This window comes from Tursiops truncatus, chromosome 12 (assembly GCF_011762595.2).
Source record: "Tursiops truncatus isolate mTurTru1 chromosome 12, mTurTru1.mat.Y, whole genome shotgun sequence".
NCBI classification, from domain to species: Eukaryota; Metazoa; Chordata; class Mammalia; order Artiodactyla; family Delphinidae; genus Tursiops; species Tursiops truncatus.
The window spans coordinates 19,785,124-19,929,302 of record NC_047045.1 but is presented as its reverse complement, the minus strand read 5'-3'; the positions used below and the strand labels follow the sequence as shown (position 1 = coordinate 19,929,302).

Below are 144,179 nucleotides of genomic sequence, written 5' to 3'. Positions count from 1 at the left end.
TCCCTGGTGGTCCAGTGGTTAGGACTCTGCACCGTCACTGCCGAGGGCACGAGTTCCATCCCTGTTCAGGGAACTAAGATCCCACAAGCCATGCAGCATGGTCAAAACAAGTAAACAAAAATAGCCATGATATGGAAGTAACCTAATGCCCATCAATAGATAAATGGATAAAGGAGATGTGATAATTTTATACACACACACATATATATATATAATGGAATATTATTGCGCCATAGAAAAGAATTAAATTCTTTTTTCACTCAGCCGTTTGTGACATCATGGATGGACCTGGAGGGTATTATGCTAAGTGAAATAAGTCAGACAAAGACAAATACTGTATGATTTCACTTATATGTGGAATCTCAAAAATAAAACAAATTAACAAACATAACACACAGAAATAGTCATAGATACAGAGAACAAACAGGTGGTTGCCAGAGGGGAGAGGGATGGGAAGAAGAGTGATATAGGTGATGGAGATTAAGAGGTACAGACTACAGTTGTTAGGTGTGGGTTTCAGAAATGTATAACACAGATGATGAAATCTACCTGTTGTCCCACCTTTCAGAGATAACCAGTGTTAACATTTTAATGTATACTCCTCTTGATTTTCCCCCATATGTAATATATATATATATATATATATATATATATAAAATATCAAGTTACATTTTTAACCTAATGTATCCTGATCATTTTTTCCATATGAATACATAGAGATTTTATGTTAAAAAACCCAAACAGTTGTTTAGTATTCCATATTATACAAAAGTCCTAATTTATTTAATTCTCTTAATAGATCCTTGGGTTGTTTAGTTTTTCACTGTTGCAAACAATGTTTCTATCGACCTTTACAACCTATACATAAATGTCTACGCATCTGGGTCAGAACAGATTTTGGTGTTTAGTTACCTCCACGTGCTATCCCCTTCATGTTATGTCAATTTACACTATCACCAACAACGTGAGAGAGAAGCTATATCCCCCTATCTTAATCAAATGCTGAGTATTTTAGAAAAATTTTTTCCAGTTTCATAATGAGAAAATAATGTCTCATTGTGGTTTAGTTTATATTTCTTTTAATTATTAGGGAGATTGGGCATCTTTCATAAATTCATTCGTCTTTTGTGTATCTTATGTGAAATGACTTATGTACCTTATCTAGGATTATTTGTTTATTAAATAGTATAGATTGAAAATATTTTTTCACATGTTGGTTCTTTGACTTCTGTTTCCGGTGTTTTTAGGCACATATAAAAGTTTTACATTTTAATGTAGTCTAGTTTATTTTTCCATTTGGTCTCTGGGTTTCATGTTATACTCTGAAAAAGTCAAGTTTTCTTCATTATTTTCTTCCAGAGTCTTAACAGTTTCATTTTTAATAATTATCCCAACTAAAATTTATCTTAGCCTAAGGAATGTGGGGTAGGGATTCACTTTTACTGTTTTCCCAAATGATTTGCCAGGTGACTCACTTCTATCATTGAATAGTTTTACCTTTTCCCAATTTATAGATAATGCAACTTTTTATTAAAAGAAATTTCTTTATGTACTTTAGTCATAGTTATGTTTTATTTATCAGTCTATTTTGACAGAGTTATCAATTATTGTTGCTACTAAAATCTAGTAGAACTACCAGTTCATTTACCAAGCTTGATCCAGGTTTTGTGTGACCTGAAGTTTTAAGAAAAAGAATACAAAATTATGAAAATTAGTACAAAAGAGAATATTTATTTAGAAAGAGAAAAAAATCATCACAAATTAGAGTTTTAGAAGATGATAAATCCTGCAAACATCATAATATCTGGAAAAAACATTCTTTTTTGTTTTTTGAGTAGTCATTTTATTTAATTTTTTTCTTACATCTTTATTGGAGTTTAATTGCTTTACAATGGTGTGTCAGTTTCTGCTTTATAACAAAGTGAATCAGTTATACATATACATATGTTCCCATATCTCTTCCCTCTTGCGTCTCCCTCCCTCCCACCCTCCCTATCCCACCCCTCCAGGTGGTCACAAAGCACCGAGCTGATCTCCCTGTGCTATGCGGCTGCTTCCCACTAGCTATCTAATCATTGCCTCTGATCTTTCTATATTTCCCCTACTTTTTTGGCGGCATCCTCTGATTGTCTCTTCATATCAAACAACTTTATAATTTAATTTTCTGTAGAGAGAAGGAAAAAATCAGTTTTTTTCTATCATGTATAGATGAGATTTATTTTTTATGATTGAAACATTTTTATAATTGAAGTTTATAATTTTTTAGGAATTTATTTATTTATTTTATTGAGGTAACAGTGATTTATAACATTATATAGGTTTCATGTGTACAACATTATATTTCTACTTCTGTATACACTACAGTGTGCTCACTACCAAAAATTTAGTTTCCATCATTGACGTACAGTTGATCCCCTTTACCCATTTCATCTTCTCCACCTCCCCACTTTGGTAACCACTACTATGTTCTTTGTATCTATGTGTTTTATTTATTGTTTGTTTGTTTATTTTTTTATATTCCACGTATGAGTGAAATCATACAGTATTTGTCTTTCTCCATCTGACTTATTTCACTTAGCATAATAACCTCAATGTCCATCCATATTGTTGCAGATGGCAAGATTTCATCTTTTTATGGCTGAGTAGTATTCCATTGTATTTATTACTACATCTTCTTTATCCACGTATCCACTGATGGGCACTTAGGTTGTTTCCATATCTTGGCTGCTGTAAATAATGCTGCAATGAACATAGGGGTGCATATATCTTTTTGAAGTAGTGTTTTTGTATTCTCTGGATAATGTCCAGAAGTTGGTTAGCTGGATCATTTGGGGTAATTCTGTTCTGAGATTTTTGAGGAATCTCCATAGTGTTGAAGTTCATAATTTTTTATGATTGAAATGAAATTTCTTTCAGCTTCACAGCTTGTCATTAGTAACGTCATGTAAATTGGGGGAAGCTTCAAGTTTGGCTTTTCAATGTCCATAAACCTCTATAAAATTTCTGTAATATATGAGCTATAAGAGCTATAAGGGCATTTTAAGTTTTTTTTTTTCAGTGACTAATATATTCTTTGACATTTTTTTTAAAATTTATTTTATTTATTTTTGGCTGCATTGGGTCTTCGTTGCTGCAGACGGGCTTTCTCTAGTTGTGGCGAGCAGGGGCCACCCTTCGTTGCGGTTCGCAGGCTTCTCATTGTGGTGGCTTCTCTTGTTGCGGAGCATGGGCTCTAGGCACACAGGCTTCACTAGTTGTGGCATGTGGGCTCAGTAGTTGTGGCTTGCGGGCTCTAGAGGGCAGGCTCAGTAGTTGTGATGCATGGGCTTAGTTGCTCTGTGGTATGTGGGATCTTCCCAGACCAGGGCTTGAACCTGTGTCCCCTGCATTGGCAGGCGGATTCTTAACCACTGCGCCACCCGGGAAGCCCAACTAATTGGTTTCTGATGTTGTTGTAGTCACCTTGCACCTCCACGTCCTACATCTGAGGGAGCTGGCATAATAGTAGAAATAGTCTTAGCAGTCATTCCTATACTGAGATGGCTAACGATGAGTTTAACTGTACATCAAAATGACTGAATACCACATAAATATATCCAAATAAACCTAAACTAAATGAATCTTCAAGTCAAGTTCCTCTTACTTGGCTCCCCAAAACCATTATGTCCGCTCTGGTACCATTCATCACAAGAGAAAGTGGGATGAAGAGGAAGTTGGAATGAAAAGAGACAGAGGTCCCAACTGATGGTGGTTAAAATACCCTACATTTGAAGTTTTCACAAAAACATATGGCCATATGGATACATTGCTAGACCCCTCCCAGGACCTTGAAAGTATCCATGCAAGGGTGGGGCTCTGAAGTTTAAGCTTATTAGCTTCATAGCAGGTCTATCTCTGTACATTACTCTCCTTTTCCATAAATCTCCAAGATGTTCTCCTTTGTTTATTTCTTCATAAAAGCTTTAGAATAATTTTATCCAAGTCACAGGAATCTTATTTGGTATTTTGGTTAGTGCATCAGTCAATGGAGGGAAACCACGCAATAATGTGAATGGGGAAAGTTTAATATAAATAGCTATTATCTACAACAGAGGATTGGAGTAATAAGGAATTGGCTAGTAAGAAGTGAATAGAACTCAAAGAATTTAGGAATAGCAGATATAAGGAGCAGCCGCTACTCCTATGGCTGAGAGAGATGCCCAAGGAAGAGCCCCCAGGCTGAAATCCAGAATGTTAGTCTCATGCACAATGTTAGCTTTTTATTTGAATAATATAGTTGATCATGTTAAGAAAGTACCTTTTGATGCCCACTTTTCTAATTAAAAAAACAATTGATATTGGATGTTACAAATGTCTTTTCATCATTTATTGAGGCGATGAACTGTATTTCTCCTTTGACCTTTAAACATGATGATTTGCTGATATATATATTTTAACATCTTTATTGGAGTATAACTGCTTTACAATGGTGTGTTAGTTTCTGCTTTATAACAAAGTGAATTAGTTATACATATACATATGTTCCCATATCTCTTCCCTCTTGCGTCTCCCTCCTTCCCACCCTCCCTATCCCACCCCTCCAGGCAGTCACAAAGCACCGAGCTGATCTCCCTGTGATTTGTTGATATTGAACTAACTTTGCATTGCCAGACTGAACTGCCCTTGATCGTGGGGTTGTGGTCTTTTCAAATATTGTTTGATTTTAGTTTCTAATACTTTATTTAGGATTTTTGTGTCAATATTTATGAGACACATTGGGATACAATTTTCTGTTAAATTTTGAAATCAGTGTTACATGGTTTTGTACAAATAATTAGAAAGTTTTCCACTTTTTCCGCTGGAAATGTTAACAAACATTTAAATATTTGTTCCATGAAGACTAGAAAGACTTTGTCTGTAAAACTCTCTAGTCTCTGTGTTTTGGGGGATGTTTAGCCTTAGGCAACTTTAAAAACATTTTCCAGGGTTATAAGTTTCTTTAGATTATCTCTCTTTTCTTGAGTTATTTTTGGTAATTTGCGTCTTTCTCAAAAGTCATGAATTTCTTCTGGATTTCCAGACTTCTTAATAAGAAGTTTAAATTACCTTACTCTTGGTAGTTATTTTTACTTTCTCATTCTTTTTTTTTTCTTTTCTATTTTTTATTGAAGTTTAGTTGATTTACAATGTTGTCTTAATTACTGCTGTATAGCAAAGTGACTCAGTTATACATATATACATATGTTTTCATATTCTTTTCCATTATGGTTTATCACAGGATATTGAATATAGTTCCCTGTGCTATACAGTACTTTCTCATTCTTAATTTTGTGTATTTGTACTTTTAATTTACAATTTTAGTACATTGATATCAGAGAATGTTATCTGTACTCTTTCTACTTTTGGAATTTATTGACTTTTTCTCTGTGCCAGTATAGGACTGATTTTTGTAAATATTTCCGGGGGCAAATGATTTAAACTCTTTGCTGTAGGATATTCCTTTTTGGCATTAAATCAGCTAAATGTTTTTGGGAGCAGGCCACATTCTTTCAAGTCCACACACTTTCTAGCTGAAAATATGGTCCCAAGACCATCAGCACCCACCTGGCCAGGGAGCTTGTCAGAAATGCAGAATCTCAAGCCCTATCCCAGGCTTAATGAATCAGGCTCTATTTTAACAAGATCCACTGGGCATCCGTGTGCACATTAAAATTCTAGAGCATTTCATACTTCATATAAAACACTTAAAATGAACATACTCCAAGTTTGTTATTTATAAATGTTGCCCTTTTAAAATGAATTGAATCTATTATTAAAATCTAACAAAAAGTAAGTTTTGTAAGGCACTGGATAGGATATAATTATAGCTGAGGCTGGCCCCTGGCCATGTTCTGACATCATCCTTTCTTCCATTTCCCCTGCCGTCCTCATCCTCCCTCCCACTGCTGGGGAACTGATTAGGACCCAAGGACTTTGGCTCTGCAGACCTGGGGGACATGGTCACACCCACGATGCAAAATCAAGTGTAAGAACAATGTTTTCGTCTGTGTGTTTTTCTGGGACATTCAGGCTTGAGCTCAAGCCACCAGGCAGCAGTGCGAGACCTTGTGCCAAGTGCTAACAGCAACAGAAAGAAACAAGAAGCACATTCTTTTCTCCCTGCAGCCCAGCAACCCCAGGAAACCTTAGGAAGTGGGGGACAAGGAACGACCAGCAACCTGGGAGCCACTGAGGAGCTTAAAGGGTTAAGACTGGGCCCAGGTCAAGCCGGCAGTAGGAGGCATCTCAGGAATTAGTGCCTTTCAGATGTAATTCATCAGAAGTTCTTACATCCTCATCCTGCCAGGCCTCAAGGACTTTTCTTAAGGGAATTGTCCAACCTCTAAAACAGGGCAAGAGTTGTAGGTTTCCTAGGCTATTGCATTTCGTTTTTGTGGAACTAACTCTCGAGATATCTCTGGCAGAGGAGAATTTCAAACCCAGCAAGGAGGGGATAGAGCACGGCAGCCCATCCTTACAGGGCCTGTCCAGTTACCCAATCCGGCATCATCATCATGTACAGCATCAGAAGCACTTCAGCAAAGGTGTAACTCTCGTTTATCTCAGAAGAAAATGCTGATTATTGGTCTAATCAATAGCCTGGATGAGCCTGAATTCTCATATGGATAAAGCTTGGCATGAAAAATCTACTTAATTGATGCATCTGAGAAATTGGCAATGCCTTGTTCCACAGCCATCTGAAATGTTCTGAAAGTAGGTTTTGACTAATGAAACCCCTTTAAGTTCTTATCAACTAGACAGGTGTTTCTTGGATTGTTTTATAGTCATACCTTTCTGAAATCAGGGGGTTGCCTTAGACTGAATTAGGTCACCTGTACCATTGAGGTCACTAAATGGACTCCTGTGACAGCGTTCCAGATTCTAGATCAGGCCCTCCGCATAGAGCTTTCTTCCTCCTCTCTCCCCTTCCCCTTCCTCTTTCCCTCTCTTGTCTTCCACCTCTCTCTCTACTTTCCATTCCTCCCTGGACTATGTCTGGGAGCCTCAGGAGCATCAATACATCAACTCTCCAGTAGACCTCTACGATGCACCATGCACAGTGCTGGGCACTGTGGAGGATGCAGAGATGACCACAGCCTGTGTTTGTCCTTGAGGAACTTATACCTTACCTAGAGTAACGAGAATATCCACACATAAAGATGACCTCACATAGTGCATACTATGCTGTGTATGTAAATACTATAGGATACATTCAGAACAGGGAGACATCAGCATTGTCTCAGATGGTCAGGGGAAAAGACTTTCCAGGGCACTTGGGACTTGGAGAATAATCAGGAATCAATAGCTAAGATAGTCTTACTGATGATTCTTAAAGAAAAACAAATATTGTTGTGCCTTGGACTAGTTCCTTCTGAACCTATATTTTTTTTAAGTTCTCTATTGTCCAAAGTGAAATATTGAATTTCTGGAACAGATTTTGATGCTAGAAGGTCAAGCGCTCCCAGTTTTTGTCATAGGCTGTTTTTCCTACACCTGTCCTCTCCGGGTTATCTCATTACTGACACGCAACCACCGGCTCAGTTAAACTTGTTTAGGTTGCCCTGTTAGTGCGATCGCCCTAAGTACACATTTTGGCAGCTGCCCCTGGTATTATTCCTGTCTTTGAGGTAATCAGGAAAAGCAAACATCTTTTGTTAACAGTCATTTCGTTTTTCTTGCCTTAGTAGCATCATCCTGAAATGAGGAAACTCCTTTTTGGTGACAGTTCTGTCGGAGATAAAACTTGGATCCATGCGAATATTTGGTGTGATGGAGAGTCACAAAGAAAGAAGTGAACTTTCTCCCTCGTGTGGAGTTTCTGGGCTCTCCTGGTGTGGGTTTGCATTCTATGTTGACTGGATGGTTGGAAATCCCCACCTGGAATTTGCAGCGATTTTCTACCTCCAGGCCAATAGACCATTCTTTGTTTTAGTTAACCTAATCTCTCACTGTGTATGGATTTTAGTTTTTTTATTTCAAAAAATTTTTTATTGGAGTATAGTTGATTTACAATGCTGTGTTCGTTTCAGGTGTACAGTAAAGTGAATCAGTTATACATATACAAATATGCACTCTTTTTTAGATTCTTTTCCCATATAGGCTATTACAGTGTGTATATGTCAATCCCAATCTCCCAGTTCATCCCTCCCCGCTTTTCCCCCACTTGTAATTGTAAATTTGTTTTCTGTGTGGATTTTAAATGGTGAGTAACAAAAGTAAAACTCCTTATATTCATTTTAATTGGGAAACACGATTAAATTAGTCTTTCAAGTCAAGGCTCTTTTTCCTTTTGCTGCCTCGGTGCTGCTGACTAAGGGGTAAGGCGTCAGTGTCGGCCATCGTGGACTTTGCTGACCAGGGACGATTTTTAGGGCCTGAGGACGGGAAGCATTTTCTAGATAGCGGGGGAGGGAAAGCTCTGTCCTCCTGGGCCTCTGTGTCCCTCCTTGCTTATCTTGCTCGGGGTTGCTTTTTCCCCTTTTGAGTTCTCTTGAATAATATTATTGTTTATCTTTAGTGCTCTCCTCCCTGCTTTGACCAGTGTCCTCCCTGTTTGCTGAATAACGTTTCACATTTTCCTGAGGTCAGCACCTGGCTGGCCGGCCGGGAAACTCAGTGGCAGAAAGCACCAAAACAGCCTTTTCTCTAAGCGGCCTTAAAACACAGCTCGAGGGGACTGAAGTTCTAAAGCTGAGGGAGAACTGAGGTTGACCACAAATTCTGGTTGCCATGGATGTGGAGCTTCACTTGTTTTTCTAATTGTGTGTGTGTGTGTGTGTGTGTGAGAGAGAGAGAGAGAGAGAGACTGTAGGTGTCTGTGTGTAGGACTCTCTTTTACATCCACGTTGCATTCATTCATTCATTCTCACCTTCTCTTTTTTTATGGCTTCAAAGTATTTTTTTTTTCTATTACTCCTACCATTAAAACAAAACCAGAACTGTTGTTCACACAGTGCACAGTGGTATGGCTACGATGACTGTCAAATGTGGAAATGCTTTTGGACCTGATGGCAAATAACTGTTGCCACAAATCCGCTCCCCCCGCCAGTGCCGCCCGAATGCTCCTCTGCTGCCAGGGGTCCCCCAGCCTCCACACAGTCCAGCTACTGTCAGGTTCACCCCTGGCATAGGTGGGGCAGGATCCCCTGGGGCCCTAGGGCCCTGTACCCCTGCCTGCATCCACTCTGCTTAGTTGGTGCCGTCTATGCTAAACCAGGTATTACATGTTTGGTTATCAGCTCCTGAAAATAACTGAACTTAACCTAGACAGTGCATGGTTATCCACTCAGTCTTAGCCCTGGAAGTTATTTGTTTATTTTTTTAAAATTAATTAATTTATTTATTTTTGGCTGCATTGGGTCTTCATTGCTGCGCGTGGGCTTTCTCTAGCTGCGGCGAGCGGGGGCTGCTCTTTGCTGCGGTGCGTGGGCTTCTCCTTGCGGTGGCTTCTCTTGTTGCAGAGCATGGGCTCTAGGCATACGGGCTTCAGTAGTTGTGGCATGTGGGCTTCAGTAGTTGTGGTGCACGGGCTTAGTTGCTCCGTGGCATGTGGGATCTTCCCGGACCAGGGCGTGAACCCCTGTCCACTGCATTGGCAGGAGGATTCTTAACCACTGTGCCAACAGGGAAGTCCCAGTACTGAATTTAGCCAAGATTTGTGAAGGAAGCTCAAGAAATCCCTAAGCAGTGAGGATAGATCCCTCAAAGTCTAGGCACTAATGATCACACACTTTCCTCATAAGGAAGAACTTTATGATAACTTAGATGGCCACAATCCAGACCCAGCTATCTTGCTGAAGTGTGAGCTTCCTGTCACTAGAAGCAGACTTGAATGTCCTCTAAGGCCCCTTCCAAACGTGATATTTAAAAAATCGTAAACCTTGCAAACCCTTTCACAAAGTGCATACCTCGCATGTTACATGAGATTCATAGGCATTAAATAAGTGAAGAACCAGGTGCTACCTTAAGGCCTCTGTTTGCCTGTCCTGGGTTTAGGCATATGGTGGCCGCAAGAGTCAAGAGAATACAGTGTAAGTCTGCAATTACGGGACTTTATCTTGGAGCGCGGCTCATCCATGGCCACCCAGAGAACGTGGGATGAAACGACAAGCCTGTGTGTGGGATTACCAGGGTGTTTAGGAAGGAAGTGGTTTGATGTGGGGAATAAGCAGTCGAGCTGCGTAAGTACAGTGATGACAATGACGGGAGGATTTATTTTCTGGGCTAAAACTGAAATGGAAGGAATCCCTAGTCTCCTGAAACTGATATAGGGCAGCGGCAGCTGCAAGTCACTCCAGAGAGACATCAGCTCCCTAGTTCTTCGGGCTCTCCGGAGTTTGGAATCCGGATGCAGAGGTTCTGGTAGCCCAAGGTACGTCCTTTGAAGAAGGTTGGAGGTGAGAGCCATTGGCAGTGAAGGAGACAAGTTGGGAGACAGGCCCCCAGAACTGGTCAGAGGGACTCCAGGGGAAGCAGGCAGGACATCGGCCTGCCTCCTGCAGAGAGGCCTCGCGAGGCAGCTGACTTGGCTGTGCTTCCGTTTTCTCCTCTGTAAAGTGGAGATTATAATATTTTCCCCTGAATCTTTTGCTAGCAATTGTGAGTTATGTGTTTGGCCGTGACAAGTGTCAGTATGATTTTTACTAGGAGTCCGGGAAGCAAAGTGACTCCTGGGAAAGGGAAACATCCTGGGGTCCTGCAGCCATGAGACCCCCTGGAACGCCCACATGCTCTCTGGCCATGTTAGGTTGGGCTGGATTGTATACGTTTCTTAAGGTAAAAAAATCAAATCCCGGGACTCCCCTGGTGGTCCAGTGGTAAAGAATCAGCTAGAGCCCGTGTGCCACAAACTACAGAGCCCATGTGCCCTGGAGCCTGCGCCTCACAACCAAAGAGAGAAAACCCACACACCACAACTAGAGAGAAGCCTGCGTGCCGCAACGGAAGACCCTACGTGCCTCAGAGAAGATCCCACGTGCTGCAGCTAAGACCTGACACAGCCAAAAATAAATAAAATAAATAAGAAATCTTAAGAAAAAACAATCTGAGGAAAATTGAAAGAACAGAATTATTAACACCCATATACTGGTCTTCTAGATTCACCAGTTGTTAACATCTTCACACACACACACACACACACACACACACACACACACACACACACTTTCCTTTCCTTTTGTAAGCCATCCAAAGGTAGTGTGCAGGTATCATGACATTTCACTTCTATATGATTCCAAATAATGGATTTCTCGTAAACAAAGACATTTTCACTTTCCTAGCCAATAATCATAATATTTCCACATCTAAAGAAACCGTTAATTCAATAATATGCAACACATAGTCAATTATCAAATTTCTTAAATCGTTTCCAGAATATCATTAGAGTCAAAGTTAATGCCTTGCATTTGCCTGCTGTGTTTCTTTAGTAGACGTCACTCTAGAGCAGCCTCCCCTTTTCCCTCTGTTCTTTTGTATTGAATCTTGGAAGTGTCCAGGCCAGATGTTCTGCAAAGCGCTCCATGGGTTCCTATCACTGTTTCCGTGTTAGATGGTACTTCTGAGTCAGTCCTTCTAGTCCTGGTCTTATGAGTCATGGGATTGCCTTTGATATTTTAGCCTGAGAACCTTACTGGATGTTTAGGGTAAGCACTTAGAGAACTGAGTTTATTTTTATACACATTTGAAGACCCAACCTCATTAATATGCCTCCGAAGGACTCCAGGTTCATTTAGTTCCTACTTATCACCATCTTAACCTATGTTTCTACAAAATCAGTCATACTCGACATATTGCGACCTCTGGGATCATTTCTAAAATGTGAAGCAGAAAAGAAACAGGGGTGTTTGATTCATTTTTCCTCTGCAGTGATGATGTGGACTCACTCTCAAGGCATCAAAAGTAAAGTGGATGTTGAATGCAGATTTGGAAGAAGAGGATTTGTTTTTTCTGTCTTGGGTATTTGCCCACAACAGACTGACATACCATAGGTTGTAAATTGGGCTAAGACTTTGAGTTGTGACATGCCAGGTGAATAGAGTGGATGGAAAAAGTGGGTTATCACTGCCACATGCCACTCCAATATTTATACAGATCCTCATTTCCCCAAGAATCTATAATTATGGAGACCAAAGGATCATTTTGCAGATGAGGAAATGGAGGCCCAGAGAGAAAAGTGATGTGACCGATGACACCCAGCTTGCTCGTGGGCAGACCCGTGATTAAAACCTGTCTCCCAAGTCCAGCCCTATGCTTTGTCTGTTATCTATAATGATGGAGTCGTTAGATTTTGTTTTCAGATGCTTGAGGAAACAGTTTTGAAACGGCAAGTGATAAGGAAGAAGAGAACATGATTAATTAAGCAGACATGAGAGACTCTTATAACTTTTGAAATCAGAGCACAGTGTTCCACTTCCATATCCTTGAATCTTGAAACAGGGCAAGTGTGGCATTCTCTAAGAAAAGGCAAAGCCCTTTGCTTCTTGAAAACTCTTTCTTCTTTCGTCTGCCAAAATCATACTCTTTTAACCTTCAGAGTTTGACTCAAGATACTATGTGTTTGGGGGTAAGTAACTTTTTCTTGGGTTGTCATAATGGATTGTTTGTCTTTCAGATTGAAAACTGAATCACTTTTGGAATCACGTCTTTCTTTTATAGGCATTTTCCTTCTGAAGTGATTTTGCAAAAATCTCTCTCTTCCTCCTCCACAGGCGTATAAATACTCTTCGCAATTACCAGGTGTCTGTCTTCACCTGCCTATTGCAGAGAGAGTTTTCAGAAGTTCCAATTATATACCAAATTTCAGATCATGGCCTAGATTGTACTTTGATCTTAAAAACAGAATTTAAGGTAAATTTTCTCAACCGAGTTGCCCGTATTGCTGTGGTTTTATTTTTTTGTGCACAAAATATATTTGTTCAACTAGGTCTCCTTTTTTCATTCTTAAAAAAAAAGTATCTTCAGTTCCCTATAGAAAGGAAGGGAGGGAGGAAAAGAAAGAAAGAAAGAAAGAAAGAAAGAAAGAAAGAGAGGAAGAGAGGAAGGGAGGAAAGGAGGAAGGAAAAGAAAATTTATCATCAGCCACTTGCACTTGGTCGCTATTCAATTTTTTTCGTCCATTGTCTTGGCTAAGGATTTTTCATGCTTTTTTCAATGAACATGAAAACCTCCTCCTGAAGCAGTAAAGGAAGGGAGAGTTCATTTACAGTAAAATGCACATCTGCATCAGTTAGATATTTCGGCAGCAAGTAGCAGAAACGGACAAAAAATAAGCCTTCAGACTGCCTTAAATAATAAAATCTATGGCTTATATAATAAGAAATCTAAAAATAGGGTGGCCTTCAGGGTGCATTGACTTTGTGACTCAATGATATCATTAGGGACTCAGGCTCCTCCCATCTCACTATTCTGCCAATGACAGTATAAACTTTGTTCTAAGGCTGGATGCTCTGGGGATCAAAACATACTTGTCAGTTGCAATTGGAGGTATAAGAGTCCTTGTTCTGGTTTAGTTTGAAAGAGTGATCATCTTTTCCTATGGTTCTCTCTAGTGGCAGGAAGATTTCCCAGAAGATCCCAGGACAAGTCCCTTCATTTCATATTAACCTGATTTGAGTCATGTGCCCATTTCTGAACCAATTCTCATCACAAGGGGAGCTTCATGCTTAGACCTAGTACATGTCGTATGGTGGGTTCCCCAGGAAGCAAACTCTGAGACAGTTTGTGTGCAGGAGGTTTACTGGAGGGTGTCCTCCAATGAACATTTGTTGGGGAGTGAAGGAAGTAGCACTGGGCAAAGGAAGGGGTTAAACAAAAAACTCAGCCAACTCCATGGGGAACTCTTGAGCTGAGGCAGAGTTGTCCTTCCTTGCATTAAGACTGCCTGGCTTTATACTTACTCCGTGACCATTCCCTGGATGTGAGCTGACTCACATCCGTAGCATGTGGCCTTGGGGAGAGTGGCTTTCTTTGGCTTGCCTTTCCAGGGCAATGACCAGAGAGGGACTCGGCTGAGAGCCATCAATTCCCAGCACACCTAGCGGCTGGGAGGATGAGCGTTTCAGTCCCGGAGGGGGGATCTGGACAGCACAGCACAGCATACGGTACACTTCAGCTCTTGAACCACTCGGATGCACCTTTTTGGTATAATATGTTCTGGGAATAGCTCCTTCAGGATTCTGATTAGTCCGTGTTCCCAGGGAACTTATAAAAGGAAGGTTACCAGTCAGCATGAATTGCTGCCCCTTTGAGGGTTGAAGGGGTTGAATTAAGTCAACTTGCCAACAGGTGGCTGGTTAGTCTCTTCAAAGGATTGCCCTACTGCCCTTCACTTCCATCTGCAATAGTAGTCAGGTGGGGAAAGAATATCAGAATTTGGAGTACCACCAAATTAGCAGGGAGTTAACTATATTTTTTTCCTCAGGTATCGCCAGCCTGATCTCATTCAGTCAAAATGCAAAAGTAAGCATTATGGAATAGATAGAGAGGGACCCAGGAAAATCCTTCTAGTTCTGCCTTGAGGAGCAGAAAAGAACTCCTAAAACTCAGAGATTGAGGAAATCACTCTTTTTTTTCCCCTCCCCTTTTTCTCCATTCACTTTCACCCCAGGCCCCAGGCAGTTTTGTGGTGGGAGCAGTGGGAGCAAAGCAGCCCCTGTGGAAAACTGCAGAAGCCAGACTTCTGAGCAGGGGGACAGTGGAGCTGCAGTTATAAGAGGCGGGACCAAGCCACCTCTCCCTTCTTTTTTTTTTTTTCTTCACTTTCTGTCTCTGGCCTCTTGTCATTTGGACCTCAGATGTGACTCAATCACAGAAGTGAGTGACATTTGGCTGATGGACTGAAAAAAGGAGACTCAAGGAACCAGACAGTGCTGGGAGATAGCGGAGAAGAAAGAGGTCAGGAAATGGATCCCATAAAATTGTTTGTCTTTCTGGGCTGGTCTCCAACCTGTGCTGGTCTCCAACATGTTCAACCTCTGCTCCTAATTAGCCTTCCAAAGACTGTGAGAACTGAGCTAACAGACCTCTTCCCTTGTCCCAGATTAATCACTGGGTGACATACTTACAGGACACATCTCAATAGCACTTAAAGCCTTTGAAATCTGAATTGATGTTGTAACCACAACACACAGAAAGTGAGCTGGAACTTATGACTTGAACTTAACCAGGTCAAATGCTGCTAAAACAGAACCATCAACATTCTCTCATATGATTTAAACAAGACCCAGAGTCTTATAAAGTATTTACAACAGTGTGTTAGTTTCTGCTTTATAACAAAGTGAATCAGCTATACATATACATATATCCCCATACCTCTTCCCTCTTGCGTCTCCAAGAGGGAAGAGGTATGGGGATATATGTATATGTATAGCTGATTCACTTTGTTATAAAGCAGAAACTAACATACCATTGTAAAGCAATTATACTCCAATAAAGACTTAAAAAAAAAAAAAGAAATGTCCTGGATACAATCCAAAATTACTTGGTATATGGAGAACTATGAAATTCTCAACTTGTTTTGGAAAGGACAATCAACAGATACCAATGATGAGATAATACAAATGTTGGAATTATTTGACAAAGACTTTAAAGCAGGTATTATAAATATACTCAAAGGAGCAATCATGAGTGCTTTTTGAAACAAAGTTAAAATGGAAAGTTAAAAATAGAAATAGAAGACATAGAAAAGAACCAAATGAAAATATTAAAACTGAAAAACACAATAACCAAAATTAAAAATCCACTGAAAGGACTCAATAACAGAATGAAGAACAGGGCAAAGAAATAGTGAACCTGATGCCATATCAATGGAAATTATCCAATCTGAACAACAGAGAGAAAAAAGATTGAAATAAAATAAAGAACAGAACCTCAGAGTCCAATGGAACAACAGCAAAAGGTCTAGTATTGTGTCATCAGACTCCCAGAAGGAGACAAGAAAATGTGGTGCTGAAAAAATGTTTGAAGAAATAATGTTTAAAAACTTAACACATTTTGAGAAAGACACATACCTACAAAGTTAAGAAGTGGAGCAAACTCCAAACAGGACAAAATCAGAGAAATTTATGGCTAAACACATCACAAATTTCTGAAACATCGAAGACAAAGAAAAATTCTAGAAACAGCTAGAGAGAAACAGTGACTTTTTAAAAATTTTAATTTTATTGGAGTATAGTTGATTTACAATGTTGTGTTAGTTTCAGGTGTACAGCAAAATGATTCAGTTATACATATACATATATTCATTCTCTTTTAGATTCTTTTCTCTTGTAGGTTATCACAGAATACTGAGTAGAGTTCCCTGTGCTATACAGTAGGTCTTTGTTGGTTATCTATCTTATATATAGTAGTGTGTGTATGTTCATCCCAAGCTCCTGATTTATCGCTCCCTAAAAAACAGTGATTTGATGACAATGATTCTTTCATTAGAAATCGTAGATATCAAAAGGAAGTAGTACATTTTTCAGGTGCTGAAAGAAAAGAATTGTCAACTCAGAGTTCTGTGTACAACAAAAATATCTTACAGGAATGAAAGTAAAATAAAGGCATCCTCAGATGCTTTAAAATAATTGCTAAAGGGAATTCTACAGATGGAAAGGAAATGATACCTGAAAGAAGCAGGGAACATCAAGAGTGAGAAAGAGGAACAGAACTGGTTAATATTTGGATAGATGTAATAAACTCTTCTTCTCTTGAGTTCTTTAAAATACGTTTTATGGTTGAAAGCAAAAAGTATAACATGGTCTGATGAAGTTTTCAGTATATGTGATATTTAAGACAATACCTCTAACAATAAGAAGGGCAGGATAAGGGGAGCTTTATGATGTTAAAGTTTCTATATTCCAATGGAAGTGACAAAATATTGATTCTAAAAAGATTGTAAAAAGTTCAGTATGTATTTTGCAACCCCTAGAGCAACCACTAAAAAACTATATAGAGAGATGCTGTTAAAAATCATAATAGATAAATTAGAATAGAGTAACATTAAAAAGTGCTCAAATAATGCCCCACAATAAAAGACAAGAAAGGGGAGACAGAGAAATGCAAAATAAGAGAACAAAGCGAAAACAATAATAAAATGGTAAACAAATCCAAACATATCATTAATTTCACTAAATGTAAATACTTTCAGTACACCAATTAATAAACAAAGATTGTTAGAATGGATTAAAAAAAGCAAGTCTAAACTATATGCTGTATGTAAACAAAGTACTTCAAATACAGTGATATAGGTGGGCTAAAAGTTAAAGATTGGGAAAAGATATACCATGAAAAACTAAATAAAAATGAGGCTGGAATGATTATATAATGGCAAAGCATACTTCAGAGGAAAGAAAATTCAGGGATAAAAAGGAACATTACACATTGATTACATAAGAAAAAAAGACTAATTTGCCAAGAAAACATAAAAATTCCTAATGTGCGGACTTCCCTGGTGGCGCAGTGGTTAAGAATCCATCTGCCAATGGAGGGGACATGGGTTCGAGCCCTGGTCCGGGAAGATCCCACATGCTGTGGAGCAACTAAGCCTGTGTGCCACAACTACTGAGCCTGCTCTCTAGAGCCCACAAGCCACAACTACTGAGTCCTCACACTCTAGAGCCCATGAGTCACAACAAGAGAAGCCACTGCAATGAGAAGCCCCTGCACTGCAATGAAGAGTAGGCCCCGCTTGCCGCAACTAGAGAAAGCCCGCGCACAGCAACGAAGACCCAATGCAGCCAAAAATAAATAAATAAATTTATTAATTTAAAAAAATTCCTAATGTGTATATACCTAACAACGAGCTTCAAAATACATGAAAATATAGTTGGAAAGATAAACACTTCTCTCTCAGTAATAGAAACAATAGACAAAATGTTAGTGAGGTTAGAAAGCTGAAAAACACCATTAACCAACTGAATCTAGCTGATGTTTATAGAAAACTCCATCCAACAGCAGAGCACACATTCTTTTTAAGTTCACAAAGAATATTTTCCAAGAGAGACCATATCCTGGATCATAAATCAAGCCTTAACAAATTTAAAAGAACTAAAATTCTATTCCTGCTAAAATCTGGAACACGGCAAGGATGCCCACTCTCACCATGTCTATTCAACATAGTATTGGAAGTCCTAGCCACAGCAATCAGACAAGGAAAAGAAATAAAAGGTATCCAAATTGGAAGGAAAGAGGTAAAATTGTCACTATATGCAGATGACATGATACTACATATAGAAAACACTAAGGACTCCACACAAAAACTACAAGATCTAATAAGTGAATTCAGCAAAGTAGCAGGATACAAGATTAACATTCAAAAATTAGTTGCATTTCTTTACCCTAACAATGAAATATCAAAAGGGGAAAGTAAAACAACAATACTTTTTAACATAGCACCAGAAAAATGAAATACCTAGGAATAAACCTGACCGAAGAGGTGAAAGGCTTATATGCTGTAAACTATAAAGCATTAATAAAGGAAATTAAAGAGGATTCAAAGAATTGGAAAGATATCTCATGCTTTTGGATTGGAAGAATTAATATTGTTAAAATGGCAATACTACCCAAAGCAATCTGCAGATTTAATGTGATCCCTATCAAAATACCCATGACAGAACTAGCACAAATAATCCAAAAATTTATATGGAACCATAAAAAAACCCAGAATTTCCAAAGCAAGCCTGAGGGAAAAAAACAAAGCAGGAAGCATAACTCTCCCAGACTTCAGAAAATACTACAAAGCTACAGTAGTCAAAACAGTGTGGTGTTGGTAAAAAGCAGATATACAGATCAATGGAACAGAATAGAGAGCCCAGAAATAAACCCACATGCCTACAGTCAATTAATCTTCAACAAAGAAGCCAAGAATATAAAATGGGAAAAAGTCTCTTCAGCAAGTGGTGCTGGGAAAGTTGGACAGTTGCATGTAAATCAATGAAGTTAGAACACACCCTCACACAATGCACAAAAATAAACTCAAAATGGCTTAAAGACTTAAACATAAGACATGACACCATAAAACTCCTAAAAGAGAGCATAGGCAAAACATTCTCTGACATAAATTGTACCGATGTTTTCTTAGGTCAGTCTTCCAAGGCAATAGAAATAAAAACAAAAGTAAGCAACTGGGACTTAATCAAACTTGCAGGCTTTTACACAGCAAAGGAAACCATAAAAAAAGACAACCTATGGAATGGGAGAAAATATTTGCCGAATATGCAACAGACAAGGGCTTAATCTCCAAAATATACAAACAGCTCATACAACTCAACAACAAAAGAGCAACCCAATCAAAAATGGGCAGAAGACCTTAATACACATTTCTCCGAAGAAGACATACAGATGGCCAGTAGGCACATGAAAAGATGCTCAACATCACTAATTATTAGAGAAATGTAAATCCAAACTACAATGAGGTACCACCTCACACCGGTCAGGATGGCCATCATTAAAAGTATACAAATAACAAATGCTGGAGAGGGTGAGGAGAAAAGGGAACCCTCCTACACTGTTAGTGGGAAAGTAAGTTGGTGCAGCCACTATGGAAAACAGTGTGGAGGTTCCTCAGAAAACTAAAAATAGAATTACCATATGATCCAGCAGTCCCACTCCTGGGCATATACCAGGACAAAACTATAATTGAAAAGATACATGCACCCCTAGGTTCATAGCAGCACTATTCACAATAGCCAAAACATGGAAACAACCTAGATATCCATCGATGGATGAATGGATAAAGAAGGTGTGGTACATATATACAGTGGATTACTACTCAGTCATAAAAAAGAACGAAATAATGCCATTTGCAGCAACATGGATGCAACTAGAGATGATCATACTAAGTGAAGTAAGTCAGAAGGTGAAAGACCATATGATATTGCTTATATGTGGAATCTAAAATATGGTACAAATGAACCTATCTACAAAACAGAAACAGATTCACAGACATAGAGAACAGAACAGATTTGTGGTTGCCAAGGGGGAGGGGGGTGGGGGAGGGAAGGACTGGGAGTTTGGGATTAGCAGATGTAAACAATTATATATAGGATGGATAAACAACAAGGTCCTATTGATAAACTATAATGGAAAAGAAGATTAAAAAAAGAATGTCTATATGTGTATAACTGAGTCACTTTGCTGTACAGCAGAGATGGACACAACATTTAAAATCAACTATATTTCAATAAAAAAATAAAGTAAAAATAAAATAAAATAAAATTCTATGAAGTGTCTCCACTTCGCTTAGTTCTTCTGTGGTTTTTTGGAACATATTCCTCTGTCTCCTCATTTTGCCTAATTCTCTGTGTTTACTCCTATGTATTAAGTAGGTAGGTTACATTTCCCATCCTAAGATATGTACTATATATTTCTCAGCTTACCAGATGCAGAACCTAGATATTTTTAAATAGACAGTTTTTTAGAGCAGTTTTAGGTTCACATCAAAATTGAATAGAAAGTACAGAGATTTCCCATATACCCCTTGTCCCCACACATGCATAACTCTCCCTTACCATAGTGGTACATTTTTTTTATAATCAACGAATCTACATTGACTCATTGTACTCACCCAAGGTCCATAGTTTACATTGGGGTTCACTCTTGGTGTTGTACATTCTGTGCATTTGGACAAATGTATAATGACATGAATCCATCATTAGAGTAGTATACAGAGTATTTTTACTGCCCTAAAAATACTCTGTGCTCTGCCTTTTCATCCTTCCCTTCCTCTTCCAACTCCTAGTGACCACTGATCTTTTTACTGTCTCCGTAGTTTTGCCTTTTCCAGAATGTCATATAGTTAGAATCATACAGTATGTAGGCTATTCACATTGGCTTCTTTACTCAGTAATATGCGTTTAAGTTTCCTTCATATCTTTTCATGACTTGATAGCTCATTTCTTTTTAACTCTGAATAATATTCCATTGTCTGGATGTACCACAGTTTATTTATTCATTCAGCTAATGAAGGACATTTTGATTGCGTCCGAGTTTCAGCAATTATGAACAAAGATGCTATAAATAAAGATGTAGGTTTTTGTGTGGACAGATGTTTTCAAGTCATTTGGGTGAATACCAAGGAGTGTGTGATTGCTGGATCTTATGGTGAGAGTATGTTAAGTTTTGTAAAAAATCACCAAGCTCTCTTCCACAGTGGCTTTATCATTTTGCATTCCTGGCAACTGTGACTGAGAGTTCCTGTTGCTTTACATCCTCATCAACACTTGCTGTTGTCAGAGTTCTGGATTTGGGCCATTCTAATAGGTGTGTAGTGGTATCTCATTGTTGGATTAATTTGCATTTCCATAATGACATATTATGTGGAGCATCTTTTTATATGCTTACTTGCCATCTGTATACCTTTTATTTTAGCATCTTTGTTGGAGTATAATTGTTTTACAATGGTGTGTTAGTTTCTGTTGTACAACAAAGTGAATCAGCTATATGTATACATATATCCCCATATCCCCTCCCTCTTACGTCTCCCTCCCACCCTCCCTGTCCCACCCCTCTAGGTGGTCACAAAGCACCGAGCTGATCTCCCTGTGCTATGCAGTTGCTTCCCACTAGCTATCTGTTTTACATTTGGTAGTGTACATCTGTACATGCTACTCTCTCACTTTGTCCCAGCTTACCCTTCCCCCTCTCTGTGTCCTCAAGTCCATTCTCTATGTCTGCGTCTTTATTCCTGTCCTGCCCCTGATTCATCAGAACCATTTTTTTTTTTTTTAGATTCCATATATATGTGTTAGCATACGGTATTTGTTTTTCTCTTTCTGACTTACTTCACTCTGTATGACAGACTCTAGGTCCATCCACCTAACTACAAATAGTTCAAATTCATTTCGTTTTGTGGCTGGGTAATATTCCATTGTATATATGTGCCACATCTTCTTTATCCATTCATCTGTCAATGGACACTTAGGTTGCTTCCATGTCCTGGCTATTGTAAATAGTGCCGCAGTGAACATTGTGGTACGTGTATCTTTTTGAATTATGGTTTTCTCAGGGTATATGCCCAGTAGTAGGATTGCTGGGTCATATGGTAGTTCTATTTTTAGTTTTTTAAGAAACTTCCATACTATTCTCCTTAGTGGCTGTATCAATTTACATTCCCACCAACAGTGAAAGAGATTTCCCTTTTCTCCACACCCTCTTCAGCATTTATTGTTTATACATTTTTTGATGATGGCCATTCTGACTGGTGTGAGGTGATACTTCATTGTAATTTTTGTGTGTGTCTGTGTGTGTGTTACGCGGGCCTCTCACTGTTGTAGCCTCTCCCGTTGTGGAGCACAGGCTCTGGATGCACAGGCTCAGCGGCCATGGCTCATGGGCCTAGCCGCGCCATGGCAAGTGGGATCTTCCCAGACCGGGGCACGAACCCGTGTCCCCTGCATCAGCAGGCGGACTCTCAACCACTGCGCCACCGGGGAAGCCCCTTCATTGTAATTTTGATTTGCATTTCTCTAATGATCAGTGATGTTGAGTATCCTTTCCTGTGTTTGTTGGCAATCTATATATCTTCTTTGGAGAAATGTCTATTTAGATCTTCTGCCCATTTTTGGATTGGGTTGTTTGTTTTTTTGGTATTGAGCTGCATGAGCTGCTTGTATATTTTGGAGATTCTTTGTCAGTTGCTTCGTTTACAAATATTTTCTCCCATTATGAGGGTTGTCTTTTCGTCTTGTTTATCGTTTGCTGTGCAAATGCTTTTAAGTTTCATTAGGTCCCATTAATTTATTTTTGGGCTTTTTTCCAATTCTCTAGGAGATGGGTCAAAAAGGAACTTGCTGTGATTTATGTCATAGAGTGTTCTGCCTATGTTTTCCTCTAAGAGTTTTATAGTGTCTGACCTTCCATTTAAGTCTTTAATCCATTTTGAGTTTATTTTTGTGTATGGTGTTGGGAAGTGTTCTAATTTCATTCTTTTACATGTAGCTGTCCAGTTTTTCCAGCACCACTTATTGAAGAGGCTGTCTTTTCTCCATTGTATATTCTTGCCTCCTGTATCAAAGATAAGGTGACCACATGTGTGTAGGTTTATCTCTGGGCTTTCTATCTTCTTCCATTGATCTATATTTCTGTTTTTGTGCCAGTGCCGTACTGTCTTGATTACTGTAGCCTTGTAGTATAGTCTGAAGTCAGGGAGCCTGTTTCTTCCAGCTCCATTTTTCTTTCTCAAGTTTGCTTTGGCCATTCTGAGTCATTTGTGTCTCCACACAAATTGTGAAATTTTTTGTTCTAGTTCTGTCAAAAATGCTGTTGGTAGTTTTATAGGGATTGCATTGAATCTGTAGTTTGCTTTGGGTAGTATAGTCATTTTCACAATGTTGATTCTTCCAATACAACAACATGGTATATCTCTCCATCTGTTTGTATCCTCTTTATTTTCTTTCATCAGTGGCTTATAGTTTTCTGCACACAGGTCTTTTGTCTCCTTAGGTAGGTTTATTCCAAGGTATTTTATTCTTTTTGTTGCAATGGTAAATGGAAGTGTCTCCTTAATTACTCTTTCAGATTTTTCTTCATTATTGTATAGGAATGCAAGAGATTTCTGTGCATTAATTTTGTATCCTGCTACTTTACCAAATTCACTGATTAGCTCCAGTAGTTTTCTGATAGCATCTTTAGGATTCCCTATGTATAGTATCATGTCATCTGCAAACAGTGACAGTTTTACTTCTTCTTTTCTGATTTGGATTCATTTTATTTCTTTTCCTTCTCTGATTGCTGAGGCTAAAACTTCCAAAACTATGTGGAATAATAGTGGTGAGAGTGAGCAACCTTGTCTTGTTACTGATCTTAGAGGAAATGGTTTCAGTTTTTCTCCATTGAGAACGAAGTTGGCTGTGGGTTTGTCATATGTAGCCTTTATTATGTTGAGTTAGGTTCCCTCTATGCTTACTTTCTGGAGAGTTTTTGTCATAAATGGGTGTTGAATTTTTTGAAAGCTTTTTCTACATCTATTGAGATTATCATATGGGTTTTATCCTTCCATTTGTTAATATGGTGTATCACATTGATTGATTTGCATATATTGAAAAACCCTTGCATTCCTGTGATAAACCCCACTTGATCATGGTGTATGATCCTTTTAATGTGCTGTTGGATTCTGTTTTGCTAGTATTTTGTTGAAGATTTTTGCATCTATGTTCATCAGTGGTATTGGCCTGTAGTTTTCTTTTTTTGTGACATCTTTGTCTGGTTTTGGTACCAGGGTGATGGTGCCCTCATAGAATGAGTTTGGGAGTGTTCCTCCCTCTGCTATATTTTGGAAGAGTTTGAGAAGCATAGGTGTTAGCTCTTCTCTAAATGTTTGATAGAATTCGCCTGTGAAGCCATCTGGTCCTGGGCTTTTGTTTGTTGGAAGATTTTTAATCACAGTTTCAATTTCAGTGCTTGTGATTGGTCTCTTCATATTTTCTATTTCTTCCTGGTTCAGTCTTGGAAGGTTGTGCTTTCCTAAGAATTTGTCCATTTCTTGCAGGTTGTCCATTTTATTGGCATATAGTTGCTTATAGTAATCTCTCACGATCCTTTGTATTTCTGCAGTGTCAGTTGTTACTTCTCCTTTTTCGTTTCTAATTCTGTTGGTTTGAGTCTTCTCCCTTTTTTTTGTGATGAGTCTGGTTAATGCTTTATCAATTTCACTTATCTTCTCAAAGAACCAGCTTTTAGTTTATTGATGTTTGTTACTGTTTCCTTCATTTCTTTTTCATTTATTTCTACTCTGATGTTTATGATTTCTTTCCTTCTGCTAACTTTGGGGTTTTTTTGTTCTTCTTTCTCTAATTGCTTTAGATGTAAGGTTAGGTTGTTTATTTGAGATGTTTCTTGTTTCTTGAGGTAGGATTGTATTGGTTTAAACATCCCTCTTACAACTGCTTTTGCTGCATCCCATAGATTTTGGGTCACCGTGTTTTCATTGTCATTTGTTTCTAGGTATTTTTTGATTTCCTCTTTGATTTCTTCAGTAATCTCTTGGTTATTTTGTAGCATATTGTTTAGCCTCCATTTGTTTGTATGTTTTCCAGGTTTTTTCCCCTGTAATTGATATCTAGTCTCATAGCATTGTGGTCAGAAAAGATACTCGATATGATTTCAATTTTCTTAAATTTACCGAGGCTTGATTTGTGACCTAAGATGTGATCTATCCTGCAGAATGTTCCATGAGCACTTGAGAACAAAGTGTATTCTGTTGTTTTTGGCTGGAATGTCCTATAAATATCAATTAAGTCCATCTTGTGTAATATGTCATATAAAGCTTTTGTTTCCTTATTTATTTTCAGTTTGGATGATCTGTACATTGGTGAAAGTGGGGTGTTAAAGTCCCCTTCTATGGTTGTGTTACTGTCAATTTCCCCTTTTATGGCTGTTAGCACTTGCCTTATGTATTGAGGTGCTCCAATGTTGGGTGCATAAATATTTACAATTGTTGGATTGTTCCCTTGATCATTATGTAGTGTCCTTCTTTGTCTCTTGTAATAGTCTTTATTGTAAAGTCTATTTTGTCTGGTATGAGAATTGGTACTCCAGTTTTCTTTTAATTTCCGTTTGCATGGAATATCTTTTTCTATTCCCTCACCTGCAGTCTGTATGTGACCCTAGGTCTGAAGTGGGTCTCAGGTAGACAGCATATATACAGGTGTTGTTTTTGTATCCATTCAGCCAGTCTGTGTCTTTTGGTTGGAGCATTAATCCATTTGCATTTAAGGTAATTATCAATATTTATGTTCCTATTACCATTTTCTTAATTGTTTTGTGTTTGTTATTGTTGGTCTTTTCCTTTTCTTGTGTTTCCTGCCTAGAGAAGTTCCTTTGGCATTTGTTGTAAAGCTGATTTGGTGGTGCTGAATTCTCTTAGCTTTTGCTTGTTTTAATTTCTCCATTGAATCTGACTTAGATCTTTGCTGGGTTGAGTTATCTTGGTTGTAGGTTTTTCCCTTTCATCACTTTAAATATGTCCTGCCACTCCCTTCTGGGTTGCAAAGTTTCTGCTGAAAGATCAGCTGTTACCCTTATGGGGATTCCCTGGTATGTTATTTGTTGCTTTTGCTTTGCTGCTTTTAATATTTTTTCTTTGTATTTAATTTTGGATAGTTTGATTAATATGTGCCTTGCTGTGTTTCTCCTTGGATTTATCTTGTATGTGACTCTCTGCACTCCCTGGACTTGATTGACTATTTCCTTTCACACGTTATGGAAGTTTTCAACTACAATGTCTTCAAATATTTTCTCAGACCCTTTCTTTTTCTCTTCTTCTTTTGGGACCCCTATAATTCGGATTTTGGCCCATTTAATGTTGTCCCAGAGGTCTCTGAGGTTGTCCTTAATTCTTTTCATTCTTTTTTCTTTATTCTGCTCTGCAGTAGTTATTTCCACTATTTTATTTTCCAGGTCACTTATCCTTTTTCTGCCTCCATTATTCTGCTATTGATTTCTTCTAGAGAATTTTTAATTTCATTTATTGTGTTATTCATCATTGTTTGCTCTTTAGTTCTTCTAGGTCCTTGTTCAACACTTCTTGTATTTTCTCCATTCTATTTCCAAGATTTAGGATCATCTTTACTATCATTACTCTGAATTCTTTTTCAGGTAGACTGCCTATTTCCTCTTCGTTTGGTCTGGAGGGTTTTTACCTTGCTCCTTCATTGGCTGTGTGTTTCTCTGCCTCTCATTTTGCTTAACTTAATGTGTTTGTGGTCTCCTTTCTGCAGGCTGCATGTTCATAGTTCCCTTTGTTTTTGGTGTCTATCCCCAGCAGCTAAGGTTGGTTCAGTGGGTTGTGTAGGCTTCCTGGTGGAGGCAAGTAGTGCCTGTGTTCTGGTGGTTGAGGCTGGATCTTTTCTTTCTGGTGGGCAGGACCATATCCGATGGTGTGTTTTGGGGTGTCTGTGACCTTATTATAATTTTAGGCAGCCTCTCTGCTAATGGGTGGGGTTGTTTTCCTGTCTTGCTAGTTGTTTGGCCTGGGGCATCCGGCACTGGAGCTTGCTGGCTGTTGGTTGGAGCTGGGTCTTAGTGTTGAGATGGAGATCTCTGGGAGAGCTTTTGCCAGTTATTATTTCATGGGGCTGGGAGGTCTCTGGTGGTCCAACGTCCTGAACTTGGCTCTCCCACCTCAGAGGCTCAGGCCTGACACCAGGCCGGAGCACCAAGACTCTGTCAGCCTCACGGCTCAGAATAAAAGGGAGAAAAAAAGAAAGAAAAATAAATAAATATAAAAATATTATTAAAATAATAATAATAAAGAGAGCAACAAAACCAATAAACAAATCCACCAATTATAACAAGCGCTAAAAACTAAACTAAGATAAAAATCAGAAACAAATCAGTTGAAGACAGCAAACCCCAAGTCTACAGTTGCTCCCAAAATCCACGCCTCAATTTTGGGATGATTGGTTGTCTATTCAGGTATTCCACAGGTGCAGGGTACATCAAGTTGACTGTCAGTATTTAATATACTGCTCCTGAGGATGCTGGGAGAGATTTCCCTTTCTCTTCTTTGTTCGCTCCGCTCCTGGGGTTCAGCTTTGGTTTTGGCCCCGCCTCTGCATGTAGGTCACCCTCAGGCATCTGTTCCTGCCCAGACAGGATGGGGTTAAAGCAGTGGCTGCTTAGGGCACTCTTGGCTGGCGTGACGTTGCACCAGCCTGAGGTGCACCATGTGTTCTCCCAGGGAAGTTGTCCCTGGATCACGGGACCCTGGCTGTGGCGGGCTGCATAGGCTCCCAGAGGGTGGGTGTGGATAGTGACCTGTGCTTCTCATAGGATTCTTGGTGGCAGCAGCGTTAGTGTTTAATGCCTGTCTCTGGGGTCCGTGCTGTTACCTGTGGCTCAAGCCCGTCTCTGGAACTCGCTTAGGCAGTGCTCTGCCTTCTATGGGCACACAGGGAAGGAATCCCCTCTCCTTGCACACCCTGAAACAATGGTCTCTTGCTTCTTCGGCAGGTCCAGACTTTTTCCTGGACTTCCTTCTGGCTAGCTGTGGCGCACTAGCCCACTTCAGGCTGTGTTCACGTCGCCAACCCCAGTCCTCTCCCTGGGATCAGACCTCCGAAGCCTGAGCCTCAGCTCCCAGCCCCCACCCGCCCTGGCCGGTGAGCAGACAAGCCTCTCAGGCTGGTGAGTGCTGATTGGCACCGATCCTCTGTGCAGGAATCTCTCTGCTTTGCCCTCTGTGCCCCTGTGGCTGCGCTCTCCTCTGTGCTCTGAAGCTTCCCCCCTGCCCACCCTCCATCTCTGCCAGTGAAGGGTCTTCCTAGTATGTGGAAACGTTTCCTCCTTCACGGCTCCCTCCCAAAGGTGCAGATTCCATCCCTATTCTTTTGTCTCTGTTTTTTCTTTTTTCTTTTGCCTTACCCAGGTACATGGTGATTTTCTTGCCTTTTGGGAAGTCTGAGGTCTTCTGACAGCGTTCAGTAGGTGTTCTGTAGGAGTTGTTCCACATGTAGATGCATTTTTGATGTATTTGTGGGGAGGAAGGTGATCTCCACGTTTTACTCCTCCGCCATCTTGAAGGCCCCCCTACACTAATTCATTTTCTAATTTTGAAACAGCCTTGCTTTCCTGGGAGAAATCCCATTTGGTAGTGGTGTACAATTCTTTTTATACATCGTTGGATTTGATTTGCTGATACTTTGTTGAGGATTTTTGCATTTATCTTCATGAGCGATGTTGGTATATAGTTTTATTTTCTTATAATGTCTTTGGTTTTGGTATTAGGATTATGCTGGTCTCATAGAATTAGTTAAGACGTTTTCTCTCCAATTCTAAAGAAAGATTGTAGAGAATGGGTATAATTTCTTCCTTAAATGTTTGGTAGAATTCACCAGTGAACCCATTTGGACCCAGTGTTTTCTCTTTTGGAAGATTATTAATTACTAATTTAATTTATCTAATAGATATAGGCCTATTCATATTATCTATTTCTTGTTGTGTGAGTTTTAGCAGATTGTGTCTTTCAAAGAATTGTTCCTTTTCATCTAGGTTATCAAATTTGTTGGCATAGAGTTGTTCATGGTATTCTTTATTGTCCTTGTTCATGAGATCTATAGTGATGTCCCCTCTTTCATTTCTGATATTAGTAACTTGCGACCTCTCTTTCTTTTTTTTTCTCAGTTAGCCGGGCTAGAGCCTTATTGATTTTGTTGATCTTCTAGAGAGTCAACTTTTGGTTTATTGATTTTTCTCTGTTGATTTCCTATTGTCAGTTTGATTGATTTCTGCTAAAATTTTTATTATTTCTTTCTTTCTTCTTTTTTTTTTTTTGCGGTACATGGGCCTCTCACTGTTGTGGCCTCTCCCGTTGCAGAGCACAGGCTCCCGACGCACGGGTTTAGCGGCCATGGCTCACGGGCCCAGCCACTCCGCAGCATGTGGGATCTTCCCAGACCGGGGCATGAACCCGTGTCCCCTGCATCGGCAGGCGGACTCTCAACCACTGCGCCACCAGGGAAGCCCTATTATTTATTTCTTAATGTTTACTTTGGATTTAATTTGCTCTTCTTTTTCTGGTTTCTTATGGTGGAAGCTTAGATAATTTATTTTGACTCTTTCTTCTTTTCTAATATATACATTCAATGCTATAAATTTCCCTCTAAGCGCTGCTTTCACAGCATCCCATAAATTTTGATAAGTTGTACTTTCATTTTCATTTAGTTCAAAATATTTTAAATTTCTCTTGAGATTTCTTTTTTGGCCTATGTATTACTTAGAAGTATATCATTTAGTCTTCAAGTATTTGGTGATTTTCCAGCTACCTTTCTGTTATTAATTTCTACTTTAATTCCATTGTGGTTTGAGAGCAGTCATTATATAATATCTATTCCTTTATATTATTAAGATGTGTTTTATGATCCAGAATATGGTCTATCTGGGTGAATTTATTATACTCAGAGTTGATCTTAAGCTGAGTTAGGTACAAGAGAGACTGTCCGTAAATCAGAAAGTCACTTTATCTACTTACAATAGATAAATCGTATAATTTTTTTACATGAATATTTATATCTGTGATCCAGGCCTCCCCCTAGTCCTGGTGCCTTTTGGTATTAACATTAATTTAAAAGTTGCTTGATGAGTTTGGATCTCAGGGCAAAGAAATTTTCATAGTCTTACGAGATAAAGTCCATCTCTTGGCTGACCTGAGGAGTCTAGGTGCTGTCGTGTCCAGACTTCGACCAGCTTCATGACTGTAAATCACTGTGCAGGAAGCTATGCAGCCTCGGCTAAGTGCTTGACTTTGGAGCCAGGCAGCGGTTTCGCCACCTACTTGCTGGGGGACCTAGGAGAGGTTATGAAACCAGATATGGAAAAAACTTCTCTACGGCTTAGCTTCCTCATCTATAAAATAAGAACAATAGTAGTCCCCATCTTATAGCATCATTGTGAAGATTAAGTTAATTTAAATTTGTAAAGCATTTTGCAAAGAGTATGTCATGTAAGTGCTCAGTAAATATTCACCATAAAGATGAAACTAGCCCTGTGGCTGGGATCTCTTTGACCTGGGACTCCACCTCTTCTCAGTGAGCCTTCTCAGTGAAGGCTTCTAAGCCTTCTACCTTATTTCTCAAACCTGAATCTCTGCCCTTACAACCTGCCCAGTTATTCAAGTTCTGCTAGACCTTGTCCCAAGACCTGGAGCACGTTCCCAAACCTGATGGGGCCTGGGATGAGAGGGAGAATTGATAGAAGACATAAGAGCTGAGTAAATTCTCAAAGGATAAGTAGATCTGAGAGAGATGAGAAGAATGGGGACAGGTGTGGAGAGGACTGTGTGAGCAGAGGCATAGAGGGAAGCACGTCATGATGTGTCGGGGAAGCAGCAAACTCCTAAGTGGCTCTGGAGGGTAAAATATGGCACCAGGAATGGTGAAAGATGAGATCAGCGTGCAAGCAGGGGCCAGATCAGAGACATTTCCTCCTCCCATGTTAAGAAGTTGAATTTTGTAGCACTTATACCACAGCCAGTGAGAAGCACAGAAGCATTTGAAACTTCTGAGAAGCAAAGTGACATGGATAAATTTGAGTTTTAGCTATAATCCGAAAGTCTCTGGCCTCTCCAACCTGGAGGCACACATGACTTAGCAATTATAAGAATTGTTAGAGGGCTTCCCTGGTGGCGCAGTGGTTGAGAGTCCACCTGCCGATGCAGGGGACACGGGTTCGTGCCCCGGGCCGGGAAGATCCCACATGCCGCGGAGCGGCTGGGCCCGTGAGCCATGGCCGCTGAGCCTGCACTCTGCAACGGGAGAGGCCACAACAGTGCGAGGCCCGCGTACCACAAAAAAAAAGAAAAAAAAAAGAATTGTTAGGAGGCTTTCTTCCTGCCTTCATTTGGATAATATTTATTGAACTGCTAGATTCCTGGAATGTTGCAGGTGTTGTAAATAAATAAATGTTAGATAAAATCTCTGCTCTAGTGGGGAAAGCTGACAGTTAACAGGCAATCAAATACATGAAGCATTTTCAGGTAGAGGGGCTGCCCTAGTATGTGGAAGCAATGGTGGGCTTATGAACCAGGGCAGTGGGATCAGGGATGTAGCAGAGGCAACAGAGGTCACTTGTTTTTGTCCCTGGAACATACCATGTCAACCAGAGGCAGAATCCTACACCTGTCATGATTATTCCTAGAAGACTCTATGCCCACAAAAGCAAAATAACACAATGCAGTGAGCTGTGAGAAGGGGTTTCACTGATCACCCTGTTGCAGAAACATGAAATTTCTACTGAATATTTTGTTTCTTCTAAGTTCTTTCTCAGCTTCATCTACCAGGGTGAGGAAGTGATGACAGACTGGAATTCTGTGGTTCCATAAGGGCTCACTGAAGCAGAAAGAGGAAAGAACATTCTGGGTAGAACACAATACAAGCCAAAATTTCCAAACCTTAAGAGATCACGCCAAGGTTGAAGAAGAGTGAGTAGTTCAGGATTGTTGTGCCCTGCTAAGATTTGGGGGAGTGGCATGAACAGAAGTAATTTTAGCAATATCTCCCTGATGTCAGGGTGGAAAATGATTTGAGTGGTGGAGACCCTAAATGTAGGGAGACCTGTTAGAATCTTGGGGTAATAGTAAGGAAGGAAGGGGATCCAAGAGGAAATAGATGAGTGGAAATAAATGGAAGGTTAAAGTCCTAGATATCTGTATGAGGTGGAAGGGAAGGTACCGTGGGAATGAGAACATGAGACAGCTAGGGGTTTGCTAGAGTAGGATATTGGGGTATCTTATGTAAAACTTAAGAGGAAGAAGAGTTCTGGGTGATGGAAAATTGAAGATGTGGTTCTAAAGGTGAGAAACCAAAGTCTAATGGCAGATAAGAGATGATGATGATGATGATGATGGTGATGATGATGATGGTGTGTGACTTGCCTTTCGTTTCATGATGGGAGAATATAGGGATAAAAGGCATGCTTGGAAGTGAGGTCATTACTTGGAACACAGCCCGGCACATTGAGGCATTCAATAAATAAATGAATGATGTGCCGGGTGTCCTATAACTCTCCTTGACATGAGTTTTTTGGTGCCAGAACAAGCTTCAAGTTGCAGGCAGTGCCTGGCATAGTTTAACACAGGCAGGGAGGCTCTCTGATCCAGGTGAGGGCTTCCCTGCCCCATTAAATTCTTCCTCACCCTCAGGGATCTAGCTTGAGTGGGTCCGTCTCATGTGTGCTTGTACAGCACGTTATTTGCCCCATCTTCACAGCACATATCATTGGCTGAAACATTTTATGACTTGTTTTGCCAGTTTGCTCCCTATTCTTTCATGGTAGGACCTCAAAGGACCTGAAAAAGCAAAATTGTTTGTGAAACCTGGAGCTGGCCCTACTTGTAGGTGTATTAATTAATTAATTAAAGGAGAACTTGTGCATCCCTGCTATATCAGTCCGGGCCCCAGAAGGAAACAGAATAGGGTCACTTAAGAAGGTTTTATTTAAGGGACTGTTTACAAAGGCGTGAGCAGGGTTTGGGGGAACTACTGGGGAATTCAGTGTGGGGCTAGAAATAGCCTAGGCTTGAAGGGGCCAGGGAGGGAGTACGGCTACCAGGGCAGAGAGTCATATGGAAAGGCTGCCTTGAGAGAAGCTGGGACCTCTCTTTGGTGGAGGCCATCCTGCAGGCCTGCAGGAAGGAAGCCAGGGTAGTAAATACCTCTCCCTCCCTGTTCCCATCTCTCTGATCTCTTGTCGCCCCCCTTCCAACAAACCCATGGGAAGCTGGAGGGCTGGAGGGGCTCTTTGATGTGGCCTATCACCTAGTCTCCTGAGCAGAGAAGGAGAGGAAAAGGGGAGAGAGATATGGAGGTGCTAATAGGTGCTCTTAGCACACTGCCTTCCCCATTGGCCTGCCAGAGCAAGTGACATTCTCCCAACTTGCCTGGAAGGTTTAGTCATCTCCAAAAGAGCAAGTTAAACTGTGACTAGGGGTAGAAGAGATGGGCCCAGTCTATTTGTTTATACACACCTTGCCTTTTCCTACAATGGTTAGGAACCGAAACCACAGGCAATAATGGGTAATGCATAAATGGACATATCACAGTCAGGCCCAATGGAACAATTCCCATACTTCCAGAGGGGGTTCACCAAGATGGCAACATAGGAGGCTCCAAACTCCCCTCCTCCCATGGACACACTAAGTACACGGGTACACAGGGAGCAATTACTTCTGAGAGAAATCTAGAAACTAGCAAAAAGGGATCAAGCAAAAACCACCCATTTCTCAGTCTTAACCTGAAAGGGGTCCATCTTCATACTTTGAAAGCTGCTGCCAGAGGGTTAGGCATCTCATCTGTACACATCTAGGTGCTGCCTGCAGTCCTCTCTAGAGGCTGGGGAAACCGGCAAACACCTCCTTTTCCTTATCCCTCTAGCTGGCTCCAAGTTGCCAGTATCTCTTTGGAAGGAGTTTTACAAACATCTGGCACCCCGCTTTTCGTAGCTGCTATCTGAGAGATGGGCCCCCAGATCACCTGGCTCTCATAGTCAGTGGAGCTTGCATTCACAAGTCCTACAAGGTTCTAGCAAACAAATAAGCAGTTCTTAATGGGCACAAGAACAATCTCCTGTGGGCCCAGCGCAGAAAGAGCAGGTTAAAACACCCATCTCCCAGTTTCTCCCTGGAAGGACCTTAACTACATACTTTCCCAGTTGCTGCCTGAAGGTCCAGCTTCCAATCAGCCTGCATCTAGGTATTGAATGTAATCTTCTCTTTTGGGACACTGATGGGTCTTGGCATATTCAACTACTGGAAGCCACTAAGAACAAAGAAGGTGGCTTGGACAACCAAAAGGTCTGAAAGACAAACAGGAGCTCAGGCAGGAGTGATCGATGAGGTCTATCTCCTACACAAGACCACGCTGTCAAGACTTGTGCAGAAACTAACACTGAAAGTCAAGGAAAACGAAGAAAGCAAGGAATATGTCCCAAACAAAAACCAAAATAAATCTCTAGAAACAATTTTTTTGTTTTGTTTTAGTTTTAAATTTTTAAACGACTTTATTTTTAGAGCAGTTTTAGATTTGTAGCAAAATGGGAGTAAAGTACAGAGTTCCTACATACCCTCTCCCCTCCCTCCCCGCCACAGCCTCCCCATCATCAACATTCCCCACCAATGTGGTACATTTGTTACAATTGATGAACCCGCATTGACACACCATAAGCACCGTGAAACAGAGATAAGTGATTTACTTGATAGAGAGTTCAAAATGACAAGTTATAAAGATGCTCCCTGAGGTCAGGAGAGCAGTGCCTGGACAAAGTAAGTATTTCAACAAGAATATAGAAAATATTTTAAAAAGTACCAAATAGAAATCCCAAAGCGGAGGAATACAATAACTGAAATGCAAAATTCAGTAGAGGGGTTCAACATCCGACTAGATCAAGCAGAAGAAAGGATCAACACACTTGAAGACAGGGCAGTGAAATCCATCCAATCAGAGAAACAAAAAGAAAAAAAGAATGAAAAAGAGTGACGATCATTTAAGGGACTTATGCGACATCAGCAAGCAGACAAGTATATGCGTTATAGGGATGCCAGAAGGAGAAGAAAGAGAGAAAGAGGCAGAAAGTTTATTCAAAGAAATAATGGCTGAAAACTTCTCTAACCTGGGGGAGGAAACAGACATCCAGATCCAGGAAGATCAGAGAGTTCCAAGTAAGAGGAACCAAAGAGACTCATGGTTTCATAACCATGAAACACGTTATGATTAAATTGTCAAAAGTTAAAGACAAGGAGAGAATCTTAAAAGCAGCAAGAAAAAAATCAACTTGTTATGTACAAGGGAACCCCCATAAGACTATCATCAGAATTTTCAGCAGAAATTTTGCAGGCCAGAAGGGACTGGGATGATATATTCAAAGTGCTGGAAGAAAAGGAAAACTTCCAATCAAAAATACTCTACCAGGCCAAGTTTTCCTTCAGAATTGAAGGAAAGATAAGGAGTTTTCCAGGCAAACAAAAGCTGAAAGACTTCATCACCACCAGACAGGTCTTACAAGAAATGTTAAAGGGAGTTCTTCAAGCTGAACTGAAAGGAAACTGATTAGTAACAGGAAAATATGAAAATATAAAACTCACTGGTAAAAGTAAATATATAGTTAAATTCAGAATACTCTAATGTTGTAATGGTGTTGGGTAAATCACTTATAACTCTAGCATGAAGATTAAAAGACAAAAAGTATTAAAAGTAGCTACAGTAATTTGTTAATGGATACACAATATGAAAAGGTGTAAATTGTGACATCAAAAACTCCTGTAAGGGAGCATCTTGCTGAAGAGAGAGCAGGTAGATAAAGGAGCATTAGAGTGGGTGGAGGAAGGCCAGAAAACAGGAGGGATGTTGGGAGTTATCTCTAAAGGGCAAGGTCCACCCAGGTAAGGATTTCTCCAAGTCAGTGTTAAGGCTGACTTGACCTGGCTAGAACTGGGGCAGCCCTCCACCCTGGATTTTGCACTGGCTTATCAGGCGTTAACTTATTAAGACGAACCCACCCATCCTTGGAAAGAGGAATTTTTTTCATTTTATACTTGGCTTTTAGCCCCACCTTTCCTCTGGTTTGAGCCAAATATGTGTGTAGTTTTTCCCTTAACAATAACAACTAGCTTTCTTTCTTTTTCTGTGCAAAGCTTTATGGCTCTCAAAATCAGCACAGTTTATTTTGAATTCCTAGCCACAGCTTGAACTGGACTGGAAGGACATGGACTGGAATGAAATTTGAGGGATTGTGGTCTGGAAGGATGTATTATTTCAGCTTAGAGAGAAATAAAATTTTCTCTTGTGACTTGGTGTGCTGTGCCCAGTTGAGTACTGACACCTGTGATTCCCTTCCATCACCTAGGGGGTGCCAAGGATCTCTCACCTGTGTTCTGGTACCTGTGACCCCTTCAGCCAGGTTTGCAGTCAGGTCTCTTTTGGCTGTGACGAACAAAAGATAGGGGGGAGTAACTGGGTTTAAGTGGTTTGAGTCATGTGCCTCAGATGGCATTGTGAGTACACTTCACTGCCCTTTATTTTTAGGCGTAAGAGTTCACTCTGATTTTGGAAGGTAGATGAAAATCTTGCCTGTGTCTGGGAGTATTATTTATTTGCATAGGACAGATGGGCCTCACCCAATTTCCTGAACTGCCCCCAGCTTGACTCACATTCCCCGGTAATGCTAAATTATTCCATCAAGTCTGAAACCCAGGGACAAATTGTGTGACCATAAACTAATAATATTGTTCTTTTTTTCAGAGTTCATCTTTGGACACAAAGTTCTAAATCTCTTTCATTTTTCCAGCACATTGATAAAAGATGCTCTAAATACATACAGCCTCTCCTTGGTAGCTCCCTAATATTGTTCCTTTAAAAGGAACTTTAGCCATGCTACTCCTAAAGCTAGATTCCCAGACTGTTTTGATTCTCCTCGTTTTTCCAGGTAAATGAGTAACCCCACTGAGTAAGGGCTCTTAAGCCGCCTTGCCCTTTTAGTTCAACAAATACCTGGGCACCAGTGTAACCCACCTTGAATCAATACCAGAGGATACCTGTTTCAGGGCTTCAAGTGTTTGGTTACAGCTGCATTGGTCCAATGAGTCAGCCAAACTAGTTTTATTTCTAAAGACATTCCAGAGTGCTGATTTACTCAACGGGCTGTATTTCCTGAGGATGTGGTTCATTCATACCCAGCAGAGGAAAGAACATTTGAAAGCCCACATAAGGAGGGGTGGATAAAACTGTTCTCTCTGGAAAACTGTCTTTTTACAGTATGATGTGGATGTTTCTGGCATTTCTCTCTGGGGCAGGGGTTGGAGATGAGGTTTCTGAGGCTGCAAATGGGGATGTGAGGACAGCTTGCAGGTCCACCCCAAGGCTCTGAGAAAGGAGGGATTTTCTGTTCAGTGAAGACTGGCAATCAGGCCCTTTTTTGGAGCTGGGGACAGATGTTCCCTGACCATGAGGATTCACAGCTGAAGCCACATTCTGTGCCTTGCTCCAGTACTGGCCATGGGGGTTTGGTAAATCAGGGAAGGGGGCCTGCTCTGGTGATGAAGCCAAGCAGGGCCCTACAGGGCCCTCCCAGGTACAAAAGCATCTCTGTGTCCTTTTACAGAACAATCTGATATATATCTCTGGGTTCTTCTACAGGAACTAAGTCCCCACCTGGGTGGAGGATGGTAACTTCAGGCTGAGCCCAAGCACATAGACCCCAGAGTGGTCAGAATCAGAAGGCTGATGACTGAGATTCCTGAAACACCACCTTGTTACCTCCCAACCAACCAATCAGAGGAGGGTTATACACCCTACAGCCCTCACCCCAAATTTTACCTTTAGAAACTCTGCCCTGAAAACCATCAGGGAGTTGTGTGTGGGGGGGTCTTTTGAACACGAGCCACCCATTCTCCTTGCTTGGCCCTGCAATAAACCTTTCTCTGCTCCAAACTCTGAGGTTTTGGTTCATTTGACCTCACTGTGTGTTGGGCACGTTCATCAACGGTGACAGGAATCCAGTCTTCTCACTGTCTGCCTTCTTGTCACAGGCAAGTGCTCTGGGCTTCTTTACTAAGGAATCTTCCCTTGCTCCAGGTTTGCTTTTCCTTCTCAGGCATAATATCTTTATTCTTTTGTTTAGAAAACATTCCAGGGACTTCCCTGGCAGTCCAGTGGTAAAGAATCTGCCTTCCAGTGCAGGGGATGTGGGTTCAATCCCTGGTTGGGGAACTAAGATCTCACATGCTGCAGGGCAACTAAGCTTGTGCACCTCTACTAGAGAGAGAAAACCTGCATGCCAGAACTAGAGAGAGCCTGTGTGCCACAACTAGAGAGAAGCCTGCGCACTGCAACTAGAGAGAAGCCCATGCACTGCAACGAAGGGCCCGTGTACCGCAACGACAAAAATAGAGCCTGCATGCCGCAAGGAAGATCCCGCATGACACAACGAAGACCCAATGCAGCCAAAAAAAAAATGAATAAATAAAAAGAAATAAATAAGTAAATAGAAAACATTCCAGCCTGTAGGTAACCTCTATGCCATATGGGCTTTTATTCTGTCTGATCAGGAAATTGGATGACAGCCAGATGCCTTGTGCTGACTTGTCCATTTTCATGTATTCTGCACCTCAACCTGGAATCCAGCTTGATTTAGAGGTACACATGACTAGCTTCCATTCATTCATTTGTTCATTCACTCCTTTACATATATTCCACCACTATTTATTAAGTGTCAGCTATGGGCCAAATGCTCACTCAGTTATTCATTTATGTGAATACATTTTATTCACTGAAATTTTGGGAGAAACTAGGAATGACAGGGGCTGGCTCCCGGGAGAGAAGCAGGCAGGAGGACACGGCCGAACTGGATTTCCCCAAATTTCCATGTGTAGGATGCAGGTGGGTGGCTGGAGCTGGGGCTTCTGGAGACCAGGGCACGGGCATGGGCTGGTTCTCTGAGAAAGACAAGAGGTGAGGGTGGGAGCCCTGTGATGTACTGTGACAAGGGCCCCCACCCCCAGGGACCCTCTGATCTTCAAGCCAACAACCATAACCATGATATGCTCAGTGTGTCTGAGTTCCTTTCTGGGAAAAATGATAGGTGTGGGTTTTGCTTTTAGGGTGCCTCGGGGTAGGCACCCCGAGGGTGCCTGTGCAGAGGCAGGAGCAGAGACAAGAGTGTCTCAAAGGAATAGGGTTGGATGTCACAGCTCTTGTGGAGAGGACAAGAGACTCATCCAAGATGGTGCGATTGGGAGGCCTGAGCCAGGTTCATCTAATTTTTCTGAGGGCAAAAAATGCCTTAAGTTGACACCTTCTGAGTTTCAACAAGTTTTGATTCAGTTATAGCCCTAGACCATGATGAACATTCACATTAACTGGGCAGAAGGACATGTAGATAACCAGGCATAATATTATATACTATATAGTAAAAATACTCTTAACTCCTAGGGAGAAGCAGCTAACTGTCTGGGGGTCTCTGAGACGGGTTCACGGAGAAGGTGGCGTCTGAGTTGGTGGTAAATTGCTAAGACACCTGACGAGCAGTTGCCATCACAGAGCCTCTGTAATCCAGCCCTTCCATCCTTGGGGGACTTTGACCTGAGCACATTGCTTATTTTATCAGTCTGCTCCCTATCACCCACTGATGGACACTAGTTATAAACGGCATGGCTCCAAATGTCTGCTTGTTCATCTGCCGAACGTGAGTAATGTTGACCTTGTTGGGAGCTCGGTTTCAGTGTCTCAGAGAACATTATCTGTGGTGGATGTAGTCTGATAACAAATAATAAACATTCGTTTAATCCATGAAGTAGTCAGTTTCCCTAAATACTACTGATAACAGTAGGCAAGTGCTTTTCAGTTCCAGGGTGGGACTTGCAAGACATTGCCCTACCTTTTGGGAGGTTCTTCTTTTAGGAGATACTACTAAATAATGATGATGCTTATGATAATAACGATGGAAGTAGCTGTTTATTTAGTACTTACACTGTGCTCTCAACTTTATAAAACTCTCACGACATCCTAGGTTCCTCATTGTACAGAAATGGAAGCTCAGAGAAGGTAAATGGTACATAAGGGGCAGTCAGTCTTCCCCCAGACTCCTCCCCTCCACTCCAGGCCATGTTGAGTCTGGAATCCAGCAGCGTGGGATTGCTTGGAGGTGCTCATTTTTTCTTTCTGAATGTTATCAACCCAGTCCCCAGCTAGGCTGTAACCACTCTGAGAGCAAGGACAGAACCTTCTACTTCTTCACCTCCCAAAATACCCAGCATGGTCTCTTGAAAAGAGTCAATACATACTTAGGGGTGGTTGAAGGATTGCTTTCTAAATGGGCAGTCCTGGGGTTGGTACAGTAAGGAGGAAACAGAGAAAGAGCCCACAAGGTAGAAATCTGCCTGTCAAAGTGTCTGAGTCTATTCGATGTAATGTTCGCTGTTTTTTCCTCCACAGGAGCTGTGAACACATCTCTTGTTCGTGGCCACCACTTGTATTTTTAAGCACTTCCCAAGATCCTCATGGTTGCTGGGGGTCATTCCACACTTCTGCTTTTTAAAATTTTATTTTTATTGAAGTATAGGTGATTTACAATGTTGTGTTAGTTTCACAACACAGTGTACAGCACAGTGATTCTCATATATATATATATGTATATATAGTTTTTCAGATTCTTTTCCCTTATAGGTTTTAATTTTTTTAAGATTTTTATTTTTGGCTACGTTGGGTCTTCGTTGCTGCACGCGGGCTTTCTCTAGTTGTGGCGAGCGGGGGCTACTCTTCGTAGCGGTGCGCGGGCTTCTCATTGCGGTGGCTTCTCTTGTTGCGGAGCACAGGCTCTAGGCTCATGGGCTTCAGTAGTTGCGGCACGTGGGCTCAGTAGTTGCAGCACGCGGGCTCTAGAGCGCAGGCTCGGTAGTTGTGGTGCACGGGCTTAGTTGCTCTGCGGCATGTGGGATCTTCCTGGACCAGGGATCGAACCCGTGTCCCCTGGCTTGGCAGGTGATTCTTAACCACTGCCCCACCAGGGAAATCCCAAGTTTTTTTTTTTTTTTTGATGTGGACCATTATTAAAGTCTTTTTAAAATTTGTTACAATACTGCTTCTGTTTTATGTTTTGGTGTTTTGGCTGTAAGGCATGTGGGATCGTAACTCCCTGACCAGGGATCGAATCTGTACCCTCTGCATTGGAAGGCAAAGTCTTAACCACTGGACTGCCAGGCAAGTCCCTCCCTTATAAGTTATTACAAAATATTGAGTATAGTTCCCTGTAGGTCCTTGTTGGTTATCTACTTTATATATAGTAGTGTGTACATGTTAATCCCAATGTCCTAATTGATCCCTCCTCCGTCCCCACTTTCCCCTTTGGCAGCCATAAGTTTGTTTTAAAGATGTGGAGCGCTTCAGGAATTTGTGTGCCATCCTTGGGCAGGGGCCATGCTAATTTTCTCTGTATTGTTCCGATTTTAGTATATGTGCTGCTAAAACCAGCACTACACTTCTGCTTTCATTGTGCCCAGACCTTCCCGAGTCTGCACCTGGCATGTACACAGGTCTTTTGTTTTTGTTCTTCCCTTTCGTGTTCTCGGGTCTCCTCCCTCTTCTGTTTCTTAAAAATGTAGCTAAGGAAGAGGTGCAGTCAGTAAGCTCTTTGCTTGAGGCTTCCTGGTTTTCATGTGATTTTGAAAATTCTGTTCTTTGAAGGTAGTTGTAAAACATGGGTGATGAGAATATTTGGCATTCATTAGGCAGTTTTATATTTGTGAATAAAACTGGTAGGAGATTCCAGCTTACCCAAATAAAATGATCTCCTCTTAGCTTAGCACCATAATAAAGTTAAAAAACAATAAAAAAGAAACAGTTCGAACAGGAATAATTTAAAAGTTTAATCCTGAGGAAACTTTTCACATTTTTGTTTTGCCCCAGAATAATAGCTCTTAAAGATGGTCATCTTTAGTTTGGTTTAGAATCAGTTTTGAGAGTGTACACAATTTCCCAGAGTTGCTTATGTTTATTTAAGCCCTCATTCTGAGCAGTGGTTTGTGCTAAACTCTGGTCAAATGTTCCTGAATCTTTGAAGACTCTGAGCTTGACCTGAGAATCTTTGCTTTAGTTTAAGGTGTCAAATTAGAGCTATTACAAAACAAGAGGACTGGAGTTGATAAAAATTGATAAGCAACTCTGAGTTTTATTACTGCTTTTACATTTATTTATTAGTCGATTTTAGGCTAATCTTATCATTATTAATGTAGAAAAATGTAAGATGTAAAAGCTGACATTCCCCCAAGAAATTCCTGTGTGAATTGTATAGCCTGATTAAAAATATTACATGTTGGCACCAAAATTATGGGCTTCTACTATTACCACCCACAGTGTTTGGGGGAAACAGTGAGGGATAAAGAGAAGCTATGTAGAATCCTGGAGTTGTGGTCTTCCTGGAACAGCAGCTCTGTGGAAACATAAAGTCACAGTATTTGTAGGAGGAAAGAAAATGTGATGGAAGCATGAACGGAATAGTTAGTGAGGTGGAGAGTCAAGGATGTGGGTTGTGTGAGTGGTTAATTACTTGTCTCACTTGATTGGGCTTTCGGTAAACTTGAGAAATGCCAAGTTGTTTTTCCAGTCTGAGAGCTGACTTGCTGTTTGGGTCTGGACAAGTCACTGTATATTCATAAAACATATTCAAAAGATGATTGAGAAAAGTTCCTGGTAGCCACCAGCTCCCACATTCCTCTTCGTCTTTTACAAAACCCAGGGACTTTGACAATCTCCTAAACAGAATCGGAGAGTAAAATACCCGTGATCTCTATTCTAGAACACTCCAGAATTGGGTCTTAGAACATTATATGTTAAATGGGTTAAATAGAATAGTGGATAAAAAAAAATTTGGTGTAACTTTTCTAGATGGGTGACTTTACATTAAGATATAGGCAGTGTTTATGCAATATTTTTTTCCATTCATTCAATACCATCTAGATTTTTATTGAGCCCCATCCCTGAGTTCACCTGCAGCTGCAGCAGACAGCTCCTGTGTACACTGGCAGCCTCCCACCTTAAATGTTCATGTCTCTTTGCTTCAAGAGAAGCAAAGCAAGGGAGACCTGCAACCAAAAGGGTTTGTACAGTGCATGTACAAGGCTGCTGGAAGTGTGGAAATGGATGCCCCGAGGTCAGCTCTTAACAGTGAGGGATGAGGGTCAGTGGATGAGTACCCCAGCTTTGCCATTCCTTGGTGGGATACTTCTGAAGGCTCCTTTTCAGGGGGTCCTCAGCGGGACTGAGCTCTCGCTGCCCACAGTGGCCATCAGCTCATCAGAGCATGCTTTATTGGCATTCCTCCCACCCCTGCCTTGCTTCCCCCACTTGTGTTTCTTGAGATCCTTTTCCTAATAAACACTCAAACCCAGCATTGCCTCAGGGTTTCTTGCAGAGGAACCCAGAAGCAGATAAGCATATACTGTGACTATGGCACCAGAGATACTCTCAAGGATCTAGTGATGGAGACAGAGAAAGGGCTAAGCAAAATGTATCACCAGCTGAATGTGCCTGCGTACTGTGAATGGGAACAAAATAACAGCTATAGAGGGATTCAGAGAAAGGAGAGATGGTTTCAGCATAGGATGAACAAGATCATGGAGGGAGCAGGATAAGGTTAGGATTTGAAGAATGAGTCAGAATTAAGTTATTTTCCTACAGGGTTGGGTGGATGATATTGAATCTGTGGTCTGAGCCTGACAAATAGACCCTTTGACTGGAAGGGAAAGGAAAGGGGAGGGAACCAACATTTACTGAGTGTAGGCTATGGGCCACAGCCTTAAGGGGGTTTAGGAATTAGAATTAGTGATTAGGAATGTAGATTTTACCCACACTGTCACATTTACCCCTTGTATAACCACATGAGGCAAGGTATCTGTTGTAGTCAACTTGGGCTGCTGTAACGAAGTACCATAGAGTGGGTGGCTTATGAACAGCAGACACTTATTTCTCACAGTTCTAGAGGCTGTAAGTCAGAGATCAGGGGGTCAGGAAGGTCAGGTTCTGGTGAGGTTCTCTTCTGGGTTGCAGACTGCTGACTTCTTGTATCCAGTCATGGCAGAAAGAGAGCTAGCTCTCTGACCTCTTCTTATAAGGGCACTAATCCCATTCATGAGGGATCTGCCTTCATGACCTAATTATCTCCTAAAGGTCCCACCTCCAAATGCCATCAACATCAGGATTAGGCTTTCAACATATTTGTTTTGGGAGGACACAAACTTTCAGTCCATTGCAGTATCATGATCTGTAGTTTATGGAACAGAAATTTGAGGTGCAGAGAGTTTCATTGGTTGGCTCAAGGAATTTACAGTTGGTAAATAGCAAATATAGGATCCAGATCTCTAGAGGCCAGTCTTGGAAAGTGGATGCAAACGCAGCTGGTTGAAAAGTGAAAGATTAAATTGTCCCGTTGGACTACAGTACCCAAAATGATGTTCATTATTTACCCCCCACTCCCAAGTTCTGGCTTATTCTATGGCCAAATCAAACTTGGGAGACAATTTTAATCATGGCTACTCAACAGATGAAGACCTAAGACCTGGGAGTTAATACTACCAGTTCCAGGACACTGCATTATTTTTTAGACGGAGAGACAGTTAATTCCCATCTCCATAGACACTACACAACACATTAAGGCTTTGATTTGTATTTAGTTTCAACTAAATAGAATAAATGGCTTGCATCTGGTCAACTAATGTAGATGTTTAAAAATATTCTTTATGTAATACTCTAGTTTGTCAGTGGACTTGATTAGGGTTGTTTATTTAGCTGAGCATTGCCCCCAGATCTGGTCTCCACCTAGAGTGACTACTGTTACGTATTAGGAGGGCAATTAGTAGTCACTCTGTCTCTGGGTATATAGTTGGCTTTGTTAAGAGTGATGTAAATTGTTAAGTAGGTGTGAAATGGCATGAAAGGCTAGGCTTTTCTCCTTTAATTCAGAAACTGCCAAGAAAAGAAACAAATGACGAGGGAAGGCAGTAAGTATTAAGAAAGGAGGAAAGCCAGAAGCCTTCTCTCTACTGCAGTTTTGGAATTTTGTGCTTCTTAGGTTTTTCAAATTATTTTCATTTGCTTTTAAATGGGTTTAATCGGATAATATCGTGTCTAGAGATATTGCAATTCAAGGGGCTTCTACCTAATTAAAAATGAAAGAAACAACTTGAAAGCATGATGGAATATAATCCTAACACTCTTTCTCCATCCCCATGGGCAAAAGGGAGGTGAACGTGAAGAGAGAAGTAGGAGAAAAAGAGAAAGGAGTGAGATGGAAGGTTTGCTTTAGCATCTTGGAAACACTAATGAGAATTAAAAGAATCATAGCCAACACTGATTACACACTTATATGTGTATACACATTTATACTTTTCTAAATACTTTACTTATGAAGAAATTGGGCAACAAGATAAGTGATTTTCACTAAAGTGGGTCTGGGATGAAAGCCAGGCAGGTTCAGAGTGTGTGCTCCAAGCTTCTATGTTCTTTTGCTTCAATGATAGTAACATGAGTGCTTAATAACTCTTCTTATGTGCTGTCTGTGGAAGGGATCATCTCCATTTTACAGACAAGGACATTGAGTTTTGGAAAAATTAACTCATCAATTAGCTCAAAATCAGACAACATAAATGATGGAGCATGGCTTTTAGTGCAAGTCTACTTTCAAAATTTGTGCTTTATGGGCTATGTTGCTTAAAGATCACGGTCAAACAGGTTATCAAGTAGCTTTTCAGAAAGAGGTTTCACCTTTCTGTCCTCAGAGTTGACCTTAGCTTCCTGTGCCATGGCCAGGAGACCTGGTTAACAGAACACCTGTGGTTCTGTGACTGCTCCTGGGCACTTGTGTTTAGGTGGGCAGGCCAGTCTTAAGGCTTCCAGGAGGGCTTCCAGGAGGACTTCTCTTGCTACTGTAAGTTCAAATGCTAAGTTAATCTCTTGCCAGCTCAGGAATGTTCTGAGATCACATCTGAGATCACATCTCTTTGAAATGTGACCATCAAAGAAGGTAAGGCCCTATCTCCAGCTTCCTGGGAGAAGATGGGCCTAATTTCAACTGTCCCCCAACTCCAAGCAGCAATTCCTACCTCCAGTCATAAAGATATGATAGAATTAGCAATTTTATCTTGAACACATAAATGCAGTGAATTGTATCCACTTAGCTGTGTAAAAGACTTTCCTCTGTCTTTGCAATCTCTTTGGCGAATTGCCTGTGATGAGTATCATATTCTGGTTTTATTCGATAATAAAATTGTTTTCTTTCTCTTTTACCTTGGTGGAGAGGTTTTCTAGGTTTGGAGGAGTTTTTGTTTTTAAACTAAATTTCCCAAATAATACATTATGTGGCCTCTTCTGGGGGAGTCTGGTAAGGCAAACTGCTTCTGAGAAGGATCTAGGGTGCAAGGGAGGGGGAAGGTGTACCAGACTCACTAGGAGGGCTTCTAGTATTGATAGATTTGATTGTCTGAACCATTAATTAATTAAGTCAATATTTATTGAGCACCTGCTTTGTGCCTGGCTCTGTGCTAGAGTCAGAATGTCAGAGAAGTACAGTTCCTGATCACAGCCCCCTGGGGGCACATTTGAAAACATTGAAACGTACATGCTCCTTGGGTTGCTAGGGACAGGAGTTACCAATGGGTTCCCAGCGTGGAAACCTGGGAGCTCTACAGAGAGATAAATAGCTGTAGAACCTAAGATCTCCTAAAGAAAGTATCAGCATGTCTTCTTGGGATTGGACCTTGAAGAAGGCCTAGAACTCTTTTTTTTCTAGACTGGCATGCTTAGATGGCACAGATCCTGTGTTAATCATCTTTGCCAGAGTGTGTCTGAGTGTCTAACAGGTAGTAGGTCGGCCATAAATGGTCATTGACTTAATGAATGAAAGAAATTAAACTTTTCCCTCTGGCCAGGAAAGACTCAGAGGCAAAATTCACTATGACCTTTTGTCAACTGAAAGAAAAGTGCACAACATAAGAGTTGCGAGTTTAAGTTTATTCAAGGGCCTTACTGATGACTATAGCCTGGGAGACAGCTGCTTGGTAGCTCTGAGTAAACTCCGAAGAGGTAGGGGGAGAAGCCCAGTTTAATCATGATTGTCGGCTGGGGAATATGTGCAGTCAGGCTTACATCTCAGTAAAAGATGACAGCTAGTCACAAGGAACAGATATCTCAAGCTAATGATTTTAGTGCTTTTCTATGTACGGGAAGATGGAAGAATCCATCATATAATAATTATTAAATAATTATTATTAGTTAAATAATAATTAATATAATTAAACATAATTAAAATTATCCCTGAGATAGTCGTCTAACTAACTCTAACCCTAACTACCTATGGAGGCTGCTTGCCCAAAGCACAAAGCATGCTGTTATCATCTTAATTTCCTCTCAGAGTTCCCTGTCGTCAGCGACTACAGCAGCTTATGACTTAATCCTGGCAGAACTGAGTGGTGAGCAAAGAAAGCTCTTTGTTCTTTTTTTGTTTTTGCAGTACGCGGGCCTCTCACTGTTGTGGCCTCTCCCGTTGCGGAGCACAGGCTCTGGACGCGCAGGCTCAGCGGCCATGGCTCACGGGCGCAGCCGCTCCGCGGCATGTGGGATCTTCCCGGACCGGGGCACAACCCGCGTCCCCTGCATTGGCAGGCGGACTCTCAACCACTGCGCCACCAGGGAAGCCCACTTTGTTCTTCTTTATTTACACTTTCAAGGAGTTTGTGGGCATGCCTTTTCATTGTTTCCCTCCTGGGGAGGCTCTTTCCTAATAATGTCATTGTATTAGAGCTCATTCCTTAGGGTTACAGTTTTCATATTCCAGAATGTCCCTCCTTTTTCCCATTTTACCAGCTCTTCACTATTCCCTTTCTCTTTTGGACTTGTTTCTCTCCTCCTCTCCTCCCCTTCTCCCTCAGCAACTTCTCTCCCTACTGAAGTTGAAACAATACTGAAACTTAACAATTAAGTAGCTACTGGAGCAGGACTGTTGTTTCTGTTGAAATATAATATAAGGCCTCTTTATTACATGACACCCTTTACAATGTCTTCTTGCCATTCAGATTTGTCAGTTGGCAAATTAGCAGAGGAAGGTACATGTATTAGTTGCAGAGTTGCTTTAACAAAGTACCACAGGCTAGGTGGCTTAACCAACAGAAATTTATTCTCGCACAGTTCTGGAGGCTAGAAGTCCAAGGTCAAAATGCCAGCAAGGTTGGTCTCTTCTGAGGTCTTTCTCCTTGGTTTGGAGATGGCTCTCTTCTGCCTGTGTCTTCATATGGTCTTCCCTCCATACCTGTCTGTGTCTTTATTTCCTCTTCTTACAAGGACACCAGTGATATTGTATTAGGACCTACCCTAATGACCTCATTTTAACTTAATTACTTCTTTAAAGACCCTGTTTCCAAATACAGTCACATTGTGAAGTACTGGGGTTAGGACTTCAACATATGAATTTGGGAGAACATAATTGAGCCCATAACAGTACACCTTCAAGTTTGTCTTTTTTTTAAAAAAAAAATATCACTGGTCTAAAGCAATGTTTGCTGAGAGTGGCTGATCCTAAGAATTACCTGGGGAGATTGAAAAATTCAGACTCCTGGGTACTCCTCAAGTGATTCTCATTCAGTGGGTCTGAAATGGGATTGGGAATCTGAACACTTAAAAAACACCCCAGGTAATTCAGATAATTAGCTGGGTTTGAGAACCACTATTCTAACTAATTCCTGGCATGTTTATTAACATTCTAGAAAGACCAAGTCAAACAAAAGGAGAGTAGTTACTCAGGAGAACCATAGAAGGATTGCCCCTGGTGAGGACTCCAATGAAACTTTGCTGTTTTCTTTCATTTGGTTTCATTTTTTTTCCCCTGTCTTCACTGCTTTTCATTTTTGCATGAATTCATTGATATAAGCTTTTAAGGCACCCAACAAATTCTGGTCCAAGTTTTATGATTTAATTAGCTGCATCTATTGGACTTCGGTTCCAAATAACTTCTTCTTTTTTTTTTTAATGAAGTGGAACTCCACAATTTTTGCATGAGTCTGTTTACTACCATTACATTCTTTTATTTATTTGTTTATTTATTTATTTAATTTTTGGCTGCATTGGGTCTTTGTTGCTGCACATGGGCTTTCTCTGGTTGTGGCGAGCAGGGGCTACTCTTCGTTTTGGTGTGCGGGCTTCTCGTGGTGGCTTCCCTTGTTGTGGAGCATGGGCTCTAGGTGCACGGGCTTCAGTAGTTGTGGCATGTTGGCTCAGTAGTTGTGGCTCATGGGCTCTAGAGGCAGGCTCAGTAGCTGTGGCGCACGGGCTTAGTTGCTCCGCAGCATGTGGGATCTTCCCGGACCAGGGACCAAACCCATGTCCCCTGCACTAGCAGGTGGATTCTTAACCACTGTGCCACCAGGGAAGTCCTCCAAATAAGTTCTGACTCATATACTCCTATCTCAACTACAAGTATTAATTAGGTATCTAATTTATGCTGTGTCTGCCAGTCATGGTAGATAATGATAAGATAAAGAAGGATGTAGTAAGGTTTGCCCTCAAGAAATTTAGGGCCTTGCTTTGTTAGATTAGCAAAGACATTATCTCCTAATGCTTCCATATTATTAAACAAAATCATATCATTGGAGACTTACTGTGTTTTTGGTTGTTTTGATTGGGTGCTTTTATTACCCAAGCTTTGGTGACACATCCACCGGTAAGTCTATGACTAAACCAGGCGTTGGTGGCCTAGGTTCTGTGCCTTGAAGCTGCCACCTTGATAGACTGACATGAGTTCCCCAGCTGCCTTTTCCCCAGCACAGCAGCAGCAAAGGTGGTAAAACCATGACTGAACACATTTCAAAGGTTTTACTAAGCACAGTCCTCCCTAGATACGATTTTGTATCTGATTAAAACCAATATCCCCAAAACGCTTTCTGGATTCCAGTGAAATTATGTTGAAGTAAACCATTTCTGTTGAAGTAAACCCAACAGCTATTGTCAACATAGGGGATCATTTAGGCATTTAAAGATAAAATGCAATCCCTCTGTTAAAAAAAAAAAAAAGCCAAGTCAAGAACAGGGATCTTTCTTTTCCTAGAAAGTCATCATCTGTGTTACCTTGAGGGTAACATAAAATATGATTATAGATTTAAAACTTTGCTTCAGGTCTGTTAGAGGCAGAAAACATGAAGGAGGCAGAAACAGAGGAATGGGTTCTGTTGTTTTGAGATGAGAAGTAGAGGTCAGCTCATGCTGGGGGCTTCAGAATGTTAGTGCAGGTTACCTATTGCTCTTTGACTGGTTATTTGTTCATTTCTTCTTTCACTCATTTCTTAAATCATTTATCACACATTTATTATTTGCCTCGAGTTGTAGAGATAAGTAAGAAACTATCTGTTCTCAGGAAGCTCAAAGTCCTGGAAGAGATGGCCACGTAGACCAATAGTACAGTAGGTGTGATGGGTGTGTAGTGGAGCTATGCTCAGGGCAACAAAGAGTCTGGAAGATGGATGACCAGCCACGTGGCTGGGGTAGGGTGTGGGTTCAGGGAAGGAAATGCTGAGCTGAGCAGAAGAGAGGAGAAAGGCACTTCATTCAAAAGGAATAGTTTAACAATAACCCACAACCTTCGGACCATTAACATATACACACTACTGTATATAAAATAGATAATCAACAAGGACCTACTGTATAGCACAGGGAACTCTACTCAATACTCTGTTATAGGGACTTCCCTGGTGGTCCAGTGATAAAGAATCTGCCTTCCAATGCAGAGGGCGCAGGTTCGATCCCGGGTCAGGGAACTAAGATCTCACATGCTGCGGGGCAACTCAGCTCCACATGCCGCAAACTACAGAGCCCATGTGCTCTGGAGCCTGTGCGCCACAACTAGAGAGAGAAAACCCGCACGCCACAACTAGAGAGAAGCCCACGTGCTGCTACGAAGACTTGAAGCAGCCAAGACAAACAAACAAACAAACAAACAAACGAAAAACTCTGTTATAACCTATACGAGATAAGAATCTGAAAAGGAATAGATATATGTATGTATAGGTAAAACTGAATCACTTTGCTGTACACCTGAAACTAACATGACCTTGTAAACCAACTATACTCCAATATAAAATAAAAATTAAAAAAGGAATAGTATATGTAAATACAAATTACCCTCCCTTCTCCCCAAAAGCAAGTAGTTGCTTAAGTCTAGCTCATAACTTTTCATCTGAAAGGCAGGGTATCTAGAGCAACCTATCCTGGTGCATGTACTTCTGAGGCTGTAACAGTGAGAATAGTAAGAAACATTCTGTACCTCCAGATCTAACAAAACCTGGGCTGAACATGGGTGAGGAGGTGCACACGTTATTTCCATGCCACCTTTTTTCCAGGTACTATGTCCCTGACCTAAAGAGGCATTAATTACCTATTTGTTGAATTTGATCGACTTGATAATTTGTTTTCCTCATGAAGATAAGAGAGTAAGAAAGCAAATAGAGAACAATACATATCTTCTTTTTGCCATGAGGGAATCTATGGGAATCAAATCTCACCTGTGGTATTTTTCTTACAGAAACGTAACTATTGTCATTAAGATGTTATTGTGGGGTCGATGTTCCATTTCAGTATGTTTTGTATCCACGGAGCAAAGGGAAATGACAATTCCACTGCAAACCAAAGGAAAAAAAAACCAAACCCACCCCCTAATGGTGTGCACCAGTATTTGTACTCAATAGTGGCTTGACTGAGTCCGTGGTAAGATCTCTTAATCTATTTCACTGTTACTATCTCCTAGGAGGGGGAAGGACCCATCAGCCTTTGCAGATGAAGACATACATCCTTTAAACAAGTGTTTACCGAGTGCCTGCTTCACGCTAGGCTAGAGATGCTGCCTGTGATGAGTGTGGTCGCTTGTTTACAAAGACATTTGCAAAATACCTCCCATGCTCTCACGCACTCCCCCTTGCCATGTGACTCTGCCTCTCCTGTCCATTGGTGGAATCTGTTTCTCTTCCCCCTTGAATCTGGCTGGCTTTGAGGCTTACTTGAGGGATAGAAGACAGGGGAATGATGTGCAACTTTCAAATTCAAGGCTATGCCTCTAGAGGCCCTGCCCAGGAGCTTGTGCTCTCACCGTCTAGGAATGCTGCTGTCAAATGAAGGAGCTCTGAGCAGCCTTCTGGGGACACACAGACCACCTGGCCGACAATACCAGCTTTCAGATGTTAGACTCGTGCTGTCTTAGACCAATCCAGCACAGGTGAGCTCTCAGATGACTGTAGCTATGTGAGTGACTCAGGCCAAGACCAGCAGGTGAACCTTCTAGCTGAATCTAGGCCAAAGTAGACTCACAGAATTGTGAGCAAATAAAGTGGTTGTTGTTTTTAGACACTAACTTTCAGGGTTTGATGCACTAGTGATTTTTTTCTGTGCAAACGTCAAAGTCTTATTCTGGAATCAAACCAGAGCCTGTGCTCTTGCCTTCTCAACGCTTTGCCACTACCCACGGGCTGAAGAGACGGCAGCTGCTCATTTATTCTCACTCTCATGTGGATTATTTGCATTTGGACTGAAAGGAGCTCTGTTCTCCAGGATGGAACTGCCCTAAGGCTCTTCAAGAACAGGAATAGGAGTCCATCACACACAGCCAATTTGAACTGTGTCCTAAATAGAGGCATACAGACCGAGAGCCGAGGGACCAGGAATTATTCAGCGTCACTCCCTCATTTTGCATTCATACCAGAGAGGAGATAACTTGCGTGGGTCCTCACAGCTCATTAACGGCACAGTCAGGACAGGGAAGATATGTCCTGACTACTGATCTAAAATGCTTTGAACATCTGAGTTGAACATACAAATTTGAACGTTTAAACTTGAATGGATTTTTTGAGCAAGGGGAGAAGCTAATCACTTCAAGGTATGATTTTGGGGTCACAGGACTTCAGAGACAAAAATGCCTCTGGAACCCAGGTGCTAATAACCAGGGAGATAACGGGCCTAACTTCAGCGGTCCCCTGACTCCAAATGGCAAACCCTGTTTCTAATCGTAAGGACGAAATAAGCTTAACAGTCTCATCTTGAAAATATGAATATAATGGGTTGTGTCTACTTAGCTATACAAAAAAAGTAAGATTTTCTTCTGTCTTTGCAATCTCCAGCAAAGATGTTGCCTGTGATCAGCATCACACTCTTGTTTAATGATTATTCAATAATATATTTTTTTCTTTCTCTTCTATCTTTGGGGAGAAGTTTTCTGGGTTGGGAGAAGCTTTTGTTTTAAATATTTCTCAACAACTTATAACTTTCTTTCTTCCTTCCTCCTTCCCTTCCCTTCCTTCCTTCTTCCTTTTCTTTCTTTTTCTTTCTTTTTCTTTCTTTCTCTTTCTTTTCTTTCTTTCTTTTTCTTTCTTTCTTTCTTTCTTTCTTTCTTTCTTTCTTTCTTTCTTTCTTTCTTTCTTTCTTTCTCTTTCTTTCTTTCTTTCTTTCTTCCTTCCTTCCTTCCTTCCTTCCTTTATTTCTTTCTTTCATTCTTTCTTTTGTTCTTTCTTTGTCTCTCTCTTTCCTTTCTTTCTCTCTCTCTTTTTGTTTTTGTTTCTGTTTTAACCTTGGCTTTGTGTAGGCTACTCACTTCCATTTTGTGGGAGTATATCCTTCAGTAGGCTTATCCAGTGAGGGTCTCTGGAAAGTTACCTCCTTGTCTTTGTGTGCTTTTATTTCCTCTAAATTCTTATAGTTAAGCCAGATATAAAACTCTAGACTGACAATTATTTTCCTTCATCATTTTTAAGATATCCAGCCATTGTCTCTGGCATATATGGTTGCTGATGACAAGTATTCTGTCTTATTGTTGATCCTTTTCAGGTAACCTATCTTTTCTCTCCAGGAGCTTCCAAGATTTTCTGTTTATTGTGGATGGTTTGGCAGTAGATAAACCTTTGTTTTTATTTATTTTGTTCAGTTTTGTGCATTTTCATCTGACATCTCATAACTTTCTTCAAATCTGGAAAATTCTCCACTGTTACCTCAAAAGTTCCTCTTTCCAAATCTCCTTAGTCTTCTATTCTAGAGCATCTGTTAAACATAGGTTAGAACTTTTCATTCTAGCTGCCGTATTCCTAACTTCAGTTTCATATTTTTCACCTCTTTTTCTGTCTATACTGTTCTCTGGATGCCTCAGATCTATATTCCAATTCATGAATTATTTCTTCATCCAAGTCTAGTCTATTATTTAGCCAGTTTAATGACTCTTTCTATTTTGACCACTGTATCTTTCACATTTAGAAGTTTCTAGTTGGTTCATTTTCAAGTCAACCTGTTCTTGTTTATTCTGTACCTTTTAAAAAGTTGTATTTACATTTCCTTTTATCTCTTTGTAAAATTAAAATACTCAGCTGAAAATCTATTTAACAATACTCATTATTAAGCATAAATTCTTCCACTTTGGGGTCTTTGGACTTTCCCTTTTTGCTTTGTATTTCCTCATGTGTTTTATAATTTAGGTTTACAAGTTCATCTTCAGGAAGGGTTATCTTTGGAGGGAATTCTGTCCGTGCCCTGGGTTAGAGAGTTCTCTTGATGACAAGGTTCACCATTGCCCTTGCCCAAGTCCTACTGAGTCCACTGATTGCGAACCAACTTTGACACTAGGTTCTCAGCTCCAGATTCCCATATTACACTGGTAATGGAAAGGTGGCTGGTTCTGTACTGGTACAGGCTCAACGTTCAAACCTCTCTGTATGTGGGAGTAGCTTTTGAAATCTCTGTCTCTGAGAGCCTGAGAAAGTCAGCTCACTTCTTCCTGAAACCCTGGGCATGTTGAAGGAGATTTTCAGGTGTTTATGAGTTTTTCAGCACATTTTTGGACAGTCGGTGCTAAGCAGAATGCTCATTCCTACTCCTTGATGTATGTGGGGACTGAGGCTTAAATTCCTTTCTCACAAAGGTATGAACTTGCCAGCCCTTAAGATATATATCAGGTCCAGTTTCTTCCAAGGACTATGTGGTTTTAAAAACCGCATATATTCACGGTGATGTGTTCCCTCTTCATTTCTGGCATATGAAGATGTCCATTTCTTTTGGGCTCAGCTGTGTATTTAACATGAAACAACAATATATATATTATAATATTATATATATTTTTAATTTCCTTTGTATTTTGAATGAGGCTGGAGATTCCTGCATCTAATCAACTGATGTCTTGAAGGGAGTGCTACAGGACCATTATTTATATTGTTTACATTCCCTGAGATGCCCTTCTTGTCCCTTCCATATCCCCATTTCCCATCCCCTAGTGACTTCCTCTCTACCTTGTGATTTCAGTTCAAACATTACTGGCTCCAGGCTCACGAGATCAGGGACGTGAAATAACCTGTTCTAGTTTGTTACAGTTCTACCCGCCCCGCTTATAATTCCTAGGAAAAGAAATATTCCAAAAGTCAAAGGCTAAGGTAAAGAAAACTGAATGTCAGCAAGTCCAAATTTAGAATTTTAGTTTTTAAGTCTTTGACAACTGCGAAAGGTAGTGTGACATTATATGTTTTTGTATGTGTGTTGTGACATGTCAGTGTTAATGACGTTGTATTATTAACATATTTTTATAAGTAGGTTTAATTGTAGTGCTTGAGAGAATTACATGTGATTCAAATCTAACAGTCTCCAGCTCCCCCAAACCTGAAATTGCACCCTGGCTAACCTATTGCTGGTTGAAGCTAAATGCCCGCTAGGAAATGTAAGAGTGAGGGAAGAGGGATTAGTCCAGACCTAGCTCACAGAATAAAAACATGGATAAGTCTAAGAATATCCTCAGGTGGCTCCACCAGGCTTTGAAAAAATTAAGCCCCAGAATCAACAGGCCTAGATGAACCCCTGGTGGAATTCATGACTTGCATTTCGATTCAGAGCTGCACCAAAGCAGCTCTGAAGTTGAGGAACATGTTTTCAATTAAGTCATGAAAAGTTCTTTTAGCTTTGCAGCAGGGAAAGATGGATGCTACAGGGCCTCCTGGAGTGCACTTGAATAACTTAATTAAGTTGTTAAATACCATTGCTCCAATTAAGCAATTAAAGCTGAGATAATTTTGTGGGGTGCTTCCTGGGGAATGCTGTTCCCACGTCCTCCACTAAGGTCTCCTTCTGCCTTCTCTGACTGCAATTTCTTTCAATAAGTGTACGGGGAGCAGCTTCAGGGATCAGGGCATCTACTCAGTGCTATGGAGGGACGGGGACAGATCAGAGCTCAGTGCCAGTCGTCCAAGTCTGGTAAGGTGGTCTGGAGACCACAGGCCTGAGGAAAACGGCAAGACACACCATCTTCAGATGACAAAACCAGCGAGACAACCCGAGTGAAGCAGTGAGGCTGCTGAATGGTGGTTGCGTGTGCACAGAGAGAGAGGGATCTTGTCTCCTTTGAGCGTCGTGAAGTCCTTCCCTCTTGCAGTGAGCAACCATTTTTGTTTCTAGGTTAATATGATCTCGGGTGGCCTTGGCCTGAAGCAGAGTTTCGGTTCCTGGCCAGAGACTGAGGTCAGCCGCAGCAGTGAGAGTACTGAATCCTAGCCACTAGACCACCTGGCACCAGTGGCCAGTGACAAGGCCCTGGCCCGTCAGCTGTGTAGAAATGAATTTCCACATAGAGACAGAAAGTAGTGAAACAAATAAAGTGTTTATTAGGAGGAAAAAGAGTACGTGTGGATAGACACACGGGCGGGCTCAGAAAGAGTTGCGCCCCCGTGGTAGTCTGAATCACTTTTATGGGGCATTTCTTCTGGGTTTCCTCTGGCCAGTCATCTTGCTTTGCCTGGTTCTGAGTCTGTATTTGGTGTATCTCAGGGTCCTCCCCTGTGTGCGTGCGCCTCTCTTAGCCAAGATGGATTCTAGCGAAGAGGCCTGTGGGTAGTGGGCATCACTTACTATGAGGTGACGCCCCCTCCCTTTTGACCTCCGGGGAGCCTTTCTGCCTATGTGTAGTCGAGAAGGTCTCCTTGACTTCGAGAATGAGGAATATGTGGTCTTTTTTCTCTTATCTGGGTAGGGCTCAGCTTCTCCTCTTTCCTGTTATTTTGGAGCATCTGTCCAAGGGGATGAACTCCATCTGTTCAATCTGGGGCCCATATTGTCTCCTGCCTCCGTGTAGCACTAATTTATTGCCTAACAGGATATGCTTTTCATTCCTTTTTTTTTCGCTGCTTTGGGTCTTCGTTGCTGTGCATGGCTTTCTCTAGTTGTGGCGAGCAGGGACTACTCTTCGTTGTGGCGACTTCTCTTGTTGGAGAGCACAGGCTTTAGGCACATGGGCTTCAGTAGTTGTGGCTCGCAGGCTCTAGAGCGCAGGCTCAGTAGTTGTGGCGCACGGGCTTAGTTGCTCCACGGCATGTGGGATCTTCCCGGACCAGGGCTTGAACCTGTGTCCCCTGCATTGACAGGCAGATTCTTAACCACTGCGCCACCAGGGAAGCCCTTCATTCCTTTTAATGCTCTACTGAGAGATTAAATGAGATAATGTGTGGAAGTGCACGGCCTAATGCCTGGCACAGAGTAAATCTTTAATGCATATTTGTTCCTGCCTATGAAGCCTCCTTTCTCCTCATTCTTTCCAAAATGAGGTCACTATACCTAGGTAGCCAGTAGTGAAGCTTTCCCTGGCTAGGTGAGTTGAATTGATAATTTTACTACTGGTGATTGATAGTCTTTGTATAAACATCTTATGACAGGAAACTGTTAGGACGCTCTGGAGCCAAAGGGCTGAGTTCTGATCCTCCCTCCCTCCTATGACCTTGGGGAACTGATATACACATCACGACCCCCAGGAAACGTAACATTGATACACTTCTGTTATTTAATGTGAACTGTGTATCTATACTTGTTTCTCCAATTTTCCCAATGATGGTTTCTTTATGGCTTTTTTTTTTTTGGTCAAATCAGTATTTGACAAAATATTTTGCATTGTATTTCCTTTCATCTAGCCTGTAGTTAATCCAGTTGATGTAATTTCCTTTAATACAAAACAATTTCTCTGCTTATTACTTTTTTTTCTTTCCTGACATTGACATTTTTGAAGAGCCCTGACCAGAGGTTTTGCAGAATATCCCTCAATTTGGTTGTGCATGAACGTGACTATTTGATTTTTTAACAGCTCTGAATTCTGAGACATTCTTCCTTTATTGAACTAAAATTTTGTTGTTATTTCTACCCATTGATGCTAGTTTTTAAAGTAATCTGCATGGTGATTATTTGTGAAGAACAGTGAATGAATATTAATGAGCTTTCAGTCTAAAAATCCAGGGGTTGGATAATAGACTTTTGGTGTCTGTAACTCAGGGACATGGTGCTCCCCCAAGGGAAAGGTCTCTATATAGGTGTCCAGTCAAACAAGCCATGATGTTCGCAGGTACCAATTGCATTCATAACGGAGGGGCGGCGGGGGAATGCAACCTTAAACAAAAAAGATTGTAGCACTTGATATCTGTTGTACTTTTCTTCTAGTTGAGACACGCCCTGGTTTTACTTGGAAAAGGGGAGTGTGTGTGCAGTGGACGTGAGGTGAACAAACTTTGGACTTCTAGCAACTAGTAATAGTGCCAGGGAGTTTTTACAAAATGGTTTCAGCCTTTTTTTTTTTAAAGAGAAAACCATACTCCTCATGTTTGGTCTTATTAGAATCAAATATTACGCATTCAAATGTACATTTCTAGTGTACATTATTGGCAAACAAGCAGCTTAGTGATTCATACTAATAGGGATGTGTCTGAAGTTCTGAATAAATGTTCTTGATAACAAGCACATGCTCCGTGCATTTGGCGTGGCCCTCAGGAGCTGGGAGTGAGTCAAGTTAGCACACAGTTCCTGAGTGCTCAGAGCAAAGCTCAGAAAATTTAATCTAAAAGTTACAAATAAGGCTTAACCACCCAGGGTGAAATAAAGGAAAATGAAAGCAAAAGCTCTCAACACCTACTTATTAGAAAAGGTGTCACAGAGCAGAATGTGGATGATTTCCAGGTGAATTGTAAAGACTGTGGTTGTTTAGGGGTGGGTAGAGGAGGGAGGAGTGATGTGGAAGTCTGCCTTTAACTCTGAGAAAGTTCCTTTAATCTCTTTCCACATCTATTAAAACAGGAGCATTGCATATGATCCAACAGTCATACTCCTTGGTATTTACCCAGAGGAGTTGAAAACTTAAGTCTACACAAAAAGCTACACACAGATGTTTATAGGAGCTTTATTCATAACTGCCAAGTCTTAGAAGCAACCAAGATGTCCTTCAGTAGGTGAGTGGAAAAATCAGCTGTGGTACCTCCAAACAATGGAATAGTATTCAGTGCTAAAAAGAAATGTGCTATCAAGCTGTGGATATTAATAGGTGAAAGAAGCCAATATGGAAAGGCTACATACTATATGGTTCCAACTAGATGGCATTCTGGAAAAGGCAAAATATGGAGACAGTAGAAAGATCAGTGGTTACCAGAGTTTGGGGGACAAGGGGTGACATTAATAGGCAGAGCAAAGAGGAATTTTAGGGCAGTGGAACTACCCTTTACAATACTATGATGATAGATATGTGTCATTACACATTTGCCCAAACACACAGAATATACAATGCCAAGTGTGAACCCTAGTGTACACTATGGACTTTGGGTGCTACATCAATGTGGGCTTATCAGTTGTAGCAAAGGCATCACTCTGGTGAGGGATGTTAAGAGAGGGGAAAGCTGTGCACGTGTGGTGGCAGGGGATACTTCATAGGACATCTCTGTACCTTCCTCTCAGTTTTGCAGTGAACAAAACTGCTGTAAAAATGAAAGTCTTTTTTAAAAAACACTTATTTATTTATTTATTTTATTTTTGGCCGTGTAGGGTCTTAGTTGGAGCATGTGGCCTCTTCCTCGCGGTGCGTGGGCTTCTCTCTAGTTGCAGCGTGCCAGCTTCGTTGCCCCGTGGCATGTGGGATCTTAGTTACCCGACCAGGGATCGAACCCACGTCCCGTGCATTGGAAGATGGATTCTTAACCACAGAACCACCAGGAAAGTCCCTAAAGTCTTTTTAAAAAAAGAATAAAAATGGAACACAACATATCAAAACAAACAAGCAAAGAACCCAAACCAAAACAAAACAGGAGCATTGGAGTCAATGATTTCTAACTTTCCTTTCAGTATGAACACTTGAAATCCCATGAGTCTTTGAGAAGGCTCTATGAAGAAGGTGTTTGGCATGGATAAGATATGGTTGGGCTGGGAAGACTTGTTCCAGGTCAAAATAATAACCCATCCCCTCTGGACTCTTTCAATAAATGACATCACCTGCATCACCTCCACCACTATCACGTCATCACCCATTGATTGCCTACTATGTGTCTGTCTTGCGGACGAGAAAAGAGGTTTTAATTTATGTCCTATGTGGTTGTAGGAAAAAGATTGACTTAAATCAATGTCAACACTTTCATTCTGTTCTGCGGTGGAAGATTTCTGGATTCTGCTCCACAGCGCTTTCATTTGTACAGGTCTTGTCATTCGGAATCATATACTGCATCCCAGATGTGGTCCCTTTGCTATCAGTAGCCCTCTCAAGATTAGCTCAAACCCCATTCCCTTGGTAGTTCAGCACTAAATAACTAGTTAATAAACTCCTACCAAATAGCCAGCAATCACAGATTACCCACATTCACAGCTGGCCTCTCTGGTTATTTCAGCTGCGGAGAACACTGACTCCCCTTATTAATAACTTTTCCTGATGGTGGTTCAGCAACTCCTCTCCCACCACCACCAGGGACTGTCAGCCTTTTAGGGATTGTGAACCCCTGTGAAAGATTCTGTTGAAAGCTAAGAAATCCCATTACAGGGGAAAAAAAAACCCCAGCATATACCGTGCTTATTATCATAGTTGGTATAAAATTTCAGGAACTTATTATTATAAACCTATTGCAAACTGCCCATAAAGTCATTATTTTTTTTTTGTTAAACTCATGTCAAAAAAGAATAAAGTTGCCTTACTATATGACTCCGTTCACTAATTTCCCCCTCTCCACTTCAGAACGGGATGGTCTCAGGGCTGTGGTTGTCTAACTGAAATCTCTGTCGGGCTGACCTCCAGGTTTTCATTTACAAAGTACGCATTAAAATCCTTTTGAAAACTCCGCTGCAGGGATAGAAGACCCGTGTTATCTGACATAGGCCATGTCTTTAGTCTGTGTTTGATAGTCTTTCAATCAGGCTCTGATGCGGATGGAGAAGGCGAATCTGACCAGCCCAGGATATCTGGTTTCCTGCATCAGAGCCCGTTTCATCTGAGTGGATGCTTTGGGAAGGGGTTCCCCTCCCTCTTTTCTGTTTTCCCCTAGACTATCATCACTTTTCTGGCTTTTCTACAGATTCTTCAGGCCATTTGGCAATGATCGATGTCTTCCTCTTCCAAGTCCAACCGTACACTTTGCAATCACCTCCAGCCTTTAAAAAGCTAGAGCTAAATTCTATGAAGCATCCTCTGAGAATCTACTCTTGTCAGTCAGTGACAGTTTTAGACTCTGAGTTCGGGTGTCTTTTTACACTGTGGTGTGGACTTTTCCCAAAGTTCTAAGCTCAAAGAGCAGAAATCCCAGAATCCGAGAAATCATGGTACCTGAGACTGCAGGGCTCTGGCTTTTTATGTTACAGATAAAGAATTTGAAACCTAGAGTTGTTAAAAATAACATAGCTAAGATTTGAAAATGGAAGGCACTTTCTAATAATGATATCGTTTTCACTGGCATTTTTCTTTGGAGCTCAAAATTAAAACCCAATGAGTCTTGTGGGAAAATATCCATGTTCAACAGTGGGTTTCCAGGAAAATTAACTTTGGGAATGAAAAAGCTTTATAATGTATTTACTGTGACTACAGGAGTCAAATGGAAACTCCCAAAGAAGTCTCGCAGAAGTTGCTAAGGGATTTGTGATGGTTTACAGGGGTAACCCTTGCTTCTCCAAGCTCGAGTCTGGGGAGGATAATCAAGGAGACAGTAATGGTCACAGAGGCATCAGAACCCCCGTAAGCCTCCACCCCTGAGAATCAGTGGCCACATGTGGCCAGTGGCTACCATATCGGACAGTGTAGATATAGAACATTTTCATCATCGTGGAGAGTTTTATTGGATGACATTGCTTTATAGGAGGGGTCGGCAAACATTTCCTGTAAAAGACCAGTTGGTATATGTATTTTAGGCTTTGCAGGCTAAGAGCCCAAATTGAAGAGACCATGTGACTCTGTGGCAACGACCCAACTGCTTGAAAGCAGCCACAGATGATGTGTAAACAAACGAGCATTGCTGTGTTCCAATAAAACTCATTGCACAAATAGGCGCTGGGCCTATTTGCTGAGCCCTGGTTTATAGAGTTGGCTACTGCGATGCTTTCTTTGTGGCTTCAGTATAAAGCATCCTAATCTGTCTAATGCTTCTATCTCAACCAGATGGTCAACAGAATGTACCTTTGACATCATGCTAACAGTTTCACACAAACATTATCAACACGTGCTCAGAACAAATATAAAGGATTAGAGCTTAAAGTTTCCTTTTGGGGGGTGGTTAAAGACACCCCTGCTTCAGCACGATTTTATAATTTTATCAGTGTAAATTTTTCATCTCTGGTTCTTTCCTCAAGCCTTAACGTCGTCTTCGTGACGAACAAAGCGTTCAGGTGAACACGATAAGGGCTTAAAACGGGCACAAGGGATGATAAGTATGAATATTGCTCATGATGCGATTTAGGCTAATCGGATTCCTTGTGTCTCCTGCATCCTTCCCAGGACTGCTAACAGACCTCCCAGAGTGCTGAACTGGAAGGCAGGGATAGTAAACATTAACTAGCTTTGTGACCTTGGGCAAATAATTCACATGATCAGCCTTGTGTTTCCTAATGTTACCTTCTAGCGCTTAAAAGTTCTGTTAGAGGCCTCTCCTAATGATCCAGTTGTCCGAAGCCTCCAGCCTGCATCTGCGCTTTTTATTAGATGATGTCGCCCTCTTCTGGATGCCTTCTGTATCTGCTCTGTGATTTCTTTCCAGTGCACCGTTTGCCTTGCTTTGCTTCGTTTAATTTAGCCTAGCCGATTGCTCAGGCCGAACTCCTCTGTATTATCATGCAGTATTTCATTCATGATCAATGAGACATAAGTGTAGAGAATTTAAGTGGTCCCTTCACTTATTATTTTACTAAAATAAAAAAGCTGAACTGTACTGTAGAATTATAGTTACAAAAGACCTTAGACAGCATGCCCAAAACTTCCAACCAACACCATATACTGTTTTCAAATACATAATTACATTGTGAGAAAATAAAAACACAGGCAGAAATGAAACACGCCAACTTCAGGATGGAGGTAGCTCCTGGGGAGGGAGGGGGATAAATGGTATCAGAAAGAGGGGACTTTGTTTAGTTTTATTTATTGAAAAGAAGGATCTGAGGACAACGTGGCAAAATATTTATGTCCCGGCTGAGCTCGGTGGTGTAGATCTCATGAAATACTTTTATGTTCTCAACCACTTTTTTCACATCTGTGTATGGAAATCTCCTTTTTCTATCTCTGGATGATATTTTGGGCAGATTCCAGAGCTTTTGCTGTCACTTTTAGGTATTAAAAATTTAATACCTATAAAAGTTCTTTAAAAACTCAATCTGATCTAAACAAAAGCTTTTTTTTCTTTTTTTTACATCTTTATTGGAGTATAATTGCTTTACAATGGTGTGTTAGTTTCTGCTTTATAACAAAGTGAATCAGTTATACATATACATATGTTCCCATATCTCCTCCCTCTTGCGTCTCCCTCCTTCCCACCCTCCCTATCCCACCCCTCTAGGTGGTCACAAAGCACCGAGCTGATCTCCCTGTGCTATGCGGCTGCTTCCCACTAGCTATCTATCTTACGCTTGGTAGTGTATATATGTCCATGCCACTCTCTCGTGTCCTTCAAGCATCTCTCACCATGTCTGGTACCTGGACCTACAGGCTTGGACACTTCTGGTGTCAGCCTCTCCTCTTCCTTACTCTCTGCTGTCCCTTGAGCATAGAGACAGCTGCACGCACGCACACACACACACACACACACACGCACACGCACACACACGAAGCAGGGGCGGGAAGAAGAGGTCAAGGCAGAGAAATTGGATCTGACCGACTCAGTTTGCGGTTTGGGCTGGTGCCCGCTGGCTGAGCAGATGCCCATGTGATGTGGGGCACATCTGGACTACTTGGAGCATCTCCCCCATGAGGGACCCTCCTACTGTGCCTTTGTCTGGCGCCGTCCTCTGCTGTGCTTCTGGCAGTGCCCCTGGCACAGGACCCTTCTGTTGAGGTCTCCCAGCCCAGGCAGATGGAGCTCTTGGATGGGGTTCCCTCCAGATGCCATAAGCCTTGCTCTCTTCCCAAGGTCCCTTCTGGCCATGGGAAACACACCGCCTACTGTCAGCTGCTCTCAGCAAGGTTCCCTCCCCTCCCCTCCCTTGACCACCAGGGCAGCACAGTCACTCTCGCCTTTACCTGTCAGTGTGTCCCCTAGACTTCAGGGGCTCAGGCCAAGCTCTCTGTGGAAGCTGGACCTGCCCACTCTTGGAGTGAGTGAGGGGGACCCAGGACCCCTGCTGAGAGAAGGAAGCTCAGTCCTCTGACATCTCTTTGCCCACGGGTCTTCTCTGCCAATCTTCTTAAAGAATCTTTAGCTCTTTCTTTTATAGCCTGGAGATTGATGGACTTAAATGGCAGAGTATATTTTGGGACGCCCTCAGCAAGTCCCGCCCTGATGACCCTGTACCTCTTTTTAGAAAGAGTGACACATAATATTCTTTGTTCTCAGCTGAAGTCCAGAGTCCCATTTGAACATCCTTTTAGTCACCTCTTGGCCAGGTGTCTGTGCCCTTGCAAAACCCCAGTTCCAAATGGCAGATCTCCGTCTAGAATGCTGTTTCTGTAATTGCCGGCTGTAGGCACATGAGTCCCTCAGGGCTGGTTTCACCCTGGGCCTCGTTTTATAAGTCGGGGCCTTTTTGACGAGCCCAGTTCAAAGGGTTACCAATACATTTGTGAACTTGGTTTTTTAGGTACATGATAGTTATTACACTACATTTTATTTTCACTCTACAGAAATATTTAAAAATATAATTTAAGAAGTTATTCGAATCTGCCATACCGTATTCTGCTAGTGAGGAGACTGAGATCCAGAAAGGCTAAAGCCACCTGCCCCGAATCACACACCCAGAGTCAGAACCCACACCCCCAGCTGCCCCCTGGCCTTGGCTTTGTGACCTGGAAATCTGTTATACCACTTGCCCAAAGCGCAGAAAGAGTAATGCTCACTGCCTTTATGAATTTGTGAGTATGAGTTTAAGATATTTTTAGCTTAGCTAATAGTAAGGGACCAGCTATCAAGTAGTCTTAGAGGTTATCAAGTTAGAGGTAACTTTCTGAAATTTGGAGGTATCTGGGATCTTACTCATCTTTTTTTTCTTTTTGCAATTTTATTTTTTTCATTAGTTAATCTATTTTATACATATTAGTGTATATATGTCAATCCCAATCTCCCCATTCATCCCAACCCCTCTTCCCCCCATTGGTGTCCATATGTTTGTTCTCTACATCTGTGTCTCTATTTCTGCCTTGCAAACCGGTTCATCTGTACAATTTTTCTAGATTCCACATATATGCGTTAATATACGATATTTGTTTTTCTCTTTCTGACTTACTTCACTCTGTATGACAGTCTCTAGGTCCATCTGCGTCTCTACAAATGACCCAATTTTGTTCCTTTTTTATGGCTGAGTAATATTCCACTGTATATATGTACCACATCTTCTTTATCCATTAGTCTGTCGATGGGCATTTACGTTGCTTCCATGACCTGGCTATTGTAAACAGTGCTGCAATGAACATTGGGGTGCAGGTGTCTTTTTGAAGTATGGTTTTCTCTGGGCATATGCCCAGTAGTGGGATTGCTGGGTCATATGGTAATTCTATTTTTAGTTTTTTGAGGAACCTCCATACTGTTCTCCATAGTGGCTGTATCAGTTTACATTCCCACCAACAGTGCAAGAGGGTTCACTTTTCTTCACACCCTCTCCCTCATTTGTTTGTAGATTTTTTGATGATGCCCATTGTAACGGTCATCTTTTAAGGAATAGCAATATACATACAAATAGAAGTCATGAGTGTACACACACACAATGACTTGTTGAAACCGAAGACATATTGTTCCTATTAGCTGAGGGTTTTGGTAATTAACAGTTAAGCCTAGTCTCACTTTATAAAAAGTAAACATGTAAGTCGTGGCCCAACACAGAGCTCAGTAACCACTTTATCATGTCGTTGAAAGTTTAAACAACCTTCTTCCATCTTCCTGGGATAGTTATCCATCCATCTGTCCATCCATGCATCCAACAGACATTTATTTGGAGCCTAGAATGCTATCTCCTTCCTGTCCCCCACCCTGACAACTTATTTTATGAAACACATCCCACCTGGGTACCAGTACTTGATCAACTAACCACTAATGGTTAATTCATCTCTGCTCTTACTCTGCCAGAAGGGGATGGCTTCAAGTTTCTGGGGATTGTTTAGGGTCATGATGAGAATGGGTCTCCATTGTGAGGATAATTGAGAAGACTGGATACTTAGAGGTGCACCCAAATGTAATGGATTTTTAGCAAATATTGGGGGTTTGGATCATGTCTCACTCCTTCCGGATTCCTCCTGCTTGTAAATAGGTGTGCCTGGCGGTGAGGAGGTGACTGTGGCACCAGGCCAGGAGTGTATGGTGCGGGTGCAAGCGTGCACGTGTGTGTGTGCAAAAAGCCCAGAGTTCCAACTTTTAAATGAGGTACCTCTAGACATCTCTTTTACCTTTAGTGAATCTTTAAACAGGTGGAACTTCAGAATGCTTCAGAGCACACCCACTTTTTCAAATGCCATTTTTAAGATTTCTAAGTTATTCGAGAAGTTCATTGTATGATTTGAAGTAGATTCTGTAATTTAATTATATATTCGGTGACTCGTATTCTCTTAGGAGAACAGCTGCTTCCTTCAGTTGCCTGATGGAAAGAGACTAAACACTTGGACATTTTCAGTCTCTTGTTAAGCGTTTGTCGACATGTGGAATGTGTGCATATTTGCAGGAGTAGAGGGGGCCGCGGGAGGAGGGTGGGGTTGTGAAGAGAGCACAGCTGGCTGCTTAGGAAGTCGCTCCAGACCACCGCCTGCGGTGAGGCCACCTTGGGACCAGGGCAGGTGCTTAGCTTGTCTCCTCCCAAATGCAATTGTGTGAGTGTTGAGACTTAATTCTACTAACATCCCACAGATATACTTTTTCTTGAAAATCAATTTGAGAAATTCTCTTCTGGGTAACTGATAATGGTAATTATAATCAAACCTCCTCTTTCTGGGATGGTACCAAAAATTACCACGAGGCTTGCAGACTCCCCCTCCTCTGGCCTCGAACATCCCTATTTTTCTGTGTAGACACAAGTCTCAATCATGTAAATAATTGATAGTACGCAGAGATTTAGAAGACATTTAGAAGGTATTCCTCTCCCTGTATGAGTCGTAGGGAGCACCTCATTCTCAGTGGGGAACTCCTGTAAATGACTCATCTCACTTCTATATTCACGTTTACTGGCTTCATGGTTGGAGGGTGTGGTGGGTTAATAGTGTCTCCCCCAAATTCATGTCCATCTGGAACCTCAGAATGTTCCTTATTTGGAAACAGGGTCTTGGTGGATGAAATTAATTTAGGATCTCGAGATGAGGTCATCCTGGATTTAGGGTGGGCCCTAAATCCAATCATTGGTGTCTTTTTCTTTGGCATTGGTAGTACATTGTTTATTTATTTATTTTTTTATACAACAGGTTCTTATTATAATGTTATCTACTTTATACATATTCGTGTATATATGTCAATCCCAATCTCCCAGTTCATCCCACCACCCCTCACCCTGCTTTCCCCCTTGGTGTCCATACATTTGTTCTCTACATCCGTGTCTCTACTTCTGCCTTGCAAACAATTATTGGTGTCTTTATAGAGGAAAGAAGAGGGGGATTTGGATGGAGAAGACACAGAGAAGACCCCATGTAAGGAAAGAGGCAGAGGATGGAGTGAAGCAGCTAAAAGCCAAAGAATGCCAAGGATGGCTGGGAGCCACCAGAAGTTGGAAGAGCCTTCAGAGGGTGTATAGCCCTGCTGACACATTGATTTCAAACTTCTGGCCTCCGGAATGGTGAGGGAATACATTTTTTGTTATTTTATGCCACCAAATTTGTAGTAATTTGTTGGAGCAGCCCTAGGAAACTCCATAGAGGGTGTTATTTATTGGTATTTCTTCCCAAAGTATTCTTTTTTTTTTTAACATCTTTATTGGAGTATAATTGCTTTACAATGGTATGTTAGTTTCTGCTTTATAACAAAGTGAATCAGCTATACATGTACATATATCCCCATATCTTCTTTAGCTCACAACTCATTGACTACATTCAGCACAGGGGGTCTTCTATTGAACAAATGGAACAAAGTTTGGAAATTAGTCTGTATTTTTCCAAGAGATTACTAATGAAAATATAGTAAAAATATAATTCATTAATTATATTAAGTATATAGTGTATAATTCATTAAGTATAGTTAATTATACGTATTAATTCATTTAATATACCCACATATATCGTATTCCTAACGTTTATGAGTTAAGAAATATTTTCACAAGGGCTTATTTACTTCTTACAGCATAACCTATAGTAGTACCCTGAGTACTGGATTAGTTCTTTGGTGCTGGGCAGAGGAAAAGACAAGAAGTTACTCCCCCCTTCTGGGACACAGAACCAACCAGACCTAATTTTTTTTTTTTTTTTTAACAGATTGTTTGTTTGTTCAACATCCTCCTCCCTCATGTGCCTTAACCCTATCCCTAACCCTGCCCCACTCCAGAAAGGACCCTATGCTCTAAAATCATTACTGTCATCACCACCCAACCGTACCCTCCACCTTCCAAACAAAATTCATTCCCTGTGCAGTTGATCGTTTATGATGTGGTTAATCAGATTACTTCTAATTCTAGTGGATGGGTTCTTGACTTTCTTATAAATTAGGAACATTGGCCTTTTAAGAGGATACTTATGTATTTGTTACCTGCCTTACTTCCAGCTACTGAAAGGTTGGAATGATCCTTAATGCTTCATCTTTAAAAAAAAATTAATTTTAAAATTGAACTGTTGTTGATTAACAATATTATGAATATTGTGTTAGTTTCAGGTGTACGGCAAAGCAATTCAGTTTATATATATATATATATATATATATATATATATATATATATGTATATACACATACACAAATATATTCTTTTTCAGATTCTTTTCCATTATAAGTTATTATAAGATATTGAATCTAGTTCCCTGTGCTATACAGTAAATCCTTGTTGTTTACCTATTTTATATATAGTAGTATGTATCTGCTAATCCCATACTCCTAATTTATCCCGCCTGCCCCCTTTCCCCTTTGGCAACCATAAGTTGGTTTTCTATGTCTGTGAGTCTGTTTGTAAATAAGTTCATTTGTATCATTTCCTAAATTCCACATATAAGTGATATCATGTGATATTTGTCTTTCTCTGACTGACTTCACTTATTAAGATAATCTCCAGGTCCATCCATGTAGCTGCAAATGGCATTATTTCATTCTTTTTTATGGCTGAGTAATATTCCATTGTATATATGTACCACATCTTCTTAATCCATTCCTCTGTCGATGGACATTTAGGTTGCTTCCATGTCTTGGCTATTGTAAATAGTGCTGCTATAAACATTGGGCTGCAGGTATCTTTTAGAATTAGAGTTTTTGTCTTTTCCAGATATATGCCCAGGATTGAAATTACTGGATCATATGGTAATTCTATTTTTAGTTTTTTAAGGAACCTCCATACTGTTCTCCACAGTGGCTGCACCAATTTACATTCCCACCAACAGTGTACATTCCCTTCCCTCCACACCCTCTCCAGCACCTAATGCTTCATCTTTAAAAAGAAAGTACAATAGTTTCACCAGAATGCTGCAGTGCCTTTGATTGTTCTTAGGCTGGTCTGTTGGGAGCCAGAGGTGTACTGTCCCTGGGATGGGAGGTATCAGTCAATGGCCTGAGGGCCTCATCTGGGAGACCCAGAGTAAAAGGGAGCAGGGTCTAGTTTCAAGGGATTGAGGCAAGTGGAGGAGACTGGGTACTGGGTCCAGTTGTACTGACTGGGAGGTGAATCTCATCATCAGACAGCTGGTCTGATACTGGGGACTCAGCGTGAAGCTGAGGAGAGGAGCTGGGCTAGTCACCCAGCATCAGTGGTCCTGAGGAAAGGAGTGGAAAGGAATGACCTAACCTATTTTCACTTTTTCTTTATGCAGACTGAGGGTGTTTCACTTATTTTTGAGATCTAAAAAAAAAATCAGTGCTATCCATATCTTAAGAAAGTCTAGATTAATATTTTTCGATCTCAAACACAAGTGGAACATGCTCAATCTGTATAAAGAAAAAGTGACAAGTATTACCTCGTACTCTCCTTTCTCATCCCCTCAGGGTGACTAACTAATCAACAGCTGGTGACTATCCTTACACGTCCCATATGAACATAGATACACACGTGTTGTTCTTACTGTTGATCTCATTTGACTTGTTCTCACAAAAATGAATTGCACTGTAAACATTTTGTGACACTTGCTTTCACTCAATCATATATCAAGGACGTCTTTCTGGGCAACAAAGCTATGAATCTCAATTGTTCTGTTCAATAGTTAGGTAATATCCCATCACATGGACTTATTGAACTTTATTCAGTCATTTCCTTATGAATGGACCCTTAGTTCCTCCTCCAGGTTTTTGACACTAAAGATATTCTTGTACGACATCTGTGCATATTTTTGGTAGCATAAGATTCCCCAAAGTGGGATTCCTGGGCAACACCGTATGTGTATTTTAACAGATATTTCCAATTTGCTTTCCAAAAGCATGATCGCATTTCACACTCTGATCCACAATGTAAGAAGGTCTGTTTCTGACAGTCTCGCCAGCACTGGATGATATCACTCTTTTTTAGTTTTGCCAACCAGATGGATGAGTGATGTTTTCTCCTTGCTGATTTTACTTGTTTCTCTCATCTGTAGGCCTAGAGGGGAACTTTCCTGGGCTTTGGAAAAAAGTGATAGGTCTGATTTAAATCCTGGCTCTGCTAATTCCCAGCTCTATGGTCTTGAGAAAGTTAGCTAACTTTTCTAGTTCTCAGTCTTGCAATTTGTAAATCGTTACAATTACTCAATAAAATACACGACGTGAAACTCGTAACACAATCTCTAGCAGCTACCAGAACTCAATACATGGTAGCTGTTATTGTTATAATTAATAAATAATGATATAAGGGGCTGGAGAAAGAATTGCGGATTCGTTATTACATTATTTCTCTTGCTTGCTAATGTGGTCCCCTCAGTTTACAGACTAAGTTTAAATGGATTAAAAATACTTTTAAACTCTCTATATTTGACTTTATCTTAAAGGGGTAGTTTATTATTCATTAAGTTAGTAATGCAATTACTCATTTATATAAAGAACATTTTTTCAAGTAATGGCCATATCGTAAGGCTTATGCTAAGCCTTAGGGATTTATCAGTCATGAGAGGTTAGGCCAAGCTGTGGTGACAAAGCATTCTAAAATCTTGGTGGCCTAAACAACATGGCTTATTTCTTGCTCTCTCTGCATGTCCGTTGGGGGTCACTCTGAGTCATCTAGTGTTTACTTGGGGACTTGTGATAGAGTGGCTACTCTCTGGCAGAGGGGAAAGAGCACGTGGCTAATGCACATTGATTCATTGGCCAAAGAAATTCATGATAGAGAAGTACCATCCTACCAGGTGCCAGGAAGGAGATATTTGTCCTGGTGACAATCACAGAAGATAAAGATGAAAAAGACAGAGTTGTGATTTTGAAGGAGTTCCCAGTTGGAAGGGAGGGGAGAACAGCACAGAGAGAAATTCTTTACTTATAATTAAAAAAAATATATTTTTAATTTTATTTTTAAGTTTTTTAAAATTGAAGTATAGTTGATTTTCAGTGCTGTGTTAATTTCTGCTGTACAGCAAAATGATTGAGTTATACATATGCAGACATTCTTTTTTATATTCTTTTCCATTATGGTTTATCACAGGATATTGAATATAGTTCCCTGTGCTATACAGTGGGACCTTGGTGTTTATCCATCCTATATATAATAGCTTACATCTGCTAACCCCAAACTCCCACTCCATCTCTCCCCCACCCCTCCCCTTGGAAACCACAAGTCTGTTCTCTATGTCTGTGAATCTGTTTCTGTTTCGTAGATAAGTTCATTTGTGTCGTATTTTAGATTCCACATATAAGTGATATCATATAGTATTTGTGATACAAATAATTTAAATTAGGTGCTAGGTGTAGCAGGAGCTCAGAGGAAGGAAGGACTAATTCTATTGGTGCTGGGAGATGGGAAAGGTTTTCCAAGAGATGTTGATACTTGAGATTTAAACATTTTAAAATTATTATTTTTTCTTTTTTTTAATTTTCCAACTTTTAAATTTAAAAAATTGTGGTAAAACACACGTAAAATTTACCACCATAACTATTTAAAAATGTACAGTGGCACCAAGTACGTTATCATTCTTGTGCTGCCATCACCACCATCCATCCACAGAACTTTCATCTTGCAAGGCTGAAACTCTATACCCATTAAACAATAAATCTCCGTTCCCCGCTCCTCTCAGCCCCTGGCAACCACCACTGTACTTTCCGTCTCTATGATTTGACTACTCTATGTACCTTACATAAGTGGAATCATACAATATTTGTCTTTTTGTGATTGGCTTATTTCACTTAGCATAATGTCCTCAAGGTTTATCCATTTTGTAGCATGTGTCAGAATTTCCTTCCTTTTTTTTTTTTTGCGGTACTCGGGCCTCTCACTGTTGCGGCCTCTCCCGCCGCGGGGCAACAGGCTCCGGACGCGCAGGCCCAGCGGCCATAGCCCACGGACGCAGCTGCTCCGCGAAACGCGGGATCGCCCCGGACCGGGGCACGAACCCGCGTCCCCCGCATCGGCAGGCGGACTCTCAACCACTGCGCCACCAGGGAAGCCCAGAATTTCCTTCCTTTTAAAGGCTCCATAATATTCCATCGTATGTACACACCACATTTTCTCTATGCAGGCAACTGTTGATGGACACTTGGGATGCATCCACATTTTGGTTGTGGTGAGTGGTGCTGCTACGAATATGGGTATGCATGTAACTCTTAGAGTTCCCACTTTCAGTTCTTTTGGGTATATACCCAGAAGAGGAATTGCTGGATCTGATGCTTGTGTTTTAAGGGATAAAAAGTTCACTAGGCAGACCGGTTGGAAAGCGTGTGCCAAACAGAAGAGCGGGTGCCAGGATGGGGAAGTGGGAGGGTGCTGAGCCCTGGGGTGCTTGGAAGACCAAATGGTGGAGAAGAGTTTGGAGCCAGGCAGGGCCAGAAGGTGGAGGCAGGGCCTTAACGTGCCTGTTCAGGGTCTTGGCTTTGACTCCACAGCTATGGGGGGATGGTCTTAATGACAGTGTCACCCTGTCAGGTGAACATATGCTCTGCAAGGTCTGTGGAGAGCCCTTCCAAAAGAGTTTAAATGATTTTTTTTCTTAATCAGTCCATTTCAAAAAATTTAAGAAGTGTCTAGTATGTTGTTGACACTCAATAAATTACTGAATAATGGTAATTTTATTAGAAGAAAATTCCTATGATCTCCAAACTCTGAGTTTCTTTAATGCGCCACAGACTTCCTGCATCCTTTTCCAATTAAATAAAATGCAGTATCAGGCAGCTGTTGTCACAAATGGCCAAATTGCTTTTCTTAAGTGGCCACGTTTCTACCCTTTTCTGCTGCCAGACAGAACTTTAATAGCACTAAGTACACTCAAGCAGAAGAAAGTAAATTAAAATTTCCAATAGCTGTTAACTTTGGACATCTAGCGTGTCACCGTCACATGCCAGCTCCGCTAGCCCAGAGGTTCTCGGAACTCATATCAGAGAAAAAGTTATTAAAATCCTTATAAAGGCAAAAACGTGCCATGGAAATCTAAATGTGCCAGTGTTTTATCAAGAACCAAATAATTTGTGTTAAACATATACATTCAAGGTGCTTGTAAAAACCACTCTCTGGAGAGAGGGATCTGGTAGCAGTCCAGAACCGTGTTCTTAGAAATGGTACAGCATTCTCTACTGGCCTTCCTCAAGTCAAGAATTTGCTGGTTCTACCAAAACCATCCTTTTCGGGGCCATGCCGTGTTTAAGGACAGTGTTTGGATTTCCTTCAAAACAGACTTGGGAAAAGGCAGGTGGAAGAACCCATGTTTCAGATGAAACCACAGAAATGTGTTTAAGTGATTTAACCCCCCAAGACTGAGCTAAATGAACGTGCCGTCTTTGAGGGGGGCTGGACCTTGGGGAAAATCACACTGTTTCCTCCCCAATTCCAACCCTAGTGGACGCAAAATCAAATCTAATGAGCAATAAAGCAACGTGGATGGAGAGAAAGCACCCAAAGCACTACTTGAATTAGAAGGTGTGTTTTGGTGGTGGTGGCGACCGCTTTTATGGAGCATGAGTGCTTATGGTTATATTTCTGTTTTCGTATGTTTTTCTCTTCAGTGAAAGGAAGCATAACCTTTTTTTCTAAGCTCATGTGACTTTGGGGAGAAAATTTTTCGTCCTTTGGTTGGAACCCTTGTAGCCTGTTTTCATAGGAGGCCAGAAAACTTTTGACTCAGGCCTTACTACAAAGGTTAAGATCCTCTCTCTAAACTGAAATGTCCCCTTTGTTGTCGATTTGACGCGGATGGAGGGTGGGTGGAGAGTGGGGATGTGTCCTCAGTCAGTACAGATATACTGGCCCTTCAGCTGCTGATCAGAGGTCAACCCTCTGTTAGCGTAACCCAGCACCTACCAAGTGCACGGCCAAAATGCTGCTACACGAGAAAGGACGTGACTGTTTCGTTTCTGTTAGCACGTGAAGCATGAGGTTGTCCAGGAGTTCTAAGCCCCAACCCCACGTTGAGTTAGATGTGCCCGGGAGATCCGGACTCCAGTCAGAATCCCACTGCTGACCAGTGTGACTGGGATCTGTTTTCGCGTCTGTATAATGGGGATACTGCTGCCTGCTGGGCTGACCTCATAGTGTAGCTATGCATGTCAAATAGATGTAAAATATGAAGTCCCATGCAAATGTAAAGGACTTCTTAAGGGATTAATATTATTATTGTTTGATAAAAATGGAAATATAGGCATGGGTAAATGTGGTGGAGGGAAAGGAGAGAGCTCAGGTGGACTCACTGGGTATCACTGCACAAGCAGAGAGGAAGCCTTGAAGAATGCCTGTTTCCTAGATTGATGTGGAACCCGCCTCTTGCCCTTTGAGCCAGGGTGACCGACCCCCCAGAACTCTTCCAGGTGAGTGCTTGGGCCTCTCTTTGCTTCAAGGCAGCTTCTCTTGCTTTGGTCTTCTCTTTGCCAGACTTGAGCTCCTAGCTCCTTACTCCCATTCTGATTCTGCCTCTGGACCTGGTGTTTGTATTTGGTTGCCTCGAGGTTTGACTCTTCACTCTCCCTTGTTGAGTTTAGCTTGGAACACCGCTGGCCATTGCCCTAGCCCTCTTGGCTGACAACTGGTCTAGTTCAGCCGTTGCCCCACCATGAGTGGGGAAGTGGCCCATCTGAGCATCAAATGCTGGAACCAGCCTTCCTGTGGGGTAAGCCAATAACCATGGATTGGCTCCCTAGAGTAATGTGACTGGAAGCCTTGATCTTCTGGGATTTTTCTCCATTTCAATGATTTCCCAATTCCCTTGTAAGTCTACTCAACCTCAGCAGAGATGTGTCCTCAGTACGAGAGCAGATGCAACTGGGAGCCATCTGGCTTGAAGGTGTAGCTTGAAATGCTGGACAAGGGCAATCAGGTTTTCTCTGATAGACCAAGATTTTATAGTTTTAGCTGCAAGTTTCATCCTAATTATGAGTGTCTGTAGAGACCTTCCTTAGTTCTTGGCCTCCGTTTTGTGAATACTTTTGTTATTCTGTCTTCTCACCTGTGCCGTAAACTCTGTTTCAGTTTAATCCAATTCACTTGGCATTTATTGAGCCTCTTCTGTGTTCTAGGCACTGTGTGGAGATGAGTGACTCCTTGTGGTAGCTAGTGGGTGGCTAAGTGTGTCCTTTCTTCTATAAAACTGTCCAGGCACTGGGTGTGAGAGACCTCCACGTACCACAGAGTCAGGATATGGGTGTTGGTGTCCAGAGCTCATTCTTGGAGAATTTGGGATGATATACTTCCATTTTGTGTGGTACCCATGGCTGGATAGGGACACAGAGAAAGAAGAATGAAAATGGCAGCAGGAAGGGAGGGAGGACGGGGTTGCTGTCTCAGTTTACACAATACCTCACAATTTTTACTGTTTGCAGAATTCTCCCATATGTATTCCAGTACTTTATCACTCCTTGTGAAATGGTATCTCTGGTCCCTTTCAACAGAGGAGGAAACTAAATATTTAAAAGGGCTACATGACGAGTTACAGTCTCGTAGTTAAATTGCATCTTCTACTTTTGTTAACCCTTCTTCACTCTGCTCCGGGCACAGTGGCCTACCTGGCTGTCTCCCAAATGAGCCCAGTGTTCTCCTGCCTTAGTGCCTTTGTTCTTGCTGTCCCTTCTGCCCAGAATGCTCTTTGCCCCATTTATCTGCATGGCCTGCTCTCTTCCTGCCTGACCACCTACAGATGCCCTCTCCTCCAGGACACTCAATCCCCTTTCCCAGTTTTACTTTATCCACAACAGTTTCTACCCTCTAACACACCGTATGTTTCACTTGTTAATTTTATTTATCATCTGTCTACCTTCAGTAGTATGTAAACACCACGAAGGCTGGGCTTTTTCTCTATTTTATTCACTGTTGCATCCGTACGGTGCTTAGTCCTATTCTTGGCAAGGAGGAGGTGCTCAATAAATAGTTTTGAATGAATGAATGAAGGTTCATCCAAGGGCCAAACCCAGTCCAGCTGACTTCAAGTCCTGCCTTCCATCTACATTGCATGAGGCCACTGGATTCTTTTTCTTTTTGTTTAACTTTTTATTTTATATTGGAGTATAATTGATTAACGATGTTGTGAGAGTTTCAGGTGTACAGCAAAGTGATTCATTTATACATATACATATCCTTTTTCAAATTCTTTGCCCGTTTAGGTTGTTACATAATATTGAGCAGAGAGCCCACTGGATTCTGAGCTGATATATAGATTGATGCAGAAGTATGTTGTCATGACTGGTGGAGATAGGAACTTACCATCATGGAACACCTTCAAAATAGGTCGAATTCTCTTGGCTGTATTACTTTAGAATGTAGAATGCGTATACCTTGACATTCAGAGCTGTCATAGCTCTGCAGATTAGGCAGAGAAATCTAATGTCCTCTTGGTGGATACAGCCTCATGCCAGGGTGCAGTCTGCACAGCTGGACAAAGAGACCTTATCCTGATTCCAACTGGGAAAACACAGCCATGTGCTGAAGTGGGTCTCAGGGCCTGGGAGCTGCTGAGCTGGGGGGAGGGGTCACCTTGCTCCCCTCTTTGCAGAGTGCTCGTCATGGTCACCAGAGCTGCCAGGCAGTTTGGTGGGTGAGAACGAGAGAAAGGAGAAGGGGAAGATTTCACTTGAGTCTCCTACCTCAGAAGTGCAGGGCGCAGGGCATCTGGGGAGCAGCCTTGGGGGCGTGTGTGACTACCCGAGAGACTCTTGTGAGGGACCATGGCCCCCTGCTCCAAAGAGAGTTAGGCAAGCAGATTTCTGAGTCAGGGCAGTGGATGGCAGGGAGCAGATGCCGTAATAATCTCATTATTAATCCGAGAACTCAAGGGTGAGTGTACAAAACTGCATGGTGTTTGACTTTGGACCTTGGCGGGGGCCCTGTGAGGTTGCCTGTGTGTCCAGGGCTGGTGATCTAGGGAGAATCGTTCCAGGGGTGTTTGCTGTGGAAGAACGGGTGACTTCCTTTGTTCTCTGGCCACCTTCTCTAATGAATTCTTTCTTTCCTCACATGAAATTGACTGACTGGAAACAATTTGCTAAAACACTGGGCAAGTATTCACCATGTTCTCTGGCCTGCAGAGGGCAGGTCTTATCCAGAGTTGCAGATTTAGGAGAAGATCAGCCCTGGAGAAGGGAACAGTTAGTGTTCAGTAGCCCAAGGTCTCCGTGGGTCACAGGCTGCTTAGAGCTGGCCTGAAGATTGGATTAGATCTGGTAAGACCTTTTCTGCCCCCTCCTCGCCCAGAAAGTCCTCAGAACTGGAACTCACGGTGGTGCATGAACAAAGGGGCAGGAAAGGGAGAGGCCCTAAGGATTCATGAGATCCTACAAGTGCCTGGTACCCTCTCAGTCACTTTAGCTAGTAATTGCTTTTCAGTCATGCAAAACCTTATCAAGTGTGCTTTCTCTCTAGAAAGAAACTAGACCCAGACCAGTAGATTCAGCTCTGTAACTTTCCTGAGTTACAGAGCTCATCAGGGGTGGAACTGGATCGCAAACCCGAAGCTGGCTTTCTTCTGGGACACACATGGCCACCCTCCCGATGGGGATAAACTAGAACCAGATAAACACCCTCCTGAAGCTTTCTGAAACGGGGCCTGTGCTCCACAGTACACAGATTCCAATCCTGTGGTCGAGATTTCCAGAGGTCGTGAGAGACCGAATATACAGACAATAACCAGATGATATATAAAAGTAGAACTCTGACCCACCATCTCCAGCAACCAGTCCGGGAAGCCAAAATACCTGTGACCTACGGGCCTAAACAGCCAAGCCATCGTAAAATCCCTAATTTTTCCCACACTTTCAACTTAGGACCAACTGGAGAAAGTCAAATATGCACCCTAAGCAACCAATCATACAGGGTGCCCCACTTTCACTCATCTCACCCACAGCTTCCCCAGGTCAGTAGCCTCCAATCAGGGCTTCTCTGAAGTCTTCTTTTTTCTCTACTGTGAAACTTTACTGCTCCTCTGCCTGCTTTTGAGTCCCCGCCAAATGCACGTGATGGTGGCTGTCTCTCTTGCTATAGCAAGCTCTGCATAAAAAAATAAAGATGAGTGGCAATTCACACAAAAAAGATGTCCATCGACAGAGGAATGGATAAAGAAGATGTGGTACATACATACAATGGGATATTACTCAGCCCTAAAAAAAACCGAAAAAATGCCATTCGCAGCAACATGGATGGAACTAGAGATGATCATACTAAGTGAAGTCAGTCAGACAGAGAAAGACAAATACCATATGATATCACTTATATGTGGAATCTAAAATATAACACAAATGAACTTATCTATGAAACAGAAATGGACTCACGGACATAGAGAACAGACTTGTGGTTGCCAAAGGGGAGAGGGAGGTGGGGAAGGGATGGATTGGGAGTTTGGGGTTAGCAGATGCAAACTGTTATATATGGAATGGATAACAACAAGGTCCGACTGTACAGCATGGGGAACTATATTCAGTATCCTGTGATAAACCATAATGGAAAAGAATACACAAAAAAGAATGTTTATATATGTATAACTGAATCACTTTTCTGTAGAGCAGAAATTAGCATAACACTGTAAATCAACTATACTTCAATTAAAAAAAAATTTTTTAAAAATTTGCTTGTTTTCATGCGGGTGGTCTTCATTTATTTCCACACTCTTCTCAAGTAATTTCCTGCAAGGAATTGTCCCAATCCCTTAGCCTACAATGATATAAGCACTTCCTTGGGTATTGATCTTTTTCATGTTTGTGTGTCTTATCTCCACAATGAAAACATCAAGCTTTTTGAGGGAAGATACTCAAATATTTTCTCTAACGTCTTCTCAAAGACCAGCACAATCCTATGTGCTTAGTTAGCACTTATTAATATGTAGTTGATGGATTTATTTTACTTTCATATTTCCATGGAAACTGATCATTTCCGTGGCAGAGTCAAGTTAGATGTTCCTCACACTTCCTTGCCATTTTGGAGGGCATATAAGAAAACGGTATTTCTCAAGCTCCATGAGGTTAGGCTGGGAATATTGGATTGAATTCTGGTTGATAAGAACATGAGCAAAGATGATATGACACTTGTGGTTTGAGGCAATTAAGAGAGGAAGGGCTTTCTCTACTCTCTTTCTGTTCCTTGTGGCTAGAGGCAAAGAACTCCAAGGTGGTGGAGTTGGAAGACAGAAGGCTTCGATATGCTCAGAGTAAAGCCTCATGCGATTGTTGCCTGACTTGCCTCCAACAGTGAAATGAGCAAGGGGTAGATCTGGGCTGAGCCTCTGAGATCTAGTCTACCCCCCAAGCCCCAAAACTATTTGTGGAACCTTGACCAACAGTACAGTCTCCTTTTTTCATAGGTCACTGAGGAGGTCTGTCACTTGTGCCCTGCACCCTCCACTAGAACTTTTCTTCAACATAAACAATTTAACGATATTTTCACCATTGCAAAATGTATATTTGGTATGATCTCTTCCAATACACGCATCCAGGGCTGGCTTCGCAGGCACACAAGCTGTGTGGTTGCACGGGGCCAATATGCTTAGAAGGGCCCTACATTTAATTTAATGCTCTGATGTCACTGTCTTAAAATTCTTAATACGTTTTGAACAAAGGACCCCATATTTTCATTTTGCACTAGGCCTTGCAAATGATGTAGCCAGTTCTGACCGGGTGAAATGAGAACGGGATTAGAAATGAATATCAGCTGTGGTGAAGGTGGGGTAGATTGCTCTTTCAACCATGACAAGACGTAACATTTAAATCCTATAATGTAATAAATTTGAGAATAAAATATCTGTGTTAAAACTTTTCCATGGCTGTCCATGACATAAAATTCACCATAACATCAGAAAATCATGACCCAGAAGAAACAAAGGAAGTTGCTCTGTTTCTTTGTTCTCCACAGGGCTGGCGCTCACCGCCATGGGAATGATCTCTTCTGGAAGGTCCATGAGTGTGGGAAACGCTGGAATTTGTCTTGTAAGTCAATATATTTTCTAAATTTACTTTTCATGTTAACATACACATATGGTTATCTTAAATCCTTTCTGAAGTGAATTAAGGTATAAAAACATGAACATGGTATATGTTATGTGTTGAATTTTGTCCCCACCCCCCCAAAAAGTTATGTTGGATCCCAAACCATGGTACCTCGTAACATGACCTTATTTGGAGGTAAGGTCTTAATAGACGTAATTCAGTTAAAACGAGGTCTTGGGTGGCCCTAATCCAAAATGATTGGTGTCCTTAGAAAAAGGGGAAATTTGAACACAGAGACAGACAAGCATATGTCATTGAGAGACATAAAGAGAAGGCCATCTACAAGCCAAGGAGAAGGACCTGGAGCAGATCCCTCCCTCAAAAACCAAGGTTGGTTCAGAAGGAACCAACCTTGCCAGTACCTTGATCTTGGTCTTGTAGCCTCAAAAACTGCAAGACAATAACTTCTCTGTTGTTCAAGCCACCCAATCTGTGGCACTTTGTTACATCAGCCCTAGCAAACTAATACAGTATGTATATGTAAAAATAATATCATCATAGTAATTTTATCATTGCATATGTATCCAAGTTATCTAAGATCATAGTAATTTTATCATCGCATATTTATCCAAGTTATCTAAGATGGGTATACTAAAAATCTAACTAATTCCATAAGGCACAGATGAAAATTAGCTTTAATGATTGTAATCACCCTCTAAATAAAGAAAGAGATCTGGATTAATGCCATGAAATACATTCAACTTCAAGTGCCTGAATTATGCCATGAAGGAACCACAGTAATTTTACCTTTATACTTTTCTGCGTGCTTAAGGACACTTATTTCCCAACTAAAATTCATGAACTGGCTGTTCTCCCATAGTCTCAGCATGAATTTGGATGTTACATCTTCCCTGAACTCTTCCATTTTCTTTTTTCTTCCAGTTTTGGTCTGTGTTTTTTAGTTAATGTTGGCATCCATCAAATTGGAAAGAGCACCTCAGATTGGTTTCAGCTCAGACTTTATTTTAAAATATTGTGAAAGATGATACAGCAGTTACAAGACCATGGTTGGCCATCTCTTTGTTCCTGGGTACCTTGCTTATCACACCTCTCCTGTCAGTTGGTTTTAATTGTGCAAACTGACTGAAGACTATCAAGGCAGGAGAGAAGGAGGAACTTTAAAAACCAGTGGGCATCCTGAAGCAGAGGAAGACACTTTCTAGTTATAAAGTTAAGTGATCCAACAGTTATAGAAAAATCGATCCAAGCAAAACTAGTTATTGGTGAAATGAACTTCATTAGGGTAGGGATGTTTGACTCTGAAGTGGATGATAAATTCAGGAGCTGAGATTTTGGATGTTGGGTTGTTTGGTTTTGCTCTAGATATAGAGCCAGATGAACAATTCTAGGCACTTAAGAATTTGGAACCCCCATTTTTTTTTTTACATCTTTATTGGAGTATAATTGCTTTACAATGTTGTGTTAGTTTCTGCTTTATACGAAAGTGAATCAGCTATACATATACACATGTTCCCATATCTCTTCCCTCTTGCGTCTCCCTCCCTCCCACCCTCCCTATCCCACCCCTCTAGGTGGTCACAAAGCACCGAGCTGATCTCCCTGTGCTATGCGGCTGCTTCCCACTAGCTATCTACCTTACATTTGGTAGTGTATATATGTCCATGCCTCTCTCTCACTTTGTCACAGCTTCCCCTTCCCCATATCCTCAAGTCCATTCTCTAGTAGGTCTGTGTCTTTATTCCTGTCTTACCCCTAGGTTCTTCATGACATTTTTTTCCCTTAAATTCCATATATATGTGTTAGCATATGGTACCTGTCTCTCTCCTTCTGACTTACTTCACTCTGTATGACAGACTCCAGGTCCATCCACCTCATTACAAATAGTTCAATTTCGTTTCTTTTTATGGCTGAGTAATATTCCATTGTATATATGTGCCACATCTTCTTTATCCATTCATCCGATGATGGACACTTAGGTTGTTTCCATCTCCGGGCTATTGTAAATAGAGCTGCAGTGAACATTTTGGTACATGACTCTTTTTGAATTATGGTTTTCTCAGGGTATATGCCCAGTAGTGGGATTGCTGGGTCATATGGTAGTTCTATTTGTAGTTTTTTCAGGAACCTCCATACTGTTCTCCATAGTGGCTGTACCAATTCACATTCCCACCAGCAGTGCAAGAGTTGGAACCCCCATTTTCTATTGGCATCAAGTAAGAAGTAAAATCTCCATTGAGGTGATAGGGTCCAAACTAAATTCAAATGTGAGAAATCTGTAAATCACAATGCTAGGACTTGAAACCCAGGGACGCTGGCCATAGGCTGTGGTTGGAGACTTCAAGCCAATGTCAGAACTATGGCCACAAGACAGGAAGTAAGAGCAGGAAACCACACAGTGGGTCAGGCATACCTACTGGAGGCTCAGCCAGTTCTGTAAGCCAGGAGGGAGACAGCCAAGAGCCCCAGGCTAACATGCAGACGGGACTCTGGTCAAGCAGAGACAGAGGCGGAATCAGTGTCTTAGAGAAACAGAACTAGTTATTGCTCCCACAATCCTCAAGGCTTGCCCCTCTTCTGTGCTATAGCTGACCAAGAGGATGGTGAGTGGGTGAAGGCAGTGTGGGGAAGCGAGAGTGCGTGGTCCATGGTCTAGAGGTCCAAGAACAAGCTGGAGACCAAGTAACCCTGAAATATCCTTTTCCGAGGAGTGCCAGGGTTAGAACTTTCTAGAACACCAGCCCTTTAATACAGACCTATATGGATATGGGGCTGATCTCAAAATTATATATTATTATAATATATGATCATCCTATATGGATTATTGGAGCTAAACTAGATAAAGGCAAAGTCTCATTGAGCTACCTTGAAATACTCACTAATGGCGAGAAAAGGAGCTGAAGGGCTTTCATTCAACAAACAGTTGTTAAATGTCTTCTATGAATCCAATTCTGTATAAGGCAGTGTAGGTACAAAGATGAAAAAGACTCCATCTCTGGCCTCAAAGAGCTCACAGACTAGAAAGGCAGGTAGAGAGTGTGGCAGGATGTGTAAGCCAGGGTGTGTGCAGTGTGGGTCTGGAGTATGAGAGGGGCTTGATGGTAACAGTCTAATTGAGGGGTGATGACTGCAGGAGGACGCTTGTCCTGAAGCTAGTTTGCAGACAAGCCTATCATTCCTTACCCTGGTTGTATGCTTTTTCGGGGTGGTGTGAGGACGGAGTTTGGCACCAGCAGAGCTGGACCTAGGATAAGACATGTGAGGTACTTGCCTTGAGTGCAACAGGCAAGGGAGCACCAAAAAAATCAGTAAGCAAGACACATGAAATTTTAATGCATGCATTTTAATAGATGATGAACAAAATATTAAAATTTTCAGTAAAGACAGCATCAGCTCTGAGCCACATCGGAGCCTGAAGCAAGAGCAAAAATCAGTGGTACTGATCCTATTTTTATCTAAAATTCTGAAGCTTTGTTCATCTTGAATTGTTTGCATTAATTTTGATTATTCAACACATTGTCTTTAAGTATTATTTATCTTCATTTTATTAGGTGAAGTAAGCCAGTCATAAAATACTGCATGATTTCACTTATATGCAGTACCTAGACTAGACAAATTCCTAGAGACAGAAAGCAGAATAGTTCTCACCAGGGGCTGGAGTGAGGGGAAATGGGGAGTTACTGTTTAATGGGTGAGGAGGCTCTGGAGGGAAGACGAATGATTCTGGAAATGGGTAGTGGTGATGGTTGTACAACATTGTGAATATACTTAATGCCACTGAATTCTACACTTAAGATGGTTAAAACAGTACATTTTATGTTATGTGTATTTTCCCACAATAAAAACATTATTGGTTTTGATTACTGAATGCTTTGGCATCCCCTGAAATGTGCCCCTGTGTTAGGTGCCTCATTCTCCTCTCTGTGTTTCCCAGCCTGGCACTGGCGCTTCATGCACGAGGTTTAGAGGCACCACAAAGAAAGGAAGATCCTGTGGGGGATGGAGAAGGGGGCATGCAGGGTGTCAGGGGAGGCCTGGCAAGGGAGTTATTACCTGAGCCTCAAAGGGGAAGACGTTTCCAGTAGGAGGCCCCGCATCTGGAGAGCGTGGAAGTGTGATAGAGTGTGGGTCCCTGGAGGAAGGCAGTGGGCCAGTGATGCTGGAGGGGCACGTGTGAGCCGGGGATGAGAGTGGGGTGGAGATTTGGGAAATGAAATGGCAGAAATAGTCTGGGACCAACTTGTGGAGGACCCGATGTGAGGGTTAACGTCCATCTGTAGGCAGTGGTGAGATGATGGCATGGTGAAGGTTATACACAGAGCAAATATTTGTTTCTAGAGTGCTGTGAACAGTGTGGGGTGTGGATGAGAAGGGAAGAAGACCTGGAGCCCGGAGGGCACCTAGGATGCTGGGATGCTATGATGGTCACTGAACAGGATAGAACTGGGCTGGTGCAAAAACCAACGGGAGGGAGGCAAGAAGAAGGACTTGAGACAGATTTAGGAGGTAGAATTGATGGAGTCTATCCTTCCTGGAGTGATGGTTTTGAGCTTGGTTTCCAGAAGCCAAATTGTGGCTCTGCCACCTACTGACTGAGTGACTTTAGGAAAGTTTCTTTTCTTTTCTTTTTTAACATCTTTATTGGAGTATAATTGCTTTACAATGGTGTGTTAGTTTCTGCTTTATAACAAAGTGAATCAGTTATACATATATCCCCGTATCTCCTCCCTCTTGCATCTCCCTCCCTATCCCACCCCTCTAGGAAAGTTTATCCTCTGGGTGCCTCAGTTTCTCCATTTGTAACATGCGGATAATGTTAGTAGCTACCTCATAGGATTACCACGAAGATTGAATGAGTTACTATTTGTGAAGCACTTTGCACTCACCGGGCACAGAGTAAGTTCTAAATGAGTGTTTGTTAAAATAACAGATATACATAAAATGATGTTGCGGATCATCTTTCCGAGGCATTGTCAAAGAAGACGAGGATGAAATTCCTGGACTTTTTAGTGTGGAGTCACTGTGAAGTACAGGAAGAATGCCTGGGGTCTGGGAAGTTGAGAGATCCTGAGTATGTTATTTGTGCAAGGGAAAACTCTGGCCCTGGGGACCTGGGGCAAGATGCTATAGGTTTGCAGAAACAAAGCCAAGAGCTCAGTGGGATCCAGAGCTCCCTGCAGGTAGACCTGAGAACTGGAGGAACGCCCACTGTCATCTCAAGTGGGCTGTCCTCGTCCGGCTGTGGTTCCTGAGGGACCACCTCAAAGATTGCCAGAAAGCTTGGCCGCTGTTCTCTCATTTCCCGAGACAGAATCTGATGACTCAATTTGCTGCAGGAATTTGGTCAATTGCTGGGAAAGATTTATTGGCTTTTGCAATTTTTTTTTTTTGGAGTCAGTTTTATAGAAACACTGTCATAAAACACTGTGGACACCCACGGCAGGTTCACATCCATTGACTTGACCCTCTGTGCCTGGAATTTCACAGTTGCTTTTCACAGGCTCATTGCTCTGCCTGGAATGCTTACCCCCAACCTCCAGTAACTCCTGTTCTTCCTCTGGTCTCAGTTCTAATGTCACGTCCTCAGAGAAACTGTGTCCAATCCCCTAGACTTTATATGCCCCCTGGCACCAGGTGCCTTTCCTCTGTGTCCTTTGCCATGGTTTGTAGTATGTTCATTTGGGGGATTATTTGCATGTTTCCTATTTTTTCCCCCTGGACAACAAGCTCCATTGAGGGCAGGTTTTATTTATTTTTTTGTTCACCATTGTATCCTTGATGTCGACGGGGTGCCAAGACATTATCAGTGCTCACTAAATGTTTGTTGAACACAGTTATATTTTTGTTGAGTAGTGAATGACTGCATCGATACAAGGCTATACACTCAAGCCACCCAAAGTGTCTTCTGGTTTTCTGGATCCATAGGGATTCCTTTAGTAGTAAATGGTCGGGGTGTTTGAGCTACTTTCAGATTAGGATTTATAATCTATAAATTTCTTCAGGGATTTCTTCCTGCAGACTCAAGCTCTTACTTGGTCTCTGGAGTAGTAAGCTGAGTGGCACAGAATCAGAGCCTCTCATCTCAAGTGGGCTGTCCTTGTCCTGCTGTGGTTCCCGAGGGACCACCTCAAAGATTGCCAGGGGTGCTGGTCTCTTGTCCAGGGGTGGGAGTATCACACAGAGTGGAAAGAGTTGAGTCCCCTTAGTTTTGTCGCACCCTATTAGTAATGGGGAACGATGCCATCAAGGTGTCATCAGTTCTAATGTGACTGGCTATATTAAATGCTAGAAATAATAATGGGAGAAATGTGAGTGTCTCCTTGCTGCAGTGTGCGTTGCTGAGGAAATGAAGAACGTTGCATTCAAACCCTCATTTCTCCTAACTACAAGGGATTTCAAACGACTTCATACCCATTATTTCCCTCTTGTAAAAACTCAGGCTGCAAGGTACACCAGCAGGTGGCGCTGCTACCCTTCCTAAGAATCACGTGGTTCTCACTGGAAGACAGTGACATCTGGATTATGGACCAAAGATGATCAAGCCTGATATTTATGACAGTCTAGTTACAAACCCCCAAAGAGAAAGGTTTATGATGGTGTAATTTATATGCTTTCTTTAAAAGTCACATGAAGCTAGTTTGTGTAAGCAATCTGTTTGCCACATAAAAATGTCCTCTTTTAGTTTGGGAAAGTCACCTTGTGAAAGAAAGGATGACCCGAGCTTTGGGAATAGTGATTTAACGGGACCCAGATTCACACGTCATTTCAAGGTCATCTGAGCTGCTAGGGGTCGTAGGAACTTGGACGTGATTTCTCAGTGAATATGGAAGCAAGTAAGGGAGGTTGAAAGATGATTATGATAAATGAAGGGGGGGGACATTTCATAGCTATTACACTAAATATCGAAATCTGGTTTTAGCTCAAGGGAGGCCTTCAGAGAGAACCTACAATGAGCAGGACGTTAAAGGGAAGCAAGTGGCCTCATCTGCAGGGGTGGAGCTGGTTCATCCAACTCTCTGGGATACGGTCCTGGTTTGAGGAGCCTGGGCTTTGGAACATCTGTACCGCCTAACCAGAGATTGCTCCTGAAGGCCTCTCCATTTCCAGCTTGGGTTTCTCTCAGGGTTTTGTCATTGCAGACTGGAGTGGATGGTCACATCAGTAACACCAGACCCCTTCTCTTCACATAGCTCGAGGCCTTTCTGCTTCTGTTGCTGAAACAGAGGCAGATGGTGAGACAGGGCTCTGCCTCTCCAGGTGGGTGATGGCCCTTCACTGGTCTCCAGGGTGGCCCGCCCAGGGCTGTGGGTACAGTGATCACCCCACTTTTCTTGCATGATCCAAGCTTCTTTGATTACTTACTGATAATCCCCATATTTTTCTCTCAGGCCTTTGGATGACCAACACAGGGGGAAACTTAAATCACTGCCAGGGGAAATGGAGGAAAAGCTGCTTCCGGGAACCCCTCCGAAGTGGAATGATAACAGTGGAAACAGGAGAGCAGGTGATCCCTCGAGCTGAAGGCGTGTGTCTCATTCAGGTTGCTGGCCACAAACATTTCCTGGGAAACAGCATTCTTAGCACCTGTTTCTTTAGTCCTGGGGCTGTTTCCAACACCTCCAATTCTTTCATATTAGTGAGGGAAACAAAGTTTACTTCCCTGCTGCTTCAAGCTAGCAGAGTGGAATTCTGTTAGAAGCTGGCCCTGCACACTTTGAGGCTTGGTTGGGAGTTTGATCTGGGGAAGCTAAATAACGATCAATCCACTGCTTTTAAAAACAAAGGCAAATATTTCATGTCAGGAGTCACATGCAGCCTCCCTGACAGATGATCTATGAATCTTTCTTCCTTGTGAAGAATAAAACCTTCCAAAGCTCTCCAGTGTTTAGGAATTTGCCTCCCCTCATGGTGGCCTCTCCAAGGCGGAAGTGCTGCCACTGTCGGGGATGTGAGGAGGGGTTCCGGTTGCCTGAGACCCGCACCTGTGCCTTGGCCCCAGCTTAGAACAGGGCTCTGCTGTCTTGGGGGCTGGATTGGGCAACACCAGGCATATAAGCATGGGCAGATGTTGGGGTGTTTTGAGCAGAAACAAGAGGCCTACTCCTCTTTGCTGGGGTGGGATTGATTAACGCGGGTGGGACCAATGCAAATTCAACCAGCCAAGTCGCCTGCTGGCAGGAGAGCTGGTGTTTGAATACTTTTTGTAAAGACTTCGTGGAGGTCTTTAAAAACAGGATGAAGTTCCCATGTGTCTGGAGGTTTAGTGGGAGGTCTTCCTATAAGCCTGGGTGTGGATTCGATGAACCCTCAAAGTCTTTCAACATTCTGATTCTGTGGTCAAGATTCAACAGACACATGTGGCCACAAAAGAAATAAAATAGGGATCTAATGGAAAGTTTTATGTTCTGTATCTTTAGTTCCTGCCTATTTCCAAATGGGAGATAATCTCCTATAATGCTGAAAGCTTGGGCCTGTTCTGTCTCTTTCAAGAGCTCAGTAGGATCGGTTCTCTTCCTCTTAGTCTTAGCATTCTACTTTAATGTAGAAACATTTATTCCAAATTCTTTTTAAAAACCTGAAGCAAAGGATCTGAGAAAATGTACTATTCCAGGATGTTACAGATGTACTTATTTGTTCATTTTTATTGCATTTTTTTGGATTGAGGTATAGTTGATGTACAATATTACATAAATTTCAGGTGTACAACATAGTGGTTCACAATTTTTTAAAGGTTATATCCCATTTACAGTTATTATAAAATATTGGCTATATTTCCCGTGTTGTACAATGTATACATGTAGCTATTTATTTTTTTATTATTATTTTGCAGTACGCGGGCCTCTCACTGTTGTGGCCTCTCCCGTTGCAGAGCACAGGCTCCGGACGCACAGGCTCAGCGGCCATGGCTCACGGGCCCAGCCGCTCCACGGCATGTGGGATCCTCCCGGACTGGGGCACAAACCCGTGCCCCTGCATCGGCAGGCAGACTCTCAACCACTGCACCACCAGGGAAGCCCGCTATTTATTTTATACATAGTAGTTTGTACCTCTCAGTCCCCTACCCCTGTCTTGTCCCTCCTCCCTTCCCTCTCCCCACTGGTAACCACTGGTTTGTTCTCTACATCTGTGAGTCTGCTTCTTTTTTGTTATATTCACTAGTTTGTTGTATTTTTTAGCTTCCACATGTAAGCGATATCATACAGTATTTGTCTTTCCGACTATTTCACTCAGCATGTTGTCCTCCAAGTCCAACCGTGTTGTTGCAAATGGCAAAATTTCCTTCCTTTTTTGTGACTGAGTAGTATTCCATGGTGTGTGTGTGTGTGTATGTGTGTGTATATGTGTGTGTGTGTGTATACACCACATCGTTATCCATTCATCTGGTGATGACACTTAGGTTGCTTCCATATCTTGGCAATTGTAAATAATGCTGCTTTGAACACTAGGGTGCATGTATCTTTTCAAATTATAGTTTGGGTCTTTTTGGATATATACTGAGGAGTGGAATTGCTGGGTCATATGGTAGTTCTATTTTTAGTTTTTTGAGAACCCTCCATAGTATTTTCCACAGTGGCTGCAACAATTTACATTACCACCAAGAGTGTTATGATGTTTCCCTTTTCTCCATATCACAGATGTACTTTTTTGAAATCATTCACTTAAACCCCTCACCCCTAATTTCATCAAAATAATTTGGTTTTCTGTTAACATTTAAAATTTGTCCCAAAAGAAATAACAACTGTCCAAAACAAACCAAAAATCCAACAAGTGTTTTACAGAAACTGTCTTTTTCTTTAGAGGTGCTTCTTGCTTGAAACAAGAGGATCTTGTGGTTTGATAAAATATGTTTTGAATACCCAAGGAGAGCCTCCTTTTGAAGGCTTATACACTGCAGTCTCGCTCAAGATTTGAACTTACTCAGAGAAGAAAGGTGAACTGCATTTGTTCCAAGTAAAATATACATCCGTATTATTCACCATCGCACCCCTATTCCATTATAAACAAATACTGACCTTGTTCTTCTGATGTGAAGCCAGAGGGGGTGTGAAATATAGCAAGGAGAACAGTCTGATGCAGAAATACGAACATTCCAACCAACAGAAACACAATATTTAAAAGGAGTGGAGAAGGTCCCTAGTTGGTCTTTCTAATTCCTATTCTGTTGCTGAACAGGAAGGTAATGGGGAAGGTAATGCAGTAGTGGTCAGTCACTTAGGGAAAATTGCCTACGTTATTTCAGATAGCCTGTTGGATTTTTTTTTTCTTTAGGATCTATTTCTTGGAAGTTCTTTTATTTCTTTCTTTAGTCCTCAAGAACTTCTTTTGAGAACTGTTTTTTTGGTGAACTTTTGACCTAAATACTAGAAACCAGTTTCCATTTGGATGCTGAGCAAATTTCCTCCTTTCAGAGGGGCTGGGAGCTACTCCCCTAATCATGATTTTTCTCAGCATGACATCTTAGTAAAAGGCTTTTGAATGGAAGAGAAACTTGGCAAATGTAATATTAGAAAAAAGAAGAGGAACACAAGTTGGGAAAAGATGGTCCAGATGTGGGGTTTTGATGTCAAATGAAAACCACTCCCAGTGTTCAGTATTTTCTTTTGTAAAGTCGGGATAAAAGGTGAATTAAATGAGATAATACAGTTGTTTCTCCTACAATGTAATATATGTTTTCCTAAAAATTGAGACATGATAGAATTTCGTGCAATAAAAAGGATGGGGCTCATGGGAAAAATAGAATTGGGTGGAACGTTCAACACCTGTATAGTCTAGTAAGGAATACTCTTCTAAAAACCTAATAAAAGTTTTAAACATCTTAAATCCCTAACAAATTTAAAAAAGACGATGGTACCTAGAGCATTTCACCTTTCAGAAAGCACGAGGTTTTCCTGGTGGCGTTGTACAGTGAAACATGCGGGCTTTTGAGTTATGGAGAAGAGGCGGAGGGAAGGGAATCAGAGGACAGCACGCTATGGCCCCAGGGGTGCTCTGGTTTGCTGGTCCTGTTTTCCTTCTGCATTAACTTAAAAAAGAAATCCAGTGTTCATTGTTTTGCCATTTCCTCCTTTCTTTAAGAAGCTGCACCTATGGCTCCAGGTGAGATGGGAGGCCACAGAGTGCCAGCTGCTGTGCATGGTGTTGGATGCGTGGCTCTCCGGGCCATGCAGGTGCCCGGCACCTGATGCCTGCCGCCCATGGCTCGGGCGAGCTCAGCCCTGGTGCACAGCGACACCATCAGCCTCTGCATCAGCAGCAGCAGTGCTTTATGCAGCCTCCTCAGGCTTGTTCAGGAGACTCTGCAGCCCTTACAGTTCCTTCTGCTCAACAGCTTTCTTTGATTTTTGCTGCACTGTCGCTGATGGTGCACGATGTCGATTTCCTTAGGCCTCTTGCTCTTGCTCTTGTGACATCACACATTCTCCTGTTTCTTTCTACATGTCTTATCATTGTAAACTCCAGAGACGGACTGCCCTGTCTTCTGAGCACATTTACCTCACTCTACACAACAGATTTAAAGTTATATATAAGCACAAATAAATGCAACATCTTTAAAGTTGTATAGGAATAAAAAAGGTTAATTGAATCTTTTTTTTTTTTTTTTCTTTTTTTGCCCTTGCCATGCAGCATGCGGAATCTTAGTTCCCTGAACGAACAGGGATGGAATCCGTGACCCCTGCAATGGACGTGCTGAGTCTTAACCACTGGACCACCAGGAAAGTCTCTGAATCATTGTTTTTTAAAGACTAGTGCATTTATTCCTAAACCTACATGCAAACCAAACTCTGGGTGAGCTATTTAAAAATAAGGATTCCATGGGGCTTCCCTGGTGGCGCAGTGGTTGAGAGTCCACCTGCCGATGCATGGGACACAGGTTCGTGCCCCGGTCTGGGAAGATCCCACATGCCGCGGGGCGGCTGGGCCCGTGAGCCATGGCCGCTGAGCCTGTGCGTCCGGAGCCTGTGCTCCGCAACGGGAGAGGCCCCGACAGTGAGAGGCCCGCATACCTCAAAAAAATAAAAATAAAATTAAGGATTCCAGAGCCCACCCCTAGACCTTGCTCAGTCTACCTGTCCAGGTGAGGGAATCAGCATGTCATGTTCAAAATCTCTCCAGGCTACTTAGAGGCACACCCCTGGCTAAGAAATGTTGACTTAGAAGTTTGACATGAGCCGTTAATCTCTACATGCAGTTGGTGTCAGGCTGATAAATTATTGACGGAAATGCAAAATGTGAAAATGTGTGAATCTTGAGGGTTGATTAAAAGTTGAAGCTGGTCTTGCACTCAAGTCTTTCAAAGCATGTTTCAGATATGTTAACCAATTATCAATTCTGTATGATCAGTTCAGGTGGGAAGGACAAAGCATGGCATAGTTTGGGTATGTTTGTTTTTCCAATGCACTCATTCTTCTTAATGAATTAAATTAATTTAGATTGTCATGTGTTGAAGGGTAATGGACCCATAATGACCATTATGAGTGAATTAGGAACTTCCCCAAAGATTTTGAAAACACTATGTTTTGAAATTAAATTGACACAAAACATCAATGTACCATTTGGAATCTTTCTGAGGCCCCTGGTACGCCCCAGCACACACAGCATTACTGCTTGGGGTCACCCTCTAAGATTCCTAATAGCTCTGTCTTAAGTATTTTCTCTCCACTTGGCAAGCCTGGCTGGTCACATGGAGGCCATTCACAGCCACACGTGGTCCTCGTTAGCACTTCATTGCTCTGCATCACAAAGTCCAATTCCCCATTGATTAACTGAACACTATCAGCAGCTTTGGAGTAGACTTACTGAGAAGGTCAGACCACTAAATGCAAGCTGAAGGTGCCATGGTGTAGCATAAAGGCTCTGTTTAGGATACTTCTATTTTATGATGACTAGCGTTTAATGTGTGGACTTTCCCCTAGAGTGGTGGGTGCCTGTTTAATGATTCCCTTTGCTTCATATTATTGGGAAACACCTTCTCTATTTAAAAATTCATGTTTTGAGGATTTTTTTTTAGAGCCCGTGGTAAAAAAGGCAGATGTTGACTTTATTTTCTTTCAGTGGTGAGCAGCGAGCCAATAAAAACTAGTGTGAATTCCCATTTTTGCCACCTTCACCCATTACTTGACAGTTGGTACAGATAATGAAAAATAAAGTTAGAAATTTGGGAAATTCGAAAAACTTTGTATGAAGGGAGACTTCAGAGAGGCTATGTTGTATAAAAACACATCTGGTATAAAAAGGGAAATTTGATTTTCTAGTTCAGGGAGGGAAAAGTGATTAGACTACAGTGTTCAGGAGAAACTCAGAACATATCTAACTACATTAATGAGTAGTAATGATTTTCATTTGATCAGGCACATGTTTTTTTAGAGCAAAACAAAAGCTGATATTATTTGGACATACGCAAAGCAACAGCCAGCCAGTTTGGTGTTGTAATAATAATAAGCCATGGTGTTGGGGAGTCTGTGTGGATACCACCTCCGGCGTCTGCACGAGGATACATTTTAGACCCTTGAGGGTATTCTGTATGTGCTGCTGGCTCCAGTGGAAGTTGGGCTGGGCCTCGGATGGGCCAGAGGTTTGCAAGGTTAGATCTTGAGATGCACATGCTGTGAAGGCAAACGAAGTCTAAATCTTGCATTCCCAATGCAACATCACCTTCCAGGGGGTAAATATTGTTCTTGGGAGGCAAAAAAGTCTTACTCTTTTTTTTTTTTGCTATACGAAGCATACATATATGAATACATTCATAAACAGATGTGTAGTATATCTGTGGTATTAAAATATCATTAGGAAGGGCAACTAGGAATAAAATAGTTTAATAAGGCTCCTTGGAGGGCAATATGAAAGAAACTTTAGCAACACTGGTCTAAGTGGAGGGGACAATTTGTCCCTGATGCTGAAGTCCGAGTGAGTCAAAGCACTTCTGTTGTCCGGAACCTTCTTTCCAAGTCCATGTGTAGAAAGACACAGGCCCATGGGAGGGAATGTCATCAAACTCTCATGAACAGCTCTGCTGTTTCCCTTCTGACATCCTCAGAGGGGTTCCGTGTGTGTTTGGAGCTCCCGGGAGTATGAGTGAAGAAAGAGCCAGAATCTACGTCTTCTGGTTCCTGTCTGCACCTGCTCGTGAAGGACCACAGCTCCTCCTGAAAGCCCTCCTCAGTTATTTCTGGGTGGCCCTAATTAGGTTTCTCTCAAGTGCCTGGGACTCAGGCTCTTCATATTTTCTTCTCCAGTGTCTCTGTTTGTACCCACTGCTCTCTGTAATTAAGGGAGGGACTTATCCCTGTCTTGTCGCTGCTGCCGTTGACCTTGAAGGGTCCCTGGACTCCCCACTCTTCACTGAAGCCCCAGAGACGCCTCAGAGAAAGGGACCCAGTCCTCTCCTCCTCAGGGGTCTGATGGAGCATCGAGGGTGGGCTGGAGCAGGGGCTACATCCTGCCCTCCATTGTTTTCATCTTCTCCATCCCGCTTCCAAATTCATAACATAACATGACTTTCTTCTCACAGGATCCCTGTGTCCCCATGCGTCATAGTCTGTTCAGGCTGCTGTAACAAATACCACAGACTGAGTAGCTGATAAACAACAAAAATTTATTTCCTACAGTTCTGGAGGCTGGAAGTCCAAGGTCAGGGTGGCAGCATAGTCTGGTGAGGGCCTTTTTCCAGGTTGCAGGCTTCTTGTTGTGTCTTTTTTTTTTTTTTTAACATCTTTATTGGAGTATAATTGCTTTACAATGGTGTGTTAGTTTCTGCTTTACAACAAAGTGAATCAGTTATACATATACATATATCCCCATATCTCCTTCCTCTTGCATCTCCCGCCCACCTTCCCTATCCCACCCCTCTAGGTGGTCACAAACCACCTAGCTGATCTCCCTGTGCCATGCGGCTGCTTCCTACTAGCTATCCACCCTACGTTTGGTAGTGTATATATGTCCATGCCACTCTCTCACTTTGTCACAGCTTACCCTTCCCCCTCCCCATATCCTCAAGTCCGTGCTCTAGTTGGTCTGTGTCTTTATTCCCGTCCTACCCCTAGGCTCTTCATGACATTTTTTTTTTCCTTAGATTCCACATATATGTGTTAGCATACAGTATTTGTTTTTCTCCTTCTGACTTACTTCACTCCGTATGACAGACTCCAGGTCCATCCACCTCACTACAAATAACTCAATTTCGTTTCTTTCTTTCTTTTTTTTTTTTTTTTTTACTTCTTTATTGGAGTATAATTGCTTTACAATGGTGTGTTAGTTTCTGCTTTATAACTAAGTGAATCAGTTATACATATACATATGTTCCCATACCTCTTCCCTCTCACGTCTCCCTCCCTCCCACCCTCCCTATCCCACCCCTCCAGGCGGTCACAAAGCACCGAGCTGATCTCCCTGTGCTATGCGGCTGCTTCCCACTAGCTATCTACCTTACGTTTGGTAGTGTATATATGTCCATGCCTCTCTCTCGCTTTGTCACAGCTTACCCTTCCCCCTCCCCATATCCTCAAGTCCATTCTCTAGTAGGTCTGTGTCTTTATTCCTGTCTTACCCCTAGGTTCTTCATGACATTTATTTTCTTAAATTCCATATATATGTGTTAGCATACGGTATTTGTCTTTCTCCTTCTGACTTACTTCACTCTGTATCACAGACTCTAGGTCTATCCACCTCATTACAAATAGCTCAATTTCGTTTCCTTTTATGGCTGAGTAATATTCCATTGTATATATGTGTCACATCTTCTTTATCCATTTATTTGTTGATGGACACTTAGGTTGCTTCCATGTCCTGGCTATTGTAAATAAAGCTGCAATGAACATTGTGGTACATGACTCTTTTTAAATTACGGTTTTCTCAGGGTATATGCCCAGTAGTGGGATTGCTGGGTCGTATGGGAATTCTATTTTTAGTTTTTTCAGGAACCTCCATACTGTTCTCCATTGTGGCTGTATCAGTTTACATTCCCACCAACAGTGCAAGAGGGTTCCCTTTTCTCCACACCCTCTCCAGCATTTACTGTTTGTAGATTTTTTGATGATGGCCAATCTGACTGGTGTGAGGTGATACCTCATTGTAGTTTTGATTTGCATTTCTCTAATGATTAGTGGTGTTGAGCATCCTTTCATGTGTTTGTCGGCAATCTGTATATCTTCTCTGGAGAAATATCTATTTAGGTTGTCTGCACATTTTTGGATTGGGTTTTTTTTTTTAACATCTTTATTGGGGTATAATTGCTTTACAATGGTGTGTTAGTTTCTGCTTTATAACAAAGTGAATCAGTCATACATAATGGATTGGGTTTTTTGTTTTTTTGATATTGAGCTGCATGAGCTGCTTGTAAATTTTGGAGATCAATCCTATGTCAGTTGCTTCATTTGCAAATATTTTCTCCCATTTAGGGGCTGTCTTCTTGTCTTGTTTATGGTTTCCTTTGCTGTGCAAAACCTTTGAAGTTTCATTAGGTCCCATTTGTTTATTTTTGTTTTTATTTCCATTTCTCTAGGAGGTGGGTCAAAAAGAACCTTGCTGTGATTTATGTCATAGAGTGTTCTGCCTGTGTTTTCCTCTAAGAGTTTTATAGTGTCTGGCCTTACATTTAGGTCTTTAATCCATTTTGAGTTTATTTTTGTGTATGGTGTTAGGGAGTGTTCTAATTTCATTCTTTTACATGTAGCTTTCCAGTTTTCCCAGCACCACTTATTGAAAAGGCTGTCTTTCCTCCATTGTATATTCTTGCCTCCTTTATCAAAAATAAGGTGATCATACGTGCGTGGGTTTATCTCTGGGTTTTCTATCCCATTCCATTGATCTATATTTCTGCTTTTGTGCTGTACCATACTGTCTTGATTACTGTAGCCTTGTAGTATAGTCTGAAGTCAGGGAGCCTGATTCCCCCAGCTCCATTTTTCTTTCTCAAGATTGCTTTGGCTATTTGGGGTATTTTGTGTTTCCATACAAATTATGAAATTTTTTGTTCTAGTTCTGTGAAAAATGCCAGTGGTAGTTTGATAGGGATTGCATTGAATCTATAGATTGCTTTGGGTAGTATAGTCATTTTCACAATGTTGATTCTTCCAATCCAAGGACATGGTATATCTCTCCCTCTGTTTGTATCATCTTTAATTTCTTTCATCAGTGTCTTATAGTTTTCTGCATACAGGTCTTTTGTCTCATTAGGTACGTTTATTCCTAGGTATTTTATTCTTTTTGTTGCAATGGTAAATGGGAGTGTTTCCTTAATTTCTCTTTCAGATTTTTCATCATTAGTGCATAGGAATGCAAGAGATTTCTGTGCATTAATTTTGTATCCTTTTACTTTACCAGATTCATTGATTAGCTCTAGTAGTTTTCTGGTAGCACCTTTAGCATTCTCTATGTATAGTATCATGTCATCTGCAAACAGTGACAGCTTTACTTCTTCTTTTCTGATTTGGATTCCTTTTATTTCTTTTTCTTCTCTGATTGCTGTGGTTAAAACTTCCAAAAAAATGTTGAATAATAGTGGTAAGAGTGGGCAACTTTGTCTTGTTTCTGATCTTACTGGAAATGGTTTCAGTTTTTCACCATTGAGGACGATGTTGGCTGTGGGTTTGTCATATATGGCCTTTATTATGTTGAGATAAGTTCCCTCTATGCCTACTTTCTGGAGGGTATTTTTTTAATCATAAATGGGTGTTGAATTTTGTCTAAAGCTTTTTCTGCATTTATTGAAATGATCGTATATTTTTTCTCCTTTAATTTGTTAATATAATGTATCACATTGATTTTTTTGTGTATATTGAAGAATCCTTGCATACCTGGGATAGACCCCACTTGATCAGGGTGTATGATCTTTTTAATGTGTTATTGGATTCTGTTTGCTAGTATTTTGTTGAGGATATTTGCATCTATGTTCATCAGTGATATTGGCCTGTAGTTTTCTTTCTTTGTGACATCTTTTTCGGGTTTTGGTGTCAGGGTGATAGTGGCCTCGTAGAATGAGTTTGGGAGTGTTCCTCCCTCTGCTAAAAATATTTTGGAAAAGTTTGAGAAGGGTAGGGGTTAGCTGTTCTCTAAATGTTTGATAGAATTTGCCTGTGAAACCATCTGGTCCTGGGCCTTTGTTTGTTGGAAGATTTTTTTTTTTTTTTTTTTTTTTTTTGCAGTACGTGGGCCTCTCACTGTTGTGGCCTCTCCCATTGCAGAGCACAGGCTCTGGACGTGCAGGCTCAGCGGCCATGGCTCATGGGCCTAGCCGCTCTGCGGCATGTGAGATCTTCCTGGACCAGGGCACGAACCTGTGTCCCCTGCATTGGCAGGTGGACTCTCAACCACTGTGCTACCAGGGAAGCCCTGTTGAAAGATTTTTAATCACAGTCTCAATTTCAGTGTTTGTCATTGGTCTGTTTATATTTTCTATTTCTTCTTGGTTCAGTCTCGGAAGGTTGTGCTCTTCTAAGAATTTGTCCATTTCTTCCAGGTTGTCCATTTTATCGGCATATAGTTGCTTGTAGTATATCTCTCATGATCCTTTGTATTTCTGCAGTGTCCATTGTTACTTCTCCTTGTTCATTTCTAATTCTATTGATTTGAGTCTTCTCCCTTTTTTTCTTGATGAGTCTGGCTAATGGTTTATCAATTTTGTTTATCTTCTCAAAGAACCAGGTTTTAGTTTTATTGTTCTTTGCTATCATTTCCTTCATTTATTTCTGAATTGATCTTTATGATTTGTTTGCTTCTGCTAACTTTGGGGTTTTTTTGTTCTTCTTTCTCTAATTGCTTTAGGTGTAAGGTTAGGTTGTTTATTTGAGATGTTTCTTGTTTCTTGAGGTAGGATTGTATTGCTATAAATTTCCCTCTTAGAACTGCTTTTGCCGCATCCCATAGGTTTTGGGTCATCGTGTTTTCATTGTCATTTGTTTTTAGGTATGTTTTGATTTCCTCTTTGATTTCTTCAGTGATTTCTTGGTTATTAAGTAGTGTATTGTTTAGCCTCCATGTGTTTGTATTTTTTACAGATTTTTTTCCTGTAATTGATATCTACTCTCATAGTGTTGTGGTCAGAAAAGATACTTGATATGATTAAATTTTTTAAAATTTACCAAGGCTTGATTTGTGACCCAAGATATGATCTATCCTGGAGAATGTTCCATAAGCACTTGAGAAGAAAGTGTATTCTGTTGTTTTTGGATAGAATGTCCTATAAATATCAATTAAGTCCATCTTGTTTAATGTATCATTTAAAGCTTGTGTTTCCTTATTTATTTTCATTTTGGATGATCTGTCCATTGGTGAAAGTGGGCTGTTAAAGTCCCCTACTATGATTGTGTTACTGTTGATTTCCCCTTTTATGGCTGTTACCATTTGCCTTATGTATTGAGGTGTTCCTATGTTGGGTGCATAAATATTTACAGTTGTTATATCTTCTTCTTGCATTGATCCCTTGATCATTATGTAGTGTCCTTCTTTGTGTCTTGTAATAGTCTTTATTTTTAAGTCTATTTTGTCTGATATGAACATTGCTACTCCAGTTTTCTTCTGATTTCCATTTGCATGGGGTATCTTTTTCCATCCCCTCAATTTCAGTCTGTATGTGTCCCTAGGTCTGAAGTGGGTCTCTTGTAGACAGTATATGTACGGGTCTTGTTTTTGTATCCATTCAGCCAGTCTATGTCCTTTGGTTGGAGCATTTAATCTGTTTACATTTAAGGTAATTATTGATATATATGTTCATATTCCCATTTTCTTAATTGTTTTGGGTTTGTTATTGTAGGTCTTTTCCTTCTCTTGTGCTTCCTGCCTAGAAAAGTTCCTTTAGCATTTGTTATAAAGCTGGTTTGGTGGTGTGCTGAATTCTCTTAGCTTTTGCTTGTGTGTAAAGGTTTCAATTTCTCTGTCAAATCTGAATGAGATCCTTGCTGGGTAGAGTAATCTTAGTTGTAGGTTTTTCCCTTTCATCACTTTAAATATGTCCTGCCACTCCCTTCTGGCTTGCAGAGTTTCTGCTGAAAGATCAGCTGTTAACCTTATGGGGATTCCCTTGTATGTTATTTGTTGTTTTTCCCTTGCTGCTTTTAATATTTTTTCTTTGTATTTAATTTTTGCTAGTTTGATTAATGTGTGTCTTGGTGTGTTTCTCCTTGGATTTATGCTATATGGGACTCTGTACATCCTGGACTTGACTATTTTGTTTCCCATTTTAGGGAAGTTTTCAACTACAATCTCTTCAAACATTTTCTCAGTCCCTTTCTTTTTCTCTTCTTCTTCTGGGACCCCTATAATTCAAATTTGGTGCGTTCAATGTTGTCCCAGAGGTCTCTGAGACTGTCCTCAATTCTTTTCATTCTTTTTTATTTATTCTGCTCTGCAGTAGTTATTTCCACTATTTTATCTTCCTGGTCACTTATCCATGCTTCTGCCTCAGTTATTCTGCTATTGATTCCTTCTGGAGAATTTTTAATTTCATTTATTGTATTGTTCATCATTGTTTGTTTGCTCTTTAGTTCTTCTAGGTTCTTGTTAAACGTTTCTTGTATTTCCTCCATTCTATTTCTAAGATTTTGTATCATCTTTATTATAATTACTCTGAATTCCTTTTCAGTTAGACTGCCTATTTCCTCTTCATTAGTTTGGTCTGGTGGGTTTTTACCGTGCTCCTTTATTGGCTGTGTGATTCTCTGTCTTCTCATTTTGCTTAACTTACTGTGTTTGGGCTCTCCTTTTCACAGGCTGCAGGTTCGTAGTTGCCGTTTTTGGTGTCTGTCCCCAGTGGCTAAGGTTGGTTCAGTGGGTTGTGTAGGCTTCATGGTGGAGGGCACTACTGCCTGTGTTCTGGTGGATGAGGCTGGATATTGTTTTCTGGTGGGCAGGTCTGTGTCCAGTGGTGTGTTTTGGGGTGTCTTTGACCTTACTATGATTTTAGGCAGCCTTTCTGCTAATGGGTGGGGTTGTGTTCCTATCTTGCTAGTTGTTTGGTATAGGGTGTCCTGCACTGTAGCTTGCTGGTCGTTGAGTGAAGCTGGGTGTTGGTGTTGACATGGAGATCTCTGGGAGATTTTTGCTGTTTGATATTATGTGGAGCTGGGAGGTCTCTTGTGGACCACTGTCCTGAACTCGGCTCTCCCACCTCAGAGGCACAGGCCTGACCCCCAGCTGGAGTACCAAGATCCTGTCATCCACACGGCTCAGAATAAAGGGGAGAAAGAAAGAAAGAAAAAAAAAAAATAAAGTTATTAAAATAAAAAATAATTATTAAAAATAAAACAATTAAAAAGTAATACAAAAAGAAACAAAGAAAGAAGAGAGCAGCCAAACCAAAAAGTAAATCCACCAATGATAAGTGCTAAAAACTATACTAAAAAAACTCCAAACAGAATGGCTGACAGAACCCTAGGACAAATGGCAAAAGCAAAGCTATACAGACAATATTACACACAGAAACATACACATACACAGTCACAAAAAGAGGAGAAGCAAAAAAATATATATATAGTTGCTCCCAAAGTCCACCTCCTCAATTTGGGATGATTCATTATCTATTCAGGTATTCCACAGATGCAGGTACATCAAGTTGATTGTGGAGCTTTAATCCGCTGCTCCTGAGGCTGCTGGGAGAGATTTCCCTTTCTCTTCTTTGTTCTCACAGCTCCTGGGGTTCAGCTTTGGATTTGGCCCCGCCTTTCCGTGTAGGTCGCCAGAGGGCATCTGTTCTTCGCCCAGACAGGACGGGGTTAAAGGAGCAGCTGAGGGCTTCCCCGGTGGCGCAGTGGTTGAGAGTCCGCCTGCCGATGCAGGGGACACGTGTGCGTGCCCCGGTCCGGGAAGATCCCACATGCTGCGGAGCGGCTGGGCCTGTGAGCCATGGCCGCTGGGCCTGCGCGTCTGGAACCTGTGCTCCGCAACGGGAGAGGCCACAGCAGTGAGAGGCCCGCATACCGCAAAAAAAAAAAAAAAAAAAAAAAAAAGGAGCAGCTGATTGGGTGGCTCTGGCTCACTCAGGCCGAGGGGCGGGGGAGGGAGGGGCACGGAGTGCGGGGCGGGCCTGCGGCGGCAGACGCCAGCATGACGTTGCACCAGCCTGAGGTGCGCCGTGCGTTCTCCCGCGGAAGTTGTCCGTGGATCACGTGACCCCGTCAGCAGCGGGCCGCACAGGCTCCTGGGATACCGGTTTCTTGGTGGCGGCAGCAGCAGCCTTAGCGTCTCATGCCCGTCTCTGGGGTTCACGCTGATGGCCGTGGGTCTCTGGAGCGCCTTTAAATAGCGCTGTTAATCCCCTCTCCTCGCGCAGCAGGAAACAAAGAGGCAAGAAAAGGCCTCTTGTCTCTGGCAGCTCCAGACTTTTCCCGGACTCCCTCCCGGCTAGCCGTGGCGCACTAGCCCCTTCAGGCTGTGTTCACGCCGCCAACCCCAGTTCTCTCTCTGGGATCCGACCGAAGCACGAGCCTCAGCGCCCAAACCCCGCCCGCCCCGGCGGGTGCGCAGACGAGCCTCTCGGGCTGGTGAGTGCCGTCCTTTGCCTTACCCAGGTATGTGGGGAGTTTCTTGCCTTTTGGGAGGTCTGAGGTCTTCTGCCAGCATTCAGTAGGTGTTACTGTAGGAGTTGTTCCACATGTAGATGTATTTCTGATGTATTTGTGGGGAGGAAGGTGATCTCCGCGTCTTACTTCTCCGCCATCTTGAAGGTCTTCCTTGGGGTTTCTTACATTTACAAAACAGAAATAGAGTTACAGATGTAGAAAACAAACTTATGGTTTGTTTTCCCAAGGGGGGAAAGGGGGGAAGGGATAAACTGCGAGGTTGGGATTGACATATACACACTACTATATGTAAAATAGATAACTAATAATAACTTACTGTATAGCACAGGAAATTCTATTCAGTACTCTGTAATGACCTGTATGGGAATAGAATCTAAAAAAGAATGGATATATGTATACCTGATTCACTTTGCCGTAAAGCAGAAAGTAACAACATTGTATATCAAGTATACTCCGGTAAAAATGAAAAAAAATAAAAAGCACTAATCCATTCATGAGGGCTCCACACTCGTGACCTAATAGCATAACCCACGTCCTAACCCTATCACACCGGGTTTGGATTCGGGCATGCAGATTTCAGGAGGATGCGCATTCAGACCAGAGAACCGTGTAAGTGAACTCATTCATTAGACACAGGTGAGGGAATACCCTTGGCTCCACAGCTAGCCTGCTGTCAATCTAGGCGCCCCTAGGATCACCCAGCTACAGCTGCATGCTAATGATCAGCCAGTGGGGAATGTGGAATCTAGCAGGGGTCCACGTGCAGTTGGGGTGTCCTTTGCTTCGAGGGAACTCACTCATTTGTTAACACTTAGCCTCAAATTCCCAGAATTTTCATGGGTTTCTTTTTATTGGAGAAGTGTTGGTAAGTACCCTGGCTCCTTAAGAAACTGTGAACACCCAGAGAAAAGGAATGGAAAAGTGAAATTCCTGAAACTTTTAACAGAATATGAGAGATATTTTTAAAGAGTGGCAGAGGAGACAACCGGGAGTTGGGAAGGGGCTAGCTAGGGAGGTGAGTGATTAGGGCACCTCCCAGGATCAGGAGAACTAGGGTGGCAAATGTACAGTGGGGCTCAGCCTGCCTCAGCCCTTGAGCACAAGCCGACCTTCTTGGGTAGCACTGGTTTACAGCCCTATGACAAAGTCTGTTAGGAGATTTTCTTTGGGGATAAAAACCTTCCATTTCATAATGAAATCAAAGTAGGAGTTGGGTTATTATTACAATCCTTTTGTGCCAGCTTTGCTGCACTATATCACTGAAGAAATAAATATAGGATTATTTTAAACATTGTCTTCTTACTTTCTTTAACTGTGAAATTAGTGCATTTGCCCAGGAGCTAAAGAAAAAGTATGATGACCATAAAGGGAATCAGGAAGTAGATGCTGGAAGGAGAATGAATGCAGTTTGCCTATTTCCAAGGATAGTATTATGTCTGTCTGTTTGCCTGATCTCCACCTCCATCTCTGTGTAATCACACATAGCACAGGCACTGACCAGTCAGAATGCCTGCCTCTATAGGTGCCAGGCATTAACCTTTTATTTGCTAGACTATACAGATGGCCGGGGAGGGAGGGAGCCCTCAGGTGGTGTAGAAGTATTTCAACCTTTTAAGAGCTGGTGCGGCCATATTGGTGAATATTTACTTAAAACTTTTCCTTTATTTACACTTTCCTTTAATTAGCTTTTCCTTTTATTAGCATTTGGTTTGTTTATTATGATTTTCTATGGGGCTGGGGGCAGGAGATGAAATGGTGCCCATGTTTTTTTTTTCTTTATATTAGATATATGGGCAATGATGGAAATGTGGGGAGACCTTGGTTGGGTGAATATGGCCAGGGCCAAGGAAACCATGGAAGCCACATGGTTTTGCTATTGGAGCCCTCCTGATTTTTGAAAGCTGTTTGCAAGAGTGATTTATTTGCAAAGAGCTACTGCAGGAAAGGTTTTTTTGTATCTGCTGTTGAAGGCCACCCAGTTCAACAGTGTAAAAGTTCCTAGGATCAAGTATGATTCCAGACGCACTGTTTAGTTATTCAAAGACTCATTGGTCTTTTTAAGATGGTGAATGGAATTAAAAAAAAATGAGTAAGGCTTTTTTATGCTCTATTTAGTTCAAACAGTCCAAAAATGCCAAGAAAACATTCTCGAGTACATGTCTTACATGGTAGACAACTTTGAGCTTGAAGGACCGTAATGTTTATCATTTTACTGTTTTTATGATTCTGCTCCTCATGGTGGAATAAGATCATTTTTTTCCTGGGGAGTGACATAGAGCCGCTTTTCATTTGTAAATTTTAATTAGATCTGAGAGTTTGAAAAGTACAATGATACTTCTTTTCTCAGGATTGTACTGCAAGTTCTAGTTTTTCATCTTACAACGGTTGGAGTCATATATAGGTTTATGGTTTGAAGTAGCACGGAAGTATTATTCATGGTTCAGTTAAAGTAAGAAATTCTATTCCTTTTACTCAAAGTGCTGTAGTAGGGAGCTGGATCCCACCTGTGAATACTGGGAAGAGTGGTTCTGGTAATAACATCTCCTTTTGTCGGCCACCCACCCTTCTAGCATCAGTTCCAATCCATACTCATTATTTTCTCTTCAAATCCTCACTGTTGAGAGTTAGCTTTCCCTATTTGAATTCACCCTACTGAGTGCATCATACTTGGAATGCCTTATGGCAAGTAGTTTGTACTATAGCAAATTGTGATGAAGGATTATTTGCTCATTAGAATTTGTCCTTCAGGCATGAGCCTATAGCACATCATTCATTCATTTATTCAATGAATATTTCTTTTTGTTTAATATTTTATTTATTTATTTATTTGGCTGTGTTGGGTCTTAGTTGCGGCACGGGGGATCTTTGTTGAGGCATGCGGGATCTTTATTGTGACGTGCGGGCTTCTCTCTAGTTGTGGCACGCGGACTCCAGGGCACGTGGGCTCTGTAGTTTGCAGCACAGCCTCTCTTGTTGAGGCGTGCGAGCTCAGTGGTTGTGGCTCACGGGCTTAGTTGCCCCGTGGCATGTGAGATCTTAGTTCCCCAACCGGGGATCGAACCCACGTCCCATGCATCGGAAGGCGGATTCTTTACCACTGGACCACCAGGGAAGTCCCTTCAATGAATATTTCTTGAATGTCTGGTATGTGCACCATGTCTTTTATATGATAAGGACTGAATAACTATTGGGTGAATGAATGAAAGAATGAATAAATACCAGTCAGTCTATTGGTGTCCACCATCCAGCACTGAATGAAAGAGACAAACTCCTAGACATTGTGGAGCTTACAATCAGGTGGGGAAAGAGGATAGATATTAAAAATGATGTACAATTCCATAATCAATATATTTATATTGTATATTTTATAAGTATACAACTAATCATTTAGCTGTCACTACTGTAAGAGGTACTAAGGAAAGACATTTGGTGTGCTGAGAAGGGTTAATAGAGGGACCTGACCCAGTCTGGGAGTGAGGACAGGTTTCCCTGTGGAGGTAGCATTTGAAAATGAGACCTGAAGGATGAGTAGACATTACACTGATGAAGTTTTGGTGGGGAGTACTTAGAGTTCTCCAAATATTATGGCATCTTTGCATCTCTTGAGTCTAGCACAGTGTCTTATGCCAAGTAGGTACTCAATGAAAGCCAATAAATACATTTAAAAAATAAATACCAAACACCTGTTATGGGTCACCCACCTGAGGGGTATAGGGTGAGTGTGCCCTTCCTACCGTCTCGTCGTGGTTCCTTCTTTATGTCTTAGGTTATAGAGTATCTTTTTTTGGCAGGTTCCAGTCTTTTTTTTTTATCGAGTTTTTATCCAGTTTTTTTTAACTGTTTAGCAGTTAGTTGTGATTTTGGTGTGCTCATGAGAGGAGGTGAGCTCAAGGCCCTTCTACTGTGTCATCTTGTCCGTCTTCCACTAAACACCTATTGTGACCCAGGCACGGGCTGTGTGTTAGGGACAGGGTGGGTGGGCACTGGGGATGTGGAGTGGGGCAGGGAGGAATTTCCTGCAGCATCTTCTGCAAACATCATGGCTTCTGCCCTTCGCTGCTGCCCCACTTTCTCTTAACAGATTCCCTTGGCTGCCTCTATTCAGACGAACTGAGTCCATTGGCATGAACTTCCTCAAGTTTCTGCCTCCACTCTACGATGTCTCCTCTCTGCCCTCTCTGTGCTCAACTTATCACTAACCTCAGGGGCACCTCTGCCCTCTCTCCAGACTGATTCCTCCACCTGTGCTCTCGATTGGACCCTCTTGGACCTCTTTCAGGACTGTGCTCAAATTGCTGAATCCAAAGGAATCCTCATTACCCCTCTCTTTTTGTTTATATCCTTAGTGGAGTTTGACCCCGTTGACCATGTCTTTGCATTTGAAGCGCTCTCCAGCCTCAGAGACTCTTTCCGTGGTAACATGACTTCTTGGTCTTCCTCCGGTTGGCGAATATTCTGTTCTCCTCCGTCTCTGTGTTGGCCCCTCCTCCTCCGCTTGCCCCTAATATGGTGGGGAGGGGGGACTCCAGGTTCTGTCTTCTGCTTTATTCTCTCTCGACACACTCCCTCAGAGACCTGACCTACCCCTTTGCCTTAAACTGCCACGTATGTGAATATGGAGCCCAGTCCAGACTTCATTCCTGGTCTCCAGAATGATTTATCCATTGCCTTCTGGACATCCCCACTTGTCTTTTATTCAGTTGCTTCAAATTCAGTACGTTTAATATTGAGCTCATTCTTTTCCCCACAAGCCAAACCTGTTCTTCATGTTGTAAATATCACTGCTTTATGCCCTGTGATTCCAACTGGAAAGCTGATAGTCATCTTTGACTCTGCCGTTTCCTTTTTTTCAGTTCCTAATTGATGAATATGTTGCATGCATTCTCAAAGTGTCTTCTTTATGACCCTCCTATCTCTTCTTCTACTGATTTATTTCAGGCTTTCCTCATTTCTTATCTGCATCATTCCAACAGCCTTCTAACTGGGACCCCTCCCCACTTCAGTGTCAGAACTCTCTAATCCATCTTCCATGTGGCTATTAGAATGAGCTTTCCAAGATGCAAATCTGATCATGTCTCTCTTACTTGAAACCATCGCTAAGGATAACCTTTAAATTTTTTAAGTGGCTTTCAAGGTATTTCATATCTGGACCTTGTCCACTCCTCTGGTCTTAACATTTTCTACATCTCACCATCTGCTGTAGTTTCTTATACTATTTCATGACTCCATGCTTTGGACTTGTGTTTTCCTCTGTGTGGAAAGCTGTTTTCTCCTTTGACTGCCGTGTTAATATTTGGGCCCTTCTTAACATTTAGTGCAGGGACCAGGCGTGTCTCAGGTTTAAGTGCATATGCATATCTGTATGTGTGTGAGTGATATAATTCCCTCATAAACACTCAGGACACAAACCCAATTAATTTAAGAGTTAGGGAGGGAGATATACATATTATAAGTCTCTGGGGGGGGGTCTTTGGTTATGTGTATGTCATCCTTCCTAAATTATCCCCCTTTAACACAAGGGTCCTAACACATTGGTTAGGAATTCTTCTTCCACATAGTAGGCACTCAGTAAAAACTGATGGTTGATTGATTATCTGACATCGAATGGAGCAGGTCAAAAGTCATTCACAGCTCAGGCTTCCCTGGTGGCGCAGTGGTTAAGAATCCGCCTGCCAATGCAGGGGACACGGGTTCAAGCCCTGGTCTGGGAAGATCCCACAGGCTGCAGAGCAACTAAGCCCATGCACCACAACTACTGAACCCGCGTGCCAGAACTACTGAAGCCTGCGCACCTAGAGTCCATGCTCCGCAACAAGAGAAGCCATGGCAATGAGAAGAGTAGCCCCCACTCGCCGCAACTAGAGAAAGCCCGCGTGCAGCAATGAAGACCCAGAGCAGCCAAAAATAAATAAATAAAATAAATTAAAAAAAAAAAAGTCACTCACAGCCCAATGATTCAAAGGGGGTGAGTTGGGGGCAGGGCACAAAGCTGTGAATCAGGCCCCAAAAAGAGTGAATTAAAAATAGGAAGCTTCGGGTCTGTTGTTGGTTTCCTCATTCAATGTCCTGGAATATTAATAGCATGAAGTGATAACTGGTCATCAGGTGGTAAATACCTATGTTGCCAGGGTAGTGGGTAGAACGTGGGTCTTCCTGACTATTCTGTGTCATTTCTTATTTTGGCAAAGTGAACCCACGGGTCAAGGGGCAAGTTTATCTCAAAGCTGTCTCCTACCTATCTATTTCTCTTAGTGAACATGAAAGAAAAGATAAGAAAAATACACATACCTCTCCAAGTCTGAGGACGCACAGGCTCTTGAGAACAAGTCAGATTAGTGACTTTGAGAATGCCTGCTAAACCCCAATAAAGCCTGAGAAGAAGACTTGGTATTTCTTTCTAGTTGGCAGAGAAAAAGGCAGTTGGGGTAGAGATGAAAGCCAGTGTTAATAAATAGGATAGAAGGCTTGACTCTTTCTAAATGTGCTGTGCAATTTGCTAATAAAACCACTTATTTATTTTAGCAAAGCCGTAGGTTTAGCCAGACTTTGGTTTTAAAGGTTTAGTATAATTTCAGCATCATTTACTGTAATCTAGCTCTTAAAGTTTTTGACCTTAAGAATCTTGAGAAGAAATAAAGTAGGAAATATATTGGATGTATAAAAAGTAGAGGCAAAATTTTCAATGGAAATTTAACAGTAAAGAGTCAGCTGGAAGCAGATTTCAACTTGGTTCTTAAATTAATTTTCATCTGAGAGAGTTTCTAGAGGAACGAACCTATTTATTTGGTTATGTGAAATGTCAAACTCCAGGCAGGCAGTCAAACTCCCTAATCCTGTCAGGTTTCCTCCCTTGAATAGGAAGGCAAAAAACAAAAACCCTGGAGAACTTGGTAGGGCCGCTCTGGAGAATAATTTTAAATTAGTGTGACTTTGAAGTGGAGTTCCTGTTGATCCTCCTGAATCTCTACTAGAAGATAGTATCCATCACCTAACTGCTGAGGTTTAAAGTGTTACGTAGCCCGAGCGCCATTCATTGGAATGACTAGAAAATCTGCTCTTCCTGTCAGGCTTTCTTCCTGGCAGCACAATCCTTGGATTGCTTCCGTCATGGACTCCCATGCCCTGTTGTAGGGGTTCCTTTGAGTTCCTCTGAATCCATCAGGTGGAGCATCTTGCATGTCTGAGGAATCTCAAAGGCCAATCGGTCCACCGGGCTTCCTCCTCAGGATTCCACTTACAGGTCCAAAAGAGCCAACTGTTTCCTCATCACAGAGCTAAAACAATCCAGGGTTTTCCAACATCTTTGCAGACATGAAATTACATTAATTTGATCTGATGGTTTTAAACCTCCCTCAGACATCCAGGATGGCTCATGTTCAGTTTGAGAGGTGTGAGCTATTTCCCTAATAATTAGAGATTTTGAGCAGCTTTTCAGGTGCTTCTTGCCCATCTGTATGTCTTCTTTGGAGAAATGTCTATTTAGGTCTTCTGCCCATTTTTGGATTGGGTTGTTTGTTTTTTTAATATTGAGTTGCTTGATCTGTTTATATATTTTGGAGATTAATCCATTGTCCGTTGATTCATTGCAAATATTTTCTCCCATTCTGAGGGTTGTCTTTTCATCTTGTTTATAGTTTCCTTTGCTGTGCAAAATCTTTGAAGTTTCATTAGGTCCCATTTGTTTATTTTTGTTTTTATTTCCATTACTCTAGATAGGTCAAAAAGGATCTTGCTGTGGTTTATGTCAAACAGTGTTCTTCCTATGTTTTCCTCTAAGAGTTGTGTAGTGTCCAGTCTTACATTTAGGTCTTTAATCCATTTTGAGTTTATTTTTGTGTATGGTGTTAGGGAGTGTTCTGATTTCATTCTTTTACATGTAGCTGTCCAGTTTTCCCAGCACCACTTGTTGAAGAGACTGTCTTTTCTCCATTGTATATCCTTGCCTCCTTTGTCACAGATTAGTTGACCATAAGTATGTGGGTTTATCTTGGGGCTTTCTATCCTGTTCCATTGAGCTATATTTCTGTTTTTGTGCCAGTACCATATTGTTTTGATTACTGTAGCTTTGTAGTATAGTCTGAAGTCAGGGAGTCTGATTCCTCCAGCTCCGTTTTTTTCCCTCAAGATTGCTTTGGCTATTTGGGGTCTTTCGTGTCTCCATACAAATTTGTTCTAGTTCTGTGAAAAATGCCATTGGTAGTTTGATAGGGATTGCACTGAATCTGTAGATTGCTTTGGGTAGTATAGTCATTTTCACAATGTTGATTCTTCCAATCCAAGAACATGGTATATCTCTCCATCTGTTTGTGTCATCTTTGATTTCTTTCATCAGTGTCTTATAGTTTTCTTCATAGAGTTCTTTTGTCTCCTTAGGTAGGTTTATTCCTAGGTATTTTATTCATTTTGTTGCCATGGTGAATGGGACTGTTTCCTTAATTTCTCTTTCTGATATTTCCTTGTTAGTGTATAGGAATGCAAGAGATTTCTGTGCATTAATTTTGTATCCTGCTACTTTACCAAATTCATTGATTAGCTGTAGTAGTTTTCTGCTGGCATCTTTAGGATTCTCTATGTATAGTATCATGTCATCTGCAAATAGTGACAGTTTTACTTCTTCTTTTCCAATTTGTATTCCTTTTATTTCTTTTTCTTCTCTGATTGCCATTGGCTAGGACTTCCAAAACTATGTTGAATAATAGTGGTGAGATGGTGAGAGTGGACATCTTTGTCTTGTTCCTGATCTTCGAGGAAATGGTTTCAGTTTTTCACCATTGAGAATGACGTTTGCTGTGGGTTTATGGCCTTTATTATGTTGAGGTAGGTTCCCTCTACGCCCACTTTCTGGAGAGTTTTTATCATAAATGGATGTTGAATTTTGTCAAAAGCTTTTTCTGCATCTATTGAGATGATCATTTGGTTTTTATTCTTCAGTTTGTTAATATGGTGTATCACATTGTTTAATTTGTATATATTGAAAACTCCTTGCATCCCTGGGATAAATCCCACTTGATCATGGTGTATGATCCTTTTAATGTGTCGTTGGATTCTGTTTGCTAGTATTTTGTTGAGGATTTTTGCATCTATATTCATCAGTGATATATTGGTCTGTAATTTTTCTTGTAGTATGTTTGTCTGGTTTTGGTATCAGGGTGATGGTAGCTTCATAGAATGAGTTTGGGAGTGTTCCTTCCTCTGCAATTTTTTGGAAGAGTTTGAGAAGGATGGGTATTAGCTCTTCTCTAAATGTTTGATAGAATGCACCCGGTCCTGGACTTTTGTGAAGCCACCTGGTCCTGCACTTTTGTTTGTTGGAAGATTTTTAATCACAGCTTCAATTTCATTGTGATTGGTCTGTTCATATTTTCTCTTTCTTCTTGGTTCTGTCTTGGAAGTTTATACCTGTCTAAGAGTTTATCCATTTCTTGCAAGTTGTCCATTTTATTTGCATAGAGTTGCTTGTAGTAGTCTCTTATGATGCTTTGTATTTCTGTGGTGTCCATTGTAACTTCTCCTTTTCCGTTTCTAAGTTTATTGATTTGAGTCCTCTCCCTCTTTTTCTTGATGAGTCTGGCTAAAGGTTTATCAGTTTTGTTTATCTTCTCAAAGAACCAACTTTTAGTTTTCTTGATCTTTGCTATTGTTTTCTTTGTTTCTATTTCGTTTATTTCTGCTCTGATCTTTATGATTTCCTTCCTTCTACTAACTTTGGGTTTTGTTTGTTCTTCTTTCTCTAGTTCCTTTAGGCGTAGGTTTAGATTGTTTTGACATTTTTGTTTCTTGAGGTAGGATTGTATTGCTATAAACTTCCCTCTTAGAACTGCTTTTGCTGCATTCCATAAGTTTTGGATCATTGCGTTTTCATTGTCATTTGTCTCTAGGTATTTTTTGATTTCCTTTTTGATTTCTTCAGTGATCTCTTGGTTATTTAGTAACGTATTGTTTAGCTCCATGTGTTTGTGTTTTTTACGTTTTTTTTCCTTGCAATTTATTTGTAATATCATAGCGTTGTGGTCAGAAAAGATGCTTGATATGATTTGAATTTTCTTAAATTTACCAAGGCTTGATTTGTGACCCAAGATGTGATCTATCCTGGAGAATGTTCCATGTGCACTTGAGAAGAAAGTGTAATCTGCTGTTTTTGCATGGAATGTCCTATAAATATCAATTAAAGCTATCTGGTCTATAGTGTCATTTAAAGTTTTTGTTTCCTTATTAATTTTCTGTCTGGATGATCTGTCCATTGGTATAAGTGAGGTGTTAAAATCCCCCACTATTACTGTGTTACTGTTGATTTCCTCTTTTATAGCTGTTAGCATTTGCCTTACGTACTAAGGTGCTCCTGTGTTGGGTTCATATATATTTATAATTGTTGTATCTTCTTCTTGGATTGATCCCTTGATCATTATATAGTGTCCTTCCTTGTCTCTTGTAGCATTCTTTATTTTAAAGTCTATTTTATCTGACATGAGTATTGTTACTCCAGCTTTCTTTTGGTTTCCATTTGCATGGAATATCTTTTTCCATTCTCTCACTTTCAGTCGGTATGTGTCCCTAGGTCTGAAATGGGTCTCTTGTAGATAGCATATATACAGGTCTTGTTTTTGTATCCATTCAGCAAGCCTGTGTCTTTTGTTTGGAGCATTTAATCCTTTGACATTTAAGGTAATTTTCCATATGTATGTTCCTATTACCATTTTCTTAATTGTTTTGGGTTCGTTTTTGTAGGTCCTTTTCTCCTCTTGTGTTTCCCACTTAAAGCAGTTCCTTTAGCATTTGTTGTAGAGCTGGTCTGGTGGTGCTGAATTCTCTTGACTTTTGATTGTCTGTAAAGCTTTTGATTTCTCCATTGACTCTGAATGAGATCCTTGCGGGGTAGAGTAATCTTGGTTGTAGGTTCTTCCCTTTCATCACTTTAAGTATATTGTGCCACTCCCTTATGGCTTGTAGAGTCTCTGCTGTGAAATCAGCTGTTAACCTTATGGGAGTTCCGTTGTATGTTGTCATTTTTCCCGTGTTGCTTTTTTTTATTTTTATTTTTTTTGCGGTACGCGGGCCTCTCACTGTTGTGGCCTCTGCCGTTGCGGAGCACAGGCTCCGGCCGCGCAGGCTCAGTGGCCATGGCTCACGGGCCCAGCTGCTCCACGGCATGTGGGATCCTCCCAGACCGGGGCACGAACCTGTGTACCCTGCATCGGCAGGCGGACTCTCAACCACTGCGCCACCAGGGAAGCCCTCCCTTGTTGCTTTTAATAATTTTTCTTTGTCTTTAATTTTTGTCAATTTGATTACTATGTGTCTTGGCATGTTTCTCCTTGGGTTTATCCTGCCTGGGACTCTCTGTGCTTCCTGAACTTGGGTGGCTATTTCTTTTCCCATGTTAGGGAAGTTTTCAACTATAATCTCTTCAAATATTTTCTTGGGTCTTTTCTCTCTCTCTTCTCCTTCTGGGACCCCTACAATGTGAATTTTGGTGTATTAATGTTGTCCCAGGTGTCTCTTAGGCTGTCTTCATTTCTTTTCATTCTTTTCTCTTTATTTTGTTCCATGACAGTGATTTCCACGATTCTGTCTTTCAGGTCACTTATCCGTTCTTCTGCCTCAGTTATTCTGCTATTGATTCCTTCTAGTGTATTTTTCATTTCAGTTATTGTATTGTTCATCTGTGTTTTCTTGTTCTTTAATTCTTCTAGGTCTTTGTTAAACATTTCTCGCATCTTCTCCATCTTTGCCTCCATTTTTTTCCGAGGTCCTGGATCATCTTCACTATCATTATTCTGAATTCTTTTTTTGGAAGGTTTCCTATCTCCACTTCATTTCATTGTTTTTCTAGGGTTTATCTTGTTCCTTCATCTGGTACATAGCGTTCTGCCTTTTCATCTTGTCTGTCTTTCTGTGAATGTGGTTTTTGTTCCACAGGCTGCAGGATTGTAGTTCTTCTTGCTTCTGCTGTCTGCCCTCTGGTGGATGAGGCTATCTAAGAGGCTTGTGCAAGCTTCCTGATGTGAGGGACTGCTGGTGGGTAGAGCTGGGTGTTCTTCCGTTAGGCAAAGCTCAGTAAAACTTTAATCCACTTGTCTGCTGATGGGTGGGCCTGAGTTTCCTCCCAGTTGGTTGTTTGGCCTGAGGCGACCCAGCACTTGAGCCTCCAGGCTCTTTGTTGGGCCTAGTGGTGGACTCCAGGAGGGCTCATGCCCAGGTGTACTTCCCGGAATTTCTGCTGCCAGTGTCCTTGTCCCTGTGGTGAGCCACAGCCACCCCTGCCTCTGCAGGAGACCCTCCAACACTAGCAGGTTAGATCTGGTTCAGTCTCCTATGTGGTCACTGCTCCTTCCCCTGGGTCCTGATGCGTACACTACTTTGTGTGTGCCCTCCAAGAGTGGAGTCTCTCTTTCCCTCGGTCCTTTCGAAGTCCTGCAATCAAATCCCGCCAGGCTTCAAAGTCTGATTCTTCGGGAATTCCTCCTCCCATTGTTGGACCCCCAGGTTAGGAGGCCTTACGTGGGGCTCAGAACCTTCACTTCATTGGGTGGACTTATGTGGTATAATTGTTCTCCAGTTTGTGAGTCACCCACCCAGTGGTTATGGTATTTGACTTTATTGTGATTGTGCCCTTCCTACCATCTCATGCGGCCTCTCCCTTGTCTTTGGATATGGGGTATCTCTTTTGGTGAGTTCCAGTGTCCTCCTGTCGATGTTTGTTCAGCAGTTAGTTGTGATTCCAGTGCTTTTGCAAGAGGCAGTGAGCGCATGTCCTTCTACTCTGCCATCTTGACTCTTTCCAGCAAATTATAGTATATTTTGTTTTGAGAATTTTACAGCACAATCGGCAACAGTATGATGCTAAAAATAGGTTATAAAATGTCTGCCTTAGAATAATTACAAAATGATAGAGAAGTTTTTCATTTGGGAAACTCAAAAGGGATGTTGAAACTTGGAAAAGTTATCACGGAAGGGAATAATAAGCAAGCAGAAAGTGTCAAAACGTAGATGAGGAAAACTATAAAATATGTCAAGAAACACAAAAGTGGGTTTGATCAAATGGAAATGCATACTAAGCTCTTGGTTAGAAAGACTTAAGATTATAAAGATGTCAGTCCTCTGTAAGTTAACCAGCACCTGTAATGCAAATCCCATAAAAATACCATAAGGGTCTGTAAAGGAGAGCAAAGCAGCAAGAACATCCAGGAAACCCTTAAAAAGAAGAGCAATGAGGAGGGTGAGTTCTATCAGATATTAAGACATATTATAAGGCTTCTATAGTGAAAACTGTTACAGTGTTCATTCATAGAGAATGGAACTGTATAAACCTAATTGCAGATGGAAATAATGAATATGATGCAGGTAGCATCTGAGCTCAGTGGGCTCAGAAAAAATTTTATTTATTTTGTTAATTTGAATAGTGTAAAGAACTCCTATAGAACCTTCCCCAAGGTTTACTTTATCATTCCCATTCCTTATCCTCATTTTTTTCCTCTCTCTCCCCCCAGCGCACACAAACACACACACAATTTATGTATATAGTTTTTCTGAATCACTTGATTCAGGGACACGTCATGGCCCTTTATCTGATAATATTTCAGTGTGTATTTCCTAAGAACAAGAATATTCTCATATGTACCTACCATATGAGTATCAATGTTGGCACATCCAACATTGAAAAAGCACTTTAATATACAGTTTGTATCCCAGTTCTGTCAATTATCCCAACTATGTCCTTCACAGCAAATTTTCCCCTAGTTCAATATGCCAGTTGGAATCAAGTATTTCTTTTAGTTGTCATCTCTCTTTAGTTTCTTTTCTTAGCTTTTGTGCCATTTTGCTTATGTGCTCTATTTTAAAGAATATAGGCCAGTAATTTTAAAGACTATCTCTTAATTTTGGGTTTCTGTGATGCTTCCTCTCGATTCAATTCTGATTATACATTTTTAGTTTTTTAATTTTTTCCCAGTTTTATTGAGATATAATTGACAGACAGCACTGTATAAATTTAAGGTGTACAGCATAATGATTTGACTTACATAATCATGAAATGATTATCACAATAAGTTTAGCGAACATCCATCATCTCCATATAGATAGAAAATTAAAGAAATGGAAAAAATATTCCCTTGTATTGAGAACTCTTAGGATTTTCTCTCTTAACAACTTTCACATATAACATACATCAGTATTAATTATATTTATCATGTTGTGTACTACATCCCTAGCACTTAATAATCTTACAACTGGAAGTTTGTACCTTTTGACTGCCTGCATCTAATACCCTCTCCCCTCTCCCCAGCCTCTGTTGACCACAAATCTGATCTTTTTTTCTATGAGTTTGTTTGTGTGTGAAGTTTACAGTTACACTTATAGGTTAGTACCTACAAGACTATGTTAGTTCCTGTTATACAACACAGTAAGTCAATATTTCTATATATTTCAAAATGAGCACCATGATAAGTAAGATAGACTTTCAAATGAATGGTATTAGGATAGCAGGATAACTATGTGGAAAAGGATACCACACAGCAGGATAAATTCCAAATGTATTAGAGATTTACTGTCAAAAAATGAAGCCATATAATTATCAGATTAAAACACAGATGAGTTTCTCTATAGGCTGGATAAAAAGTTCCTATGATTCAAAATCCATAAGCAATGTGAGTTGATAAATATGTAGAAAAAATAATTTTTATGCCCTTCCCCCAAATACCATTTATAAATAAAGTAAAATGGCAACCTGGCAAAATATTTACAACTTTTCTTACAGATAAAGGATTTATATCCTAGTATTTAAAGGGCTTCTAAAAATAAAAAAGGCCAGCAATCCTATAAAAAAATAAAATAAGGAGGATTGACAATTCATAGCAAAAGAAATTCATATAGATTTTAGAAATGTGAAAAGATGCTATCTTGTTTCTAACAAGAAAAATGTAAATTAAAACATCTCTGAGATAAAAATTCTCAACTATCACACTTGCAAAAATGCAAAAGTTTTACATTAAACACTCTCAATTTGTGGAGGATAAGTTCTCTTAGGTGTTACTAGTAGGAATGCAAACTGTTGCAGGATTTTGATAATATCTAGGCAAGTTACATATGCACTTATCCATTGGGCAAGCAGTCCCACATCTAGAACTCTATCCCAAAGACACTATCTGTCCCCAAAGTTATGTCCCCAAGTTATGCACAGGACAATTTATTGAAACAGTATTTGCTATAACAAAAGACCATGTGTCCTTCAATAGAGGACTGGTTGTATAAATTATGGTACAGGCTCCCAATGGAGTACTATATAGCTGTAAAAATAAATAAGAGCACTGTGTAACTACAGTATTAAAAAAAAGTAAATGAGTATGTCTGTATATTTTCACGAAGTGATCGCCAGAATATATCGTTATGTATTGTTAAGTGAAAAAAGTAAGGTGGAGAAATTTGATAAAAGAAATCTCTAAAATGTCAACTAAAAATGAAACAAATGAATCCAAGTGAGTATCAAGTTGGTGACATAATCATGTAAAATCTATTCCCAGAGACTTTAAAACACATTCCTAGTGGTTATACACCTTAAGGACAAAAAAATGTTTCCTAGAGAATTGTCTGACTTCAGCTCTGGAGTACAAAATATACAAGATAAGCCTGAAACATCTTACTATAACATAAAGCGAGGAGTTTATTAAAGAATATGAGATCTGGACAAAAGAACTCAGAAGCCAACTTGAAGGAATTCTTATTAGTTAAAAAATGGGACAATTTGATCATCAATAAACAATGGACTAATAAGTGCAATAGACTGAAATATACAAAATACTTTAAAATTCATGTGTTCATAATAATACTAAAAAAAGTCCTTTTGAGGATGCTTGGGAGCTAACTCCTTCTTTTGAAAGTTGATGAAGCAAAAGAACCAAGCATTTTACCTTCTTTCCTGTGCAAGGTGTACCTTAGGGTAATAGTTGACAAAGGAACCATTCTCTTTAAAGAAGTATTCAAGAGAAACAAAGAAAGAATAGAATGAGAATGTCTCCATTTTGCAACTACTAATGAAACAGTCAATTCAGGCAATGATCTGCAATGGCTGCTAACATTATAAAAAGAGGGACAGACAGCCATGGCCTGCTTCCTGATGCCTGTATTTAACCACTCAGGAAGTATTTTTGTAAAAAAAAAAAAAAAGAAACTGGAATGTAATCAAGGCTTTAGACCTAACTAATAGCTTACAGGAAGAAATAGGGGAAGAGAGGCATGTTAAAAGACACCACGGGAATACAACCAGCAAAATACAGAATGTGAGAAATGATTCAGGAAAGAAAACCTGGCTTTTTTCAACAATATGTTTCAAGAGAGAGAAAGGCGGGGAGTATAGATTGAGGTATGAGACATATCAATTGCAGTGTATGGACCTCAGTTCAAATGAATAATTAAAGTATTATGAGACTCAAGCAAGTTTGATTCCTGGCTGGATATCTGATTATATTAAGGAACTATTTAAAAATTTTTACATTTGTTAATGGCTGTGTTAAAACAGAGCCCTTATCTTTTAAAGATACAGACTGAAATGTTTACAGATGAGATGGTATGATGTCTGGGATTTGCCTTAAGGAATCCATAGTTGGTGGAGGGGAGTGGGTGAGTTATAGATGAAACCTGATTGGCCAAAAGTTGATAACTGTTGAGACTAGGTGATGGGTGAAGGGTTCATTATGTTAGTCTCTCTATTTCTGTATATGTTTGACATTTTCCATAAAAAGAGAGAAGAGGTATACTTAGAGATAGGATTTTCTCTCACCCACAGTTATGGTGAAACGATGGAATAAACTGGCCTTTTCTTTTTTTAATTTATCTTGTTGAAGCATGGTTGATTTGCAGTGTTGTGTTAGTTTTTGCTATACAGCAAAGAGATTCAGTTATACATATATATATATACTTTTTTTCCTATTCTTTTCAATTATGGTTTATCACAGGATATTGAATATAGTTCCCTGTGCTATACAGTAGGACCTTGTTGTTTATCTATCCTGTATATAATAGTCTGCATCTGCTAATCCCAATCTCCTAATCCATCCCTCTCCCTCCTCCCTCCCCCTTGACAACCACAAATCTGTTCTCTGTGTCTGTGAGTCTGTTCTGTTTCTTAGATAAGTTATTTGTGTCATATTTTAGATTACACATATAAGAGATATAATATGGTATTTGTTTTTCTCTTTCTGACTTACTTCACTTAGTATGATAATCTCGTGATTCATCCATGTTGCTGCAAGAGGCATTATTTCATTCTTTTTTATGGTTGAGTAATATTCCATTGTACACATACCACATCTTTATCCATTCATCTGTCGATGGACACTTAATGTTGCTTCCATGTCTTGGCTATTGTAAATAGTGCTGCTATGAACATGGGGTGCATGTATCTTTTCAAATTATAGTTTTGTTGGGATATATGCCCACGAGTGGGCTTACTGGATCATATGGTAGCTCTAATTTTAGTTTTTTAAGGAACCTCCATACTGTTCTCCACAGTGGCTTCACCAACTTACATTCCCACCAACAGTTTAGGAGGGTCTCCTTTTCTCCACACCCTCTCCAGCATTTATTGTTTGTGGACTTTTTAATGAGGTAAACTGGCCTTTCGTTCATGCAATGGAAAGCTTAACTGCCATTTTGGGATCTTTGGAAGTACTATGAAGAGGGCAGCTGCATCCTCTAGAAACTCTGTCGTGGGCCTTCCTGGAGGTGTTTTGTGCACTTGGTGACTTCTAGCTCAAGTGTCTCCTCCAGGACACTGAGAGGGGCACTCATGATTCTGGATCCAAGTTCCACTCTTGCAACTTGCTCCCAGAAGGCTGCACCAACAGTGCCTTGAGTGCTCAGCCATGCCTTGTCTGTGAACTCAGACTGTAGGTGTGTGTAGCTCTCTCTGCTTCTGTTCCAGAAGTATTTCTCACTTCCCTCTGTGCAGTCTGTCAGTGGCTGATCAGGTGCTGAGCATGGCCATGTGGACCCCTCCCAGAAGCCAGGCTAAGTACCCCATCTCATTTTGCTGAGTGAGGCTGTCAACTGGAATTGGTTTCCTGAAGGGAAAAGTCTATTTCCCGTACCATTGCCAGAGCCAGTCTTTCCCACTAGTGGTATTTTAATTGCATACCAAGCAGCTGTCTGCATATTTTGTTGCCCAACATGTCTAAATTTGTCCCCAAACGATTCCAGTGCATTTTCTCTTTCAGCAATGGAACAGAGTATTTTCAGGGAGGGTGTGTTGTACAGACATATATCAGGGTGACCTCTCTAATTGTCTGGAAGTAATACAATGAGTCTAACTTATTTTGACATCAAAAATTATATTTCTTGAAATGGTACAGTTGCCTCTTTCACACATTTGGAGGCAATGTTAAGATTACAAGAGATATAAATCATTGCTATGGTACAGTTGAGAAAATTTGTCAACCTTAGACTGTTTATGTTTTGACTATATCGTCTAGAAATAAAACTGGGTATGTTGATCTCACCCTATTTTATTACCTGTTCCCATGGGGAACTGAGGGCATATTCCCACAGATGGAGGTTCTCAAAATGTCTTCTGGGCCTGACTTGACTTGAGAAATAAGGCTTAGAGCTACTGGATTATCTCTGGGTTTGGGGGGCAGGGGGACTAGTTCAGAACCAGAATCCAGTCCCTTTCCATACTTACCCTGGTTAAATCTATTGATGCCGGTGTCCAGGAGGAAGACATTTTCCTCTACCCTTCTAGGTTCTTCTGGCTGCTCTAAGAATTTAAATTGATATGAGACAGATTAACAGGAGAAAATCAAACAAAAGTTTAATAACATACATACATGGGAGAGACCAAGGAAAACTGAGTAATTCACCAAAATGGCCAAAACCCTCACCTTAAATACCATCTTCAGCTAAAGACAAAAGAGGTTGCTGGGGGTAGTGGTTTTGAAACCTCAAAGGGGAGGAAAGCAATTGACATGGAGATGGAACAGCAAATGGTTGGTAAACCAATGTTTGCTGGGTCCTGCAGAGACAGTGGGACACAGAGAAGAATTCTAACAAACAGACTTTGCTAGGTTCCTCCCTGTCTACACACCTGGTTCATACCCTAGTTATCATGGTGATAGCTCCCTTCCTGGAACAGGTCCTCTGTATACATTCTTTTAGGCAGTTAAAGGGAAGGTCAGAGTTTCTTCCCAAGTCTTTGGGCCTTGATTGTTTCCAGCTCAAGATAATCTTCATGCTGAAGAGACGTTTGGGGTGGCAAGTTTTGCTTTCCTGTGTTGGCCTGTGCCTGCCACTAGCTCTGTCACACATTCAGAACTTTTTTACCTCCAGCAACTGTGTCCAGAGAACATCAGTGTAGAACAGAGAACAAGGTCTAACCCAAGTGTGTGGGTAGTCACTTGTCAAGACCTTGTGTCTCGATTTGGGGTAGAGCTGAGTCTACTGAAGTGTCTGGAATTCCATTCTCCGCCTGTGTTATTTCTGGATTTTCTGTCTTAGATGCATCGTTTCAACTTGGAGAAGGAAGAAGTAAAAAGAAACCTTTCATTTTTAAGCGTTGTGTTCTTGCTTAAGCAAGAACACAATGGATGGGGAAAGCATGTCATCGAAATGCTTCAAAATCTGATTAAAAAAAACAAACAGTTTCATGGCCCAAAGTAATTAAACTGATAGAAGTTCAGTAGTGTTCATTTAGTTTGCAAACATGGTGGAGGTTTTAACACTTTCCAACAGTGCGCCAAGTGTGGGGAGACTGAGGAAGACAGAGTTTTCCTCTTCAAAGAGTTCTCAGAGTGAGAAACCTAACAGTTATAGAACTGGACCTTTGATGTTCATGGACTTGGTAGGAGAATTTTTGACTCATTTCAAATTATCCTCAAGGCCTAACATGGAGCCATTTAGAATTTTGCAGTGGTCCGGGTCATGGTTGGCAAGGGGGCCACTGAAACAGTGATTGAGTTCAGTGGGCTCCCTCATCGCTTTCCTCCTTCCACGACAGTCCCTTTGGAACTGCTTTGTTGTTTTCAACGCCGGTAGCAATTTTATGGTGGAGACTCTCAGCTTCGTTATACTGAGGGGTGGTCTGGTATGTGACGATTTCAGGACTGCTGAGCTGAGGGTGGAATAGGCAAGGGCACTGTGGGAACCAGCAGAAGAGCACGGACCCTGTCTGGATGGATCAGAGAAGGCCCTGTGGAAGATAAAATGCCCATGCTGAGCCCCAGAGAACTGGTAGGAATGGGCCTGGGAACACATAGTTGGCAGGCACTGAGCATCTGGAATGAAACTCACATTCTGGGCAGAGGAAATAGCATATTCAGAGAGCAAGAGGGTGGACAGCAGGGCATAGTTTGGGGAAAAGTAAGTAGTTCAGCCATTCAACATTTAACAAATATTTCTTGAGCAATGACTACATGCCAGGCTCTGTTGAAGGGCTGGGGATATGGTGATGAATGAGATTGATAAGCTCCTGTTTTTACAGAGCTTGGGGAGGACAGTAATTAAACACTCAATAAATAAACAAGATAATTTCAGACGGATATAACTGCAAGAGGATGTACTAGAGTGGTTAAGAGGCAGGCTAATAATTTAGTGTACTGCTTCTCCCAGGCCTTTTATATTAAAAAGGATGATTATTTATTTATAGGAATGAAGTTCTAATTATGATATTTTAGAGGAAGTTTTATGATATGGCAGAGAGTCTGCCCAAATCACCAAACATGAGATTGGTCTTGCCCATGGGTATGAGTGGAATCATAGGCAGTATCTGATAAGGGAAAAAAGGGAAGAAAATAAAGATGTTAGGGAAAGAAAGAGGAGGAATAGAGTGGTAGAGAGAGTGAGCATATTTTGGATAGATTAGTAATCACCATTGCTGGCATTTTTTTTAGAGTTGTTTATCATTGGTCAAGCACTGCGCTAAGTTCTTTTGATATATTAACTAATTTTATCTTTATCACAATCCTTTGAGGTAGTTACCAGTATCACCCTCATTTTATACTTATGGAAATGGAGGCAGAGAGAGGTTTGAGGACTTGTCCAGGGCTTCAAGCAAGAGGTGAGATGCAAACACAGATGGGCTGTCACCACAGTCCAAACTCCTTACCATGAGTTTTGCTGCTGCTGCCAAAGGTCTTGGATGGCTCTGTGGCTTCCTTGCTCTGAGTTCATTTACTGTGTACACATCTTTGGAGTTCCAGTGCCAGCTCAAATTTGTGAGTTCACAAACACAATTTTAGCCTTTCTAGTGTCATAACTTTGGGCTCCCCCTATCTTCTGTCTCCTAGGCTGTCACCCAGGTAGACTTTGAGGATCCAGGGAGAAACAAAAACCCAATACAGGGTGTTATCAGAATCTCTGTTCTGCTGCCCCAAAGATAAAGCTCCCACTGGGATGCAAGAGTCCCTCATTTGTTTCTCAGCCCATACCTGGGCCACTGGGATGGCCTGTGAAAACCCAGGTGCCTAAGAGTCATGGAGTTGAAGCCTGGAAAGGAAACATGAGGAGTTCCCTCAGGGATGTCATGATGGGGAGGGTCTGGAGACCAATTCTAATGACCATCAGGAAAGGTGACTTTGCCACGTTCTTGGGTGGTTCATTCCCATGTCTCGCCACCCTGTGATCAGCACATTCTTTCCCTCTCTAAGTCTTATACTTACTGTGAGTTCATTGCAGATAAAAAAATTGCAAAATTTTCTATTAGGCTTACTACTCACCTTCTTTTTAACACAGAGCTTTTTCCAGACTCTGCATGGGAATTTTGTACTGTTTTCACAAACCTGAGCAGAGGGTTTTGGGGAGGATTATGTGATGGACATAACTTTGTCTTGCTCTGTTTACAAAATATTTCTGGAATTGTAGTTTGATGTTTGTAATATATGAATTACTGCAAAATTGCTTCTTTTTATGGAAGTGAACCTTGATTTGGATGATGGGAGAAAACAAATATCATACTAACGTTATTGATGTCATCCTACCCTGGGGATAGGGCTGGGTTTGGGCAGTGGTTTTAGAAGTCAGGGACTCTAAAGTTAGAAACAAAATGTAGGATGGTGGTTCCCAGGGGCTGAGAGGAGGGTGAAAGGGGAGTCGTTAATAAGTGTAGAGTTTCAGTTTTGCACAATGAAAGAGTTCTAGAGAGCTGTTGCACAAGATGTGAATATAGTCAACACTACTGTACTGTAGACTTAAAAATGGTTAAAACAGTAAATTTTATGTTATGTATTATATGTGTGTTTTTACCATTGTTAAAAGTCAGAGACTCTAGTGAACTGCTACGTTTTTTATCTCAGCAAGAACGTTCTTTTTAAAAAATGAGTACACTAAACTAAGTCAAGTTTATTTAGAGGTCTTTTTAAAAAAATATTTTTTGGAGTGTAGTTGATTTACAACGTTGTGTTAGTTTCAGGTGTACAGCAAAGTGAATCAGTTATACATATACATATATCTACTCTTTTTAAGATTCTTTTCCCATATAGGCCATTACAGAATATTGAGTAGAGTTCCCTGTGCTATACAGTAGGTCCTTATTAGTTATCTATTCTATATATAGTCGTGTGTATTATGTCAATCCCCATCGCCCAATTTATCCCTTCCTCCCTCAGCCCCTGGTAAGTGTAAGTTTGTTGATCTTGAGGTCTTCTTGAACTTGAACTCCCAGACACATCCGACTGACTCCCTATCGAGAATTCTCTTTCCCTCTCTCTTCTCCCCTACCTCTCTCTCTGGGGAGTCTGTAGAATTGTCTCTTTTGAGTGCATTTTAATGGTGAGGAAGTTGTCACAGGGTTCCTAAAGTGAAGATTACTTGGCTGGATTCGTTTGTCTTTAAGAACTTTTCCTTCATGTTGGGCCTGGAAAAATTTAGAATTTATCTCCAACATGGGAAATATTATCCTGCAGTGGTCTTCCTCAAAGCTTGTCCTCAAAGCCAGAGAGTTGGCAAAGGCTTACATTTGGTTTTCCGAGCAAAGAGAACTGAATTGATTGCCGTTTCTGTTCACAGTGTGTGTCTGGAGGAGGTCCTCTACGTTGCTTTTTCAACACTTTGTTAGATCCCCTGTGTTGACGTGGTGACTTGGAGGAGGGGCGAGCCGCTCTGTGAACATCAGAGAATCCACAACGAGTGGGGACGGGAGGGGGCGGTACTTCGAGGTGGGCCGAATTGAATGTGTGAGCAGAAGCAGATGTCGGCTTCCTTCCCAGCAGCCTCCACCCCACCCCTTTCCCTAGACTCTTTATTTATTTGGTGCCAGCAATATTTCTCCATTGCTGTACAGAATACATGAGTGCTGCGGAAGCTCCAGAAAGGAGCTTCAGAAAGGAAAAATCTTCAACACTCTTCTACTGAACACTTAGAAAATCAAGAGCACTGCCTGCCAAAAAGAAAAAGAAAACAGAGACTCCACAAAGGGACAAATGCCCGTAGCAAAGGTGATCCTTGTGGGGTTGCTCCTTCTGTTGGGATGTTGCCATCGCTGCCTTATCTCCTCATGGTGTTTCCCTTGTGGTGGACTCTTGCTTTCTGAACACTGCAGGGCAGAAGAGAGAGGCAAAGCTTGGTGGGCATGTGGCTTTGTGCTGGTGAGGGGGTGGGCTGGGATGGATTCTCCAGCTGAAAACAATAAAATCCACCTCAGAAGAATTCTTCACAAAGTCGAAGGATGGTTTGACAGTCCCAGAATGCTCACACAATCCCTGCAGCTGTGCAGTCCTTAAAAAAGTAAATTAAAAAAAAACAAGCTTTATGGAAAAAAAAAAAGTAGACAATGGTTCTGAATTCCTTTTCCTGCCCCCACCCCTTGTCTGCCTGTAGGCACATGATCATAAGAGCTCACCTCTCACTGATGTTAATTCATTAGTCACTGCAAACACCCCTGTTCAGATGTCTCTGAAGTTGGCCAAGACATTTCTTTATTCTTGGTAAAGTGTGGTCAGTTTCATTCTTGTTGATTCTGTCTGGGTGGAGAACAGGGTCCCTGTTAAGTGTGTTTGGGTGCCGCTGGCAGCCTCTGGAGTTTTCCAGTTTGATATGTGGCTAAGAACACAACCAGGTTTTCTACTTTATTGGGTCTGGGTAATCTTCAAGTTAATACTTTTGCACACCTTGGAACATGTAGAGGATGAGTGCTGAATTGCTACCTTAGATATGTTTTTTTTTCCTTCTTGTGAGGGTTGCAAGAAGACGTGATTTGACTTCTCAGAACTTTATACATGAATGTTCATATTAGCCAAAAGGTAGAAACAACTCAAGTGTCCATCAATGGAGGAATGGATGAACAAAATGCAATATGTACATAAAATGGAATATTATTCAGGCATAAAAAGGAATGAAGTTCTGAGACATGGTACAATTTGGATGAACCTTAAAAACATTATGCTAAGTGAAAGAAGCCAGACACGAAAAGACACATATTGGATGATTCTTTTTATATGATAAATCCAGAATAGGCAAATCAATAGAGTCAGAAAGCAGATGGGGGAGGGGAGAATGATGGGTGTTCTGGGGTGAGAAAAACATTTTGAAAGTAGAAAGAGATGGTAGTTGCACAACATTGTGAATGCACTAAACACCACTGAACTGTACACTTTATATGGTTGATTGTATGTTACGTGAATTTCACCTCAATAAAAAAAAAAAGGAGTGTATACAGCAAAGGAAACCATAAACAAAACAAAAAGACAGTATGGAATGGGAGAAAATATTTGCAAACGATGTGACCAACAAGGACTTGATTTCCAAAATATACAAACAGCTCATACAACTCAACAACAAAAAAAACAACCCAATTGGAAAATGGGCAGAAGACCTAAAAAGACCTTTCTCCAAAGAAGACATATAGATGGTCAATAGGCACATGAAAAGATGTTCAACATCACTAATTATTAGAGAAATATAAATCAAAACTACAGTGAGGTACTACCTCACACCAGTCAGAATGGCCATCATTAAAAACTCTGCAAATAACAAATGCTGGAGAAGGTATGGAGAAAAGGGAACCCTCCTACACTGTTGGTGGGAATGTAAGTTGATGCAGCCACTATGGAAAATAGTATGGAAGTTCCTCAGAAAACTAAAAATAGAATTACCATATGACCCAGCAATCCCACTTCTGGGCATATATCCAGACAAAACTATAATTCGAAAAGATACATGCACTCCTATGTTCATAGCAGCACCATTCACAATAGCCAAGACATGGAAGCAACCTAAATGTCCATCAACAGATGAATGGATAAAGAAGATGTGGTACATATATACAATGGAATATTACTCAGCCATAAAAAAATGAAGTAATGCCATTTGCAGCAACATGGATGGACCTAGAGATTACCCTACTAAGTGAAGTAAGTCAGAAAGAGAAAGAAAATACCATATGATATCACTTATGTGTGGAATCTCAAATACGACACAAATGACCATATCTATGAAACAGAAACAAACTCACAGATGTAGATAACAGACTTGTGGTTGCCAAGGGTGGGAGGAGGGAAGGATTGGGAGTTTGGGGTTAATAGATACAAACTATTACATATAGAATGGACGGACAACAAGGTCCTACTGTATAGCAGAGGGAACTATATTCAATGACCTGGGATAAAACATAATGGAATAGAATATAAAAAAGAATATCTTTATATGTATAACTGAGTCACTTTGTTGTACAGCAGAAATTAACACAACATTGTAAATCAACTACATTTCAATTGAAAAAAAGGAGAGCATAATTTGTTTCATTTTCAGAGATGTCATGTTTCTGTTTGGATGCTTGCCTCTTTTTGTCATCCCAGAGAGGCTCATTCTTCACTTTCCATCCAAAGTCCTTGAACTAGAGACAGTTACTATTTAACTCATCTCCTTATCTCTTCCCCCAGAAATTTATACATTCATAGTATCTCCCAATTTACCTCATTTTCTTAGTGGCAAACACATTCTTTTTTTCTTTAATTTTATTTATTTATCTATTTATTTATTTATTTATTTTTGGCTGTGTTGGGTCTTCGTTTCTGTGCGTGGGTTTTCTCTAGTTGCGGCAAGCGGGGGCAACTCTTTTTTTTTTTTTTTTTTTTTGCGACACGAGGGCCTCTCACTGTTGTGGCCTCTCCCGTTGCGGAGCACAGGCTTCGGACGCGCAGGCTCAGCGGCCATGACTCACGGGCCCAGCCGCTCCACGGCATGTGGGATCTTCCCGGACCGGGGCACGAAGTTGTGTCCCCTGCATTGGCAGACGGACTCTCAACCACTGCGCCACCAAGGAAGACCCGGGGGCCACTCTTCATTGCGGTGCGCGGGGCTCTTACTGTCGCGGCCTCTCTTGTTGCGGAGCACTAGCTCCAGATGCGCAGGCTCAGTAGTTGCGGCTTACGGGCCTAGTTGCTCCGCGGCATGTGGGATCTTCCCAGACCAGGACTCGAACCCGTGTCCCCTGTATTGGCAGGCAGATTCTCAACCACTGCGCCACCAGGGAAGCCCCAACATTCTTTTTAAGAGTCTGTACATCTGTGTTCAGTGTTATCCCTGATTGCAAGTGAGGGGAACTCTGGAAATTGGTAGAATCTCTGGAACTGGCAACTTGAGATGAATAATCTGTTAGCTTTTCAAAGCCCTGTAGGTCAGAGTGCAAGTGCATTAAAAAAACCCACAAAAACTGAACACCTCCTTTGCTTCTGCTCTTTTATTCGGTTTCCTTGGCTGGTTTCCTCGGTGGAATGTTTTAGTAAAGGAAAGAGTTTTTCTCCTGCCTAGTTCTCTATTGGAGCCTCAGTGTAATGGGAGATGCTAAAGTGAGCCTGTTTGTAAAAGTAGAACCCTACAAAACCTGCTGTCACTGGGCAATGGTAATTTATTTTCCGGAATGAGAATGCCTCACTAGGAGGAGAACACGACTGGGAGGAGGCTGCAGAGGACCATGGAGAGAATGAATAGAAGGCAAGTAGAGGGAGTCACATGGAGCCCATTAGTAGCAGAGGGAAAGGAACAAGAGTGGGTTCTTAGGGTACTGGGAACCTTGAATGTGCTGATGCAAGACTTAGAGTAGAATCACCTCCCTACCCCACACCCCCCGCCAATGCTTATGATGCTACAAGAACTTCTAGATAGAATTATATCTCAGTTTGGTGGTCATCTTTCTCACATCTCTTAGCCACAGGAGAGAGAACAGTTTTCCTCCTAAAACCAAGGGCAGCCTCACGTTGAATAAACTTAGCGCTGAATAAACTTAGTGTTAAACCTCTTGGGAGCCAAGTTGATCAACCAAGTTCAAGCTGAGGCACTATGGGTTCAATTCCGTGTGCTGAGGATGAGAGTCAGTCTTCTTGTTCATAGAGAAAGATTCCGTGGCAGCCTTTAAAAAAAGTCTCTGGACTTCAGATAACTTAGTCAACGTTCAGATGAGCTAAGTGAAATTTAATCAGAAACACATTGAAATTTATCTTGAGGCACGTGGGTTTTAAAATGACAGAGATTAATTAGCATAAAAGTTTGAGGAATTCCAGCAAAGTGCTTCTTGCATTGAGTTTGTAGACATAGAAATTCTTAGATAAGAATTCAGATTATCCAGAAGATTCTGAAATCAGACCAGATTACTCATTGTTTGTGAGTATTTATTCTTGGCCTTTCAACAGGGGGTCCTTTCATATTTCAAAATGAAGCCAAGAGGGACAATTCTTAAAAGAATAAGGTTTTCAAGTAAGAACATTATTGTTTTTGGAGTAAAATATAAAATTAAGGCAATGGAAGATCAGTTTGACCCATTGTGTATGAGAGTTTCATCATTTCTCCCAACTACACTTTCAGAGTATCAAGAAGGAGTACCAGCTGATTGGATCAGGTGTGGGCACATGTCTCAAGATGGACCAATCAGATTTTGTCTCACCTGGAGGAATGTGGAATTGGGTCATGGAGACTGTGTCAGTTCACTCTGAGTATCTGGGAGTCTTTTTTTTTTTTAATTAATTAATTAGGTTGCGCTGAGTCTTTAGTTGCGCCACACGGGATCTTCGTTTGTGGAGTGTGGGATCTTCCTTGCAGCATGTGGGATCTTTAGTTGCGGCATGCGGGCTCTTTTAGTTGTGGCACGTGGGATCTAGTTCCCTGACCAGGGATTGAACCCGGGTCCCCTGCATTGGGAGCACAGAGTCGTAACCACTGGACCACCAGGGAAGTCCCTGGGGAGTCATGTTGAATTGGAGGATGAGGTTGCCATTGATTAGTCGATGATTAAATTGAGAAACTGGCTGGAGGATAGAAGAGAATTAAATGTATGTGCAGAGAGACACAGCTGTAGGAGAATATTTGGTCCCAAAGAGTGGGAGGGAAGAGACCCCTGGTAACTTTCCAGTTTCCCTAACACCCAACTCTGTGCCTTTATTTGGCCTCCTTGAGATTCCCTTGTGCTCTCATGTTTCTGAGGTGAGTTTTAGTTTCTCACAAATCCCAAATGATCCCCAAATAATTCAACCCTTTGCCTGCTCCCCAGAGCCAGCCCCTCTAGGGCAAATAGTGATTTCCTTCATTTAAGAAAGCTTTTCAGGGATGGGGATTCCAACTCTCATAAAAGCCTACTGCAATATTTAGACACCTCTAATTAGAGTCTTTCTTATTCCACACCAAACCTTTAGAGAAATGAGAGCTCATTTTTTGCTGCGGTTGTTCCCTTTTGCTCAGTGGGATAGGTAACAGTTACATTATTTACTCAAAGTAGATTTCAGATCCTTCATTAGTATTTCCTAAACTTGCTTCATCATAAGAATCACCCAGAAGGTGCATGTTAAGAATTCAGATTCCCTGTGTCTTTCTCTGGATCTGATCCAGGAGGTCTAGGGTGGAGCTAGGAGTCTGTATTTTTAACAAGCATCCCTAGTGATTCCTATAGTCAGGGAAGTTGAGATACGTTGCATTTAAAGATAGTTAATAAGTTACCTCATGTGATTTACTGTCTCCAAAAAATTTCCTCACTCTAATTTCCTCCCCACCTATGTCTACAAGTTCAAACTCTTCATTCTCTTCGAAGTTCAGAACAAAAGCCAGTGTCTTCATGATCCCACAGCTGGAGGACAGCTCTTCCTCCATTTTAAGTATAGGAAGACAGTTCCTGAGCAGTGTTTGGTGCAGGACAGTCTCTCCTTGACCTTTGTCTGTGGCTCCTTTATGGAATTTGTTCTACTTTATCATTCTGGTTATTCAGCTACTTGTTGAATATCCCTTCTCAGACTCTCCACCCATTCACTTTGGAATCTTTGGAGTACCCAGCAGAGGGCTCTGTAGAAGGTGGATTCATATGGTACATGTGTAGCGACTGATGGAGATCTTCTTCCCTTGGAGCCATCCAGCAGCAGTACCTCAGGGGTTACAGTGGACCCCCCTGTTGGGAACATTCACTAAATTCTCTAAGGTCAAGTCCAAGGAGGGCCCACTTCTTAATGTGAGTCTCCCCCACCCTACCTCATTGAGAGAGGTTCAACTGTTTTGAGTTCTTTATCAAGAGAAAGTGTAAGTGGGTGAGTGGGGGAAGGAGCTGATTTTGGGGGAAATGCAGAATTTGTTGAGTGGCAGTGGTATCTTCCCCCTTTCTTTGCCTTGTGGAAGAGGGAGCATTTGATTTGTCCCTTCGACTGCCTACAAGATTGGGGTGCTCAGACTGTTCTTCTCTCCATAGTGAGGAATGGGTAATAGTCTCTTCTCTGAACGTTGCTGTGCTCCTAAACCCCAAACCATCAGAATGTGTGCCACTGCTTGTGAGGAAAAGGAGCAGGAGAGAGATGGCAGAAGTGCGAGGGAGCTCTGGGGTGGGGTGGGGGGCGGCCTGTGGAAGTTCCCTGGGGTCACATGGAGACCTCAAGTGGGGCCTGGGCTTAAGTAGGCTTCATCTTGGTAGGAGCCTCTATGAGTGATGTCCTTTTGCGTGAGGGTATTTAAGCCACAAAAGGGATAGATAGATTGGGACACCCGTTTTGGTGGATGAAGGTAGGGAGCAAGAGGCAAAGCCTCAGGTTTCTTACTTGCAGGGGGCACGATACAGGGAGAGGTCCCTGAGTGCCCTTTGAAGAACAACAAATGCGCCCCATGAGACAGTTGGCATTGGGGTGTCTGCCATGGGGAGAGAAGCAGCGACAAGGGACAGTGTACAAATCTTTGTATGGACACATGCTTTTATTTTTCTTAAATAAAAAAAGGGTAAATACTTAGGGACTGGAATGGCTGGATCACATGATAAATGTATACTTAACTTTTAGAGACACTGACAAACTATTTTCCAAAATGGATACAGCATTTTGTGTTCCCACCAGCAGTGCATGAGAGTTCTGTTTCACCTACATCCTTGCCAACACCTGTTATGTTCAATCTTTAATTTTAGACATTTTACTAGGTGTGTAGTGGCATCTCATTGTGGTTTTGATTTGCATTTCCTTAATGACTAATTATGACAAACATCTTTTCATGTTCTTATTTGCCACCTGTATGTCTTCTTTAGTTAAGTATCTGTTCATATCTTTTGTCCATTTAAAAAAAATTGGATTCTTTTCTTATTATTGAGTTCTTTTGTGAGTTCTTTATATATTCTAAATACGAGTTCTATATCAGATATATGACTTACAGATGTTTTCTCTGAATCTATGGCTTGTTTTTTCATTCTCTCAACATTCTCTTTTGGGGGACAGAAATTTAAAAAATTTTGATGAAGTCTATTCAACTTAATTTTTTTTTGCGGTACGCGGACCTCTCACTGCTGTGGCCTCTCCCGTTGCGGAGCACAGGCTCCGGAAGCACAGGCTCAGCGGCCATGGCTCACGGGCCCAGCTGCTCCGCGGCATGTGGGACCTTCCCGGACCAGGGCATGAACCCGTGTCCCCTGCATCGGCAGGCGGACTCTCAACCACTGCGCCACTAGGGAGGCCCTCAACTTAATTTTTAAAATTAAAAAATTTACAAATTGTGTCCCTGGTGTTATATCTAAGAGATCTTTGCTAACCCAATTATGTGTTTGTTTTTAATCCATAAACTTTCCTAGAAAACATTATTTAGTTTTAGCCTGATATGTTGAGATTACCAAGTTCTGTTCCCATTTTTTTTGTATGTTCCCTTTATGCACAATTTATTGAAGATCCCAGTGACATTGTGCTGCATCCTGTTAGTTAAGTTGCAGGTAAAGCCATTAGTGAATGCCAGCCACCTCACTCGATGACATCCATTAGATTGATGCTGAGTATAAACAAATGTTGGGGTTTAGCCCTCTAGTTGATTATGTACTCACACATGAGAAATATGATCTAGACCACACACTCTTCACTTATTGATAAGAACGTCAGATTTGGAGAAATCAAATTCTCTGGACTGTTGTTTTTTTCCTTTTTAACATGATTCATTTATTGAAGAAAAAAACTAAATGGACCTGGCACAGTATATCCTCCCTTTGAGTTCCCCAGACATTTTACACACACTTCTATTAGTCATCTATCTTTAGGCCCACCTAACCTAGATACTGATCTACACTAAGCACAAATAATCAGCGGTGTGAATGAGCACATGTTCAGATATATGGTGGCTGGTAAATATCCTTTGAACCTCTTCTAATATGATATTTTTAAAAAGAGCTTTTATTTATTTATTTATTCTGGCTGTGCCATGCAGCATGTGGGATCTTAGTTCCCCAACCAGGGATCGAACCCGAGCCACCTGCAGTGGAAGCGTGGAGTCTTAACCACTGGACCACCAGGGAAATCCCATCCTCTTCCAAATGTTAGTCAAACTGATCTCAATTTTTTTGTAGCATTTATATATTTTATTTTTAATTGAAGGAAGCACATGAATATATATATTTTTTCACTTTACCGGTCACTCTTGAGGGTCCTCTGCTGAATTCAAAGCTCTTCTGTCTCTTCTCTTAACTTCTCATGATGTTTGCAGAACCTCGCATTCCATCATGAGGTATTATTCTCTTCCCCACCAGCTTTTCACTGTTCAGGTTGTCATAAACCCCTTATTCGAGGCTCACATCCACTCTTCCTGGGTGTCTTGCTTCCAGCTCCACACACGACTTAGAACAAAGTTTACTCGTACCGTTTTCAACCACAATTCAACATGCTTCCCTTTGTATTTCCTGCCTGGCTGTTTTTCATCAGATTTCCAATTCTTATCTCTCTCTCCTTTGACATATTTGCTCTGTTAGAGACTCCACCTTATTGACTTTTGTAGAACAATCGGAGTCATGATTCTTCTATGCATCTGTCCACCATCTTGCTACGAAGAGGCTAATTGTCTTGACATGACAATTTGTCAACATGAAATTTTAAAGTAGTTTATGTGAGTTTTCTTTGTGGTCCCTTTAGAAAATTTGGAGATTTGAAAGTATCTTTTTGTGTTCAGCTTCAATATGATCCTGACAGTCCTGGGAGATTCTGTAAAATTATGTGTGTGTATATATATATATATATATATATATACACACACACACACACACACACACACACACACATCTTCATCTCTGGTGGGTACTCAGATGAAATGTCTGTAGCTGAGTCATGAATATTCACTGCCTTTATTCAGTGATAAATGAATCTGGTGCTTGACAGTTGTCAAGCCAGCATGCTTTGGGTTCCATCTTCTTCTACCTACTTTCCCTGGGTTACTATTTTATTGTTACATTAGCTCTGCAGAGAGGATTTTGGATCGATATGGAGTAACATGTGAAAATGTTGTCGTGGGTTCCTTCCCGTCTCCAGTGGAAATCTGTCCACATCACAGAGCCTCTGCATGAGGTGGCATGATTGGTTTTATGTGTTCCAGGGAGGCCTAGTATTTGACACGCCGGGAGTGTTTTGGATTAAAATGCAAGCATGTTGGCAGAATGATGTGGGGAAGCTTGCATAATGTATAATGCCTGTCAGCACGCTGCCCTGATCGAGTTGGTGCTTATGAGTCCCTCAGTTTAATGAGTCCAATATACACCTATGAGTTTTTATAAGCTAACACCAAAGCAAGTTAGAAAGAGTTGAAACACATATGTTTCTTGACCAACTGTGATATTTTCAGGAACTCACCCATGAGACTTTAAAATGTCTATAAAATTTTCAGTTGGAAGCAGTTTCTGGAAGCAATAGTGTGCTTGGGGTCTAAACTTACACAGCCCTGTGAAGGTGCATCCCCTCCACGATCTAAAGATCTGCCTTGTGGCAAATCCTTCTTCCCCTTTCTTCTGTAGTCTTGCATTCATTTATTTTGGCCATAAACTAAAACCTTTTGCTTAATCTAATGCCCCTTTATTTGAATAAATGCCCCCACTTATTCAGATAAAAAAAGTGGAGGAGGAAAGTGGTGCTTGTAATGGAATTATCTGATTAACTAAGACCTGGCAATGAATCCATTTTTCTTTCCTTCCTTGTTGATGAAAATCCTATTTGAACATTTTCCTAACCTTAGTAGGTTCTATGTAGAAAACATGAGGTAACCTTTATCTGATGATCGAAAATGTTGTAGTGCCTGAGGTTCACGTTTCTGAACGTAGACTCTCATTAGGAGTGGTCCTTAGCCTACTGTAGATGCTTGGTGAATATCTGATGGGAAAAAAATGAGGGCATCACACAGTACTGCCATTACAAAGATGTGAGAGAAGGTCTTAAGTCTGCATTGACACCAGGTCATACGTTGCCTATTTTCCTGTAAAAGACTCTTCTACTCTTTATTTTTTTTTCCAAAAGTGGAATGCTGAAAAGATCAGTTAAACTGTGCGAAGTTGAGATGGGTTTTGATTAACAAATATTTTTCTCCCTTTGTCCTTTGTAGAGAAAACATTCAAAAAGACTGACAGTATTAGTGAGAAACAGGTTTGCTCAGATGCAGCTTGAGACATTGTAAAGCTGTCTTGAGCATTCAAGAATGTAGTGGGTTTTGTGTGTGCCAAAACCCCTTAGCTTATACCATCCCAACTTCAAGATCAGAAAGGTCAACGATCCACAGAGTCAAAAGGAGCACAGCTCAAGCCAAAAAGAGTGACAGGATACACAGTATATATTGTCTATTGCCCTCTTTTAAGAGATGCTTTTTCAAAGAGGACATGAAATGAGAATTCCCTAGCCAAGCTCTCTACTGTCATTATTACAGCATAATTGGCACAATGGTTTCCTGAACATCTGTACCAAAGATGTTGCTGATTGCTGAACGCATGATACTGGCAATGGTCGTCAGCTGTTCTGGGTTAGTGTAGCTGATGTAATCACCAAAGTTTCATTCATAACAAGCGCTCATCTTATATGGCCTCTTAACCACTTGAATATGGATTTGTGCTGTACAGGTCAAAGTTCGAGCATGTATGCAGCATGAAGCAGTCCAGAATGTTCTGGTAGGTATTTTATTTCCAACAATGTTTCTTTCAGTTCTGTCCAATAAAAATAGTTTGAGTGGATGGATGGTGTAGAGAGACAAGGTTCTTATACCTATAGGTCTCTCTGATCTTTCATCTTTCCCCCTGAGATCTCTACTACACTTTTCATCAAAAGCACGAGAAACATGCTTCTTCAGAATTGATTCTCTTGCCCGTTTCACAGCGATTGATGATGTGTGCTTTCCTTGTGGAGCCATGTGGATGGTGTAACTGATCTTCCTTGTTCAGCAGTTAATAAGCACTTTTCTTTGCCTGGCAGACTCCTATGTCTCTTTTAAGACTTGGCTCAGGCATCCTCTCTGTAAAGGTCATTTCTCGACACCTCCTGCCCCCAGCACCTCTGTTTCTACTCTCATAACATCATGTGCTTATGTCTGTCAAAGCACTGACAATACTGTATTGAAATTTTGTGGTGTATGTCTGTCATCCTCTCTAGAGTGTAAGCTTTTCAAGGTCAGTGGCTGCCTGGGATTTCAAGTCCAATTTTTCTGATTTCAGTCCGCCCACAAACTCTTCATACTTTGTCACACATGGGTTACAAAGTGAAGCTTTGGGTGCCTGAGTTCTAGGAATCTGGAAGAATCATACATTTAAACATTCACACAGTGCACACACAATTGCATACAATCAAATACTTCTTTGAAAGACAGGCCAGTATCTGATGGCTCTAGCAAACCATATACCAGAGGTCACAATCATGTAAGAGTTATCTTCATTGTGTTCAGTTCCACATTGCGAACGTGATCTTTGTGTAGAGGTGGACGAGCTAGAAATGTTTAGGGTCTGGGTTTTACTTCCCTTTGTTTTTCATGGTTTTGTAAGAAGATGGGACTCTTAAGTGGTCTTAAAAGTGGAAAGAATAATGTTGGTTCAGAAGCCATGGGAGCCCATGATGTTTGGAATGGAGAGGGGGCTTCACCTCTTTCTGGCACTAATTGTGAGGAGTGAATGCCACTGACTGGCCTTGGAGAGTTTGCCCCAAACACTTAATTCCTCTTCTGAGCAGAGAAGAGCAAAGTTATGGAATCTCAGGGTTGGAAAGCACTTCAAAGATTATCTTAATTTATTGGTGAAAGATACATTGAGTAGGTAATTATAACTTTGCATCCTTAGAGTGCTCAAGAGTTGGTTAACTAGCCATTAGCTCCTTCCCCAGACAAGTGTTTCCCATTAAAAGGTGGAGACACTAAATTGATTTGCTCCATTAGCCTGATCCATTACATATAACTCTTTGATACAATATTCCGAAGTGGTTTGTATACGTCTCTAGGCAGTAAAATTCAAAAATTATTTTACCAGTATATGTTATAAGTGCAAATGTGTTAGTCACATTGTCAGGTGTACAAAAAGAGTAACTGTCTTCAGTTTTCTGTAACTCAAATTTATCTCCATCTCTCCATCCATGCCATGGCAGAAAATGAAATCTTAGGAAATGCCATGCAAATATAATCATTTTAGGTTAAAACTCAGTCTATTCAAGATTTTCCTTTTGCCTGTTTCTGCAGGTCATGACATCATTTTCTAGGGTTTCGTGCAGAAACTCTTGGACTCCCAGACTTATTGGGTCATTCTATAACTTTACCCGTTGGAGCTGACGGGGGTGGGGAACACCCCAGGGATTCTGTCTAAGGAGTTTTCATCAACCTCTACCTCTTGCTGCCCCTCTAATTCTTCTCCAGGCTTGTCTCACAGAATCTTTATTAGGTCTGGACTGAAAAACTGATTATAACACATATTACTTGCTTTTGTGTTTCTTGTTTAAACCAGGACTCAAACAATGGAAAAGATCCAGGGTTCTGCAGCTCAAAAGTCTTCCTCACAAAGGCATTATTTCTTCCAAAGATTCAAAATTATATTTTGAACCTCAAAAGCTGAGGCTGGATCACTAGATGTTGGGCCCATTGGAGTTTATTTCATTACAAATCTTTATAACATTTTATATAGTTTTGCATGAGTGAAATATTTAAAAAAAAACAACATAAGCAGCTACTTTCTGCATCTCTGCAGTAACATTTCAACTCTGAAGGCATGAGGCTGGACCACCCCAGCTGCCCAAACTGGTGGCAGGAACTCTGGGGAACAAGGATGTGCAGGAGATGGGGGCCATGCATTGTAAATTCTTCAAATAATTCTCCTTCCACACATATGAAACCATTCATTTTAATAAGGCTAATGGGGGCATTCAATGCTATGTTGCTTCTAATCTCCCTGTAATGGAAGCTTATTCCTACAGTCTACTCAAGGGTTCAATCAATTTTTTTCTCTTCATGTTATGGTTAACTAGGATCAATTAAATATGGAAGATAAGGAGACTTTTCTATTTCTTTAATTTTGTATCTATATGAGATGTTGGATGTTCACCAAACTTATTGTGATAATCATTTCATGATGTGTGTAAGTCAAATTATTATGCTGCACACTGTATGCTGCATACAGTGCTGTACGTCAATTATATCAATAAAACTGGAAGAAAAAATTAAATACGGAAGAGGTTAGATAAATTTTTTCCCCCCTGTTCTTTTTTTTTTTTTTTTTTTGCGGTACGCGGGCCTCTCACTGTTGTGGCCTCTCCCGTTGCGGAGCACAGGCTCCGGACGCGCAGGCTCAGCGGCCGTGGCTCACGGACCCAGCCGCTGCGCGGCATGTGGGATCTTCCCGGACTGGGGCATGAACCCACGTCCCCTGCATCGGCAGACGGACTCCCAACCACTGCGCCACCAGGGAAGCCCTGAGGTTAGATAAATTTTTGATTGAAGTTCTTTAGCAGAAATTACATTTAAACATAATAACTTTAATTTTACATAGTTTTCATGTTGGTCTTTTGAGATCAGGGTATTTTTGGGGGGGTCTGGAGGCAGGAAACCCATTAAGAAGCTACTGTAATAGTCCAGGTGATGGTTGTGGTTGGCTCCCATGAGCTTAGTAGTCATAGGTTTAGAGAGGAGGGGATAGGTTCATGAGCTACTTGGGAGGAAAAATCTGCTGAAATTAGTGGCTGGATGTCAGGGGTGATATGAGTGATGTGGGCTCATGAGAAGCTGTCCTTACCTGACATGGGGAACACAGGAGCAGGAACCAGCTGAGAACCGTGAGTGTGAGAAGCTGCTAGCCATCCAGATGGAGGTGTCTCGCTGAGGTTGGAAGTGAGTTGGGAGCTGGAGGGAGTGGTCTGGGTTGAGACAGAGAATTTGGAGTTATTGGCATGTATGAATGAACTGGGCCAGGGGAGGTGGAGAGTGGGGGGAATAGAGGGACAGGATGGGCCTGGGGAGACACTCAACGTTTTGTTTTGTTTTTATGGCTGCGCCACACATCTTGCGGGATCTTAGTTCCCCGACCAGGGATCGAACCCGTGCCCCCTGCAGTGGAAGAGCGGAGTCCTAACCACTGGACCACCTAGGAATTCCTGGGACACTCATATTTAAAGGTGGGAGGCGGAAGAGGAGACCTGAAGGAGCCTGAGAAAAAATAAAAATGGGGGCAGGGACCAGAATGTAGGGAGTGGGAAGTTAATGGGAGGAAACCAGTGTGGATGAACTTTAGAAAGCTTGGCTAGTAAGCTTTGGGGAGAGAAGCATTAGAAGGAAATAGGCAGAAAGTGGGTGAGCAAAGGAATGTTTGAACATGAAGCTATGATGGTCCTGCTGGGATGGTCCAAGAATGGGGTTGTGACTGCATGAACCAGAGCGATGACTAGGAATAAGAGGGAAGAAAAGAGCACCAGGGACATTAGGAAGGAAGGCTTTCCAGGGCTGGGAGACTGGGCACATGCTGATGCTGTTGTCAGGAAGAAGATCATATCCGGTCAGGCTGTTTCCAGAGATGATATGCTTCTAGGTTGACCAAGGTGTGGAAATTACAAAATAGAACAGGACCTGATGGTGTTATTCTTTAAAATCAGATTCTATCTGTATGTACTAGAAAAAGTGTTAGAATGATATTTTTCAGACACTCACTTTTTATTTTTCTTTTTTTTTTAAATTGAAGTATAGTTGATTTACAATTATTTTTGATTTGCAATGTTAATTACTGCTGTACAGCAAAGCGATTCAGTTATACATATATACATTCTTTTTTAATATTCTTTTCCATTATGGTTTATCACAGGACATTGAATATAGTTCTCTGTGCTATACAGTAAGACCTTGTTGTTCATCCATCCTATGTATAAATGTTTACATCTGCTAAACCCAACCTCCCACTCCATCTCTCCACTCACTTTTTATTTAAATGTGCTGAGGCTGTGCTTTGAAGTGACAAATCAAGATAATACCAGTTTGCACCTCTTGATTGGAGGACAGGCGGTATAACATAATGTTTAAGCTCCCAGGCTACTCGTTTTCACTTGTTTAAAAGTAAGGGGGGAAAAAAAAAGTAGGGGCAATAACATAGCTTCTTGAAAAGGTTGTTTTTTTAAAAAAATTGAAGTATAGTTGATATACAATATGATTTAAGTTACAGGTGTACGATATAGTGATTAACAATTTTAAAGGTTATACTCTATTTATAGTTATTATAAAATATTGGCTATATTCCCAGTGTTGTACAATATATCCTTGTAGCTTATTTTATACCTAAAAGTTTGTACCTCTTACTCCCCTACCCCTATATTGCCCCTCCCCACTTCCCTCTGCCCACTGGTAACCTCTAGTTTGTTCTCTCTGTGAGTCTGCTTCTTTTTCGTTATATTCACTAGTTTGTTGTATATTTTAGATTCCAAATATTAGTGATATCATACAGTATTTGTCTTTCTCTGTCGGGTTTATTTCACTAAGCATAATGCCCTCCAAGTCCATCCATGCTGCTGTAAATGGCATTATTTCATTCTTTTTTTATGGCTGAGTAGTATTCCACTGTGTGTGTGTGTGTGTGTGTGTGTGTGTGTGTGTGTGTGTGTGTGTGTGTGTATCGCACAGCTTCTTTATCCATTCATCTGTTGATGGACACTTAGGTTGCTTCCATGTCTTGGCAATTGTAAATAATGCTGCTATGAACATTGGGGTGCGTGTATCGTTTTGAATTAGTGTTTTTGGTTTTTTTTCGGATATACACCCAGGAGTGGAACTGCTGGGTCATATGGTAGTTCTATTTTTAGTTTTTTGAGAACAACCTCAGTACTGTTAAAAAGGTTGTTTTAATGATTAAATGAGATCAACATACACATAAGCATAGTGGCTGGCACACAGTAAGCACGGATAAAAGTTTAGCTGTTACTTTTATTCCAATTTTGGCAGTTACTTTTACATGTGATTTTTATGAAATTTGCAATTTATTGAATAGGGCTTCAGTAAATTAAATTTTGTGATAATTCTAAGTAAGTTTATGTTTACTTCTGAGCTGTTAGTAAGAAAGAGATATTATTAGCAAAATAAAATTTACAGGAATCTTTAAAAGGAAATATGTACCTACTTAAGAAAGCTGTTTTTTCACCATTTTAGGAAGTGTCTTTCACCATTTAGGAAGTTTCACCATTTTAGGAAGTCTACATACACATGATTGAATTCCATGTAAACTAAAGCTAACAGGCAGATAATTTGGGCACATTTAAATCTGTTGTTGAGTGCAGAATATCTACTAAACAGCAGTTAACCAAATGCAGCCACAAGGCACTTAGCCTTAAAATTGTATTTGTTTATGTGTGTAATCCATAGCAGAAAAATTGTCCTGAATTCAGAAAATACTTCTCTCCAATAGTTTAGAATTACTGAGGGGTTTTGATAATTTTAAATTTATTTTTGCATTTATGTGGTAATATTGTCAAGACTAGGAGTGGCTTTATCTTATGTTCCTTCTGAGATGTGGCATTCTCTGGGACTGTATTCTGCATATGGAAGGTATTCAATAAATATTACTAGTATGCATGCAGGAATAAAATAAAATTTTTATAATTACTTTTGAAATTGGTTCATTATTTTATGCAGTTATTGGAACATTTTAGTATTTATTTTAGTCACTTAGTGTCAGGATGGGAAGATATCTCAATTTAATTGATGGTTTCATTTTCTTCTGGAACATGTATCTACAGATGATTTCCCTTTCTTTCCCAGAGAATAGACTAATTCATTACGGGTAGAGTTCCCGGAAATCTGATGCTTAGCATCAGGCTGTCCTTATTATATTTATGAGGGACACGAGTCAGGTTTCTCCTCTTGCGGAGGATTTGGGTTTCCTATCAAGGAATATTCATTTATCAATCTCATTTCCTCCACAAAACTCTGTGAGATATGATATGTTTTGAGGTAAATCTGAAATA

At 41.2% G+C, this 144,179-nt stretch overlaps 1 long non-coding RNA gene and 1 other non-coding gene across 2 annotated transcripts; one reads left to right on the top strand and one right to left on the bottom strand.

Moving 5' to 3' along the window:
* The first annotated feature begins 27,823 nt into the window (after positions 1-27,823).
* On the top strand, positions 27,824-92,945 carry LOC141275997 (uncharacterized). Its single transcript, XR_012324732.1, has 5 exons — positions 27,824-28,122; positions 67,992-68,186; positions 80,964-81,037; positions 88,444-88,559; positions 89,886-92,945. It is a non-coding gene; the product is annotated as an uncharacterized lncRNA (long non-coding RNA).
* On the bottom strand, positions 41,347-41,453 carry LOC117307557 (U6 spliceosomal RNA). Its single transcript, XR_004521324.1, has one exon. It is a non-coding gene; the product is annotated as a U6 spliceosomal RNA (small nuclear RNA).
* Positions 92,946-144,179: the final 51,234 nt, after the last annotated feature.